The sequence below is a fragment of the Schistocerca serialis genome, chromosome 10, assembly GCF_023864345.2.
Source record: "Schistocerca serialis cubense isolate TAMUIC-IGC-003099 chromosome 10, iqSchSeri2.2, whole genome shotgun sequence".
Taxonomy (NCBI): domain Eukaryota; kingdom Metazoa; phylum Arthropoda; class Insecta; order Orthoptera; family Acrididae; genus Schistocerca; species Schistocerca serialis.
Window position 1 is genome coordinate 199,355,537 of NC_064647.1, and position 144,179 is coordinate 199,499,715.

The 144,179-nt window shown below is 42.4% G+C and overlaps 1 protein-coding gene across 1 annotated transcript; it reads right to left on the minus strand.

Moving 5' to 3' along the window:
• Positions 1–25,025: 25,025 nt before the first annotated feature.
• LOC126424684 (venom protease-like) lies at positions 25,026–82,445 on the minus strand. The gene is made up of 5 exons (XM_050087411.1): positions 82,279–82,445; positions 65,512–65,681; positions 54,048–54,146; positions 30,500–30,636; positions 25,026–25,196 (listed from the first exon to the last, which is right to left on the minus strand). The coding sequence occupies exons 1-5, from the start codon at positions 82,443–82,445 to the stop codon at positions 25,026–25,028; spliced, it is 744 nt and encodes a 247-aa protein (XP_049943368.1).
• Positions 82,446–144,179: the final 61,734 nt, after the last annotated feature.

Here is a 144,179-nt window from a genome sequence, read left to right on the forward strand (position 1 = left end):
CTATCGTCTCGGCAAATGAGGGCGTATTTTGCCAGTGAGCCATCGCTAGCAAAGTCGGCTGTACAACTGGGGCGAGTGCTAGGAAGTCTCTCTAGACCTGCCGTGTGGCGGCGCTCGGTCTGCAATCACTGATAGTGGCGACACGCGGGTCCGACGTGTACTAACGGACCGCGGCCGATTTAAAGGCTACCACCTAGCAAGTGTGGTGTCTGGCGGTGACACCACACAATCTATCTTTTGTTAAGAAATATTCTAGAGACTTCATTATTGTTTGTACTTTTGGTCCCAGACATGTTAAGACGTACTACATAGCGTTGCTACAAGTTGAATTCTTATTTTATGTCACATATATTTTAAACGAAGAACAGACAATTAGGTAACGAGGGTGTGGATACAATGTACTTACGCACACGCAAAGACATTTAATTTTAAGAAGGAGCGGACCGACAAAGCATTGATTATTGGACTGCGCCATGTACAAAAGAAATATCAGATGTAAGTGACGTATTTATTGTGTATTTGTCAATGTCTAGTGGTTTAAAGCCAGTTTGTTCAAAAATGTTAATATTTTACGAAGCAGTAATTTTCTTCTTATTCTTTTCTTTCACTAACCAAAAATTATGTTCAAATTTTATATGAGCTTTGTAACAGATTCACTCTTTATCGCAGTGTCTCGATTTCATTTCGGAGACCACTAATGTGTTCAACTTCCGATCTGTTAATCTTTGTCTTACGAAATTCCACTAATTTGCTTTCATTTCCATTTTTATATTCAAATAGGTCCCTTAGGTATTTTCATCGAAGATTCTGATTGCATGAAGACAATCCGGGTCAAAAGGTCAATTATTCGCGTAATCAATCCGGACGTCTCCTGAACACAATCGAGAACCGACGCATCGGTGATCAATTAATAATCTCCCTCTCTCTTTTTAAGTCGTACTAAACAACGGCCGTAAGTACGCAGTCTAGCGTTAGGTTGCATTTTGTCAGTAAATATTACCAACCAAGAGTTACAGCATCGCTATGAATATTTACTAATATTTTCTGCAAAATACTAACAAGAAATGGAAAAACTGGTAGAAGCCGACCTCGGGGAAGATCGGTTTGGATTCCGCAGAAATGTTGGAACGCGTGAGGCAGTACTGACCCTTCGACTTATCTTAGAAAATAGATTAAGGAAAGGCAAACCTACGTATCTAGCATTTGTAGACTTAGAGAATGCTTTAGACAGTTTGTACAGAAACCAGATGGCACTTACAAGAGTCTAGGGGCATGAAAGGGAAGCAGTGATTGGGAAGGGAGTGAGACAGGGTTGTAGCCTATCCCCGATGTTATTCAATCTGTATATTGAGCAAGCAGTAAAGGGAACAAAAGAAAAATTCGGAGTAGGAATTAAAATCCATGGAGAAGAAATAAAAACTTTGAGGTTCGCTGATCACATTGTAATTCTGTCAGAGACACCGAAGGACTTGGAAGAGCAGTTGAACGGAATGGACAGTGTCTTGAAAGGAGGATATAAGATGAACATCAGCAAAAGCAAAACGAGGATAATGGAATGCAGTCGAATTAAATCGGGTGATGCTGCGGGAATTAGATTAGGAAATGAGACGCTTAAAGTAGTAAATGAGTTTTGCTCTTTGGGGAGCAAAATAACTGATGTTCAAATGCTCAAATGTGTGTGAAATCTTATGGGACTTAACTGCTAAGGTCATCAATCCCTAAGCTTACACACTACTTAACCTAAATTATCCTAAGGACAAACACACACACACCCATGCCCGAGGGAGGACTCGAACCTCCGCCGGGACCAGCCGCACAGTCCACGACTGCAGCGCCCCAGACCGCTCGGCTAACCCCGCGCGGCGAAGGTCGAAGTAGAGAAGATATAAAACGTGGACGGTAAATAGTTCAGATAAGAAGAGAATAGAAGCTTTCGAAATGTGGTGCTACAGAAGAATGCTGAAGATTAGGTGGGTACATCACATAACTAGCGAAGAGGTATTGAATAGAATTGGGGAGAAGAGAAATTTGTGGAACAACTTGACTAGAAGAAGGGATCGGTTGGTAGGACATGTTCTGAGGCATCAAGGGATCACCAGTTTGGTATTGGAGGGCAGCGTGGAGGGTAAAAGTCGTAGAGGGAGAGTAAGAGATGAATACACTAAACAGATTCAGAAGGATGTAGGTTGCAGTAGGTACTAGGAGATGAAAAAAATGGTTCAAATGGCTCTGAGCACTATGGGACTTAACTACTGTGGTCATCAGTCCCCTACAACTTAGAACTACTTAAACCTAACTAATCTAAGGACATCACGCACATCTATGCCCGAGGCAGGATTCGAACCTGCGACCGTAGCTAGGAGATGAAGAAGCATGCACAGGATAGAGTAGCGTGGAGAGCTGCGTCAAACAAGTCTCTCGACTGAAGATCACAACAACAACAGGAACAATATTTCCTATACAGAAGAAACAAGTTCCTAACGCCAGAAGTGCCAGAGTTTGAAGTGCTCATGAAAAGCATTGAATCCCGCATAATATTAGCTATAGAAAGCTAGTAGATAACTGAAACTGGCAGAACTAAGATTTCTGGGGAAAATTTGAGTGTATATCGAAAGGAAAGGCAACCGGGAAATGGAAGTGCTGTGTTTGTCGCAGCAGACAAAAATTTTAAACCCACCGAGATGGAAATTGAAGCTGCATGTGAGATTGTATGGGCAAGACTCAGTATCAGAGGCAGGCATAAAATGATAACTGGATCCTTCTTTCGCCCACCAGACTCATCTCCTGATGTAACTGCAAACTGTAGAGGAAATATGAGTTCACTTGTAAGTTTCCCAATCATACTGTAGTCATTGGTGGCGATTTTAATCATCCAACAATTAATTGGGGAAATTCCTATTTTGTTAGTGTTGGGCGTGATAAGACATCATATGAAAATGCCTTCTCTGAAAACTACCTACAACAGATAGTTAGGAACCCCACTTACGATGGAAAAGATTGGATCTAATGGCAACAAACAGATCTGACCTCTTTGAGGATGCCCACATCGAAACTGGTATCAGTGACTATGACGCGGTTGTTGTAACAATGATTACCAAAGTACAATGGGCAGATAAAAGAAGCAGAAAAATAAACTAGATAAAACGTTAGCAGTGATATATCTCAATGAGGAACTTGAAACTTTCAGGACAGGGTTGGAGCATGTAATGGAACTATGGCTCAAGTTTAACACTCCAGTGGTCGCGTGTAATCTCTCAGATACAAAGGTACGTTTTCTCGTACTAGGCAGCCCGTGCGCGTACAGACCAAGTCCCCCCCCCCCCCCCCCCCTTTCTCCTCGTCAGGGACTTCAGCGTCTGTACCGTCAGTCGAATTACTGAGGCAGCATCTTTTATTTTAATTAAACCGCCTTTTTGGTATGTTCTACAATGCTCAGGAGCATCTGAACAACATGGATTGCGTTTCGCCTGATTCCTATGCAACCCACATGACGTAACCGTGTTGCTGGTCCTCTGCTTACCTTTTCAAAATGATCAAAAGTGTGTCAATTTCTAAGGGACCAAACTGCAGATGTAATCGTCCCTAGACTTACACATTAATTAAACTAACTTAAACTACTCTATGCTAAGAACAAAAAACACACCAGTGCCCAAGGGAGGACTCGAACCTCCGGCGGGAGGGGCCTCGCAACCCCTAACATGGCGTCTCATGCCGTACGGCCACTCCGTGCGGCTTTACTTTTCAGTACAGTCGTTTGACTAATCAAAATGACTACTGCAAGAGGCCTCAAGAGATAAGTGCTCCGGATGGCTACCAATCCAGATGCAAATTAATACCACGATAATGCAAATATCGAAAAACAGGTTATTAGAGACGACACGGCCATTACTCTCGTAAACTCATGATATTCCAAAAAGCAGCTTGAAATAATATGACAAAAATTTTTGGACTGGCCTTGGATCTGGGACTCTAATCCGGCAACTAACAAAGAAAGATCTTAAATATGGTTTCAGACCCAAGTAACAAAGTATGTGTGAGTTTAAACTTGAAATGATATGATAAAGTTCTGTGTTGGAAAGAGATTCGAACCCACCACCTTATCAGACTGTTAACTACGCAGAGTCAAATGTTAGAAATCGAAATTTTTCACCAGTAGCGAGACGACATAAACTGAAACGATGAGGCGAAAATGTTTTGCTTTACCGGTATTCGAACCCAGCGTCTATCGTCGTTGACCTGTAGTCACTAATAGACGTTAAAAATAGGTTCATGTTACCAGTAGCGAGCTGTGCACGTGTCCGCACTGGAAATAAATGACGGAAATTACCGTGCTGACTGGGAATCCAACTCTACACATAACATCGGCGTTGACTATACAAAGATACACTGAATATCAAATTCTTTTTCGTCAGTAGCTAGGAGTGGCGTGTGTGAACCTGAAGTGATACGACGAGAAGTTCTGTGTCTGAGTAGGAGTCGAAACAAGCACCAATCGATACTGTCGGAAACGCACGAGAGGCGTTAACAATCGTAATTATTTGTCACATGTAGTTTGGTATGCGCGTGCTACAACTTGAAATGACAGTATAGAAACTTTTGTGCTAGACCAGGATTCGAACCCAGACACGCGACTTTCGTGGAGAACACAGCGAAATGGATGATGGTAATTCGAGTCCTAGTCCAGTATCAATATTTTAAACATCTCTACTTCCTGTGGTTGTAGAAAAATATCCGCTACCAGTCACAATAAAAGGTTGTTTATTCGTCACACGACCGGTTTCGGGCTTGCGTCCATCTTCAGGTGTTTATACATTCATGTACATGTTTGTACTGTTGGAGATGACTGTATAAATACAAAAAATTATTTGCTGGTGACTACACAGATACAAGTGAGACAATTGTAAGTGGTAAGGCAGCATTTGACGAAATATCTGTACTTACAAAAAGATGAAGCACCATTATTAAGTTATGCTGTGGTGATAGTTTTGCCACTTAGTTACAGACACACTTACAGTCATTTTCACGTCATATATCAAGTATAGCTCCGTATTACACTATTATGATGTGCACTCGTGAAATACACTATGTTTACATACAATCATATGGACTGTGGTCAAAGAACTTATACGAGGCAGATGTAAAGATGTTGCTCACACAGAAACTTGTAGGTTCTGGTCAAAGAACTTAGCCACAGGAAGAGCAACACCTATATATGCAACACCTTTGCACTTCCTGTGGCTAACCAGGGTTCTATTCCCATTGCCGGCCCAGTGACCGAGCGGTTCTAGGCGCTTCAGTCTGGAACCGCGCTGCTGCTACGGTCGCAGGCTCGAATCCTGCCTTGGGCATGGATGTGTGCGATGTCCTTAGGTTAGTCAGGTTTAAGTAGTTCTAAGTGATGAGTGATGAGCTCAGGTGTTAAGTCCCGTAGTGCTTAGAGCCATTTGAACTATTTCTATTCCCAGTCAGCGCAGAAAAGTTCGTCACGTTATTTCCAGTTCAGACATGTGCACTTCTCGCCACTGGTAAGGCGTCTATTTGTGGCTAAATGTCAATGACGATAGGCGCTGGGTTCGAATCCCGGTAATGCAAAATATTTTCGTCTCGTCTCGTCTCGTCAGTTTGTCATCTCGCTACTGGCGAAAAATTACGATTTATAACATACGATGGTGTTTAGTTGACGATCCGACTAGGTTAGGTGCTGGATTTGAATTTTCGTCCAATACAAAACTTTATATCATTTCAAGTCAAAATGTGCGCACGCTTCGCTGCTTATGACTGAAACCATATTTAAAATCTTTCGTGGTTAGTTAACAGGAGCAATAGTTGCCGTATTAGAGTTCTGGATCCAAGTCCAGTCCAGAAATTTTCGACATATAATTTCAAGTTGGCACTTGCTTCTTGAAATGTCATTCACTGTAGTAAATTTGAGTTTTTCAGCTTAATTGTGTCGTCTCTAGGAACTTATTTTCTGAAATTTGCATTATCGTGGTACTACTTTGCATCTGGACTGATAGCCATACAGAGCATTCTCTCTTGTGGTCTCTTGCAGTAACCATTTCATGTAGTCAAACGACCGTACCGAAAAGAGAACAGAGGCGATACCCAATTCAGGTCGTTCGGACACTTTTGAGCGTACTAATACGTTAGCACCGGTGTGTTTCGTGTCGGTGCTATTCGTTTAACGGATTCTGAAGACAGGAGGAAACCGAAAGTATGTCACGGAGATGAAGAGCCCAATAACGACACACAAACGGAAAGCATTTATGAGATGTTTGGAGTGCTGTTTTCATCCCATTAACAGCAGTTTCTCACCGAGCGAGGTGGCGCGTGGTTAACACACTGGACTCGCATCCAAAAGGACGACGGTTCAAACCCGCTTCCGGCCACCCTGATTTAGGTTTTCTGTGACTTCCGTAAATCGTTGCACGCGAATGCAGGGATGGTTGTTTTGAAACCATGCCTCGGGCATGGATGTGTGTGACTTCTTTCCGCACCACTCCCTAATCCAAAGGGACCGATGACCTTGCTGTTTGGTCCCTTTCCCCAAAACCGACCAATCGGCAGTTTCTATGGGGTTGGCAGTGCTGCCAGTCAGTGTTTTCTAGCGATTTAACAGCGCAGATTGTTGACTCAACAATGACCAGCACAGACGGTGGCGCTTTGACACTCTATTGAAGGAAAGCCGGCTGCTACAGTACGTACGTACGTGGAAGCTCATAACTGCAAGGCGTCGCGCTTTACGGAGGCCCCTCTCGGGGCTGCTGTACTTGAATACTTCATGTAGCCTGCATTTGGCGGGTCTGTATTGGTCAGTATAGAAGGTGATTTCATGTACCCTAGCGTGGCTAAATAGCTGCTATTACGTACAGGGGTGTGATCCAAAAGTTTCAAGACTTAGAACTAGAAATTCATTGGACATTTAAGTACAGAGGACTAAAATTCTTCAAAATATGATCCTTCAGCATCAACACAGCGCTTCCAGCGCGTCTTCATAGCCCTTCTGGTTCGAATCCTGCCTCGGGCATGGATGTGTGTGATGTCCTTAGGTTAGTTAGGTTTAAGTAGTTCTAAGTTGTAGGGGACTGATGACCTCAGAAGTTAAGTCCCATAGTGCTCAGAGCCATTTGAACCATTTTTTTTTTTTTGGAGAATCCAGTCGCCCTTGATCGCCTGGCGGACGCGGCGCATTCGATCCCTCAAGCGGAGGAGCACTCCAGCGCCTTTAACCGCTCGGCCACTCCGGCCGGCACTCTCTCCACATTTTGATCCGTTCGGCTTGATGATGGCCTCCCAGAGCCTCTTTCAAACGTTTGTGCCACATGAAAACCATTGCAAGGGACATGGCTTCTTCCTTAAAGGCCTCTTGAATCATACCGAGAGTCTCTGTGGCAGTTTAGTTCAGTCGCACGCAAAACTCAATCGCATAACACTGCTACAAGTGCTCCATTTTCGCCTCTCACACTTTTCGACCGATGTCAATGACACGCACTCACGCTGCAAGCGATGTGCATTGCCCAGGGTTCCGGAGGCAACTGCTGCAGCGTCAGTTCGTTCCCTGAGAACCCCCACTACTTCCCCCACCAGGCGGAACCCACCCGCGCGCGCACCCCTACTCAGAAATTAATCAGTCTTGTATACACTCTGAATATACGCCAAGTCGTGCAATTTCTAGAGTATCTGAGTCGTGGCGCCGTTAAGTTAGTAGACTGTTCCGTCTGGCGCCACTAACTCAGGGGTTGTACCGACTATCCCTCTTGCGGCCCCATTGCTGTGGGTTGCGTCCTTAGAAGGTATTTACTGCCCGATGTACACTCCTGGAAATTGAAATAAGAACACCGTGAATTCATTGTCCCAGGAAGGGGAAGCTTTATTGACACATTCCTGGGGTCAGATACATCACACTGACAGTTGGACCAGCGTTCGTGCTGGCCGTGCAGACCGCGTGAGACGACGCTTCATCCAGTCCCAAACATGCTCAATGGGGGACAGATCCGGAGATCTTGCTGGCCAGGGTAGTTGACGTACACCTTCTAGAGCACGTTGGGTGGCACGGGATACATGCGGACGTGCATTGTCCTGTTGGAACAGCAAGTTCCCTTGCCGGTCTAGGAATGGTAGAACGATGGGTTCGATGACGGTTTGGATGTACCGTGCACTATTCAGTGTCCCCTCGACGATCACCAGTGGTGTACGGCCAGTGTAGATCGCTCCCAACACCATGATGCCGGGTGTTGGCCCTGTGTGCCTCGGTCGTATGCAGTCCTGATGGTGGCGCTCACCTGCACGGCGCCAAACACGCATACGACCATCATTGGCACCAAGGCAGAAGCGACTCTCATCGCTGAAGACGACACGTCTCCATTCGTCCCTCCATTCACGCCTGTCGCGACACCACTGGAGGCGGGCTGCACGATGTTGGGGCGTGAGGGGAAGACGGCCTAACGGTGTGCGGGACCGTAGCCAAGCTTCATGGAGACGGTTGCGAATGGTCCTCGCCGATACCCCAGGAACAACAGTGTCCCTAATTTGCTGGGAAGTGGCGGTGCGGTCCCCTACGGCACTGCGTAGGATCGTACGGTCTTGGCGTGCATCCGTGCGTCGCTGCGGTCCGGTCCCAGGTCGACGGGCACGTGCACCTTCCGCCGACCATTGGCGACAACATCGATGTACTGTGGAGACCTCACGCCCCACGTGTTGAGCAATTCGGCGGTACGTCCACCCGGCCTCCCGCATGCCCACTATACGCCCTCGCTCAAAGTCCGTCAACTGCACATACGCTTCACGTCCGCGCTGTCGCGGCATGCTACCAGTGTTAAAGACTGCGATGGAGCTCCGTATGCCACGGCAAACTGGCTGACACTGACGGCGGCGGTGCACAAATGCTGCGCAGCTAGCGCCATTCGACGGCCAACACCGCGGTTCCTGGTGTGTCCGCTGTGCCGTGCGTGTGATCATTGCTTGTACAGCCCTCTCGCAGTGTCCGGAGCAAGTATGGTGGGTCTGACACACCGGTGTCAATGTGTTCTTTTTTTCCATTTCCAGGAGTGTATATACGGGTTCGCTGGCCCCAGAGGAAGAGGGACCAAGTTCGGGGATTGGTGGTAGCGTCGCGACAAGAGACAATCACGCGGTCCGAGCGACAGAAGCCACTAGCTACTCAAGGAGGGCCTGTGCAGAGCGGAGATACCGAGGTACTTAACTGGGGTCAGCGTCGGCAGCAAGCAGCAGGCCGACATCCCGTCGGTTGGTTGGCAACATTCGTGTCGGACGACCGCTCGTGGCCTGGCTGCCCTCTTCTACCCGGCTGTCATCGGCACCAGTGAGTAACCGCCGCGACCCACCGTGGATCCCTGGAACTGCTCGCTGATAAAGGGGAGTAACATTCTGTAATCCTCGTGGTGATTTGTGTCGTTGTCTACCTGACCTCCTAATTATTTTCTGGTTTGTACCTGACCCTCAGAGTTTTACTCGGTCGGGTCTCTGGTCGTAAATATAGGCCGCAGTATTGGAAAATATGTTCATTTCCCCTCCTACTCCCCGTCCATCTCTTGTGCCTTCTTTCAGTGTCTCTGCGCTCCCTCCTGCCCTGTCTTCCCTTTCCTCTCCCACCCCATGTGTCTCCTGCCTCTTCGTGAACCCACGGTTGCCCCTCCTCTTCATCCCGCCGCTTCCCCAGCTGCCCCATGCTCTCCCCTCCTTTTCCATCCTCTCTGCCCTTTCCCTCGGCAGGTCCCGCCTGGTAGTTTTACTCTTCGTCGTGTGTGCTCCAAGTGGGTTTTAAGTGTGTTGTTTTCGGAGTGTTTTTAATACTGTGGCCAACTTTTAAACTGTGCATGCGCATCCAGTGTCTTCTCTGTGTTTTAAGAATCGCCAACTGTGTTTTTTAACTTTCTGGTGACTTTTTTAACTGTCCCCAATGAACTTCTACATGTCAGTGTATTTTTACCTCCATTTTCTCCCCTTACTCTGTTTTATGTTCCCCTTTCTTTACCTCCTTGTGTATGTATTATTTTATTCTTGTTTTAGTTGTCATGTCACTCGGCTGAAGAGCGGCGGATTGTGCTGCTGACAGCCCTCCCCTGCCCATATGGGGCAGGGGCATGAAATCACAATAAAGAAAAAAAAAATATGTTCCAGCAGTGTATTGCCTTTCCTTTCTGGTTTATACTCGATCATTAATGTTCTAATGAATCAGCCTCTGGTCGTAAATACAGCCGGAACAATTGTACTGAGGAACAGGTTGCCGTTAGACAAACAGGGGTCTTGTGGTTAGGTTTAGATGTTAACCAGTTCAATTCTTGGATTGTAATTGCATTAGTTATAATCTGAACAATCTGTTGCACTAAGCTGTGCGATGCTGTCTGTGAAAGACCGGGTCATTATTGGTGTATTTTTAACTGTATCTTGTGGTTCCGTCGAGTGAGTTCTCTTGTAATAAGCGTTCGTAAGTAATGTTTAAAAACGTTGATTCAGAGCGGTCTTCATAACTGACAATCAGTTTAAATTTTAAAATATTAACTGCCAAATGTCACTAAGGCTTTAGTCGGAATAAGATTGTCAAAAGGGACGGGTTGGGATCCAGGCGGCCCTTGGTTGCCGATTGAAATTAAGAGGTTGCTTGCTCTGAAGTAAGCCTTATAATTGTCATAATTGTTTCCTAATCTGTTTAACCTTCAAGCACAGGTTCGCATCTTGACCCCGTACCTTTCAAGTTAAAGCTTTCAATTTAAATTTACGTCATCTGTTCGAGGAATTGAAACACTCTTGTCATCAGTGGTGCTTACATACACTACTGGCAATTAAAATTGCTACACGAAAAAGAAATGCAGATGATAAACGGGTATTCATTGGACAAATATATTATACTAGAACTGACATGTGATTACATTTCACGCAATTTGGGTACATAGATCCTGACAAATCAGTACCCAGAACAACCACCTCTGGCCGTAATAACGACCTTGATACGCCTTGCCATTGAGTCAAAAAGAGCTTGGATGGCGTGTACAGGTACAGCTGCCCATGCAGCTTCAACACGATACCACAGTTCATCAAGAGTAATAACTAGCGTATTGTGACGAGCCAGTTGCTCGGACACCATAGAGCAGACGTTTTCAATTGGTGAGACATCTGAACAATGTGCTGGCCAGGGCAGCAGTCGAACATTTTCTGTATCGAGAAAGGCCCGTACAGGACCTGCAACATGCGGTCTTGCATTATCCTGCTGAAATGTAGGGTTTCGTAGGGATCGAATGAAGGGTAGAGCCACGGGTCGTAACACATCTGAAATGTAACGTCCACTGTTCAAAGTGCCGTCAATGGGAACAAGAGGTGACCGAGACGTGTAACCAATGGTACCCCATACCATCACGTCCGGTGATACGCCAGTAAGGCGATGACGAATACACGCTTCCAATCTCCGTTCACCGCGATGTCGCCAAACACGGATGCGACCATCATGATGCTGTAAACAGAACCTGGATTCATCCGAAAAAATGATGGTTTGCCACTCGTGCACCCAGGTTCGTCGTTGAGTACACCATCGCAGGGCTCCTGTCTGTGATGCAGCGTCAAGCGTAACCGCAGCCACGGTCTCCCAGCTGATAGTCCATGCTGCTGCAAACGTCGTGCAGATTGTTGTTGTATTGCAAACGTCCCCATCTGTTGACTCAGGGATCGAGACTTGGCTGCACGATCCATTACAGCCATTCGGATAAGATGCCTGTCATCTCGACTGCTAGTGATACGAGGCCGTTGGGATCCAGCTCGGCGTTCCGTATTACCCTCCTGAACCCCCCGATTCCATATTCTGCTAACAGTCATTGTATATCGGTCAACGCGAGCAGCAATGTCGCGATACGATAAACCGTAATCGCGATTGCCCACAATCCGACCTTTATCAAAGTCGGAAACGTGATGGTACGCATTTCTCCTCCTTACACGAGGCATCACAACAACGTTTCACCAGGCAACGCCGGTCAACTTCTGTTTGTTTGTGAGAAATCGGTTGGAAACTTTCCTGATGTCAGCACGTTGTAGGTGTCGCCACCGGCGCCAACGTTGTGTGAATGCTGTGAAAACCTAATCATTTGCATATCACAGCATCTTCTTCCTGTCGGTAAAATTTCGCGTCTTTAGCACGTCATCTTCGTGGTGTAGCAATTTTAATGGCCAGTAGTGTAGTTTTCACGTGTTGCAGAATGGCATTTAGTAAGAGAAACTGTGTCCAGCGCGGTAGTAACATCGCTGTTTCACCCGAGAACGGGCGGGCAGGAGGTCCCGTCGTGTTGTAATTATTGTCATGTTCTTTGTTGTTTTGATTTCTCTTGCAAAAGCTTATTCATTTCACATATTTGTTCACAGTGTAAAACAACATAAAACTTATTATTATACTGAGCCGAGTTGCAGCTCGCGTTGGTGCCGTTGCTAGGTTGACATCGTTTAGTTGGCACAGTTACGGTTGTCTTATTTTTGTGTTCGTCGGCGCCAATCCGTTTGCAAGCGTTGTCTGTCCGCTAGTGGCAGCAGCGGCGGTTATCGATATTAGTAACGTTGGTACTATCTTTGGGGCGACGTTGTGGTGTTTCCGTGTCGTGTGAGTCGGCAGTCCGGTTGGGGACGGAGGAGCATTTACGCTCGCGCAGAGTGCCAACACGCTGGGACCACTGGCGACACGCATGGACTGCCGGATCGAAGGGCTGTGGTCACGAGGGTGCACGACCTCGTCGAAATCGAATCCTGCATGTTTAAGTTGAGTGCATTGCAATTCACTTAGAGAAACCTCCACCATTGTGGCATCTCGCGGTTCTCCAGTGACTTTGGTTCGTGTTGCTGCTTGTAGTGTCGCCGAGGCGAAGAGCAGCGGGTGGAGAGCTTGGGGAAGGCGGATCTGATTAGCTGTCCTCAGCTTCTAATTACTATTTACTATTTTTGGCTTCTTACATTGTTAAGTTCAACCAGCGGTATTTTTTCTGCTTGGTGGCCCCACTTACCTGCCCTGGGGGTTGGTGTATGTAACTGCAGCGTACGTTTCCTCGCCTTGCCGCCGCTGTTTGCTCAGGCGTGTAAGTTTGAGAGCTTCTCTATTGTAGGTTGGGTGGCCTCCTTCTACTTTAGTGGGAGTCATTCCTTCTCGTTACGGGCGCTCTAAGCAAAGTATTCTGCGGGCGGAGCCCAGACCGCCGGTTCTGGCTTTGACGTAATTTCACATCTTGCATTTGTTTTGTTGGATGTCGGGTAGCCTCACCAAGATTATCATTAGTCTCTCGTTAGACTGCCACAACTCCGAGTTACCATCTTGTGATCTGAATGCAACTCTTGGCTGACTTTCTCTTTGCTGGCGAAAAGGTTTTTGGTGTGACCTACTCAGAGGTCGATTCCTGGAACACCGTCTGTCACTAGCCCTTGTGTTTCATTTTATTATTGAATCATTAAGGGGGGGGGGGGGGGGGGTAGGACGTCAAACGGGCCGACTTGGAGCAGGAGAGGCATCACAGGACATTTTAATTCCAGTGTCTATATTTTTAGAAATAAATTCATAACACTTTGTCAGCATCACCAGGAAGGATTCAGGATTCATACTCATAGCAGTGGAAGTTCGAAAACATACCAAAATAATTTCTTTTTACGTGTGAAATTTCATCATTTTTTTCACGTACTAATGGCTGCTTTTGTTGCTATAGGTACAATTTTCTTCATAAGTTAGAGAGATTCTTCGATGAATTTTGCCCAGCATACATACCATACTTACAGCTGTATGAAACTCTAGAATTTATTTAATTTATGAAAAAACGAATGATCTGTTGTATTTTAAACTTCATGTTTAGAAAAATACACAAATTTTGTAGTTAATAACCTTAATTTTTACCAAAGTTTTTAATAGGTTTGGAAAATTCTAGAGTTTCATACACCTTTAAGTATTGTTTGTATGCTGTGCAAAATTCATAGAACCATCTCTCTACTTATGAAGAAAAGTGTACCTATAGCAACAAATGCTGCCATTAGTAAGTGAAAAAAAATGATGAAATTTCACATGTAAAAAAATTACTTCTTTATGTTTTCAAACTTCCACTGTTATGAGTATGAATTCTGAATCCTTCCTGGTCATGCAGACAAAGTTTTTTGAATTTTTTTGTAAAAGTATAGACAGTGGAAATTAAAATGTCCTGTGGTGCCTCTCCTGCTCCAAGTCGGGCCGTTTGACGTTTTCGTGGTCGTCCCCTCCACTTGGGAAGAACCGCATGCCCCTGTTGTACCGATATTCCGCTCTTGGACGATATACACTATGAAGTTAAAGTTTAGCCCGTGGGCGTCACTGAGCGGAACTCCGGATTACCAGCATCAGCTGAGTCTTCTAAAGGGGAATCGCGGCGTTGTTTCAGGTGTGGTCAAACTCAGCATTTAATTCGTACCTGCGTTCAGCTGCAGGCACCCAGAGTTAATAAATCGTGCCCAGCTGGGCAGCGACCCCAGGATCAAGCCTTTAAACCCTGGTGTGCCCGTGTCGCTGCTCCATCATCACCCCCACTACCTTATATTTGTCCTCGAGTAGGTGGTGAACCTATTTGTGCCCATTTGGATTCTGGTAGCTCATTGTTGAGCTTGGAATGGTTTCTTGAATTTGGTCATCTTGCGAGACTTGGGCTGGTCCCTTCCTCAGTGCAGAGATGTCAGGTTGCCAAAGCAATGGGCTGGTGTTGCCTCTGCATGGTTGGGGCCTAGGGAGTATCTCGGTTGGTGATTTCTCGTGACCCTTGTCTTTGGCCTTGGTTAAGGAGCTGCAGGTCAATTTGATTTTGGGATGTGATTTTATCAGTAAAACTGATCTTGTCTTGGATTATTCAGGGTACATATTTTTCTTCGCTTCTCGTCAGAAATTTGGGTTCTGTGGGTGTATGAAACGCAAGGTGCATCGAGATGAGGGAATGCTGGCTGTTGATGCTAAGGCTAGTGAGTTTGATCTCACCCATCTTTCATCCCAGCAGGCCGCTGAACTAAGGGGTTTGTTGGAGAGGTTCCCAGAGTATTTTCTGTGATCTGTCAAAAGCCTTTGACTGTGTGACCCACAGCATTCTCTTAAGTAAATTGGAATATTATGGTCTTACCAGGAATGCTGTGAAATGTTTTCAGTCTTATCTAACCAACCGGAAACAAAAGGGTGTCATTACAAAATACCTGTGCAGTAAGCAGTCAGTCTTCATCTGATTGGGTGTTAATTACATGTGGTGCTCCTCAAGGTTCCACCTTGTGTTCATTAATGACCTCTCATCTGTTACATTGCCAGATGCTAAGTTTGTTTTGTCTGCATATGATACAAACATTGCAATAAGTAGCAAATCAAGTATAGATTTAGAAATAACTGCTAATCAAATTTTCACTGACATTAATAAATGGTTTGAAGCTAATTCACTGTCACCAGACTTTGAAAAGATCCATTATATGCAGTTCAGAACCTGTAACAGATTTCCTTCAGCTTTTGTATAACATATGGAGACATGTAGATCGAATAGGTCAACAGTGTTAAATTTCTGGTATTGCAACTCGACAATAAATTCTGCAGGGAACGGCATACCACAGAATTACAGAACCACTAAGCAAGTCTGTAGTTGGCAGAATGAGATTTTCACTCTGCAGCGGAGTGTGCGCTGATATGAAACTTCCTGGCAGATTAAAACTGTGTGCCGGACCGAGACTCGAACTCGGGATCTTTGCCTGTGCTCTACCAAATGAGCTATTCAAGCACGACTCACGCCCCGTTCTCGCAGCTTTATTTCTGCCAGTACCTCGTCTCCTACTTTCCAAACTTAACAGAAGCTCTCCTGCGAACCAGGAGTTTTAATCTGCCAGGAAGTTTAAAGTCTGTAGTTGCAGAAAGAGAATGATGTCAGATGTAGGAGATTTAAATATAAAAAAACTTGCATACTTAGTTTACTTTAATTTTGGGGTAACTCATCAAAACGAGTAAAGTTTTTAACGTGTAACAGCGTGTGATAAGAATCATTTGTGGTGTAAATTCGAGAACATTATGCAGAAACCTGTTCAAGGAACTTTGTATTCTAGCCACTGCTTCTCAGTGTATTATTCCTAAATAAAATTTGTTGCAAGTAATATATGTTTACTTCCAACCAATAGCTCAATACATAGTATCAATATTAGGAATAAGAACAATGTGTAAAGACCTGAAATCACTTACCTTGGTCCAAATAGGAACACACATTTTCAATAAATTGCCACCAACTACTTAAAACTTGGTTTCAGGTAAAGCACAGCTTAAACAGAGTTTGAAAGACTTTTTGATAGGCAACTCCTTCAACCTTATAGACGAATATCTCAACAGGGAATATTAGACCAGCTTAAGTAAAAATGTCTGTTAGATTTTAATTTTGACGACATTTGATCACAACAGTAACATTAGGTATTTTGTGTATGAAAAATTTATTAAAAGTGCATAACAACACTTATTCTGACAGTGTATTAATTCTGTAGGTATTAGCTGTCCCCGTTTTCTGTAATGTATTAACCTGTTTTGACACTCTCCTGAGAAATGATCAGGGTAGTTCAATTGTTTTATATTTTTTATGTTATAATTTCTGACATGTTCCACACCCACGAGAATAATCTCATTTTAGGATCTGTGGAACGAAAACTGAATCTAATGTATGTAATCTTTGCGAGCTATAGTTTCAGAAATACAATTGCACAGACTGAATACACACTTTATATATTGACATACTACTGCAACGTGAATATCGCGCTTTTTACGTTGCTGACTTATTTTAGAATACTGTACGCAATAATTTAGAAAACTTGCAGTATATAAGGCTCTTAGAGACTCTTATGATTGCAAATCTCAGTTATTATGCATAGCCTTCACTAGGCCTGTGTCATTTGTAATAATAATAGTACGTTTCAATGAGTTTGATCGATTATGTGTCATTTAGCGAATAACATGAGGAGTTATCCTGTACTTCCTAAAATTATGCTTCAGGACAATTTAAATGTGGAAATATTCAATTTGAGGGTGTGATGTGACTTACAACAGTAGTAGGTTTAATTAGTTACATTCAGTCAATCTATCCGCTTGCTTGCTGTTGTTGTTGTGGTCTTCAGTCGTGAGACTGGTTTGATGCAGCTCTCCATGCTACTCTATCCTGTCCAAGCTTCTTCATCTCCTAGTACGTACTGCAACCTACATCCTTCTGAATCTGCTTAGTGTATTCATCTCTTGCTATCCCTCTACGATTTTTACCCTCCACGCTGCCCTCCGATACTAAATTGGTGATCCCTTGATGCCTCAGAACAAGTCCTACCAACCGATCCCTTCTTCTAGTCAAGTTGTGCCACAAACTCCTCTTCTCCCCAATCCTATTCAGTACCTCCTCATTAGTTATGTGATCTACCCATCTAATCTTTATCACCCTTCTGTAGCACCACATTTCGAAAGCTTCTATTCTCTTCTTGTCCAAACTATTTATCGTCCATGTTTCACTTCCATACATGGCTACACTCCATACAAATACTTTCAGAAACGACTTCCTGACACTTAAATCTATACTGGGTGTTAACAAATTTCTCTTCTTCAGAAACGCTTTCCTTGCCATTGCCAGTCTACATTTTATAACCTCACTACTTCGACCATCATCAGTTATTTTGCTCCCCAAATAGCAAAACTCCTTTACTACTTTAAGTGTCTCATTTCCTAATCTAATTCCCTCAGCATCAGCAGACTTAATTCGACTACATTCCATTATCCTCGTTTTGCTTTTGTTGATGTTCATCTCATGTCCTTCTTTCAATACGCTATCCATTCCATTCAACTGCTCTTCCAAGTCCTTTGCTGTCTCTGGCAGAATTACAATGTCATCGGCGAACCTCAAAGTTTTTATTTCTTCTCCCTGCATTTTAATACCTGCTCCGAATTTTTCTTTTGTTTCCTTTACTGCTTGCTCAATATACAGATTGAACAACATCAGGGAGAGGCTACAACCCTGTCTCACTCCTTTCCGAACCACTGCTTCCCTTTCATGCCTCTCGACTCTTATAACTGCCATCTGGTTTCTGTACAAATTGTAAATAGCCTTTCGCTCCCTGTATTTTACCGCTGCCACCTTCAGAATTTGAAAGAGAGTATTCCAGTCAACATTTTCAAAAGCTTTCTCTAAGTCCACAAATTCTAGAAACGGAGATTTGCCTTTTCTTAATCTAGCTTCCAAAATAAGTCGTAGGGTCAGTATTGCCTCACGTGTTCCCATATTTCTACGGAACCCAAATTGATCTTCCCTGAGGTCGGCTTCTACCAGTTTTTCTATTCGTCTGTAAAGAATTCGCGTTAGTATTTTGCAGCCGTGACTTATTAAACTGATAGTTCGGTATTTTTCACATGTGTGAAAGCCTGTTTTCTTTGGGATTTGAATTATTATATTCTTCTTGAAGTCTGAGGGTATTTCGCCTGTCTCGTACATTTTTCTCACCAGATGGAAGAGTTTTATCAGGACTGGCTCTCCCAAGGCCATCATTAGTTCTAATGGAATGTTGTCTACTCCCGGGGCCTTGTTTCGTCTTAGGTCTTTCAATGCTCTATCAAACTCTTCACGCAGTATCGTATCTCCCATTTCATCTTCAACTACAGCCTCATCCATTTCTATACCATTGCCCTCAAGTACATCGCCCTTGTATCGACCCTCTATATACTCCTTCCACCTTTCTGCTTTCCCTTCTGTGCTTAGAACTGGGTTCCCATCTGAGCTCTTGATATTCATACAAGTGGTTCTCTTTTCTCCAAAGGTCTCTTTAATTTTCCTGTAGGCAGTATTTATCTTACCCCTAGTGATATAGGGCTCTACATCCTTACATTTGTCCTCTAGCCATGCCTGCTTAGCCATTTTGCACTTCCTGTCGATCTCATTTTTGAGACGTTTGTATTCCTTTTTGCCGGCTTCATTTACTGCATTCTTATATTTTATCCTTTCATCAATTAAATTCAATATTTCTTCTGTCACCCAAGGATTTCTACTAGCCCTCGTCTTTTTACCTACTTGATCCTCTGCTGCCTTCACTACTTCATGTCTCAAAGCCACCGATTCTTCTTCTACTGTATTTCTTTCCCCCATCCTTGTCAATTGTTCCCTCATGCTCTCCCTGAAACTCTGTACAACCTCTGGTTCTTTCAGTTTATCCAGGTCCCATCTCCTTAAATTCCCACCTTTTTGCAGTTTCTTCCGTTTTAATCTACAGTTCATAACCAATAGATTGTGGTCAGAGTCCACATTTGCCCGTGGAAATGTCTTACAATTTAAAACCTGGTTCCTAAATCCCTGTCTTACCATTATATAATCTATCTGAAACCTGTCTGTATCTCCAGGCTTCTTCCATGCATACAACCTTCTTTTATGATTCTTGAACCAGGTGTTAGCTATGATTAAGTTGTACTCTGTGCAAAATTCCACCAGGCGGCTTCCTCTTTCATTTCTTTCCCCCAATCCATATTCACCTACTACGTTTCCTTCACTTCCTTTTCGCACTATCAAATTCCAGTCACCCATGACTATTAAATTTTCGTCTCCCTTCACTATCTGAATAATTTCTTTTATCTTATCATACATTTCTTCAATTTCTTCGTCATCTGCAGAGCTAGTTGGCATATAGACTTGTACTACTGTCGTAGGCGTGGGCTTCGTGTCTATCTTGGCCACAACAATGCGTTCGCTGTGCTGTTTGTAGTAGCTTACCCGCATTCCTATTGTTTTATTCATTATTAAACCCACTCCTGCATTACCCCTATTCGATTTTGTATTTACAACCATGTATTCAACTGACCAAAAGTCTTGTTCCTCCTGCCACCGAACTTCAGTAATTCCCACTATATCCAACTTTAACTTATCCATTTCCCTTTTTAAATTTTCTAACATACCTGCCCGATTAAGAGATCTGACATTCCACGCTCCGATCCGTAGAACGCCAGTTTTCTTTCTCCTGATAACGATGTCCTCCTGAGTAGTCCCCGCCCGGAGATCCGAATGGGGGACTATTTTACCTCCGGAATATTTTACCCAAGAGGACGCCATCATCATTAACCATACAGTAAAGCTGCATGCCCTCGGGAAAAATTACGGCCGTAGTTTCCCCATGCTTTCAGCCGTTCGCAGTACCAGCACAGCAAGGCCGTTTTGGTTAGTGTTACAAGGCCAGATCAGTCAATCATCCAGATCGTTGCCCCTGTAACTACTGAAAAGGCTGCTGCCCCTCTTCAGGAACCATACGTTTGTCTGGCCTCTCAACAGATACTCCTCCGTTGTGGTTGCACCTACGTACGGCTATCTGTATCGCTGAGGCACGCAAGCCTCCCCACCAACGGCAAGGTCCATGGTTGGGGGGGGGGGGGGGGGGATCCGCTTGCTTAGCGTAGTATTTTAGGCAACACGTTTTTTCTGCAATTGCAAGCGTGGTTAGATTACTTTTATTACATGTATTTATTAAGTCTAACTTCTAAAATGTCATCTGTTATTAGACATGGAATTAAACAATGGGGTACACACTTTTGAATTTTTGCCACGAGTCAAGAGAATATGTGCATATGCGGAAATTATCTCACATTTTTGAATACATTGCAGACATGTTTTTGCAATATTTTGACGTCTCATTAATTGATTTGAGTCTTACAGTGTTTTTTGCGTATTAACGTCAACTAAGGCCTGCATACTCGGTGTGATCATCGCAGTTTTTGCTGTGACGACGTAGTTTGCTGACATTTTACAATATTACGTCGTCTTATCCGTGGAAAATGATTAATTTACCATTATTATGTTTTTGTAGTGTAGAGCCATCTACTGGTAAAAGGATAATTATTTACTTATGGTCCGACCAACGAACTAAGGGCGATGTAAACAGTGGATTCGTCTATTGATGCGGTACAGATATCGGAGTACACTCAATTTTTCAGTATAGCCATCTGCTGGTGACAGGAGGTACTGGGATGTGAAATAGAGCTTATGGGATAATATTTAATGTAAAAATCATTTTCAACCAATTCAAATTCTTATTTTATTATTCATATTTTATAAGTAAATGTCGGTTTTTAGCAATTAATAGAGAAATTTATCGTCTACTCTTTCCAATATCCACGGCAAATGATATGGAGTTTTAAATCAAAATTACCAATGTGATTGGTTAGCCAGTTTTAAACGACTTACTGGAAGTCAGTAATGCAAACAAATTTGACAAATTTTTAGCAGTTCAGACACTTTGCAGACAGAGAGGGGGCTCTCAGTATGGGGGTGCTTTATCAAAGCATGTAGGTGTGTAGGGGGGAGGGCCCTCCTCTCCCCTCCCATGCCGCCCTTGGCCTTGGCATGTGGCAGGATGCAATAATACCTGTAATTGCCTTGGAGGTAAGGAAGTGTTGACGCACATGTCAGCGAAATATAACACGTGCAATTGCGTCTGTCGTAATGACACTGAAAAAAATGGATGATGCTGTCAGGACTTTTCTGCCCAAAATTAACAATACCTTATTGCTATTATGTTTCATTTTTATCTGTTTTGAACTCATAGTACGAGTAGAAGGAAGCTCAGATTTCTGAAAGCCTCAAGTCCACTACTATGGGTTATGTATATGAAACAACCACACAGGTCGAGGATATAGAATCAGTGCGTAGTGGGGATGTCCGTGTTGCTGATAAGTCGCATATATGTACAGTACTTAATAATCACTTTCTGAATATAGCAGGTGAACTAAATAGAAACCTAGTCCCAACAGGGAATCATATAGCGCTCTTAGAAAAAAGTGTTCCGAGACTGTTACCTGAAATGCTCCTCCATGATACTGACAAGAGGGAGATTGAGTTAATAATTAAATCACTAAAGACCAAGAACTCTCATGGATATGACGGGGTATCTAGCAGAATACTGAAGTATTGTTCCACGTATATTAGCTCAGTACTTAGCCATATCTGTAACTTTTCCTTTAGCAGTGCTCGGTTTCCTGACCGATTAAAGTACTCGGTAGTGAAGCCACTTTATAAAAATGGAGACAGGGATAATGTTGACAATTATAGACCTGTTTCTATGCCATCGGTGTTTGCTAAAGTTATCGAGAGGCTTGTATATACAAGGTTACTGCAGCATTTAAATTCACATAATTTGCTGTCAAATGTACAGTTTGGTTTTAGAAATGGCTTAACAACTGAAAATGCTATATTCTCTTTTCTCTGTGAGGTTTTGGACGGATTAAATAAAAGGTTGAGAACGTTAGGTGTTTTCTTTGATTTAACGAAGGCTTTTGACTGTGTTGACCACAAAATATTACTGCAGAAGTTGGAACATTATGGAGTAAGGGGAGTAGCTTACAATTGGTTCGCCTCCTACTTTAAGAACAGAAAGCAGAAGGTAATCCTCCGCAATATTGAGAGTGGTAATGATGTTCAGTCCCAATGGGGCACTGTTAAATGGGGCGTTCCCCAAGGGTCGGTGCTGGGGCCACTGCTGTTCCTTATTTATGTAAATGATATGCCTTCTAGTATTACAGGTGATTCAAAAATATTTCTGTTTGCTGATGACACCACCTTGGTAGTGAAGGATCTTGTGTGTAATATTGAAACATTATCAAATAATGTAGTTCATGAAGTAAGTTCGTGGCTTGTGGAAAATAATTTGATGCTAAATCACAGTAAGACTCAGTTTTTACAGTTTCTAACCCACAATTCAACAAGAACTGACATTTTAATCAGACAGAATGGGCATGTTATAAGCGAGACGGAACAGTTCAAGTTCCTAGGCGTACGGATAGATAGTAAGCTGTTGTGGAAAGCCCATGTTCAGGATCTTGTTCAGAAACTAAATGCCGCTTTATTTACCATTAGAACAGTATCTGAAATAAGTGACATTTCAACACGAAAAGTAGTATACTTCGCATATTTTCATACGCTTATGTCATATGGTATTATTTTTTGGGGTAATTCTTCTGATTCAAAAAGGGTATTTTTGGCTCAAAAACGGGCTGTTCTAGCTATGTATGGTGTAAGTTCGAAAACCTCTTGTCGACCCCAATTCAATAGTCTGGGAATTTTGACATTGCCCTCACAGTATGTATTTTCTTTAATGTCGTTTGTTGTTAGCAATATTAGCTTATTCCCAAGAGTTAGCAGCTTTCACTCAGTTAATACTAGGCAGAAATCAAATCTGCATGTGGAATGCACTTCCTTGACTCTTGTGCAGAAAGGAGTGCAGTATTCTGCTGCATCCATTTTCAATAAGCTACCACAAGAACTCAAAAATCTTAGCAGTAGCCCAAACACTTTTAAGTCTAAACTGAAGAGTTTCCTCATGGCTCTCTCCTTCTATTCTGTCGAGGAGCTCCTGGAAGAGATAAAAAATTAAGCAAATTCCAGTGTTACATTCTTGATTTTCTTTATTTAAACTAACGACTTGTTTCATTTTATCTGTTTCTACAATCGTGTTATAATTTCATGTATTGACTCGTTCCATGACCATGGAGACTTCTCCTAAATGTGGTCCCACGGAACAATAAATAAATAAATAAAATAAAAGGAAATTTAAATTACAATGAGCTGTGGAACAACATCTTAATCCAAATTCTGTACCCATAGCCTGTATAACTTCCACAGTCCTGACCTTTCAATTTATTAATGAAATATTTATATTAGTGGTCACTGCATCGTTCTGGGACAAAATGAGACAAAAATATTAAATTTGAAAAAATCGGTGTGATTCACTAAGTATTAGGACGTGTTTGAAGTGAATACTATTCATGTTAGAAAGTAACTGATATATTTGCAATGTTCAGAAAAACTTATGTCAAACATCTGAAACTATGAAAAAATGTCACTTTAATGTAAAAGTACAGGTCGTTCCTGGATGTTGACCTAGTGCTAGATACAAAGGAATATAACTCTGTAATGTTGTCATCAAGTGAAGATCCACTTATTCGATAGAATAGGGTGTGTTAGCATACTATAACATATTCTAAACACATTTTACTGAAAATGAAGATAGTAACTGTTCTCGAAAGAACAGATACCATTGATGACCGTGCAGCTTCTCTAGAATAAATGATAATTATTTGAAACCCGCAGCTGCCGACAGGTGTTATTGATATACCTCGATGGGTATTATCATTTATTGTATAGAAGCTGCACGGTCATCAATGGTATCTCTTCTTTCGACAACAGTTACTATCTTCATATATATAGTTAAAGGCTACCCAGCCATTGACCTTCGTCTGAGCGAATGTGCACAGGTTACCCGAACTCTTACGGGAATCGCCAAAGCGTGCGCGATTAATGAGTGGATGGGCAAATATCTATTAGGTACAATACGTATGTAGATTGTGGACAGTTGGGAATGTGGAGATCACGGGAAACGTGCAAGGGATAAGTCCCTGCAGTCGCGCTATTTATCTGTGTCTTCAGAGGCTCAGATGGATAGAGCGTCTACCATGTAAACAGGAGATCCCGGGTTCGAGTCCCGGTCGGGGCACTCATTTTCAGCTGTCCCCATCGAGGTACATCAATATCACCTGTCGGCAGGTGAGGGTTTCAATTAATTAACAATTTACTGAAAAGTTGCTAAAAACAAACAGAAGAAATGCCTACAAAGAGCTAAGTGGCTTTCTTCAAGCAGATGCTGCCACCTTTTGGGAGCATGCGGAAACGAAAACAAATGGTGCACAGGAAGGACATGCGGTAATCGAGCACTGCGAGTTTAGTTTATTTCCTGAGCTAGAAAAACGTGAAAGATGGAAGTAACATATATGGTACATGAAGACTGAGGACAGAGGTTCGAGACCATATGGTTGCAAATCACTGAATCTTACGTCCTGATTTTTTAATATGAACCTTTATACAGTTTTAATATGAACCTTTATACAGTTAAATGCAGTACCTACACCACCAGATTTGCGATGAAACAGCAACAGAAGTACATTAGAAGCAAATGCTGTTGAATTTAGTTAAACACTGGGAGAAGGCGCCACAACGGATGTGCTCGTAGGCAACACCAGTTTGTGGCTAAACGCTAATGGCGTTGCTGGTGATCCAGTCGAGGACGGAGGTGATTCTGACGTAGGCAGCGGCTGCCCCGGCCACGTCACAGCCTTCCCCCTCCGGAAGGAAGCTGGACACCCCGATCTGCTTGTAGCCTCCGCCGGTCTTGACAACAAGCGGGCTGCCGAGGTCCCCCTGCAGTACAGACAGTTATTTCCTTACACTTCTGCTGCACGTATTAAGAATGCTTACGAACCATATTACATCGTAAGCTACACAAATGGCGCACCTGTCTGTTTGCACATGACGTAAGCATGATGATGCCAGACACTCCCATAGCAGAAACTGCCAGGGACGTAATGTAATATGCCTACACTTGGTCTACATCTGCATCTGCATCTACATCTACATACATATTCCGCAAGCCACCGTATGGTACGTGGAGGAGGGTAACCTGTACCACAACTACATCTTACTCCTGTCTGTCAAATTTCGCGTCTGTAGCACGTCGTGGTGTAGCAGTTTTAATGGCCAGTAGTGTATTTCATCCTCGTCTGCAGTCACTATTTCGTCTCTGAAAACTACCCAATCATCTTCTACTGTGTTCCTTTCCCCTGTTTCAGTCAGTAGTTTCCTAGTTCTTCCCGCTCATCCATATATTTTCTTCTTAATTTTCTGTCGTTTCGAAGATATCAGTTCAAACGTAACCACCCTAAGCATATCACACACATCCACGCCCGAGGCAGAATTCGAACCTGCGACTGTAGCAGTGCGCGGTTCCGGACTGAAGCGCCAAGAACCGCTCGGCCACAGCGGCCGGCCTTGGAGGACATGGATGGCGACTGTGGATATGTGGCGGTAGGTGGAAGTAGGAGTCCGCCTAGTGGCCTGCCGATATAGTCCCCGCAGTTGTGATAAACACTGTGCTTGTATGGTGCAGTGGTTAACGCAGCTGTATAGTAAGCAGGAGCTCCCGAGTTCGAATCCCGGTAAAGCATATTTCACTCGTCGCCGCTGACTGCGCTTGACGTCCCTATGCAGCTGATATCAATAGTTCCTTTACTTTACTTTACTTTCTCCCCATTTCAGTTTCAATTTAAATAATAGTTCATCTCCATGACAGACAGATTCGAAAACTGCGTCGTAACACAGTACAACAGTTGAAAACTATCCCTCCGTAATTTCAATTACATTGTTGTTGTTGTGGTCTTCAGTCCTGAGACTGGTTTGATGCAGCTCTCCATGCTACTCTATCCTGTGCAAGCTTTTTCATCTCCCAGTACCTACTGCAACTACATCCTTCTGAATCTGCTTAGTGTATTCATCTCTTGATCTCTCTTTACGATTTTGACCCTCCACGCTGCCCTCCAATACTAAATTGGTGATCCCTTGATGCCTCAGAACATGTCCTACCAACCGATCCCTTCTTCTGGTCAAGTTGTGCCACAAACTTCTCTTCTCCCCAATCCTATTCAATACCTCCGCATTAGTTATGTGATCTACCCATCTAATCTTCAGCATTCTTCTGTAGCACCACATTTCGAAAGCTTCTATTCTCTTCTTGTCCCAACTATTTATCGTCCATGTTTCACTTCCATAAATGGCTACACTAGATACGAATACTTTCAGAAATGACTTCCTGACACTTAAATCAATACTGGATGTTAACAAATTTTTCTTCTTCAGAAACGATTTCCTTGCCATTGCCAGTCTACATTTTATATCCTCTCTACTTCGACCATCATCAGTTATTTTGATCCCCAAATAGCAAAACTCCTTTACTACTTCAAGTGTCTCATTTCCTAATCTAATTCCCTCAGCATCACCCGATTTAATTCGACTACATTCCATTATCCTCGTTTTGCTTTTGTTGATGTTCATCTTATATCCTCCTTTCAAGACACTGTCCATTCCGTTCAACTGATCTTCCAAGTCCTTTGCTGTCTCTAACGGAATTACAATGTCATCGGCGAAACTAAACGTTTTTATTTCTTCTCCATTGACTATAATACCTACTCCGAATTTTTCTTTTGTTTCCTTTACTGCTTGTTCAATATACAAATTGAACAACATCGGGGAGAGGCTACAACCCTGTCTTACTCCATTCCAAACCACTGCTTCTCTTTCATGTCCCTCGACTCTTATAACTGCCATCTGGTTTCTGTACAAATTGTAAATAGCCTTTCGCTCTCTGTATTTTACCCCTGCCGCCTTCAGAATTTGAAAGAGAGTATTCCAGTCAATTACATTACCAAGCACTTATTGTCTGCTGACTGGACTTTTAAAGGAGACGACCAACAACAGATCATGTCCAAAGTAGAAAAAGCGATGTACCTAATTGTTCATGATTTGTCTGTAATTAACTGTCAACAAATGTATAACTGCACGTCATCAGGATCTCCTGAAAAAGAAAATATGACGTACATGAACGCGGTATACTGATTTCCACGAATTCTAGTTCCTTGTTTATGCATTCCTCACCCACATTTTCGCAGTTGACAGTGACAAGCTATCAGCCTGGAAAGGTCACTATCATATTAATATTAATTCTTTCTTCGATGACAGTTCCTACGTTTATTACAGGCGTAAATTCTAGCGAGTAGGACATATGTAATTATTAAAGAATAACGACTCAACTTCATAGTACAAACCTTCCATTGAACACCGGTTTTAACTTTTACAGCAACTGATCCCAATCTTTATGTCCTGACTAACACTTCCAACTCCCGGCACAGACCTGCTGGCATGTCTGCTTATTACGTACTGAAACAATGTCGCAGCGTCTGGGCAATGCCCCTGCTGCTCGAAAAAGTTACGTAGCATACCAAAGCTTCCAGAGTATCAGACTCGCGGCCTAGTACATAATAACCAAAGAATACGAGTATAGAAGGCACTGTTTCCTTTGTGCTGCTACACTCTCACAGTGGCAGTTAACCACCACTGCAGAAACCACTCATGAAGTGCACTACGGTTCTCCGATCCAAAATCTGTGAAGACTTACATCCAGGAATGTGGTACTGTGTAATAACTCATGAAGGGGGAATGTTAGTGGTTGTTGAGTCTACTGCCTCATAAAATATATTAACTGCGTGAAAATAAACTTTGTAAGTGTTCACTGCAATAAAGCTATACGTATTCGAATTGCATCTATTTTGTGTTGTTGTGGTCTTCAGTCCAAAGACTGGTTTGATGCAGGTCTCCATGCTACTCTCCATGGTACCCTTCATCTCCCAGTAACTACTGCAACCTAAATCTCTCTGAATCTGATTACTGTATTCAAATCTTTGTCTCCTTGTACGTTTTTAGTCCCCCCCACGCTTCCCTCCAGTACTAAATTGGTGATTCCTTGGTGCCTCAGAGCGTGTCCTACCAACGGATCCCTTCCTCTAGCCAAGTTGTGCCACAAAATCCTCTTCTCCCCAATTCTACCTAGTACCTCTTCACTAGTTACGTGAACTACCCATCTAGCCTTCAGCATTTTTCTGTAGCACCAGATTTCAAAAGCTTCTATGCTCTTCTCGTCTAAACTACTTATCGTCCATGTTTCACATCCATACATGGCTACACTCCAAACAAATACTTTCAGAAAGAACTTCCTGACACTTAAATGTACACTTGATGTTTACAAATTTTTCTTCAGAAACGCTTTTCTTGCGATTGCCAGTCCACATTTTATATCCTGCATACTTCTATCATTATCAGTCATTTTGCTGTCCAAACAGTAGAACTCTTCTACTACTTTATCTCATTTCCTAATCTAACTCCCTCAGCAACACCTGATTTAATTCGACTATATTCCATTATCCTCGTTTTGGTTTTTGTTGATGTTCACCTCACATCCTCCTTTCAAGTCACTGTCCATTCCGTTCAGCTGCTCTTCCAAGTCCTTTGCTGTCTCTGATAGAATTAAAATGTCATCGGCGAACCTCAAAGCTTTTATTTCTTCTCCTTGAATTTTAATTCCTACTCCAAATTTTTGTTTTGTTTCCTTTACTGCTTGCTCAATATACAGATTGAGTAACATCGGGGATAGGCTACAACCCTGTCTCACTCCCTTCTCAACCACTACTTCCCGCCGCGCGTGATTAGCCGAGCGGTCTAAGGCGCTCCAGTAATGGACTGTGCAGAGGTTCGAGTCCTCCTTCGGGCATAGGTGGGTGTGTTTAGGTTAATTAGTGTGTAAGTTTAGGGACTGATGACCTTAGCAGTTAAGTCCCGTAAGATTTCACACACATTTGAACATTTTTTTGAACACTACTTCCCTTTCGTGCCCCTCGACTCTTATAAATGTCATCTGGTTTCTGTACAAATTGTAAATAGCCTTTCGTTCCATGTATTTTACCCCTGCCTCCTTCAGAATTTGAAAGTGTATTCCAGTCAATATTGTCAAAAGCTTTCTCGAAGTCTACAAGTGGTAGAAACGAGGGTTTGCCTTTCCTTAATCTATCTTCTAACATAAGTCGTAGGGTCAGTATTGCCTGGCGCATTCCAATATTTCTACGGAATCTAAACTCATCTTGCCAGAAGTCGGCTTCTACTTGTTTCTCCATTCTTCTGTAAAGGATTCGTGTTAGTATTTTGCTTTCGTGACTTTTTAAACTGATAGTTAGGTAATTTTCACACCTGTGAACACCTGATTTCCTTGGAATTGGAATTATTATATTCTTCTTGAAGTCTGAGGGTATTTCGCCTGTCTCATACACCTTGCTCACCAGATGGAAGAGTTTTGTCGTGGCTGGCTCTCCCAAGGCTATCAGTAGTTATAATGGAGCGTTGTCTACTCCCGGGGTCTTGTTTCGACTTAAGTCTTTCAGTACTTTGTCAAATTCTTCGCAGTATCGTATCTCGCTTCTCATCTTCTACGTCCTCTTTCATTTGCATAATATTGTACTGAAGTACCTTGTATAGACCCTCTGTATACTCCTTCCACCTTTCTGCTTTCCCTTCTTTGCTTAAGACGGGTTTCCCATCTGACTTGATATTCGTACAGGTAATTCTCTTTTCTCTGAAGGTCTCTTTTTCCTGGAGGCAGTATCTATCTTTCCCTTAGTGATGTATGCTTCTACATCTTTAGATTTGTCCTCTAGCCATACCTCCTTAGCCATTTTATGGAAGTAAAATAGCTGTGTTACTGTCTGATTGCGTCTCACAGACTCGTTCTCTTAGTCCTTATTTATGTTCTAGATTGAAAATGCCATATTCAAGGCTAATTTTTATGTAATTAATAATATTTGATAGCTTCACAGCGTCTGACTATAAATAATTCCATCACCACCTACATTACTTGCTGGTGTGGTATCAACATATTCACCTCCCTCTAAGTTCAGGCACACCAAATTCTGCTAATTCGAATAAATAAATCGTTGCAACATTAATCAATTACAACTGTGTATTGCCTAAAGCATTTACACTTTCACAAGTACGCAGAGTTTAATACACCACAGAACAAGAAGTTTTTTAGAAGTTAGTGGTCAAGATGAACCACGCTTTCTACTCACCCAGCATGAGCCAGTGTACTCGTTTCCGGCACACAGTGTGCTTTCAATAACGGCGCCTGATTCGTAGAACTGCTCACATACTTTGTTGGGAACAACCGTCACATCGGTCCACTGAAGAGTCTCTGAAGCGTCTCCAGCTGTAATAAAAATAATTACATCATATCACGTTTGTGCCACTTTACCAGCATGCACGTTCAGCATGAACTTCAGTAGCAGTAAAAGAAAAATAAATAAGTAGAACCTTGAGTAATGAATTATTAAAATCACTGTAATAATTTTCACTACGATTAGTGAATGCTGTTGGATTAGTTACCGAACTCCATTTGCCCAAATTTTTCGTTATGGTACAGACTGATTCAGTTTCCATGTCGCGAATAAATTTTATGTTTGTGTGCATAGTTACATACTGACTATTGTCATGGTCATACATAAAGCACACCAGTGGCAAGACGCAATCAATACCTTCACTGCGCGATAACAACGGTGAAGTCACTGATGACAGTGCCACTAAAGCAGAGTTATTAAACACGGTTTTCTGAAACTCCTTCATCAAAGAAGACGAAGTCAATATTCCTGAATTCTAATCAAGAACAACTGCCAAGATGAGAGACGTAGAAGTAGATATCCTCGGAGTAACGAAGCAGCTTAAATCACGTAATAAAGGCAAGGCCTCCGGTCCAGACTGTATACCAGTCAGGTTCCTCTCAGAGTATGCTGATAAAATAGCTCCATATTTAGCAAGTACATACAACCACTCGCTCACAGGAAGATCCACACCTAAAGACTGGAAAATTGCTCAAGTCACCCCAATACCCAAAAAGGGAAGTAGGAGCAATCCGTTGACTTACAGGTCCATATCACTAACGTCGATTTGCAGTAGGGTTTTCAGACATATACTGTATTCGAGCATTATGCAGTATATCGAAGAAAACGATTTATTGACACGTAGTCAGCACGGATTTAAATAATATCGTTCTTGCGAAACACAACTAGCTCTTTATACTTATGAAGTAATAAGTGCTATCGACAGGGGATGTCAAATTGATTTCCAGAAAGCTTTCGACACCGTTCCTCACAAGCGTCTTCTAATCAAACTGCGTGCCTACCGAATATCACCTCAGTTGTGCGACTGGGTCCGTGATTCCCTGTCAGAAAGGTCACAGTTCGTAGTAATAGACGGAAACTCATCGAGTAAAACAGAAATAATATCCGGCGTTCCCCAAGGAAGTGTTATAGGCCCTCTATTGTTCCTCATCCATATTAACGACTTAGGAGACACTCTCAATACCCCTGTCAGATTGTTTGCAGATGATGCTGTCATTTACCGTCTTGTAAAGTCATCAGATAAGTAGAGTAAATCGTGTTTGCAAAATGATTTAGATAAGATATCTGTATGGTGCGAAAACTGGCAATTGACCCTGAATAAGGAAAAGTGTGATGGTGTTCACATGAGTACTAAAAGAAATCAGCTAAATGTCGATTGCGCGATAAGTCACACAAATCTGAAGGCTGTAAATTCAACTAAATACTTAGGGATTACAACTACAAATAACCTACATTGGAACGATCATACAGATAATATTCTGGGTAGACCAAACCAAAGACTGCGATTCATTGGCAGAAGGTGCAACAGGTCTACCAAAGAGACTGCTTACACCACGCTTGTCCACCCCATTCTGGAGTACTGCTGTGCGACGTGGGATCCGCATCAGGTGGGACTGACGGATGACATCGAAAAAGCACAAAGAAGGGCACCTCGTTTAGTATTATCACGAAATAGGGGAGATAGTGTCACAGACATGATACGTGAATTGGAGTGGCAATCATTAAAACAAAGGCGTTTTTCGTTGCGACGGGATCTTCTCATGAAATTTTAATCACGAGTTTTCTCCTCCGATTGCGAAAACATTGTTGGCACCCACCTACATATGGAGAAATTATCATTACGATAAAATAAGAGAAATCAAGGCTCGCACAGAAAAAAAGAAGAGTGGAACGGTAGAGAGACATCTTGAAGGTGGTTCATCGAACCCTCTTTATTGTGAATAGCAGAGTAATCACGTAGATGTAGATAGAAATGGAAGTGCCGTGTGGCTAGGGCCTCCCGGCGGGTAGACCGTTCGCCTGGTGCAGGTCTTCCGAGATGACGCCACTTCGGCGACTTGCGCGTCGATGGGGATGAAATGATGATGGTTAGGACAACACAACACCCAGTCCCTGATCGGAGAAAATCTCCGGCCCAGCCGGGAATCGAACCCGGTCCGTTAGGTATGATGTTCCGTCGCGCTGACCACTCTACAACCAGGGGCGGACTATTGTCAGATAAATGAAGACCATAGAGAAAGGTACTAAACATCAGTATCAACCGTATACGTAATAGTCCTCAGCAAATAACATGAGGCTGGTCAGATCTAAACTGAATAAGTACAGATGTTAATCCTGCCCATTGTCTACATAAATTGTTTTTATCGAAAATTCATCATTCATACAAGTAGTCCAAAACCAGGAGTTGCACACTAAATGAAGGGTTTATTACACAATCCTTGATTGTGACGACGCTTCATCCAGTCCCAAACATGCTCAATGGTGGACAGATCCGGAGATCTTGCTGGCCAGGGTAGTTGACTTACACCTTCTAGAGCACGTTGGGTGGCACGGGATACATGCGTACGTGCATTGTCCTGTTGGAACAGCAAGTTCCCTTGCCGGTCTAGGAATGGTAGAACGATGGGTTCGATGACGGTTTGGATGTACCGTGCACTATTCAGTGTCCCCTCGACGATCACCAGTGGTGTACGGCCAGTGTAGGAGATCGCTCCCCACACCATGATACCGGGTGTTGGCCCTGTGTGCCTCGGTCGTATGCAGTCCTGATTGTGGCGCTCACCTGCACGGCGCCAAACACGCATACGACCATCATAGGCCCCAAGACAGAAGCGACTCTCATCGCTGAAGACGACACGTCTCCTTTCGTCCCTCCATTCACGCCTGTCGCGACACCACTGGAGGCGGGCTGCACGATGTTGGGGCGTGAGCGGAAGACGGCCTAACGGTGTGCGGGACCGTAGCCCAGCTTCATGGAGACGGTTGCGAATGGTCCTCGCCGATACCCCAGGAGCAACAGTGTCCCTAATTTGCTGGGAAGTGGCGGTGCGGTCCCCTACGGCACTGCGTAGGATCCTATGGTCTTGGCGTGCATCCGTGCGTCGCTGCGGTCCGGTCCCAGGTCGACGGGCACGTGCACCTTCCGCCGACCACTGGCGACAACATCGATGTACTGTGGAGACCTCACGCCCCACGTGTTGAGCAATTCGGCGGTACGTCCACCCGGCCTCCCGCATGCCCACTATACGCCCTCGCTCAAAGTCCGTCAACTGCACATACGGTTCACGTCCACGCTGTCGCGGCATGCTACCAGTGTTAAAGACTGCGATGGAGCTCCGTATGCCACGGCAAACTGGCTGACACTGACGGCGGCGGTGCACAAATGCTGCGCAGCTAGCGCCATTCGACGGCCAACACCGCGGTTCCTGGTGTGTCCGCTGTGCCGTGCGTGTGATCATTGCTTGTACAGCCCTCTCGCAGTGTCCGGAGCAAGTATGGTGGGTCTGACACACCGGTGTCAATGTGTTCTTGTTTCCATTTTCAGGAGTGTAAATAGAGGTATAAAGTAAACAGTTTTTGTATGTTTGTGAATATTACAATTTTTCAAATGCACAATAAAACTATTAGCAACTTATTTTGACATTACAGAAAGCAAGATCGATATGTATTTTAAAAAAAGTCTTACACTGTCTTTTTCACAGACTACTGTTCATCTGCAATAGCAATATTTGAAATTATTACTATCTACATACAAACTGCAGAAGGGCAAAGCAGGAATGGTAGGAGGAGAGATACAAAAATTTGTAATCATGCATTCCTATGGGAAAAACACATTGAAGCGCCAAAGAAACTGGTGTAGGTATGCATAGTCATAAATGGTTCAAATGGCTCTGAGCACTATGGGACTTAACATCTATGGTCATCAGTCCCCTAGAACTTAGAACTACTTAAACCTAACTAACCTAAGGACATCACACAACACCCAGCCATCACGAGGCACAGAAAATCCCTGACCCCGCCGGGAATCGAACCCGGGAACCCGGGATGCATAGTCAAACACAGAGATACGTAAAGAGGCAGAATACGACGCTGCGGTTGGCAGCGCCTGTATAAGACAGCAAGGGTCTGGCGCAGTTGTTAGGTAGCTTACTGCTGTAATAATGGCGGGTTATCAAGATTGAAATGAGTTTGAAATTTGTGTTATAGTCGGCGCACGAGCGATCGAACACAGCATCTCCTAGGTAAGGGTGAAGTGTGGATTTTCCTGTGCAACTACACTCCTGGAAATGGAAAAAAGAACACATTGACACCGGTGTGTCAGACCCACCATACTTGCTCCGGACACTGCGAGAGGGCTGTACAAGCAATGATCACACGCACGGCACAGCGGACACACCAGGAACCGCGGTGTTGGCCGTCGAATGGCGCTAGCTGCGCAGCATTTGTGCACCGCCGCCGTCAGTGTCAGCCAGTTTGCCGTGGCATACGGAGCTCCATCGCAGTCTTTAACACTGGTAGCATGCCGAGACAGCGTGGACGTGAACCGTATGTGCAGTTGACGGACTTTGAGCGAGGGCGTATAGTGGGCATGCGGGAAGCCGGGTGGACGTACCGCCGAATTGCTCAACACGTGGGGCGTGAGGTCTCCACAGTACATCGATGTTGTCGCCAGTGGTCGGCGGAAGGTGCACGTGCCCGTCGACCTGGGACCGGACCGCAGCGACGCACGGATGCACGCCAAAACCGTAGGATCCTACGCAGTGCCGTAGGGGACCGCACCGCCACTTCCCAGCAAATTAGGGACACTGTTGCTCCTGGGGTATCGGCGAGGACCAATCGCAACCGTCTCCATGAAGCTGGGCTACGGTCCCGCACACCGTTAGGCCGTCTTCCGCTCACGCCCCAACATCGTGCAGCCCGCCTCCAGTGGTGTCGCGACAGGCGTGAATGGAGGGACGAATGGAGACGTGTCGTCTTCAGCGATGAGAGTCGCTTCTGCCTTGGTGCCAATGATGGTCGTATGCGTGTTTGGCGCCGTGCAGGTGAGCGCCACAATCAGGACTGCATACGACCGAGGCACACAGGGCCAACACCCGGCATCATGGTGTGGGGGGCGATCTCCTACACTGGCCGTACACCACTGGTGATCGTCGAGGGGACACTGAATAGTTGACGGTATATCCAAACCGTCATCGAACCCATCGTTCTACCATTCCTAGACCGGCAAGGGAACTTGCTGTTCCAACAGGACAATGCACGTCCGCATGTATCCCGTGCCACCCAACGTGCTCTAGAAGGTGTAAGTCAACTACCCTGGCCAGCAAGATCTCCGGATCTGTCCCCCATTGAGCATGTTTGGGACTGGATGAAGCGTCGTCTCACGCGGTCTGCACGTCCAGCACGAACGCTGGTCCAACTGAGGCGCCAGGTGGAAATGGCATGGCAAGCCGTTCCACAGGACTACATCCAGCATCTCTACGATCGTCCCCATGGGAGAATAGCAGCCTGCATTGCTGCGAAAGGTGGATATACACTGTACTAGTGCCGACATTGTGCATGCTCTGTTACCTGTGTCTATGTGCCTGTGGTTCTGTCAGTGCGATCATGTGATGTATCTGACCCCAGTAATGTGTCAATAAAGTTTCCCCTTCCTGGGACAATGAATTCACGGTGTTCTTATTTAAATTTCCAGGAGTGTATTTTCGCATTCGGATTGGTGATTGGAATTTCGTGAGAAGATTCCATCGCAACGAAAATCGCCTTTCTTTTAATGATGTCCAGCCCAAATCTTGTGTCCGCAGCTCCTGGTCGTGCGGTCTCGCTTCCCGCGACCGGGTCCCCGATTCCCGGCGGGGTCAGGGATTTTCTCTGCCTCGTGATGACTGGGTGTTGCATTAGTTAGGTTTAAGTAGTTCTAAGGTCTAGGGGACTGATGACCATAGATGTTAAGTCCCATAGTGCTCAGAGCCATTTTGAACCCAAATCCTGTATCATTTCTGTGACACACTGTCCCGTATTTCGTGATAATACAAAACGTGCCGCCTTTCTTTGAACTTTTTCGATGCACTCCGTCAGTCCTCTCTGGTAAGGATCCCAACTGATGTTTTGCAATATCAAGTTATTAAAATTTGGTAAAAATTTTTGCCTAATAATGGCGGAAACTTTACAAGGACTATCAGTGATTTATCAAACTCTTCTCGCTGTTTCTTTTTGTCAGAGGCATTAATTTTGGGAGGGGTGTGTCAACTGCTCACAGAACTGTATCGTTGATTGATAGATTCCTTATTATTCTTAACAGATATTCTTGGCTATTGTTGACTCTGCACGTCAAAATATACACTCCTGGAAATTGAAATAAGAACACCGTGAATTCTTTGTCCCAGGAAGGGGAAACTTTATTGACACATTCCTGGGGTCAGATACGTCACATGATCGCACTGACAGAACCACAGGCACATAGACACAGGCAACAGAGCATGCACAATGTCGGCACTAGTACAGTGTATATCCACCTTTCGCAGCAATGCAGGCTGCTATTCTCCCATGGAGACGATCGTAGAGATGCTGGATGTAGTCCTGTGGAACGGCTTGCATGCCATTTCCACCTGGCGCCTCAGTTGGACCAGCGTTCGTGCTGGACGTGCAGACCGCGTGAGACGACGCTTCATCCAGTCCCAAACATGCTCAATGGGGGACAGATCCGGAGATCTTGCTGGCCAGGGTAGTTGACTTACACCTTCTAGAGCACGTTGGGTGGCACGGGATACATGCGGACGTGCATAGTCCTGTTGGAACAGCAAGTTCTCTTGCCGGTCTAGGAATGGTAGAACGATGGGTTCGATGACGGTTTGGATGTACCGTGCACTATTCAGTGTCCCCTCGACGATCACCAGTGGTGTACGGCCAGTGTAGGAGGTCGCTCCCCACACCATGATGCCGGGTGTTGGCCCTGTGTGCCTCGGTCGTATGCAGTCCTGATTGTGGCGCTCACCTGCACGGCGCCCAACACGCATACGACCATCATTGGCACCAAGGCAGAAGCGACTCTCATCGCTGAAGACGACACGTCTCCATTCGTCCCTCCATTCACGCCTGTCGCGACACCACTGGAGGCGGGCTGCACGATGTTGGGGCGTGAGCGGAAGACGGCCTAACGGTGTGCGGGACCGTAGCCCAGCTTCATGGAGACGGTTGCGAATGGTCCTCGCCGATACCCCAGGAGCAACAGTGTCCCTAATTTGCTGGGAAGTGGCGGTGCGGTCCCCTACGGCACTGCGTAGGATCCTACGGTCTTGGCGTGCATCCGTGCGTCGCTGCGGTCCGGTCCCAGGTCGACGGGCACGTGCACCTTCCGCCGACCACTGGCGACAACATCGATGTACTGTGGAGACCTCACGCCCCACGTGTTGAGCAATTCGGCGGTACGTCCACCCGGCCTCCCGCATGCCCACTATACACCCTCGCTCAAAGTCCGTCAACTGCACATACGGTTCACGTCCACGCTGTCGCGGCATGCTACCAGTGTTAAAGACTGCGATGGAGCTCCGTATGCCACGGCAAACTGGCTGACACTGACGGCGGCGGTGCACAAATGCTGCGCAGCTAGCGCCATTCGACGGCCACACCGCGGTTCCTGGTGTTTCCGCTGTGCCGTGCGTGTGATCATTGTTTGTAAAGCCCTCTCGCAGTGTCCGGAGCAAGTATGGTGGGTCTGACACACCGGTGTCAATGTGTTCTTTTTCCCATTTCCAGGAGTGTAAATGGGACTACATTTCCCATTTTTATTGTAAACTCCCTTCTGAAAGAAAATATGTGATGACAATCAGTTTGCTGGTTCATAGTCATAACTACGAGAGTATTACTAAATTTGCAATCAAGAGTATAATGAGACTAAGTCCGACTATTCCAGTCTTTTCAAGATATCAGAGAAGAGATAGCTCTGTAACAGTTTAGCAACAGTTTCCGTGCAGCCCAGATGCTACGTTTGATGGGCACAAAGTACTGTGCCTTGTGTCTGAGGCCAATCAGCGACTGCACGAACTGCCAATTAAGGCAGTTGCAGCAGCAGCAGGAACACCACGCAATGCAGTGCTGTCTGCCGTGTGGCGGGCCTGGCTAGATCACCTGCTCGCAGGTGCAAATCCGGCGTGGTGCACAGGTTTTTCGTTACGACACCCGCTTAACACATCCGATGCTGCCTTGTGGTTAGCCACGGACGAATGTTAACGCGAGTTGTGATTGCACCTACGCTCCAGCCTGTCATACTGGAACTCCTCTACAATGCACATTGACGGATGTGCAGAAAAAAGACAATAGCGTGGAATCATGTTTACTGGCCTGACGTTGACACCACAGAACATATGGCCCACAACTGCCAGGCCTATGACCACAATCATGCAGTCTGCTGCAACGTTTTAGCTCTTGGCTGTGCTCTGGCCACGTCTGGAAAAGAGTGCGTATTGATTTAGCCTGACCATTCAGAGGAGCAAGATGGTTGCTAGATGCTGGTGCCCCTTCTAAATTTCCACATGTGGCACAGGTGGCTACCCCCATTACAGCAGCTACCACCATTGCATCGTCGCCCTCTCCATCACGTTTGAAATAGAGGGAGGAACTTCCGCCCGGTTTTCGACAACATTTCTCAATCCACAGCATCTGTGATTCAGTGATTTTGTAAACACGACGGTACTGACCACTCGATCACCATTCCTTTCCATACAGTACGGAAGCCGAGTTGGTAGTCTGGACCTTCAAAACGCAGATGCGCAAGATAACGATGACACCGGACTCTATGGAAGCACTCGCACGCTTCCTTGCAGCCTGCCGAAAGTTTACACGAGTTTACACCCTGTGAGCGAACGAGCATTTCGCTCTCATTTCAGTATATGACCGAAATAGTCAGCCTTCACGAATTGTGAAACGAACCCTGTCGTCCAGGATCGGATGCCACAAAGGGCGCAGATTCGCCACGAAATTGGGAAACTCAAGGCGTCTATAGTCTATTGAGGCTTAAGCGCTGTAATGTGCGAGTGAGAGTACATCTACATCTACATTTATACTCCGCAAGCCACCTGACGGTGTGTGGCGGTGGGCACTTTACGTGCCACTGTCATTACCTCTCTTTCATGTTCCAGTCGCGTATGTTTCACGGGAAGAACGACTGCCGGAAAGCCTCCGTGCGCGCTCGAATCTCTCTAATTTTACATTCGTGATCTCCTCGGGAGGTATAAGTAGGGGGAAGTAATATATTCGACACCTCATACAGAAACGCACCCTCTCGCAACCTGGACAGCAAGCTACACCGCGATGCAGAGCGCCTCTCTTGCAGAGTCTGCCACTTGAGTTTGCTAAACATCTCCGTAACGCTATCACGCTTACCAAATAACCCTGTGACGAAACGCACCGCTCTTCTTTGGATATTCTCTATCTCCTCTGTCAACCCGACCTGGTACGGATCCCACACTGATGAGCAATACTCAAGTATAGGTCGAACGAGTGCTTTGTAAGCCACCTCCTTTGTTGATGGACTACATTTTCTAAGGACTCTGCCAATGAATGTCAACCTGGTACCCGCCTTACCAACAATTAATGTTATATGATCATTCCACTTCAAATCGTTCCGCACGCATACTTGCAGATATTTTACAAAACTAACTGCTACCAGTGTTTGTTCCGCTATCATATAATCATACAATAAAGGATCCTTCTTTCTATGTATTCGCAATACATTACATTTGTCTATGTTGAAGGTCAGTTGCCACTCCCTGCACCAAGTGCCTATCCGCTGCAGATCTTCCTGCATTTCGCTTCAAATTTCTAATGCTGTAACTTCTCTGTATACTACAGTATCATCTTCGAAAAGCCGCATGGAACTCCCGACACTATTTTCCAGCCGGCCGAAAGTTTACACGAGTTTACCCCACGCAATCTTTTCGACATGCTGCACCTGACTCAGCAAGTCCTCTTTCCACACACACGTACCCTTATCACACCGCGGTTCCCCACGTATGGGCTTGACGTTTGGACAGTACCCTGTGAGTTAACGAGCATTTTGCTCTCATTTAAGTATGTGGCCGAAACCCTGTCATCTAGGACGGGATGCCACAAAGGGCGTAGATTCACCACGAGATGGGGAAATTCACAGACGTCTATTGTCTTTTTGGGCCTAAGCGCTGTAACGTGCGATTGAGAGAGACGAGAATCTACGTCATAGGGAAACCCAGTGGAAGGCTTTTGTGGCCAAGGAGACGTAGCAGTGTTAAGATTAGCCATAATTCTGTAGTAATGTAGGGAGTCAAGCCACAGTAATTTTAATCTGCCGTACTCGATAAATTTTCATGGTGATCCCAATAAAACTTGAATATTGATTATGTCTATAATAGGTTAGGATTTACTGTTAAAGTGATATTAACAAGTTTTGTAACAAAGACCTGAATGCTAAAATCTGAACGCTTTGGTCGACATTAACGATCGACACTTCTTATAGAAGCGCATATTTGTAATGACAGAAGTTGTAAATATCAAATCTGTAACTTTATTTGCTTAAAAGATATAGTAAGTTTAAATTATCAGTATTTTCAGTTAAGTATCAGATCATCATTTCCTCCACACAAAACACACTGAACGATGACAGCATGGCATCTTATTGAATCATTAGGCAATAGAATATTTGTTGTAAAGTTTAGTGCATAATAGTTACTTTTATTCTTTATTTATTTATCAGAAAGCACATTGGTGCAAGGCTACTGGACGTGAAATTCAAAGTTAAGAAGGAAATTGTATTGGTTTTGTGTAAAAGAATTTAAAGTTTGTTGTGTGATGGATATTATTGTTACTTTATTTAGAACGTGAAAGTGGTCCAGCTTTGGTTATTTAAATATGTTAAAATGTAAAATAATGTAGAACAAGCTGTAGCCAATCAGATGGACAGCTGCGGGAAAGGGAACTGCGCTAGTCAGTTGAGCGAGGATGTTCGGCGCGCGGGAAACGTGGCCGGGGACGTGCAGAGGGGGAGAGTGCTGGTGCGGAAGCGAAAGCGGACAGTTCGGAGGAAGACACCAAAGGGTACAGTTGGGATTGAGCTACGAAAGCAGACAGTCGGTCTTTAGGTGGTTAGGAAGTGAAACGACTTAGAAAATTTCGCGTTGTGAGGTATCGCGAGACTTAGTCTCTGAGCGGGGAGCAGCCGCGCGCCTGGTGAGAACTCTTAACTTTTCGCGTAGAAAACTTGTATTTCGCGATGAGATTGTGAATGATCGAACTGTGTTAAATGAATATGTGCTCGAGTGTAACAGTAACTCTAAATACGACCACTTTCGCTATTATTTTCCTCTCTGAATAAACATTATTCTAACCAAATCGCAACTGAGTGGCCTACATCATGTAAGGGTCGTTAATTTAGTTCCCGATATTATTATTACAGTTATTGTATTTTATATTAACTGGGTGTTTCGCAAACTTGCCATCAGCCAGACAATTCAACCAAAGGGCCACAAGTGTCTAATTTAGGGCGTGTAATGCGACTCGTGCGCTTCAGCTCCTAGACGAGTTTCAGCCAAGACATTTCGATGAAGAGGAACCGCCTGTGAGCCTGAACATCTTTAGGATGTTGGCTCGCAACCCCAATTGAACACAAGGCATCGTCGTCGGCAGCAGGTGGTGGAAAATGTTTAAGGTTGCGTGCACCCAGGAGTTTACATTAGGCATCAAAATCAGCTTTGGCCTCAACGAGACGTTCCCTCTCCCCTACAGCAGACGATTTGGCATTGCCCATGCCAAACCTGCCCACCAGCCTGCTTCACATCGCTACAACTTCTGCCACCATTGCAGGTTGTATCGTGGGATCAAAATCGGCAATCAGTGCAAACCAACAGACGTGGAACCACTTCCAACCTCTGCCACTTCCAGCTCTCACCAGCGCCCCCTCATCAAATAATCTGCTGAGGCGCCAAAGGAGCGTGAATCATTGTCCACATCCGTGCTACAGCCAGAATGCAGTGCCCTGCAGGCAGGACCGAATAGCAATCTAGAAACCATCGATCGACCACCAATTCTTTAAGCCCCTATTACACGATGCGACTAAACCGTACACCTGTGCACTAGCGCCACAAGCGTGCATATCTGTAACTACAGACTGGTTCACGTGGATCTATTACACCATCAACGCGTGATATACCTGGCGCAAACGCGCGAAACGCACATAGAACTGTCTCTTCTGAAGTCTACCGCGCAAAACGCAAGGGGGACTGGGTGACATATTGGAACGTCATTCGTCCAAATTATTTGTGTGAGCTCGGAGTTCCTATTTAATAAGAATTTGTTTTATCATTACTTATTAATTGTTATTCTCTTATCTAGGTTACCACTCTTCTGAATTACAGACTCAACAGTTAGTTTTAAGGTAAATGTATTTGTACAGCATTTTGCACATGGAAGACCCACTTGTTTTTTTTGAGCTATTGCCCTGGCAGTGACAGTAAATCTTCAGTTTAGGGGAGACGGACGACGAAAACGAAAAGCCTGAGTTCGTTGAATTCGACCCTGGCTGAAAAGGAGGGACGAAGGGAAGGGCTTATATTGGTTGCTTATGAAAGAACTGAGGCTCGAAGATCCGCAAGAATTTCGAAACTTCGTGAGGATGGACATGGCCTGTTTCGAGAATCTGCAGTCTATGATAGAAGATGGAAGTAACACGTGTGACGCAGTTATGAGGGAGGCTGTCTCACATTCTCGAAAGGAAGAATTAAATCATATGTTTATACGTTTTGTGCTCATACCAGCCCAGGTCACTAATAAAGTACCGGTAAAAGCCCTGTTATGTTGCAGACTGGTTCTGACATTACGTTTCCTGGCGACTTTCTACGCTATCACTGCCAGTTTCTCTTTTCTGGTATGCTGAAATAACGCAAGAGATGCAATCAAATAAAACATGAATTTTCATGAGTAAGGCATTACGATACAAATCGAAAATCACCGTGCAGCGTTATATGCATATTACTCAGAAAGAAACGATTGCCGACATACCTTATAATACAATGGGTCATATATACACCTTTCCTCGCTATATGCCTGAATTAAGAAGCTTGATGCCTCTTTGCACCATTTCATTTCTAGAATGCGAAGCAATCAATAGAAAATATACTTTCACGAACAGCTTGCGTAAAAGAGTCTACCAGCAAAATTTTTTTTTCTGCATTTATGAAACCTACTTACCGAAAAAAAATGCGGAAAAATCCCCCATACGAAAATCCCAAATGAGCCGCCAGACACCACACTTGCTAGGTGGTAGCCTTTAAATCGGCCGCGGTCCGTCAGTATGCGTTGGACCCGCATGTCGCCACTGTCAGTGATTGCAGACCGAGCGCAGCCACACGGCAGGTCTAGAGAGACTTCCTAGCACTCGCCCCAGTTGTACAACCGACTTTGCTAGCGATGGTTCACTGACAAAATACGCCCTCATTTGACGAGACGATAGTTAGCATAGCCTTCAGCTACGTCATTTGCTACGACCTAGCTAGGCGCCATTACCAGTTACTATTGATACTGAGTCATGTACAGTCAAGAGCGACGCTCATCATTAATGGATTAAAGTTAAGTATTCCACCAGCTACGCCCGTTTTATTCCTTGTCTTGTTCCAGACCTCACGCCAGCCTGCGTGAACTAAAACGCGTGCCTTTTCGGCTTCCTCTAGCGCCCGGTGTTGGCTCTCCTGCCAACCCACAACACACCTAACAATAACCAAGTAATAAGCAAAAAGCACTGCGGTACCCCCTCCTGCACATGCGCGAGTTATCGCTGCTAGTGCGCATGCGCAGATTGACAGCTGTTTAGAAGTGCTCTCTATTCCGGCGCGCGGATAACGCGTCTCCTAATTTTCGTAGGTTCAACCTTTCTACCGCTAGATCGCTGTCGCGCTAGACCAGTGCCTTTCGCGGCTGATCGTCGTGTAATACGCACTTTAGACAGTGCCGCACCCGACCTGGAAGATCGTGACAAGGAAATACTATGGGAGCCTTTGTCACGGATTCCAGCACCTCTCTCCATTTCCTCTGTCAGTCGGCACAGGCCGGGGCATTTTCGACCCTACATGCTGATTAAAGGGGGTTTCCAATCATTCAGGTTCCCAACCCAGCCTCAGTATCAATATAGAGGGAGGGTCAGATATACTCGGGATTCATACCACGGACTCAGCTCGCTCCCAGGGATGGCACTGTCGCACCACTGACATGTAAGATGGTTCCGTGCACTCGTGCGAGAGTGCATGTAAATACCACAGCAGCTCTAGCTATTCTTTGAAGCCTTCGGAGTACACCAATGGTTGCACAGTGATCGACCTTGTACATGTTCACGGTCTTCGATCGGATCACTCCCTCAACTATTCCCACACGCTTGCGATAACTTGCACTACTGAAGTATCCAAATTTTGAACACTTCTACAATAAACACACGAGCATGTAGTTCATCCTCTATATTTAAGAACACAATGAATTCAATATGAATGGCCTTCGTTTATCGTCAAAAGAAACAAGAAAGCAACTTTGTAACTCTTTCTTAACAGGGAAAGAAATTCACAATTACACGAAAGTATTTGGAACAAGAAAAGGAAGGCTTTCACAGACAGAATTCGTTCTTTACTAGTAGTCTATCAAATGTTTAATTCTACTCTCTCCTTGAGCGGAACACACTGGAACAGACTAACAAGTAAGTTATGGTCTGTACGAGTTCAGTTTCTACAGTCTCGCCAGGTGAGTCTGACAGAATACCAATAGGCCCTTGAGCAGGTTCCGGGGTCACTTAGAGGCGACGGCGGCGTCGGTAGGTGGTGCTGGATCTAGAGTAGACTTCCTCTCTAGGCTGCCTGCGTCGTAACTACCGTGATCGTTTTTTTTTCCGTTATTGTGTTTTGGTCCCCCAACTGGGGCGGGCTGGCAGCAGCATATGTGCCGCTCTTCAGCCGAAAGACAGTAATTATACACTCCTGGAAATTGAAATAAGAACACCGTGAATTCATTGTCCCAGGAAGGGGAAACTTTATTGACACATTCCTGGGGTCAGATACATCACATGATCACACTGACAGAACCACAGGCACATAGACACAGGCAACAGAGCATGCACAATGTCGGCACTAGTACAGTGTATATCCACCTTTCGCAGCAATGCAGGCTGCTATTCTCCCATGGAGACGATCGTAGAGATGCTGGATGTAGTCCTGTGGAACGGCTTGCCATGCCATTTCCACCTGGCGCCACAGTTGGACCAGCGTTCGTGCTGGACGTGCAGACCGCATGAGACGACGCTTCATACAGTCCCAAACATGCTCAATGGGGGACAGATCCGGAGATCTTGCTGGCCAGGGTAGTTGACGTACACCTTCTAGAGCACGTTGGGTGGCACGGGATACATGCGGACGTGCATTGTCCTGTTGGAACAGCAAGTTCCCTTGCCGGTCTAGGAATGGTAGAACGATGGGTTCGATGACGGTTTGGATGTACCGTGCACTATTCAGTGTCCCCTCGACGATCACCAGTGGTGTACGGCCAGTGTAGGAGATCGCTCCCCACACCATGATGCCGGGTGTTGGCCCTGTGTGCCTTGGTCGTATGCAGTCCTGATTGTGGCGCTCACCTGCACGGTGCCAAACACGCATACGACCATCATTGGCACCAAGGCAGAAGCGACTCTCATCGCTGAAGACGACACGTCTCCATTCGTCCCTCCATTCACGCCTGTCGCGACACCACTGGAGGCGGGCTGCACGATGTTGGGGCGTGAGCGGAAGACGGCCTAACGGTGTGCGGGACCGTAGCCCAGCTTCATGGAGACGGTTGCGAATGGTCCTCGCCGATACCCCAGGAGCAACAGTGTCCCTAATTTGCTGGGAAGTGGCGGTGCAGTCCCCTACGGCACTGCGTAGGATCCTACGGTCTTGGCGTGCATCCGTGCGTCGCTGCGGTCCGGTCCCAGGTCGACGGGCACGTGCACCTTCCGCCGACCACTGGCGACAACATCGATGTACTGTGGAGACCTCACGCCCCACGTGTTGAGCAATTCGGCGGTACGTCCACCCGGCCTCCCGCATGCCCACTATACGCCCTCGCTCAAAGTCCGTCAGCTGCACATACGGTTCACGTCCACGCTGTCGCGGCATGCTACCAGTGTTAAAGACTGCGATGGAGCTCCGTATGCCACGGCAAACTGGCTGACACTGACGGCGGCGGTGCACAAATGCTGCGCAGCTAGCGCCATTCGACGGCCAACACCGCGGTTCCTGGTGTGTCCGCTGTGCCGTGCGTGTGATCATTGCTTGTACAGCCCTCTCGCAGTGTCCGGAGCAAGTATGGTGGGTCTGACACACCGGTGTCAATGTGTTCTTTTTTCCATTTCCAGGAGTGTATAAAGAAGACATTTAAAATAACGGAATGGAGAAAATATGGCGTACATAGATATAAAAAAGAATGGGGAACAGTACGGAAGAGAACAGACAAAGAAGGAGGGATTGTGAATTGGAGATAAAAACCGTAAAAAATTAGCGCACACAAAGCAGAACCACACACTGGATTATAAAAGCATCGATGGACGGTGTAGCACATAACAATCACTGACAAAACACTATGTACAAGTCCAGCACACAATTAACATCACAGCACTTGAGGCACAGGAGAACAGCACCAAAACACAACGCTGACATAGTACACTGAGGACGATGAGGATGTGCGTGGGGCATACATACGAGGGAGGAGGGAAATCGTGAGGGAAGGGAGGAGAGGAGGGAAGAAGGGAGGGAGGATTGGAGAGGGGGAGATGGGTGGGGGCACGTCGAAGAGGGCTGGGGAGGGAAGGGCATGGGAGGGACACAGTTGAGGAAGGGGTACAGGGACTCATGGGGGGAAAGGAGGAAAATATGCTCTGGGAGAAGTAGGAGAGAGGAAAAGGAGGGCCCTGGGGAGGTGAGGGAACAAGGCCAGGCTACAGATGGAAGGAAAGGTTGACGTCACGGTGAAGTTCAACATCCGGGAGGGGAAATTTCCCTGATGAAGGTGATGGAGGGTGTGAAGGTGGAGAGAGGCAGGGATACAGAGATAGAAACACGGGGAAGGGTGGGGGTGGAGAGGATGGAGGAAATCAGGGAGTTGGGGGGGGGGATCAAGCCTGCAGATAATGTAAAGGATACAGAAATGTTGGAGGAAAAGGAGGAGGTGGGGGGAGGGGATGAGGTCATACAGGTGTGGGGGAAGGAAGGCGGATACGGAAGCCAAGGCGGAGCACATGGCATTCGAGGATTTGGAGGGCCTTGTAAAAGTGTGCGTGTGGGGGGGAGGGGTGGGCGGGTGGACGGAGATCCAGTTAACGCTGGCACAACAGAGGATAGGACAGATGGGGGAGATGTGGAGGATGGTAGAAGGGTGCAATCCCCATGTCCGGCCAGATAGAAGTTTCAGGAGGCGGGAATGGACTTTCTGCTGGGAAAGGGGGGGGGGGGGGGGTTCAGGAGGTGAGGGGTACGTGATCGTCACGGACGCGGTCCTAAATACCCGCAAGATGGAGGTACCCTTCCTCCTGATTGGTTGCCCGTGACACTGGCGGATGCAGCAAAAGTTTCGTGGTATGAGGGACCTCTCTTGCTGATTTGCGCGCCCTCCGGTGTACGCGCCGCACGTCGCGCTGCAAGTGACGCAGTCGGCACATCGAGTAGTCGCCGCAGGGGCTGTGCCGGCAACCAGCCCGACAGCGGTGTGTTGCAGTGTGGCATCGCTGCTTACGGCTTTTGCGACACGCCAACTATGCTGTGGAGTTTGCTTCCGGCTTCACTCCTTCCCTCTGTAACCTCCAAAAGTCTCTGTATCGTAGCCAGCGCAAAAGATCAGGAACTGTGTTCTCTCTACTCTAAGCAGGGTGGAAAACAACTCATTTCGATGGACAATAAACAGTAATCTTTTTTCCTTCGCTTTTGCGCATCGGGAATGGCTCTTTTGTTACATTTGAGGACGATGATTAGTTACAATAATCAGTATTGGTGAAGGAAACAATTTTGTCTTGGAATGGAGACGGGAGATAATACTTTTTTAGATATTGTGGCATAAGGAGGAAGAAACTACGTCAGTATGTTACACGTTAGTGAATAACAAAATCCAACGTCAGTACATTACCGATGAGTGATGAAAAAATTCTTGGAATGGCTCTACCTGGCAAAGTTTTCGTAACCACTGCGGTTCCTATTTTTGTATCTGTAGACGTCAGTAAAAGTTGGAAGACACTAGGCGTCAGTATTTTGTGACATCTTACAATTCTGACAACAACAATGGTTCAAATGGCTCTAGGCACCATGGGACTTGTGAGGTCACCAGTCCCCTAGACTTAGAACTACTTAAACCTAACCAACCTAAGGACACCACACACATCCATGCCCGAGGCAGGATTCGAACCTGCGACCGTAGCAGCAGCGCAGTTCCGGACTGAAGCGCCTAGATCCGCTCGGCCACAGCGGCTGGCAACAACAATGCTAAGCGCAGCAATGTGATAGCTATTGTATAGTAAAAATAGTGTCATGATGTCTGTTAGAATATGGGTGAAAAGCAATTCCAGGTCCATTTCGGAACTTATGCTTTATTCTTCTTGTTACTGGAATATTTCAGGGGTCTTTAATTCCATATCTGTTACATGTTTCTAGATGCTCAATTCGAGGCGCAAACGATATGTGCTGTACCGGTACCGCACGAGGAAACCGTAGCTTTTGTTAGCCAGCAAGAAAACTCCAACAAATAGTACCGCAGTATTGCTGCTATCAGCTTCTGACTTGAGTGTATAGCTTTACAAAATAAGATGGTTTCGAAGTATAAATCGTTACAGTCATCCATGGACAATTTTTTGTTATTTATTTATTTTTTATAGAAGAGCAAGGCGGTATAGTGTCGATGGGTGTCTAAAATAACTTGTGATGTGATATAATTCCAGTTATCTGCTGTCTGCCATATTAAGTAGATCAGTTCAATGTGCAAAGGTGACAACCGGTTGCCTCTTCCATACCGGAATATCTTTGGGGCATTAAGTAAATTCACCTCACATGTCAATTATGTTTCATTTCACACATTATACTTTCAATAAAATCTTCCTTTTGCCCATAATTTTTTGATTTATTTTGTACGAAACATATTAAACGCATTTATTTGGATGGATATCGGTTAATGAATCCTGTTTACACATCCAGTTCTCACTTTTGCGGATGCACCACATCACTCTATCGGTAACTGCAAGTCTGCAAGACACGCAGTTCGTAGTGGCATAATATATTTTAGTTTCACAAATCCCTCGCACCTGATATGTGATGATGTGCGTAATTTTTATTACAGCCCATACCGTAGTTATTGTTAGAGTGTAAACATCACAGATTGTCTGACCACCCGCGCACAGGCGATAGAAAGCATGTAAAAAGCTATATTGTAATTAATATTAAATTATCAATACAGTAACATTAAATCATCAAGTATCTCAAAGAGACAGCGCAATGAAGGTTTTACAGAAAGAAAATAATCAATATGCTGAAAATTAATGTGAACGTAACAGAAAATGATTTTCAGAGTTCTATGTTCTATGGAAAAGGCAGTTATTGTTATATTTAAATAACATCCACATCGTATCCTTATTTTAATTCTGTGAGGGACGACAAAGGACTCGGAACATGAAATGGTCGGATCGCATAATGCCTTGAACAAAGGTAACAGAATGTGGTAGAATGAAATCAGCCTATGCTAAAGTTTACTTGCAGCTATTAGCACGGAATGTAAATTTAAGCATTAGGAGGTCTTTTTTTAAGACATTAGTCTGGAGTGTTGCCCAATACGGAACTGAAATGTGCACGAAAAACATTTCCGACAAGAAGAGAGTATAAACTTTTGAAATGTAGTGCTACAGAAGAATGCTGAAGATTAGCTGAGTGGATCTGCTAACTGATGAAGACGTACTAAATCGATTTGGGCAGACAAGAAATTTATGGCGCAACTCTACTAAACGTAGAGATCAGTTGATAGCAAACGTCCTGAGGCACAAAGGAATAATGAATATGGTAATGGCAGGAAGTGTGGGGTGAGAATTGGAGAGAGACACCATAGCTTGACTACTGTAGTCAGATTGAAATGGATGTGGGCTCCTGGAGTTACACTGAGGTGGACAGACTTGCAGAGGGCACGCAGGTTTGCAGAGCTGTAGCAGACCAGTCCGCGGCTGGAGACAATAACAGCTGGGGGACTGATGACCTTAGCTGTTTAGTCCCCCTTAAACATCCCAACAACCACCACCACCACAATAACAGCGCCACAGATTTCAATTTGCCAAGCTGGCTCGATCACATTTCCGCAAATAGTGATTAGGTCTGTTGATAATGCTAAAAAAATTGGGAATCCGATATATCGACATTTGAAAATTATTATGGCCCCAAATATATCTAAAAAAAGGATCGATATGTCCACATTTCGACAGATAAAATATCGACGTACCTACATATTGCCTGCACATTGTAAATACGAGTTCACTATCAGTTTTAGAGCTGTATACTTAAGTATTAATTTATTATTAGATGGTCTGTACATCAACAAGCTAGCAGTCTGCCTATCCCCATTAGAGCAAGAACTGGAAGCAAAATAATGCACGATCACACTTGACGATAGCCACTTTGCTAACAATGGTAACTGTATGTAAGTGGCACATAAAAAATGTGTCCGTTGTTCTGTTTCGTCATGTATCGGATTTGTCCAGATTCAAATGGTTCAAATGGCTCGAAGTACTATGGGACTTAACATCTGAGGCCATCAGTCCCCTAGACTTCGAACTACTTAAACCTAACTAACCTAAGGACATCACACACATCCATGTCCGAGGCAGGATTTTAACCTGTGACCGTAGTAGCAGCGCGTTTCCGGACTGAAGCGCCTAGAACCGCTCGGCCACAAAGGACTGCGGATTCGTCCGGAACACTTCATGCCGACTTCCTTCTTTTTCATTTCTGCTAACGCCAGTGACCTCGCAGCTGTAATGTCAAGAGTGCGTGGTGAGCCTAACATTGCACTTTCTGTACGTCAGCATTTCCTCTCACACGTGTCCGCCCACCGCAAAGAACTATTTTGCCATTTAGAGTTTTGTTCATTATTTTAAGCAACTGTTTTTGAAAAATACCGATTTGAAGAAATAGCACATTAGTTGTGTTAAAAAAAATTTCAACGCCACTTGTGTACAATTTGTTCACATCGGAAATCTTGCTATTCTATTCACCTTCCCCCCGCCCCCCTCACCGATGCAGTCGGACTACTTCTTTAGTGCCACACATACTTGACTGACACAGTCAAAAGTGAAAGACTGGACGTGATGAAAGCTCAAAAAGCAGTAAAACTCTTTTACACAGTAAAAGTAAAGTTATGATCTACTACAATTTCAAAAGAACGACTTCAAATATTTACCGAAAATTTGTGAAAAAATATAATATAAAAAAAATTTCGGCTCTCTAAATTGCCATTTGTCTATCGATATACAGCGTAAGAAGTATTGACGATGCATACCGATAGTTTTTGGATAAAATATCGATATAGCTATATTTTATCAACAGTCCATTAGTGATAATAAAGTAATAAAACTAATATTGTTCAAATAAATTTATGTTTGAGTCTGATTTTCAGTCAAAAATAACGAATACGTAATGACTTTTGACTCCTAACTGATTTCTGTAGACGCCGTTAACTTGAAATAGAAACGTTTTGGACGGTAGCGGAAGTTAACGTTAAGCTCTCGAAAGAACCAGACGAGCGCCAGCAGATGTTTTTTTTCTATATTTTCAGCTCGATAGTATGCCGGAATTTTAGGTTGTGGTTCAAGGGTACTTTTGTTTAAGAAATGTTATGTGCTTATAAAACCGATAGTGTTTCTTTACTCTAATTACATAACATCCAAAAACAAAGCAGTTCGACAAAAAGTGAACTCGAGAGCGATCAACGCTGGATAAAGCTACAGATCGAAATGGAAAAATTTGTATTAATGTGTTGATGGTCGTTACTGAAAATGGTTCAAATGACTCTAAGCACTATGGGACTTAACATCTGAGGTCATCAGTCCCCTAGAACTTAGAACTACTTAAATCTAACTAACCTAAGGACATCACACACATCCATGCCCGTGGCAGGATTCAAACCTGCGACCGTAGCGGTCGCGCGGTTCCGGACTCAAGCGCCTAGAACCGTCGTTACTGAACTTGTGGAGTTTTCCAGCTACATTTTGCCATGAAAGCCAGTCAGAAATGATTAACAGTGCCATACTTCCAGCATGTGATGATACCCAATGAAAACTTCCACACTGGCAAGGAACACAAATGATTGTAAAGAGTGGAAAACAGAACGAATCATGCAGGGCAGAGTTACTGCAACGTGCTACATTTTTCACACTAAGTAGTCCTAATATAGAAGTTGAATACAATTTTTTTAACCGTTGCTAAGTGTTGGCATTCAGTTAGTTTGTGCTGCAGCCTTTTCGTGAAATTAAAAAAAAGAATACTACTGAAAATTGGGTTTCCTTACAGGTGTGAATCATGTTCCCAGATACAACGTGGTCATGCGCCTAGAAAAAAAAATCGATTGAATTTTAAACACTGTGAAATAGAGAAAATATTGTCAATTTTATTCAAATAGTTCAAATTGCTCTGAGCACTATGGGACTTAACTTCTGAGGTCATCAGTCCCCTATAACTTAGAACTACTTAAACCTAACTAACCTAAGGACTTCACACACATCCAAGCCCGAGGAGGGATTCGAACCTGCGACCGTAGCGGTCGCGCGATTCCAGACTGTGGCGCCTAGAACCGCTCGGCCACCCCGGCCGGCGGCAATTTGTTTACTCTTCTACATATCAATAATGATTGATTATGTATTCTCAGAAACCATTTACAAATTAAATACGTTTTAAACTGAAGCTATTTTGAAAGTATTGCAAATTTCCATTTTCAACACAGGTAGAAGAGTAAGAACATTAACGAAAGTGCGTTAACTTGCAAATATTACGTATTTCCAGGTAAAAGACCTTCTTTTGTTGCAAGAAGCAAGCCAGTGCACGAACGACAAAGTTAGCTCAAGCGTCCACACGTGACATAAGTAGTTTATGAAATATGTATAATTTTACTTGCCACAAAATTCTGTAACTGGAGAATTAACAATATTTTCCAAATAGCTTTAGTGAATACATCAGCACTTACATATTTTGAGCTAGAAATGTTTGCAAATGCTGCAGAAAACGCAACCTCATGTTTTGCAAAAACAACAAACACAGCAAAAGGCGGGAACTGCACATGGCGATCTATGATTCTGAAGTCTGTCACTAGTCTGAGAAAAAAAATCTGAAGTTTCTAGGTAGACTATTGCTCTACGTAAGACATTGTGCCTCAGTGTGAATCAGGTCTGCTCACTTACTTTGAGAAGGCCATCCCCAGCCGGCGATGATCGCGTTTTCTCCCACGAAGGTGTCGTTGACCTCGAGAGGCGAACGTAGCGCCACGAGGCCGATGAAACCTTGAGGACAAAATGCCACAAACCATCAAGTCACATTGAAGGTACGTCATATTTGGAGTCTCTTAATGTAGAATGCACTATCAAACTAAGGACATTAAATGAAATACTATAGCTTCCAAATCAGCATGTTAGCTTAATATCTACATGGCTACTCTGCAAATCACATTTAAGTGCCTGGCAGAGGGTTCATCAAACCACCTTCACAATTCTCTATTATTCCAATCTCGTATAGCGCGCGGGAAGAATGAACGCCTATATCTTTCCGTACGAGCTCTGACTTCCCTTATTTTATCTTTATCATCGTTCCTCCCTATGTAAGTCGGTGTCAACAAAATATTTTCGTATTCAGAGGAGAAAGTTGGTGATTGGAATTTCGTGAGAAGATTCCGTCGCAACGAAAAACGCGTTTGTTTTAGTAATGTCCATCCCAAATCCTGTGTCATTTCTGTGACACTCTCTCGCATATTCCGCGATAATACAAAACGTGCTGCCTTTCTTTGAAGTTTTTCGGTGTACTCCGTCAGTCCTATCTGGTAAGGATCCCACACCGTGCAGCAGTATTCTAAAAGAGGACGGACAAGCGTAGTGTAGGCAGTCTCCTTAGTAGGTCTGTTACATTTTCTAAGTGTCCTGCCAATAAAACATAGTCTTTGGTTAGCCTTCCCCACAAAATTTTCCATGAGTTCCTTCCAATTTAAGTTGTTCGTAATTGTAATACCTAGGTATTTAGTTGAATTTACAGCTTTTAGATTAGACTGATTTATCGTGTAACCGAAGTTTAACGAGTTCCTTTTAGCACTCATGTGGATGACGTCACACTTTTCGTTATTTAGAGTCAACTGCCACTTTTCGCACCATTCAGATGTCTTTCCTAAATCGTTTTGCAGTTTGTTTTGGTCTTCTGATGACTTTATTAGTCGATAAACGGACAGCGTCATCTGCAAACAACCGAAGACGGCTGCTCAGATTGTCTCCCGAATCGTTTATACAGATAAGGAACAGCAAAGGGCCTATAACACTACCTTGGGGAACGACTGAAATCCCTTCTGTTTTACTCGACATTTCCTAATATGTATTGCTGTGAGATGGTATAAGACAGGCGGCTGCAGAATAATAGCGGCAGACGCTTCAAGGCAGATGCCAACTGTTCCGCGAAATCCTACTAAAAATAGCTCATTTTTATTGAATGATAAATTCTGAAATCTCTGGAATGCACTGCGCCCCTAAATACCACACTCACTGTCAGGCCATACTTTGATCTGACAACTGCAGTGGTTACGTATTTCTTTTTCTTCCCTTTTCATCTTACTCTTTACCGTGTTAGTAGTAAAGGAAGAGAGTTGAGTACGAATAAACATTAGCATACGAAATAAGAGTCTGTAGTCTTTTTTTTATAATATGAATGAGATGAGGTGTGGTGATTTACGTTAATTCTGTGAAGAAAAAAGTCTGCAAAACGATTACAATATTGGCCAATAGAGCGCAGCTCCCGAACCAGGAACGATACATACCACTGACAAACTCTCAGATAGAATCACACCAAATAATGAAAAATTCTAATATGAATACGTATAAGAGACGTCGTGTCTTTTAGGTCGGAAGACAATGAATCTTGGTAGGTCTTTTGTAAATATGATTGTCTGAAAGGAAAGACATTCTGAAAGTAATTTGAGAATATGTCTGTCTTAAAAGCAACGAAGTTTCGAAACGGGTCTGGAAAACAAATTCAAGAACAGAATTGGCAGAAAGAAAAGGAACACTGGACATTGTAACTTAAGCTAATGTGTTATTTGAAATGAAACTAGAGAATCATTCATATCAATTACTAAAAAAAAGTAGTTTTAGTTATTTAATTACTGGAGTTATTCCAGCTCAGTAATTCAGTGATGTATAATAAATGTTTAATTCCATCTGAATCTTGTTTAAATCAAAAGCTATGTCATAATCATAGTGCTAAGTGAACTGAAACTTCCCTTTCCATTTCCATTCACAAATTTAGTGCTCAGTGCACGAGTGTGATGAATAAATGTTTGGTTCAGCAGCCACAGATGACAAATACACATGAGCTGCTACCAAACGTATGAAGCAAGTGCTAGTGTCAGCATAATTCCATTCACAGGCAATACAATAAGGGATGGTGTTGACTGAGCATGATGTTTGATTATGGGACGCCAGCGACTGCAGACCGTCGCCAGGTGACCTGGACATGCCAACTAGGGACTGAAGAGAAAAATTCAATGAACGATCACAAATTGTGATAAAGTGGCAGTCGTTAAGACCACAACGTTTGTGGGATTTCATCATAAAACTGTCCGGAGAGCCGGTACTTTTAGATCTGATGATTGAGAAGAATACGATACAAGCTAATTTCAGTTTTATTGTTATAAAAATAGAAAGACATTTATATTTTATTTATACATAAGTATTCAGACAACTTGAATACTGCCCAGTGTGTTCCATTTTCAGATGAAATGAGCAGTTGTTTAAAGCTGAACCGATGGAGGTTGTAACACTTTCATGCCATTGTGCTCTTTGACCATTTATTATTTATACTTGCTTTTATCTTTATGTAAATTTATATGTACACGATGTATGAATTAATTTGTTTATTTTGCTGTATAATCAGTTATGTATATTATGTAAATATGGCTGAGTAATCGCTGAGCGAATGTTAGTAGCGAATGGAGTAGCGGCGTCTATGGACGCTGGAGGATGTTACGTCAGAGCGCGCTTCACAGAGAGAGAACTCTGGTGTGAGACTTGGTGAAGTGCGGACGCATGGATGGCGTGCACTGTACTGGAGGAGTGACTGTTTAGCGGCACGTGGCAAGTGATGAGCGTGGGCGGTGGAAATATTGGCTGCAGCAACATCAAGAACCCGCCACGCCTATATCATTGTCAACAACTCCCGTGCTCGCTGATTATCATGGAAAGGAGCCAGCAGCAGTAGCGTCGTCAGCAACTTCGTCACGGCGAGAATGGACCGGAGTAAGGTTGCTGCACCACAGCTTACGAGGTGTGGCTAGAAAAAAACCGGACTAGTACTGGTGAAACAATAAAACGAATGCAATAAGGCTGAAAGTCGCGTGGCCTGTCACGTGACTCTCGCTCCGCCTACTGCTCGAGTTTCATCTGCCTCCTGCACTCAGTCTGCCCGTGGCGTCTGTTTTAAGTAGTTGACTTTTTGTCTGTGCGTCGGAAAATGTTGAGTGTACAGAAAGATCAGCGCGTTAACATCAAATTTTGTTTCAAACTAGGAAAATCTGCAAGTGAAACGTTTGTAATGTTACAACAAGTGTACGGCGATGATTGTTTATCGCGAACACAAGTGTTTGATTGGTTTAAACGATTTAAAGATGGCCGCGAAGGCACCAGTGATGACACTCGCACTGGCAGACCATTGTCAGCAAAAACTGATGCAAACATTGAAAAAATCGGTAAACTTGTTCGACAAGATCGCCGTTTAACAATCAGAGCAGTGTCTGGGTTAACAGGAGTTGACAAGGAAAGTGTTAGACAGATTCTTCATGAAAGTTTCAACATGAACAAAGTGTGTTCAAAAATGGTTCCAAAGTGTCTCACAATTGAACAGAAGGAACGCCGAAGAATGATTTGTTCTGACATCCTGGAAAACATTGAAAGTGATCCCACCTTCTTACAAAATGTTATTACTTGCGATGAATCGTGGTTTTTTACTTACGATCCCGAAACTAAACGCCAATCGATGCATTGGAAAACTCCTGGTTCTCCACGACAAAAAAAGCACGAATATCAAAATCGAAATTCAAGGCAATGATGATTGTTTTTTTTTTTTTGACATCAAAGGGATTGTGCACATTGATTGGGTACCAGAGGGACAAACAGTGAATCAGCATTACTACATTAGCGTCCTGGCTACCCTACGTGAGCGAGTACGGAGAAAACGGAACGATTTGTGGAGAAAAAAGTCATGGATCCCTCACCAAGACAATGCCCCAGCTCACAGTGCGTTGTCAGTGAAGACGTTTTTGGCAAAACACAACATTCCCATCTTAGATCATCCACCCTACTCACCTGATTTGGCCCCCTGTGACTTTTTTCTTTTCCCTAAAGTCAAGACAGCTTTGAAAGGAACTAGATTTGAGACTGTTGAAGCAGTAAAAGAGAAAGCGACGGAAGTAATGTATGGACTTACCGAAAATGATCTGCAGCATTGCTATGAACAGTGGAAAATTCGTATGGAGCGGTGTAGAGACCGAGGAGGAGAGTACATTGAAGGAGATAACATGAAATTGTAAATAATTGTAAATAAATGTTTTTTCCAGCATCAGTCCGGTTTTTTTCTAGCCGCACCTCGTATTGTCAACTAGTTTTGTAACGGCGTTACTCAGCTTTGTGGTGTTCTGCGAGTCAATAATTACCACAGTTTAATCAAAACTGTTTACCCGTGATTCTCCTAAAATCATTCACCAAGTAGGTTCCTGTCGTGTCCTATTGTTACAATAATCTGAGTACCGTTTATGAAAAATGAAAATTGCAGTACCAGTTAATTTTGCTTACGAGCTAAATGATTCAGTTAGATTAAATATTTGAACTTAAAGCATTCAGTAATTTCAGTCTCACTAACTTTAAATTTGAACTTTAATCTGAGGCGATCTAATTGTTGCAAATAGTAAATCAACTAATCAAATTAAAATGATTCCTTGCACTATGAACAAAAGCACTAACTAGAATTAATGAGTAAGTGCAAATATCAGTGATTATTGAAATTTGTTGTTAGTAAAGACTGGTTCACATTTTGACTTGCAGTCGTGCTAAAGTATACTAATTACCTTTTCATACAGTAATAATCTATTTCTACTTCCCTGTTCAGAAGTCAATAGAGTTTCTTGTAATTATTTTTTGCCACTTTCCAAAATTCATATGAAAATAGTAGACGTTATTGTGAGGTAGCGCCATTGTCACTTACAACAGTAAGTAACCATCAATCTAAGTGTTATCTTGTATGTTTTCAAAATTTCAGCTGTTAGTTAATGATATTTCGAGTGCAAACTATTTCCTTTCTCGCTTTATTACGTAAATGTTTCAATTGCTTTTGCTAACGTGCGTGCAGCCCTCTGTTGCCACGCGTGTCCGAGTAATTCTTGACATTGACTGTTCGGCTCATTAATTCACCTAACGAACAGGAATTTTGCCCAATTGTGATGGCGACCGTACTTCTTTTAGCTATAATTATTTCAGTAACTCTTATTATTCTGTTCCGATCCACGTGGTACCCCTTCTCGTTGGCACAATACGTGAATGATAGCACAAACCTTTCGAACAACCGTACTAAATTTTACAGTAATTAAGTAGGCGGAATAAGTTGTCCTAGAAGGCATCTTGTTGTTAACCTCCACCTCATTTATCGACTTTATATTGAATCTTCGGAACGATAGCCTTTCCAAAATTTTTTTCCAATTGTTTAGGCACATGCTTACAGAATACTACCAGAAGTTTTGCATCAACTAGTGTACCAAAGTGTCCAAAGTGTACCATTTATAACAGCGTTATTAAACGAATGTCTTTTGCAGGATCGGGTGCCCATAATCTGGAAAATCTCGAATATCATTGTACTAAAAAGGGACAACAAAAATCCAAGAGACCCGAAATCTTACAGACCGGTTTGTTTGGTAAATGCTCCAGCCGAAGTTCAGAAGAGCTTCTGTGCCGCCCACAGAAGAACCCCACACAGGTTTTAGACAGGAGCCCGCTGCAGTACGGTTTCAGAAAAGGGAAATCCACCGAGGATGCGACAAATCGCGCGATGAATATTGTGGACACCTCAGACGACAAGTATGTTATAGCCATACTGACTAACATAGCTGGAGGGTTTGATAATTGTGGTGGTTCGAAATACTGTAACTGATGGAATGTCTTAGTGGCCTCTATAACAGTCTACGAGATTACTGTACAGCGCAGTTAGAATGTCCTGCGAAGAAAATTGTGAAAGCCATCACCTAGGTCTGCACACAGGCTCTGTTTGTGGTCCAGAGTTCTGGGATATTGGATTAGAGTCATTGCTGAACCAGCTTCAGAGTATAACCAGCACTAATAGCTACATCACCAACGCAGGTGATCTCCTAATTATAATGTCGGCTGACACAAGGGCTAAATTACGGGTAAATAAGAGGGTAGTTCCTGAGAGACTAATTAGTGCATAGAAACAATAGCAGAACACAAAAGTTTGTCTTGGCAGGGTCATCTTATAATTTTGGCAACTGTCGGGTGTTAAGCACATCTACTTTTCTGTCTCTTTATGAATGCATTTCTTACTTTAATTTCATTAATCTTCTTTAATTTGTTAATTGATTTACTGGGCCGCATATGATATAAATCTGATAAAGCTTCTATAAAATGGAACAGATAACTTTTCCGAACGCCACACAAAATTCAATTCTTAAGTAATTTTATATCATTACTTCACATGTTGATTAAGGGTAGGATATATAAGCCTAGACCCTGATCAGAGAGTTTATTGATCAGGCATGCTAAATGCGGATCAAATGTGCACAATATAAATGAACTCATCAACATACTATATAGGCATATTCCCTACTGCATAAAAAAAGTTAAATTTATTATCACGTCAACACTGCAAGTGATAAGGGAGAGCTTGGATATGTTCACAAAAGGACAAGTAATTTAGGATAAACGCAATCACATTCATGTTCATGTATGAAGAAATACGTGTGAAAGTAGATTTTCACTGCTGAGGGCTACTATGAACTCTATTAAATAATCAGCAGAGAAGTCCCACCTCAACCACGAGCTACTGGCAAGACAAGAAACAATAAAGAAAAATAATCGCCACATGCTGGTAATTGTTCTATTCAGCAATATATATCTAATCAATGATTACGAAAGAAGTGAATTTAGGTGCACTCTGAGTAACATGTGGTTGAACATCTTGCTACACATACAAAGGAAACCCTGTCTCTTCCTCAAGGAAATTCAATTTAAAATTGGAATACTTCACATACATTATGTGAGTACTGAAGTGCAGCTACTTAACGAGTAATTAGTCAAAGAATGTATGTAATCTGAACAAGTCCTCAAACCTCGAGGAATCCAATAAATTACACAACTTCACGACGACAAAATATAATACACCTGTACAGGTATTCACTTTACTCTGCAGATTTACATGTACAAAATGATAAAGAGATATACTTTGAGCGACATGAGGTTAAGTACATAAGTACATCCTGGTTGATACGAAGAAAGTTCATCTGCTTGAAGAGAAAAATCAGCTTCAATTTGATAATCTCGACAAAAATCACTGAAGCACTGAATGTGCAAGTGTCTACTGAAAACTAAATAAGAAATAGACTCAGATACCATCACTACCCGTGTGTCACAGTAGCTGAACAACGCCATCTACTTCCAAGTCCAAAAACTTATGAAAAACATAAAATTCAGTCGTGCACTTGTTGCAGATTACATTTATTTTAGATATTGAGAACAGTTATTTCACTTAGCTAAGTATATGGGAGTATGATGTTCCTTTGTGCTGCACAGTACATGGTTACCAACAATTCCCTTCCAAAAGCCCAAAAACAATGATAAATGCAACTCCAAAATTTCTCCTACCACAACTAACATGATTTCCTCCTAAACCTCAAAGGCTGAAATAAAGACGGTAGAATATTACTGACTAGCACAGTCCAATACCTCCATCTACAGACTGTCAGATGGACAATTGTTCTTACCAACACACAGCAGCAGAATGCTGTAGGAGACGAAACAGTAACATTTATGTCAAGTATCTTTTATAAAAGACGTTTCATAAAATATAAAAGTACTACGGTATTTGATACAGATGAAGCGGAGGAAGTTCGTCGAGAGTCTTGCCGTGTGTTGACTAGACGTGCACCAATGAAGAGTAACATCTCGCCCATGGAGAGGATAGCCCTCCGTAACTTACGAGCAGATGTGGATACAGTAGTCTTAAAATGTGACAAAGGAAACGCTACTGTCCTCATACCAAGGGATGACTATATTAATAAGATCAATGTTTTATTATGTGACTCAACGTATCTCAAAATGGATAAGGATCCCACGAGCCGAGTGGTGCGAAAAACAGGAGAACTTTTATCAAATAGTTCTTACCGAAGGAGGTCATCAAGAGACTGAAACCAAACAGTTCAGTTCCCCCTAGGCTATATGGACTGCCTAAGATCCACAAGGAAAATGTGCCGTTACGTCCAGTTGTGAGTAACATTGGAGCAGCCACCTACGACCTAGCATCTTTGCTCAAACCAGGCAAGTGTGCACATCACATAAAGAACTCTAATGATTTTATCAGCCGACTTCAGTCACTACAGCTGCAAAGTAACGACTTATTGGTCAGTCTTGATGTGGTTTCTCTTTTCACAAAGGTGCCTCTTGTGGACTCACTGCACGTCATTGGCAATATGTTTGGTGAAGACATTACAGCGTTGTTTGAGCACACTCTCTCCCCTATATATTTCATATTTAACAATGAAGTTTACGAACCATCTGACGGTGTCGCCATGGGCAGTCCTTTGTCTCCCCTGGTGGCCAATCTTTTTAAGGAAGATTCTGAGGAGAGGGCACTCGACTCTGCCACTGTTAAACCGACAGTATTTTGGCGGTACGTTGACCACACTTTTATAGTGTGGCCTCATGGTCTGGACCGTCTCCAAGAATTTTTACGTCACATGAACTCCTTACAGGAAAACATAAAGTTTACCATGGAGATAGAGAAAGATGGTTGTTTGCCATTTTTAGACGTCTTGAAGCGACATAAGAGTGATGGCACACTTGGTCAATCGGTGTATACAAAGCCCACTCATACAGACCTGTATCTACAAGCTACTAGTTGCCACCATCCAGTACAAACAATGGGCGTTTTCAAAACCTTGATCCATCGTGCCCATACCATCTCTGACGCCGACAGTCTTCAAGCGGAACTGGAACACCTGCAAAAAGTATTTCTGAAGAATGGCTTTTCACCTAGGCAAGTGAACAGAGGGATGCAGACCTACAACCGACGGAACAAGGAAGAGGAAGAGGCCTTCTGGTCGACTGCTTATCTACCATTTATTGGAAATATTTCTTCACAGATAGGCAGAATATTGAGAAAGTATCAAGTGAGAGTCATCTTTCACCCTCCTTCCAAAATTTCATCACTGGTAGGATCCGTTAAAGACGACCTGGGCCTGCGTAAATCAGGTGTTTACAAAATTCCGTGTGAATGCGGCAAATCATATATAGGGTAAACAACACGAACTGTGCAGGAACGCTTAGTGGAACACCAACGGCATACTCGCCTTCTCCAACCCACCAAGTCCGCAATCGCCGAACATTGTATTTCCACAGACCATTCTATGAATTACAACGACACAAAAATTTTGGCCCATACATCAAAATTTGGAGCTAGATTATCAATGAATCTGTGGAAATAAGATTGTCTGACAACGAGACTCTCATCAATCAAGATAGCGGTTATCAGCTAAACTCTGCTTGGAATCCTGTTGTAGAGAAACTTCGTAGTAGACGTAGTTATCTGAACAAAAGATGAAAATCGACCTGATATCGATACGCCAAACTTTCACCGTGGAGGGCGTGAGGCGCAGCGCACGGAGTTGTTATGAATGCGCACGCTGAGCAGCGCATGCGCAATATCACCTCGGTATGGCTTTAAATAGCAGAGCTCAGTGGTACTCACCTGAAGATGACCAGAAGACTCTGCGCCGAAATATCGTGCCAGGACGTTACCGACATCCGGCAGTTCTCCCGTGTTTTTATGGAACATGGTCCTAGCTTTTAAAAAACATTTATCAGGGAAATTGAGCAGTGTAATATGGGTCTAAGAGTTTTCCGCTTTCCAGTGAAGAGCGATAGTCCCAGATTAGCACGGCCCCTCCTGTCAATGTACTGTGTACTGTGACATTACAGCCTTTATCACTGCGATTTTTAACATGTAAAAGTTTTTTTTCTGTATTCGCGTCAGTATGTGCGAACTTTTAACATATACCAATGAATGCTGTAACCAGATATCTTTGCCGCGCTCCTGAAAAGCGCAGAATATCACGATAGCTATAAACTGTTATACGCTGCTATCGATCAGTAAAAAAAAAAAAACGATGCACCTATGTTTCAAAATAACAATTGCCAATTTTTACTTCTGCAGGGAGCCGCGCCGCTGTCTAGCTGTTCTGTGAATGTGTTGCGAGTCGGACGCAAAAGTATTGTGCTCCATACTGATATAATCATTTTATTGTAAAGTTAAGAGTTTAAGTGATTAAAAATATATATAGCCACAAACAAGCGAGAATGTATATCGTGAAAAATTCGCTCCACCGCCACAATGGGTGGCCATGTTAATGTAAGTTTCCGTTTCATAATATAATACTTGAAGCCTTGAAGTTTATTTAATTTCAAAGAAAATCTCTCAACCTTATTTTCATTAATTATGCTTGTGATAATCTTTCCTGTTTAAAAGATTTATGCAGCTTATGATCCAGCGTGTGTTCTGTCGGAACAGGAGGCTGTCGTGACGACATCGTTATAGTATTTATTCCAAGTTCTTTCAGTTCCGTTTATATGTTCGTACAAATCCAATTAGTTGGTCCCTTAGGTTTCTTTCATGTAAGTTCCGTCTGTTTTCTCCGCGCGATCTTCCTCCGAAAAAAATTTCTGTTCATTTTTCAGTAATTTTCGATATCGCGAATGAGAAAGGACAGCCGCCTCCTGCTCCGAACGGAACACCACGACTTTTCTAACGTCGGAGAGTACCGCACGAATTTTTCCGCTAAAAGGTAATAGAATTTCTTAAAGCTGGATCAATTACACATGTTGCTGCTGTTCTCCGACAAATCTGGTGTGATTAATAGTAATTTATTCTGTCACGACAGAAAGAACAATTTTATTTTTACCAAATCAACAAAGCTTTCAATTAAATTACTAAAAATCATACCAGAGTACCTGCTCAGATATCTGACTTACAGTGACGCTAAACCTCTTTGTCTTTCCGCGGTAGCTACAATTACTGCCACAACTGTCGAAGTAGGTACCGACTACTCTTAAAAAAACTCACATTCGCCCGTTGCAGTCACACGCAGCGGATCAAATAAGATGAAAAGGGTATACGAAGGACACAGGTACACAAATATCAGCGTAAACATTGAGAATAAGAACGACTCACTTCCATGTGAGAGACATACTATCTTCACGAACTGCTGCTTCCCAGACAGCCATCACGTGACTTCTACTCTGTCACTGCACTTCCTTTCTCTCCCCCCCTCCCTCCCCCCCCCCCCTCTCTCTCTCTCGCTTTCTCTGCAAGGCAAGAGCGGTACGTGATTTTTGCGCCACTCACTGTTCAGAGGAGCTTCCTCGGGCAGATACACGACAGCCACGCTGTGGCTGTAGTAGGCGAACATGCTGAAGTCCGGGTGCGTCAGGGCCCAGCTGGACTCCACGATCCAGGCGGTGCTCTCCGTCTCAGTCCTATGGATGCCTCCCAGGCGGACGACGAATTTCTGGCGCCTGTGACAGAAAGTTTCCAAATTTCAGCTGCGTAGCAGGCTGTCGACAGTACTAATTTCTAGGAATGGCTGATGGTGGTGGTGGTGGTGGTGGTGGTGGTGGTTAGTGTTTAACGTCCCGTCGACAACGAGGTCACTAGAGACGGAGCGCCAGCTCGGGTGAGGGAAGGATTGGGAAGGAAATCGGCCGTGCCCTTTCAAAGGAACCATCCCGGCATTTGCCTGAAACGATTTAGGGAAATCACGGAAAACCTAAATCAGGATGGCCGGAGACGGGATTGAACCGCCGTCCTCCCGAATGCGAGTCCAGTGTGCTAACCACTGCACCACTTCGCTCGGTAATGGCTGATGGAAATGAGTACCAGGAACATTCAAAAGCAGCTGAAAATTCAACTGCTCCTTGTCAAGCAGTTGTTGTTGTAGTCTTCAGTCCAGAGATTGGTTTGATGCAGCTCTCCATGCTACCCTATCCTGTGAAAGCTGCTTCAACAACTCCAAGGACCTACTGCAAACTACATCCTTCCGAATCTGCTTAGTGTATTCGTCTCTTAGTCTTCCTCTACGATTGTTACCCTCCCCCCTCTTCCTTCCAGTACTAAATTGGTGTCCATTGATGCCTCAGAAGGTGTCCTACGAACCGATCCCTTATTTTAGTGAGGTTGTACCGTTGTACCACAAATTTTTCGTCTCCCCATTTCTATTCAGTACCTCTTCACTAGTTACATGATCTACTCGCATAATCTTCAGTATTCTTCTGAAGCACCACACAACAAAAGCTTCTATTCTCTTCTTCTCTAAACTGTTAATCGTCCATGCTTCACTTCCGTACAAGGCTACACCGCATACAAAAACATCCAGAAAAGGCTTCCTCACATGAAATCTATACTTGAAGTTAACAAATTTCTCTGCTTCAGGAGCGCCTTTTGTTGCCATTGCCAGTCTACATTTTATATCCTCTCTACTTCGACCATCATCAGTTATTTGGCTCCCCCAAATAGCAAACCTCATCTACTACTTTAAGTGGCTCATCTCGTAATCTAAATCCCTCAGCATCACCTAATTTAATTCGACTACATTCCATTGTAGTGGTTTTGCTTTTGATGACGTTCATCTTATATCCTCCTTTGAAGATACTGTCCATTCCGTTCAACTGCTTTTCCAAGTTCTTTGCTGTCTCTGACAAAATTACAAGGTCATCCGCAAACGTCAAAGTTTTAATTTCTTTTCGATGCATTTTAATTCCTACCCCTAATTTCTCTTTTGTTTCCTTTACTGCTTGCTCAATGTACAGATTGAATAACGTCGGGGATAGGCTACAATCCTGCCTCACTCCCTTCCCAACCACTGCTTCCCATTCATGCCCTCGACTCTTATAACTGCCATATGGTTTCTGTACAAACTGTAAATAGCCTTTCGTTCCCTGTATTTGATCTCTACCACCTTCAGAATTTGAAAGAGAGTACTCCAGTCAACATTGCCAAAGCTTTCTCTAAGTCTACAGATGCTAGAAACGTAGTTTTGCCTTTCCTTAACCTATCTTCTTAGGTACATCGTAGGGTCAATATTGCCTCACATGTTCCAACATTTTTACGGAATCCAAACTCGTCTTCCTCGAGGTCGGCTTCTACCAGTTTTTCCATTGGTCTGTAAAGAATTCGTGTTGGTATTTTTTAGCCGTGAATTATTAAACTGATAGTTCGGTAATTTTCACACCTGTCAATAGCTGCTTTCTTTGGGATTGGAATTATTATACAAGTTGTATTAGGAATTTTTTCTTTTGTATATCGATAGATGCTCTCAAAAGCAACGAATTATCAGCAAAATTAATTACATGGTGTTCTGAAATCCGTAACATATCACGTTGTTTTTGTAATCACTCATTTGTCAGTATAATATTTCCTGAATGGTTTTAATACGTTGAAGTTACAGTAAAGAAATGCTGTCAAATTTCCGTTTAGTTTCACTTTTGCCAGCATTCGCGAAAGTATTATAAAAGGTAATACACAACCAGTTTCTTAGCTACCTGACTACTACAGTAACAATAATAATGTCGTGTGACTAGGGCCTCCCATAGGGTAGACGCTTCGCCGGGTGCAAGTCTTTCGATTTGACGCCACTTCGGCGCCTTGCGCGTCGATGGGGATGAAATGATGATGATTAGGACAACAACACCCAGTCCCAGAGCGGAGAAAATCTCCGACCCAGGCGGGAATCGGACCCGGGCCCTTAGGACTGACATTCTGTCGTGCTGACCACTCAGCTGCCGGGGGCGGACACTACTACAGTAATAATACACTGTCAATGTCGCAGTTCGGATTTCTAAGAATTAGGAAACTAAGAAGGCTATTTACCCATATAAAAATAATGAACTTTATCCACTAATCAATAAGCTATACGTCTGCTGGTATACATTCTGACCTGTCAAAGGCATTTGATGAAGCAAATCACAATATCCTTTTCATTAAATTAGAAAATTGTAACAAGAACGCTTACAAAATGCTTCAAACCGTATCTCTGTGATAGTAAAGAAAAGGCGTCAGTAGAAAATGGTTTGGTATTACACCGTCAAGCATCATACAGATCAGAACTGATTGCGGTAGCTGTCCCAAAAGGTTCTTTCTTACAGCCCATATTTTTTTATGTATGTCGACGACCTCTTATCAATAATGTTACCTTATACCAAGTTTGTTTGGTTTTCAGAGATAAAGACATTTCAATAAATAGCAAATGAGGAAGGGTTTGGAAATATGTGTTAATGAAATTTTCATGTTCATTAGTAAATGGTTTGTAGCGAATGCTTTCTCAGTAAACTTTGATAAAACACACTATATGCTGCTCATAATTTGGAAGAAGTCCCCCCCCCCCCCTGTACGTTCCTAAAACATGACGAAAAACAACATACTAAAAGTAGTAAATTCTTGGTATAATGGCTTTATAATAAATTCAACTAGGAGGAACATAACATAGAACTGCTGAAGTACCTTAACAAAAAAACTTTTCACTGTAGACATTGTTAGATATAGTTGATAAAAAAATGAAAACCTTGGCTCAGCGTCATTCCATTGACCATGTGGGATCATTTTACTGACGTTTTCCTAGTTTAAAACCAGTTGAAACTACCCTCTGATTTAGTAACATCCCATATGAGATACTACAACATTAACCGCTTCACATAGAAACTTTTAAGATCTTTAAAATCGGATGTGAATAGTCACAGTCGCTATATTGCATCTGAACACACATTCTCCACACCAGCAAATAGACAACGGCCGATTGATACCAACCCCTGACACTAACTACCACTGATGTACCACATAAAGCGCACAAATGAGACGATGACAGCAGTATTAGTCCAAAACGAGTTGTGAGTGGGTGAAGATTAATTTTACTCATTAGAGGCTAGTTCATAGGATGCATTAATTTAAGACTAAATATGTGATAACACTGACAAATATTCTAACAACAAATGTCAAAAATAGCAAATACTCTGATGTGTGATGATACAGGATACTTCCAAGTTTATGTTAAGACTTTCGCTGCATTGGGATTTGATAATGATTAATATAAGTGATTTACTTAATGTCAACATTTCTGTCTATTTGAGGATTATTTAATGTAGTGTCAATATTTTATGCTGAAGTTCAGTATGTCTAACTAAAAATTTTCTAATGTCTATACATAAATTATTGAATTGTTTTGATCAATTGTTCAATAACATCTGTGTCATGCTAAGAATATTTGGTGACTTTTTAATGTTACGAAAAATGTAGAAAAGGGGCAGAAATTAAAATTTTCCTTAATTTCGCGCTAGCACAGCCACAAGGAACCTCAGGTAGTGGTGATGACCTAACTATGCAGCAGAAAGAAGGAATCAAATCAACACTGAAAGGCAATGGTGGACATGAGCGCGCGCTGGTATCTCGGCACCAATCACCAGGCCAGGCACAAGCTCATTCAGTAGAACATCGATTGATAATAGATATATTGAGAGATAGAGAGTGAGACGCAGAGAGGGAGAGAGAGAGGGAGAAATGGGGGAGACAGAGAGAGAGAGAGAGAGACAGAGAGAGAGAGAGAGGCAGAGAGAGACACATTGAGGGATAGAGAGAGAGAGAGAGACAGAAAGAGACACATTGAGGGAGAGAGAGAGACATTGAGAGAGAGAGAGAGAGCGACAGCGGGGAGAGAGAGTAGGGAGAGAGGTAGAGACAGAGAGATAGGCTAAGAGAAACCGACAGTGAGAGAGAGAGAGGCAAAAAGAGGGAGAGAAAGAGGGAGAGAAAGAGAGAGAGAAAGTGAAAGAGAGAGAGAGTGTGTGTGAGAGAGAGAGACATAGAGGAAGACATATTCCTTTGCTCTTGTTACGTGAAGCAACAAGTGTCACCTCAAATACAATAACATCAGGGACTCGACAGTGCAATTAATAGCCTGTAACAAATTGTTAAGCAAGCACAGAGGAATGACGACCGCTGACCAACAGCAAAGAAGCAGGCCATACTTACTCATAATGAACAGTGCCTCGCGCCATTGCCTCCTGCCCATCTCCATTGCTCCTGAGTTCAGTTGGACAATAGGATCGACGGCAGTCATACCGATGCACATAATCCAGTGATTATTACGGTGTAATGACATCTGTGTAGCCGGCCGCGGTGGTCTAGCGGATCTAGGCGCTCAGTCCGGAACCGCGCAACTGCTACGGTCGCAGGTTCAAATCCTGCCTCGGGCATGGATGTGTGTGATGTCTTTAGGTTAGTTAGGTTTAAGTAGTTCTAAGTTCTAGGGGACTCATGACCACAGATGTTAAGTCCCATAGTGCTCAGAGCCATTTTTTTTTTTTTTTGACATCTGTGTATTAGATCCTGCAGCATCTCTTGTGAATATGCTGCTTGCCATTCCAGAGATGACAACATCCAAGTAACCACAATTTGTCACTCGTGGGACATCCCACTGGGTACCTACTACAGTGGTGATGGTAGATTGAGCATCTTGCAACACCAGCATATCTCATACTGCTTGTTGCCTTATCGTCCTCACTATTGGGTGATTGGGCCGTCGAGTGCCTCTGCTCCCGCTCATGGCTGCAGGCACTCCTAGGTACCAAGGCCTACATGTCCCGTAAGGCCAGGATCAGCCGACTGCCTGAGTCCCGACAGCATCGTACATCCCAATGGGTAACCGCAGCTCACGGCCATCTTGGGGAGTGGGTGCACAATGTTACACTATGGCTTCACCTGCCACACAACAGCCAGCAACACTTGGGCCAAACAGCAGTTGTAGCAACCTTGGCTACGAGTAAAGGTGAACCAACGACACGAATCAGTGGAATTTCTGCGTGTAACGAACACGCGGCGTCAGCCGAGTCTGCCGAGAAGACACAGAACTGTAAATCTGAATGAATAAGTACTCACTTGCTAATCTTCCTTTATTAGCGCCAAAAGTCACGCTACAGGTTTCACAACACTATCCTGACAACGTAAAGGTGTCCCCTCCTGGCATAATTACAGCTTGGGCCAGAAGTTGATCCTTGTCGATATTAATATGGCATTAATTTTCTATAGTGATCAACGTACCAACAATAGCCTTCTGATGCCTCGAATGGAGTCCACATGGCTGAGCCATGACCACAACGTGGTTAGTCCCACGATCATTTCCTACTGGCCTTTCAATTTTTCCTGTTTTGTTATGGCCAGGACTGGATGTAGAAATCGGCATACAAGACGGAAATCTGTTTTGTCAAACCCGAATCACCTGTAGGTTGTCACAATTTAGAGGGGACTGTAAGGAAACTTATTTGTTACCTGTGAGGTGTAAGAACTGTAATTTAACTGGACGTAGAATGGCACCAGTAACTTTTACCACTTGTAGGCTTCTTGGTTAAAAAAAAATGGTTCAAATGGCTCTGAGCGCTATGGGACTTAACATCTGAAGTCATCAGTCACTTAGAATTACTTAAACCTGACTAACCTAAAGACATCACACACATCCATGCCCGAGGCAGGATTCGAACCTGCGACAGTAGTAGCAGCGCGGTTCCGGACAGAAGCGCCTAGAACAATGATTACACATAAAGATTAGTTAAGATTACTTGTCTAAGTTTTGCGTACGATTGTCTCTCTTGAGTTTTTCTATTACTTTTGAAAGAGGTAGTGTTTCGTTTCTTTTAGTCTTGTAAATATAAAAGTGGTAATAAATAGCACAAAGATGCCATAAACACGACGACCAGTGATGCAGTAACCAACCTGATGGAGCAGGCATCGAAACTGTCATTGTATAACAATGAGTTAAGTGAACAACTCGAAACTTTGCGATCTGTGAAACAGTCACAGTCGGATTCAGAAGAGCTTGAGGCAGTAGTGAGTGTACCCTCCTGCCCCGAATATCACCGAGCGAGGTGGCGTAGTCGTTAGCACAGTGAATTCGCATGTGGGAGGACGACGGTTTAAATCACACGATCCGAGCTTGTGCGGTGTCTCTAATGACCTCGATGTCGACGGGATGCTAAACGCAATCTTCCTTCCTTCCTTCTCCTATAGATCCTTCAGCAGCTAACCTAATAACACCCTTATGTACAACACATGACGTGACAGTATTCATAAATAGCCACAGACGATCTAAGCAACTGGTCACATGAAACGAGTCTGTGGACGGCCACTCAACGAGTAACGAGTGAAGCAGAGGGTTTACAATACAGACGCCGTGAACCGGATAGCGCTTGATTTTTTTTTTGGAGAGATGTTCAGTGGATTGGTGCAGAAATCTAACGAAACTGTTGAACCCTCTTCTAATTCGAAAACTGAACGTGCAGGCATATGAGTTGGCACAAAATCCAGAAGTTGGTCGACTCACGTCCAAAGAAGCGGAAAATAAAGCTCTAGACATCTTTCTACGGGGAACTCCCGGGGAATTTTTGTACAGAATCCTTATGGAAAGTTAAATGAGTTAGCTGCAGCGCTTCACATCGCCATGAACCCTGCAGGAAATCGACATTGCCACCAAAATATGCAGTGATCGACGAATCTTTGCTTCCGAAAAAGAATTTTATCAGTGTGGGAAGAACGATCATTTGAAAACGCAATAACGACAGCCATAGTGTTATAGTTGTGAACGCTTTGGCAACAAGCCAAAAGAATGCAGAAATAAGTAGGTTAAATGAAACAAACAGAAGAAGGTGTTAAAAGCAACTTGGAATTTTTTCATCTGTAGGGAAACGTTCCCGATAACCCACGATACTGCAAACATGTGTGCAGAGATGGGCTGCTGCTTCATAGGCTTAGTACAGAGAAGAGAACGTACATCTCTGGTAGACGCTGGTACACAAGTGTCGGCCGTTAGTCTGAACCTCTTGGGCAGGGGGAGTGTAAACGCTCCAAAGTACAGATCAAATGGGGTAGGAAACAAAGACGTGGAGCCGTTGGGGGCAACACAGCTCAGCTTCAAGGTAGCAGCTAAAGGGTTTTATGAGCACATGGAAGGGTTGCCAACTGTGGGTCGGGGATATTCCACTGTTCTCAGACTTGACTTCCAGGAAAGGGAACATGCTACTGTACAGTTGACTTAGCGGGAATACGCTTCCAATGGGTGCAAAAAGTGCAAATATTTCTATGTCGCAAGGTACACTGTTTGCTAAAGTGTCACCAGCTGAACTGCGGACACTTGCATTAAAGATGGTTTCGCACAACAAAGTACCAGTTGGTGCAGAGAAGCTGATCTGGATGACGGAGGATACTCACGTACCACAACAAGTATTATGTGTGTGGTGGAACCACCGCAGAACAGTTAAGCATTAGATGGAAGGCACTTTTGGGATGGACAATGTGAGTCACCCTAAGGGATTAATATTACCAGATTTAGAGATACTTGATTAGGATAATATCAATAGATCAGCAACGTCAAGGAAACTGTCAGTGTATCTGCAGTAAGTGCCTAGGTTTGTCGTCACTTGAAAGACTGTGAACTGCAAGGCATGGAAAAGTTGTTATTAAAACGCTCAGTCTTGTTTATATCAGATGGTAGTTTGCCAACAACACCTGTAACACAACTTTGCATTCCAACAGATGATAATACACCAACCTACAAGAAACGATATGGGATAGCAATGTACCTACAACTGTTGGCAGATGAATTTATAGATCAACAAGTAACTGTTGGCATTATGGAACATAGTGCTAGTCCCTGGTCAGCCAATATTGCCACTAAGTCAAAAACGTAATCTGATGCAACCGAGAAGTACAGATTCAGCTGTGACTACAGTTTCCCAAATGCATGCACTATAACAGTTGTGTATCCAGTCCTGAGCATCACTGAAACATTAGATAACTTGGGGCAATGCAAACATTTTCAACAACGGATCTAAAACAACATTCACTTCACCCTAGTTATCAATACAGCAGGACTTCATTTGGATTAAAAAGTGCTCCTGCTACATTCCAGCGCTTGTTACATGGAGTGCTTCATGGCTTAAAACCAAAGATATATATTGTGTATCTTGATGATATAATACTTTATTAAAAATGTAGAAGAGGATGTTAATGGTTGGATGACTCAGACTGAAGACTGAAGACTGCTTGTTTTATACTTGTTAAGGGAATGTCACTTTCCTCAAACTAAAGTTAAATACCTTGGACATATTTTCAGTCAAGATGGAGTAAGGACAGGTATTCATCACGCATCAACTGTGCATGATTTTGCAGCACACCAGACAACAAAACAATTGCAATCATTTGTTAGCTTCCACTGTAATTTTGTAAATGGATTTGCTGAAACTTCACAACTATTAACTCCGTTACTTCACTGTGCAGTTAAGTTTCTATGGATAGCAGACTGGCAGGAAACTTTTCAGAAATCGAAGGATAATCTTATATCAGATCCTGCATTAGTATTGCCTGATTTCGAGAAGGAATTCATACTTTCCTGTAATGCTAGTAACAGTGTGTGAGGGCTGTATTCTGAATCAGAATTGCACTGGAAAGGAACACACAGTGGCACATAAATTTAGGCAGGTGAACAAGACTGAACACAATGGCTCAACTATCAAAGAAGAGTGTTGGCAGTAATATAAGGGATTTCTTATTTCTGTTGACATCTGCATGGTCACAAATTTGCAGTGATAACAGATCGATCATACATCAGTGAAGTGGTTGTTAGGCCTAAGATAAGAGACCCTTCAGGTCAGTTCGAATAAGATGGGTACTCCCGCTGAATGAGACTGATTGTGATGTGGTTCACAGGCTCGGAGCAAAGCATACAAATGTAGACACACTAAGTAGAAAAGTACTGGATTACAGGCATTAGATAAGAGTCAAACAGGATGTAAAAAGTCATAGGCCGCTGGCAGTAAACGTCAAATGTTAAAATGCAGCCGCAGTTTGTAATGCCTGAGGGTGTCCTCTGCTGGTCCACAAAGTGCACTCCACACATCTTGATTCCTGCAGCTCTCAGAACTGAAGTATTCTGATGTAAGCGGTTTCCTGCTCTGACTGGATACCAGTGAGCACACGGCTACACCGCACACATTTTTATTGAGTAATGTGTCATGTATGCGTAAAGGCAATGGGGTCATTTATCGTACTTAAAAGCAATACCAGTATGCTAATAAAGAATGACGCTTGCTTACATATATCTCCCGACTCTTAACATTTCACAAATAGTTAATGGTAAACACTAGCTACCTTTATCACTGTATCGAAACGCGGAAGTCACAATATCACTTCATTTTACACATAGTGAGTTCGGACACTTTCAGCATGACCGGCTCCTTCGAAAGTTAGTCCACCACTTTCTTCTTCTTCTTCTTCCTCCTCTCTCTCTCTCTCTCTCTCTCTCTCTCCCTCTACAAGCACCTTTATCCCATGCGTTAGGTGGCAAACCGTCTCACTTCTTATTGGCTGTACAGAATTACGCCCAATCAGAGCTGTCTTTCAGGGCGCGGCTCGTGCCAAAATCTAGCAAGAACCAACCACTGCTCTCAGCTCATTGACGTCATTAAAATAAGCAACTCAAAACTCTCTTGTTAAAGAAATAAAATGAAATAAACTTTAAGCTGTACTTTACGTCTGGAATTTGACTATATAGTCGCGAACGTTCTGGCTGTCTCTTACATATTCAAACAGGCTTGGACATCCGTCATCCACTAGTAGGGGAACCACTGGTGGATTCGTTCCCATGATACAAAGCTGGAACACTTGCAAGTTCCTATTGGCGAATGTCCCACATACACTCACACAACTACTCTCTTTCACACTCACCTTAACACAAAATATAAATATCCACTTGACATTCTTAAAGTTATTACTACAGCAAAATTACGAAAGGTTTTCTAACATGAGAACTTTCCAAATTTGAACCTAAACACTGAAGATGTTATCATATCTTTTCGAATAGTCAAAGTTGGTGAACTATTAACATACACTCCTGGAAATGGAAGAAAGAACACATTGACACCGGTGTGTCAGACCCACCATACTTGCTCCGGATACTGTGAGAGGGCTGTACAAGCAATGATCACACGCACGGCACAGCGGACACACCAGGAACCGCGGTGTTGGCCGTCGAATGGCGCTAGCTGCGCAGCATTTGTGCACCGCCGCCGTCAGTGTCAGCCAGTTTGCCGTGGCATACGGAGCTCCATCGCAGTCTTTAACACTGGTACCATGCCGCGACAGCGTGGACGTGAACCGTATGTGCAGTTGACGGACTTTGAGCGAGGGCGTATAGTGGGCATGCGGGAGGCCGGGTGGACATACCGCCGGATTGCTCAACACGTGGGGCGTGAGGTCTCCACAGTACATCGATGTTGTCGCCAGTGGTCGGCGGAAGGTGCACGTGCCCGTCGACCTGGGACCGGACCGCAGCGATGCACGGATGCACGCCAAGACCGTAGGATCCTACGCAGTGCCGTAGGGGACCGCACCGCCACTTCCCAGCAAATTAGGGACACTGTTGCTCCTGGGGTATCGGCGAGGACCATTCGCAACCGTCTCCATGAAGCTGGGCTACGGTCCCGCACACCGTTAGGCCGTCTTCCGCTCACGCCCCAACATCGTGCAGCCCGCCTCCAGTGGTGTCGCGACAGGCGACAGGCGTGAATGGAGGGACGAATGGAGACGTGTCGTCTTCTGCGATGAGAGTCGCTTCTGCCTTGGTGCCAATGCTGGTCGTATGCGTGTTTGGCGCCGTGCAGGTGAGCGCCACAATCAGGACTGCATACGACCGAGGCATCATGGTGTGGGGAGCGATCTCCTACACTGGCCGTACACCACTGGTGATCGTCGAGGGGACACTGAATAGTGCACGGTACATCCAAACCGTCATCGAACCCATCGTTCTACCATTCCTAGACCGGCAAGGGAACTTGCTGTTCCAACAGGACAATGCACGTCCGCATGTATCCCGTGCCACCCAACGTGCTCTAGAAGGTGTAAGTCAACTACCCTGGCCAGCAAGATCTCCGGATCTGTCCCCCATTGAGCATGTTTGGGACTGGATGAAGCGTCGTCTCACGCGGTCTGCACGTCCAGCACGAACGTTGGTCCAACTGAGGCGCCAGGTGGAAATGGCATGGCAAGCCGTTCCACAGGACTACATCCAGCATCTCTACGATCGTCTCCATGGGAGAATAGCAGCCTGCATTGCTGCGAAAGGTGGATATACACTGTACTAGTGCCGACATTGTGGATGCTCTGTTGCCTGTGTCTATGTGCCTGTGGTTCTGTCACTGTGATCATGTGATGTATCTGACCCCAGGAATGTGTCAATAAAGTTTCCCCTTCCTGGGACAATGAATTCACGGTGTTCTTATTTCAATTTCCAGGAGTGTATATATATATATATATATATATATATATATATATATATATATATATATATATATATTGATTTAGTTTTTAAAGTGTTGGATAATCACGTTTTTTACTGACTTTTTTTTGTAACCCAAATTATAACAGTTATTGACTTCAGATTTTGACAGATTGTTCCTTTACACAATAAAAGGTTATGTACCTAATATGAAGTTCCTCAGGCTATTTCTAGATCAGTTATTAATTTTTATAATTCCAGAGAATGTAACTACTCTGTAAGCGTCTCTCCGCTACTTTTACACGCTGCAGTTACGCCATACGTTCATGACGCACGTCTGCAGGACACAGTTCGCCCATTGCAGATCGTATAAGATTCTCACATACTTATAGTGGAGCCCTAATACATTCATACAAGAAAGCTTTAATAGACAAATTGGCGATCGCGCCCTAGCTGCGACACCTCAGGTCCCAGGATAGCAAACACTCAGCTAATTTCGTGTTGATTGCAGATGAGCACTCTGATTTGATTTTATTTTTTTAAATTAATGATGTGGTGATAGATGCTTGTGATATGTTCATACAGACGATTCAATGTTAAAGTTAATATTAGAAATCCTGAAAGAAATAGGAATAGACTCTGAGATTATTATGTAGACACTAGGATTACTGTTAATTAATTAACATTTCGCATCTATATCTTAGCGATGTGAAGTACGATAACTAATTCTTAGTGTATTAATAGGCACAACCATCAGCGGCACAGACAGCTCTATGTGTCTCTCCGCTATGCAGTTGTGTTTCAACTAAACACGCACGGAATGATAACAGGAGTGGACAGACCTTAACTGTGGATCAAATGCGAGTCCGGTGTCGATCAATAACGAAGCATAATCATGCATCACGTATTCTTCTTACAGTGATGCACAAAAGATCGAGAACAAGTGAAAAAAAATCAGAACTTGAGTGAATCTTCTTACGCTCATACTACTAGTTAATGAGACCCATTGAGGAGACTGATATCGTAATTGCGTTTGCAACTTACATACAAAGAATACCAGTTTTTAACTAAAATTTGGCGAGTAGGTTTCTGGCAAGAACTGCGACAACAATATGTTGGGTAAACATCAACTAAAGGAACCAGCTCGTAAATTATGTGGTGCCAAAATGTTAATTACTGAAATCGAATGTGATATAAGGGCATTAATTATTTGTTCCGTAGCAAATGGTGCAATAGACACGTGATAGTTGAATTCATGTCAGTTTGAGAGCATGACCACTTACGACTCACGAGTGTTTTCAGTGTATCTGTGGTGCAATATACCAACGTCAGCCGGCCGGGATGGCCGAGCGGTTCTAGGCGCTACAGTCTGGAACCGCGCAACCGCTATGGTCGCAGGTTCGAATCCTGCGTCGGGCATGGATATGTGTGATGTCCTTAGGTTAGTTAGGTTTACGTAGTTCTAAGTTCTAGGGGACGGATGACCTCAGAAGTTAAGTCCCATAGTGCTCAGAGCCATTTGAACCATATCAACGTCAAAGAATCTTAGAACATATTTTGAGCTCAAACATAATGAGGTATCTTTAACAGAATGTTCTCCTCAATGCCGGCCAGCATGGATTTCGAAAACGTCGATCATGTGAAAGCCAACTCGCACTTTTCTCACATGACATACTGAAAACTTTGGATCAAGGCAGCCACGTAGATGCAGTGTTTCTTGATTTTCGAAAAGCATTTGATTCAGCACGGCACCTACGCTTATTGCCGAAAGTAGGATCATATGGGGTATCAAGTGAAATTTGTCACTGGATTGAGGACCTTTTGGTAGGGAGGACGCAGTACGTTATCTTGGGTGGAGAGTCAGCGTCATATGTAGAAGTAACTTCGGGCGTGCTCCAGGCAAGTGTGTTGAGACCCTTGCTGTTCATGTTGTACATTAATGACCTTGCAGACAATATTAAAAGTAAAATCAGGGTTTTTGCAGATGATGCAGTTATCTGTAACCAAGTACTTTCTGACAGAAGCTGCACATTCAGTATATTGATAAGATTTCAAAGTGGTGCAAAGATTGGTAATTTGCTTTAAATGTTCATAAATGTAAAATTGCACACTTCACAAAACGAAAAAACGTAGTATCCTATGACTATAATATCAATGGGTCACTGTTGGAATCGACCAACTCATCCAAATACCTGGTGTAACACTTTATAGGGATATGAAATTGAATTCGTAGATGAAGCAGGTGGTAGACTTCGGTTTATTGGCAGAATACTGGAAAAATACTATCAGTATACAAAAGAGATTGCTTACAAATCACTCATTAGAGATATCCTAGGGTATTGCTGAAGTGTGTGGGACCCGTACGAGATAGGTCAAACAGGGGATATTGAGCGTATACAGTAAAGGACAACACGAATGGTCACAGGTTTGTTTACTCCGTGGGAGAGTGTCAGAGAGCTACTGAAGGAACTGAACTGACAGACCCTTGAAGATATACGTAAACTATCCCAAGAACCGCTGCTTCCCGAGCGGGAGGGCGTGCCGGTCCCTGGTACGAATCCGGCCGGCGGATTAGTGTCGAGGTCCGGTGTGCCGGCCAGTCTGTGGATGGTTTTTAGGCAGTTTTCCATCTACCTCGGCGAATGTGGGCTGGTTCCCCTTATTCCACCTCAGTTACATTGTGTTGGCGAATGCTGCGCAAACACCATTTCCACGTACGCGTACACCATCATTACTCCACCACGCAAACATCTGGGGTTACACTCGTCTGGTATGAGACGATCTCGGGGGTCCACTGGGGGCTGAACCGCAGATTAACCCTGGGTTCGGTGTGGGGCGGCAATAGGGTGGGTGGACTGCTGTGGCCTATTGTGTGGTTGTGAGCCACTGAGGGCTACGGGAGACGAAGCCTCTCCGTCATTTCTCGGTGTCCGGTCCAGTACATACGTACATACATCTCGAAAAAGTCTACTGGCAAAGTTTCAAGAACCAGCTTTAAACGATGACTCTAGGAATGTACTACAACTCCCTATGTATCACTCAAATAGGGATCGTGAGGATAGGATTAGAATAATTACTGCACACCACAGAGGCATTCAAACAATCATTCTTCCCGCGTTCCATACGTGAATGGAAGAAACCCTAATAACTGTTACAATGGGACTTGCCCTCTGCCATGCATCTCCCGGTTGTTTGAAGAGTATAGACGTAGATGTGGATTACTTTTACTTTTTCGTGTCCGGAAACTACAATTTGTTTGCCCAGTATTGGGCAATATCCAATGCTTCTTCTTTAGCCAGCCATAGATCGTCGAGGGTGCATCTGTGGGGGCAGGCAGGGCATTGTAGGAGATGTTCCATGTCCTGTGGCGTGCCGCAGTCGCCTTTGTCGTCATTTTCGTCCAACAAACCCCATTTGATCAGATTAGGTTTCACAGGAGCCACCCCAGTTCTGATGCGGTTAAGCATTCTCCAGGTTTTCCAATCACCAGAAACGCCGCTTGGTGGGTCCGTAGATGTAGATGAATTGTTGGGCGTCTCGTTGTTGTACGTACGTGTAGCTTCGTGAACGGCAGATGGTTTTTATGTGTCTGTAAATGGTTTCATTATTTAATTATTAATTTTAAGCCTCCACAGTTACAATGTCGGGCCGTCCTTTGCGCCCAAAGGTAAATTTCGCACCATAAACTGTTCAGTCAGCGTTCTCACCCTGTCCCCGACGAACAGTCTTACAGTTTACTCTGCACTTCCGTTTCTCACGACGAATATAGGGAATACTGAAAGACCAAATTTATTGAAATCACAGCTGCAGATATTGGATACAATTTGTTAAAGTGTAACATGCGACATAATACAAAAAATACGAGACCTGTTCAGAAAGTAAGCTCCGATTGATTGCCAAATTGAAACCACAGTGAACATCAGAAATGTTTTACTTCTAACAATTAGCTACACCTTTCAGCTACTTCTCTACGTAGTCGCCGTTCTGACTTAGACTTTTGTCATAGCGTTGTACCAACTTTTCAATAGCCTCATCATAGAAGGCAGCCACCAGTGCTTTCCGTCAATTCTCCACGCTGGCCTACACCTCGTTGTCTGTGTCAAAATGTTGTCTTCAAAGACAGCGGTTCATGTGACCAGAGATGAAACTCAGGGGGAGACAATTGCGGACTGTATTGTGGGTAATCTAACATTTCCATTTGAAAACGATGCAGGAGCATCTTCATTGCCCCTGCAGAATGCGGCTGAGAATTGTCGTGAAGACGAAACAGCACGACAGTTATGTAATGTTAGCTGCATAGCTTCAGGCGAAATTTCTCACCAGGCCCTCGTACTTGGCGTCAGACACTATTTTCTAGACATCTTTACGCACTCACTGCGAGCTCAGAAATGAGAAGAGCGACATGATGCTAACTGGGGTTATACTAGAGACACTACCCAACACATCTGTGCAAAGCTTTATCGGATTTTCATAGTCGTTTCCATTTCGCGACCGATCGGAGCTTACTTTCTGAACGCCCCTCGTAGTTCAAATGGCTCTGAGCACTATGCGACTTAACTTCTGAGGTCATCAGTCGCCTAGAACTTAGAACTACTTAAATCTAACTAACCTAAGGACATCACACACATCCATCCCCGAGGCAGGATTCGAACGTGCGACCGTAGCGGTCGCTCGGCTCCAGACTGTAGCGCCTAGAACCGCGCGGCCATTCCGGCCGGCGACATAATGCAGCATCAGAAGTTAGTCGTTCCCCCACAAGGCTGTATCACTTTGTGGACACCTCGCCGGCTGCCGCTCCAACTCACCCGATGGTGCACCCCGAGGAGGTGAGAACCGCCTTCCTGGTGATGAGCGAGCCGCCCCACATCTCGACATCGTCGGAGACGATGAGGGCCTGGTACGGGAACTGGCCCACCCCAGCCGGCTGTCCGCCCGTGATTCGAACACTCCCCTCTCTGGGTGGGCTCCACATGTCTGCAACAAGGCGCAGCTCTGCTGAATTCTCCGATGTTTCGATCAGTCTGAGAACTGTCAGTTTATAGCTGATCTATTCCTTCAGACAGAAGTCGCTACGTCCACCATCGCCAACATTCATACACTCCTGGAAATGGAAAAAAGAACACATGGACACCGGTGTGTCAGACCCACCATACTTGCTCCGGATACTGCGAGAGGGCTGTACAAGCAATGATCACACGCACGGCACAGCAGACACACCAGGAACCACGGTGTTGGCCGTCGAATGGCGCTAGCTGCGCAGCATTTGTGCACCGCCGCCGTCAGTGTCAGCCAGTTTGCCGTGGCATACGGAGCTCCATCGCAGTCTTTAACACTGGTAGCATGCCACGACAGCGTGGACGTGAACCGTATGTGCAGTTGACGGACTTTGAGCGAGGGCTTATAGTGGGCATGCGGGAGGCCGGGTGGACGTACCGCCGAATTGCTCAACACGTGGGGCATGAGGTCTCCACAGTACATCGATGTTGTCGCCAGTGGTCGGCGGAAGGTGCACGTGCCCCTCGACCTGGGACCGGACCGCAGCGACGCACGGATGCACGCCAAGACCGTAGGATCCTACGCAGTGCCGTAGGGGACCGCACCGCCACTTCCCAGCAAATTAGGGACACTGTTGCTCCTGGGGTATCGGCGAGGACCATTCGCAACCGTCTCCATGAAGCTGGGCTACGGTCCCGCACACCGTTAGGCCGTCTTCCGCTCACGCCCCAACATCGTGCAACCCGCCTCCAGTGGTGTCGCGAGAGGCGTGAATGGAGGGACGAATGGAGATGTGTCATCTTCAGCGATGAGAGTCGCTTCTGCCTTGGTGCCAATGATGGTCGTATGCGTGTTTGTCGCCGTGCAGGTGAGCGCCACAATCAGGACTGCATACGACCGAGGCACACAGGGCCAACACCCGGCATCATGGTGTGGGGAGCGATCTCCTACACTGGCCGTACACCACTGGTGATCGTCGAGGGGACACTGAATAGTGCACGGTACATTCAAACCGTCACGAACCCATCGTTCTACCATTCCTAGACCGGCAAGGGAACTTTCTGTTCCAACAGGACAATGCACGTCCGCATGTATCTCGTGCCACCCAACGTGCTCTAGAAGGTGTAAGTCAACTACCCTGGCCAGCAAGATCTCCGGATCTGTCCCCCATTGAGCATGTTTGGGACTGGATGAAGCGTCGTCTCACGCGGTCTGCACGTCCAGCACGAACGCTGGTCCAACTGAGGCGCCAGGTGGAAATGGCATGGCAAGCCGTTCCACAGGACTACATCCAGCATCTCTACGATCGTCTCCATGGGAGAATAGCAGCCTGCATTGCTGCGAAAGGTGGATATACACTGTACTAGTGCCGGCATTGTGGATGCTCTGTTGCCTGTGTCTATGTGCCTGTGGTTCTGTCAGTGTGATCATGTGATGTATCTGACCCCAGGAATGTGTCAATAAAGTTTCCCCTTCCTGGGACAATGAATTCACGGTGTTCTTATTTCAATTTCCAGGAGTGTATGTACACTACTGGCCATTAAAATTCGTACACCACGAATATGTCGTGCAACAGACGCGAAATTTAACCGACGGGAAGACGATGCTGTGATATGCAAATGATTAGCTTTTCAGGGCATTCTCACAAGGTTGGCGCCCGTGGCGACACCTGCAACGTGCTGACATGAAAAAAGTTTCCAACCGATTTCTCATATACAGGCCGGCCGGAGTGGCCGAGCGGTTCTAGGCGCTACAGTCTGGAGCCGCACGAATACTTGTCAACAAATAATGGTGATGCAGCGGGATGGCTGAGGATGCATTTCGAAACTCATGGAGACTATTGCCTGTGATGCAGCTGTTCCTATTTTTTGAAATGGCTGGTGAATCTACAGTGCAGGAGACGATTTAGTCTTATTTCATGATCCCAGACTAAACGAACCAGAGATGCTCGCCTTGGTGTATGGAGCTCGACTGAGCCAGTTCCCAGAGAATGCTTGAAATGGGTTTTGTTCCACTGGGAACCAATAGGAGCGCAGCATTCACGCCTCCCCCATCTGAAAATTAGGGGAAACCATCAGATAAACAATAATGTTACATCTGGTCACATGATTGTGACGTTGGGGAAATATAAGATGAATGCAGTCGCAGAACAGCAATTGAGATTGTCATCCACCTTCACCTAGCAAAAGAACTGCAGTGGTTTAATTCCGTGTCTTTGATCAACTCCATGTCTTTGTCTGTATATGCTTATTGTTTGTTCTTCTTTGTTCAGCGACCTCTGGCATGTCCAGACTGGCAGCAACCTGGCACTGGTCAGGACCTACAGTGACCACGAACATATCCTGGACAGCAGCAGCCACTACTGGCTAGTCAGGACTCCAGTGATCTCTGGCCCGTCGGGTCCAGCAGTGGCAACACCGTGGGATTCTGCAGTACACCTGCATGCTAAAGCAGGACAGTTGGCTGCTATTATCAATCCCAGTTGTGAATTTGCATAATGAAGACACCTAGTCAGTCCCTGACTCTCAGACGAATTCTGCTGGGAGACCTATACCAAAGGGTAAAGGTCAGTACTGGTCTCCAACATACACACCATCCCAGAATATTCAGGTGTTATTGTAAGGACAGAGTGCTGATGTGGTGGATGATAAGATGCCAGTACCTCCCAGCACTCTACTGCTTTCCACTTCGACTTATAATTTAACAGCCAGTTGTTCAAAGTCCTTAAATATTGGTATAAAATCATCAGTGGGCAGTGAGTGGTGTGTTGTGTTTGAGACTGAAAATGCATCAAAAGGTGTTAAAGTGTATTTTATGAAGTTGGAATGGGATGAACTATGTTGTGCGGAACACTACATCAATCAACAGATGACCTCTGAGTATTGCCCATCTCGCACACCCCTAGAAATTTACTGTGCTAGCCTGACACTATCTACAACATCATTGTATAAGGGTGCAGCACTCATGGTGAGGTCTGCAGATTGATCCATTTATCTGCAACACTCCTCCATTACAAAATTCTTCAGCCTTTGGATGGTGCTATCCCTTGTGTTGAAAATATTGAACAGATGACTGCCTTTTGTACAAACTCTGTCTAAAAACATTGTGAACTATCTTTGTATGTGAAGTGTGCATGCAGACTATCTATAGCACTGCATCAATACGATGACAAAAGAAGAAGCTAATGGAATAGCCATCAGTTTAATTTGCTAAATTCTGTGCAGCTGTGAAGATAAAGGAAGAGCCAACTGATTTTTTTTTTTATGTAGTACACCCAGTGTATGATTGTTGAATAGAAATATGTACATTACTGCAAACCGTGTCTTATTTTGTTCATAACTCTCATAATAATGTTGCTGTTAACAGTATTTTCACAGCCAAGCTGGGTAGCCATGCTGTCTAGGGCGCCTTGCCACAGTCCCTTGGGAAGGGGTATGTGTGTTGTCCTTTAGTTAGTTTCAGTTTCAGTTAGATTAAGTAGAATGTAAGCCTAGGGACCGATGACCTCGGCAGTTTGGTCCCATAGAACTTACCACACATTTCCATTTACAGTATTTTCACAGCAATGTCTAGAACACCACAGCAGCACCAATCTGTCTGAATCACCTCATCACCGCAGTCAGCGTCTTCAGTCATTGTTAAATTAAATAACACATCCAATTTCATGTATATATACCCTCTGAGCACTGCAACTCAGCTGGTAGCATATATTTTCTGTAAAAGCTCACTGAATGCCAAAACCTTACGTAACTGATATCACAGCTGGGTCGTGAAGCACCCTCGACGCAAAGACTTTGTAAGATACTGGTCCTGTGACAGTGTGGAAGAAGACCAGGTGAAGAAGAAGAAGAATGGGATACTCCTACTCAACAATATACAGGTGATGATAGCAGGTTCCTCCAGCTATGGCAAGACAAATGTTCTCATGCCACTGCTAACAACCCAGATAGAGTACATTTTGAGCATGCATGTGTATTTTCAAAAACTCTGTTTCAGCCCAAGTACCAGCTGCAAAAAGATACTGCAAGGTGTCAGTGGTGTATCATACATGAAAGTCAAAGCAGTGAAATCCCTCAGCCAGAAATAGTAAAACCAAACACTACATCCATACTTGATGATGTCACTGTAGAAAACCAGGATCAAATTCTACGATATTCATCATATAGGTGGTGATGTATTTTATTTGAGTCAAACGTACTCCAGAATCCAAAAATAGTTGGTAAGGGATACTGCAAAGCTTACTATAGCCTTCAAACAATTTGAATACAAAGTATATTTACCATGCTTAAGTAGGAACTGACATGTCTTTCGATTAATTTGTAAAGGTAAGTGCAAATTGCTGGAATCACACACAGTATGGGTTTGTTGTTATTGATAAAACAAGAAAACTGAATGATGATAGGTATAGATGCCACTACCAGTTTTTTCATATATATAGTTATGAAACAGGTGGGTATGTTAGTTTATAGGATCGCAGTTATCCTGGACATTCCACCAGAGAGGATGGGTATACATAGGTGAAGAATTCGTTTATACACAGATGGAAAATTTCAGTCTCACGCACATAAAGGTAAGGCTCTAGAGATGTATTTCTAGAACTTTCTGAGGCTGGTCAACGAATTAGGTGCTAGGGTTACTCCACTTGAAAAGACGCAAATGATTTAACTTAAAAGGTTGATAGAACTGGACAGGATGTATATAAGGTGCACCCTGTGAAGGAGTCTGCTTAGTATATAACAAGATGTCAATTAAGCATAAGATCATCGTGTCAGGAAGGCTGATCGAGAGAAGTTACAACTGATAAGGTTAGGACATTTGGATCAAGAGCAGACACTCTGAGAAACCTTTAACCACTTACTGAATCTCTCAATGAACTTTCAGCGATATTACACAATGAAAATAGCATTGCTAATTTCATTAACCATCACAGCGATGCTAGGAGAGACAGAACATTTCGTGTTAGTGGTGAAAAACCATAAGTGTTGAGCAAGCAGCCTATAAGTTTAAAAGTATAAACAATATTGGTAGGTTAAGTAATTTCAAAGAACAATTGGTTTAATGAACCTCTTTTTCCTAAATGATACAAAAACTGTAAATTAGTCACCCAAAAACGGTGAAATACTGCAGTTGACTGGTGTACATAGGAAAGCAGTGTGAAATACAGAACTATTATAAAACCTGTATCAGATGCTTTATACAGCATTGATGATTGTATTGACATCCAGCATAAAAAAGTCAGCAATCGACCCCCTAAATATATGGCCAGTAGTCATATTATTATTGTTATTTTAATAGCAGTAGTACTAGTGGTAGTGGCTGCTATCATACATAACCATTGGCAGCCTGAAGTATTGCAGTTGCTGCCAGCTCACAAGTAAGAAGTCCCACAATAAAATGATTTGTAAATAGTAAGTATAGTTCACACATTTTGATGTCGTGCATTTTAAACGGAAGTGCAGCGTCTGCGTGAAACAAATGTTGCTTGGGAGAGGAATGATGTGCAGGAAAGACGTTTTGTAACAAGTGTCTATCCTCATTCCTGTGGAGAGTTCTTAGTTGTGATGCATTGAGAATTACATAATCAATCTATAAAAAGGAAGGTAGTTAGAAATAAGCAGTGCCAATTGTCTCGTTAAAGAATTAGTTTGTGGTTTAATAAAACATTTAGAAAAACTAAATACCATTTATCTTCCGTCATTTTAAAACCAAAAATGTAAAAAAAAATTCTTTTCATTGTAAAGTTTAGTAGGGTACTAATGTTCATGATGGTGGAGAGGAGGTAACGGGTAAGGGGGAGATACAAGCTAAAATCTTATTTCACTCGAGGGATAACGTTCTCAGAAAGGTGAGGAACTACTGTTACAGCAGGTGGTGGTATTCTCAACAACCACTGTTACAGCAGGTGGTGGTATTCTCAACAACCACTGTTACAGCAGGTGGTGGTATTCTCAACAACCACTGATACAGCAGGTGGTGGTATTCTCAACAACCACTGATACAGCAGGTGGTGGTATTCTCAACAACCACTGTTACAGCAGGTGGTGGTATTCTCAACAACCACTGATACAGCAGGTGGTGGTATTCTCAACAACCACTGTTACAGCAGGTGGTGGTATTCTCAACAACCACTGATACAGCAGGTGGTGGTATTCTCAACAACCACTGTTACAGCAGGTGGTGGTATTCTCAACAACCACTGTTACAGCAGGTGGTGGTATTCTCAACAACCACTGATACAGCAGGTGGTGGTATTCTCAACAAACTGCCAATTCAATTGCACATTCTGAGGTGCAGACCTAGTGCAGAGTTTCAAATACTTGTGGCTTGTGTTGAGAAGACGATTAGCCTACTCGATGAGGCATGTTTGGTACACGACATTGCGTATGCAGATATGAAGGTCTCTCAGGAAGTCACTCTGCAGATTGAACTGCAACTGGTAAGGCCAAGGTAATATGCGCGAGAAAGGGTACTGATATAGTGCAGCGCATTGTAGCATTTGTAGTTGATAAAACCGTGGATGTTATAATTATGTCGGGCTTGGGTGTGAATTTCAAACATGTTATGAGCGCCACACTTATTGCGCTGAAGAAGAAGAAGAACAAGAAGACAACGATAAGAAGAAGAAGACAGGGCAGGTTTGTTTCAAAATTGTATCCTGACAGCGATGTATTAAGCTAAAATCGCCATGAAGGTAGAGGACCTGTTAAAGCACCCAGGGTTCTACTGACACCCAAGATATCATGCGGAATTATCCCCTTTCTCGTTACTGCCCTTGCAGGTCTCTTGGCGATGAGTTCACTGGCTGGTGGTGCTACAGCTACTGAGTGAACACTCAAGAACACACAAAACTCCCAGAAGCAGCTAGAGGATGCAAGGTAACGTAACTGCATGATGGAAGCAGCTGCCATCGGAAAAGGACTATAACTGAAACCATACAAGAAAGGAGTAGCTCTCTGCATAAATAAAAAAAAGGGGATTTAGCTATCGAACTGGATACAGATCTGCTCAAGTTTGTTATGAAAAAATTCAGCATTCCAAATTTCCGTGGTGTCTTTATGTGGGACACATTACTATGTGGAAATCCAGAGAAAGTGGAATTTTGAATTTAGATGTCGCTGTAGGACCAGGAACCCGCTGGGCGGCGTATGGTAAGCAAATTAGAAATGAAATCTACTATTTCATCTCATTTCGAGACCTGCAGCCACAAGACAGAAGACGTGTGTTTCACAATTTTCATCGCTACCAAGACTTTCATACTCACTTGTGTGGGCATCTGTGCATCATGTTCTCCTTAAGCATATTGGAAATGCATTATGCATCAAATTGTCAGTCGAGATTGACATGCAGTGTTGTATACTCTGACTTTAAAAGAACAATCGTTAGTATTACACGTGAATTACTTCCCACCAATTGATTTCAGCAGTGGAGAGTAAGAGTATTGCGCTGATAGGGCTGGAGCCCTAAAACAGCATTCCGAATATCACAGAGGCTAACAATAAACTTCATCTGGAAAATAATGGTGGAAAAGAAATTGTGGAAACAGAACCTGGTGCATACAATACTGACGATTTAAACAATGTTTTAAGACATTCTAGAAAAGGGGTTGTGCTACACATAAATATCAATACATTTAAATCTGAAATAAAGGCAACGAATGCAACAACTGATTTTAACCAGAAGGGTTCAATAGGACGACTACTGGGTTTCACAAAAAGACAGGTTTTGAAGAAGGACCCTACTAAATTTTACAGATCTGACCAGTCAATGGATATATTTCCTGTCAGTACAAACCATGTCGAGTGCAACATTGCAAAAATGTGGCTTTTGAATATTTAGTATTGTCTATCACGGTAAGTATGATTTTCTCTGAATACAGTCGGAAGGAAAGGTCAAGTATTGTGATATTTTCTTTCGGTTTTAACAGTATGTAGCACATGAGGACATGGGCGAGAATTTCGAGATAAGTATGATTTTTCTATACACGTGACAGAGGAAGAGGGCAATTTTTGTAATGTTTAATTTCGTTTTTAATGCTTCCTGTTGCATTAGAGCATGGCAAGAGTTTTAAGAGATTTTTCTACACGTGTTTTTATACCTGTGGAGACGAAGTTCCTATATCTGTAGCACGCAATGTGCTATTAGAACAGGTGTTTTACTCATCGAAGTTTGTGTAGCTCGAAGTTTTCCATTACAAGCAGTGAGTTACAGAGCATTAATCGATGTGTAGCCAAAATTATGGTTTTTCTTCAGTTACCGATATTTGAATATTTTTCTATGTGTGAATGATGACAATTATTTCATGAGAGCATTTTTATATCATCCTGCCAATTTTAAGTATCTTTGTTTATTTGAATTTTAAGTAGTAAAGCTGTAAGGTAACTGTCAGTTTGGTTTCTCCTCTAAAATGTAGGAAATTTTTCCAGCAAGATAATACACATATTAATAAATGAATACAATTCCAAAGAAAGTGCCTTACATACTCCCCCAGCAGCTGAGCAGAAACTGAATCATTGTCCAACCAGTTTTCAAGTGGAGGAAGGGAGGGGAATTTTAAGTTCAGTACTTCTGTGATTGGAACTGAAGTCCTCTTAAAATTCTGCGATTCCCAGTACAGACTCAGACCACTGTTTCTGCGACCTATATTTCATTCAGTCTACAGCCTGCTTCCATACTGTACTGCAGTCAATCTGTGTTTCTTGAAACTGTGAAATGCCATGATTGCTACAAACAACAAGTGTCTTTGAATTAATGAAAAATGAAGGTGTGGAAAGTGAAATTTAGAAAAATGGTGTTGCAGGTCTGTTCGCTAATTTACCATCTGCATTACTGATGATTTTAAAAACTAAAGATCATTTCAACGGAACTGTTTCAGCCATATGAAGAAAATGAGATGAATTACCCCACTTGAGGAGTGCTTGTCCAAGTGAACAAAGTACTGTAGAAAACGAAATGTTCCTGTGGCTAGTTTCATGTTCAAGGAAAAAGCAAAGTGTTTTACTCAGTGTCTCAGGATTGAAGGATTTTCAGCAAGTGAGGAATGTTTATTAATCTTTAAAAAACGTCCCACAATCACGTGGTGACGTGGACAGTTCATCCTGTGAAAGTATTGAGTGGACTGGTGAAGTAAACCAACTTTTAAATGACTACGAGCCACACAACACATTAAACGCGGACGAAACTGGGATTTTTTAAATAAATGTCTTCCTGTTTGAACCCTAGGGTTCAAAGACGAAAAGCATCATGGTGGAAAACTGAACAAGAACAGAATAACTGTCCTAACCTGTTACATGGACAGATCTTACAAGCTGGAACCAGTTATGGTTGGGATAATTTTAAAAATGTGCCTCTAGAGGGAAAAATCTTCGAAGAAGTGCTCGGCACCCAGCAGGAAGGTAACTGGCAATAGAGGTGTATCAGGTGGTTGCCTACCCCACAGGCACCTAGCGCTACTTTGAAGGTTTTCTCTACGAAGGTATTTTTTTTTTTTTTAATTCTCAGTAAATGCTGAGGCGCGTATCATCGAGGTTATTTCCGAACTGGAGAGCTTTGGAGAGATCCTTTGCCGTTTTATTCATTTGCCAATGTCACGCCCTGTACCGCCCCAAAACATTTTAATATTAGATTATAAGTGAATGCTAACCGCTCAGGCGAGATACAATTTTCTCTCATGCGTGTTATTATTATTATTATATAAAATTCTGTAAATCATTTTCGAGTGCAGAGAATAAAAAGATGCACTCGAAACAAGAACGTTTTCACAGCCGCCAGACGTTGCAGCGGAGCACGTAGTTTTAAGATTTCTATTTTCAGTTCAATAGCCGAGATCCAGATCCCCGACCCAGACTACAATGCAAACTCTAAAAGTGGTAAGAAATAATTCTCTCGCGTGTGCCTCGGCTAATTAGGATTTTAATCAAGCCTGAGATCTTTAATTATTTAATAATTATTAAAGATCTCATGCTTGATTAAAAATCCTAATTAGCCGAGGCAATAATCTGAAAAAGTTTAGCCGGCCGCGGTGGTCTCGCGGTTCTAGGCGCGCAGTCCGGAACCGTGCGAATGCTACGGTCGCAGGTTCGAATCCTGCCTCGGGCATGGATGTGTGTGATGTCCTTAGGTTAGTTAGGTTTAAGTAGTTCTAAGTTCTAGGGGACTGATGACCACAGCAGTTGAGTCCCATAGTGCTCAGAGCCATTTGAACCAATTTGAAAAAGTTTATTTCATTTTTCAACGAATACGTCCATGTTCTAAGATCAGTGTCAGTAACGTGACAAACAATTTTGCTAAAGATTAACTTTGACTAAACGGACAATTTCCACAAAAGCAATATAATGTAACTCAGAATCGAAACCAAATTATCAATTATTTTGAGCAAAGCCCACCACGTTACGACAACAATACTCCATCATTATCAATCCATAATTTGTGTAAAAAAATAATAAATCACGTTGTCACGCGAGAACCCCTACGTGATCAGGCCACAGGATGGAGTGAACCTGGAGCACTGAAAAAGCATAAGAACCTTTTGCAGCTTCAGATCACATTCAAATTTCGTCTAATGGTTTTGGACGGTCCCAAGCGGTTCCACCCTTTCGACCAGAGCAAAAATTACGGCCATATTGCACTCCAAAGGGGTGATATGACGTTCAATGGCGTTTGCAGACCACGATGTCCTTAGAGAAGAATTGAAGCGCCAGGGAGATGACAGCAGTATAAAAGAGTATCAAGAACGTCTTCCTGCTGCTGTCTTTTTTCGACGGCCAACCGCTGAGGTCTTTTCGTGTCGATTCTGACCGACGATGTGTCTGAAATGTCGTCCTCGGCCGCTCGTAACAAATCTGAGTGATTTCAGACCTGGGTGTTGCAGTTCTGACCTCCATCGCAGAGGTGTCAAAATATGGCGGTGAAGTGTGTGTAAGACGGAGTGCTACGACTTTCCCATCGTGTGACGGGTGCACAGCGATGTTGGACAGAATTGTGGTGAAAATTCTTGCCCATCATTAACCCACTTTACACATGACACTAACTTCCGAGCTGTGGCATTTTTTCTGACACGTGTCGACACCTTCTTGTTGAAGTGTCATCGATCCTGAGGTTGACATCGTAGGGCGCCACGCTATTGCACCCTTACAAGTAAAGTTATAGAAACCCTTGGGCTAAATTTCAAACTCTTGTGTCACAGTGGGTGTCAATTAAGGGGTTCGAAAAAAAGTGATCCTTTACTTTTGTTGCGCAGTGTACTTTTAAACTCTCGTTTGTTTGAGCTTTTTCCTCCGTTCTTCTCCATTACTTGAACTCGTATTACGTTGAACTCCCGGAAATTCGAACTTTCTCCCTGGTTCCCTCAAATTCAAATTATCGAAAGTCGACTGTATATCATTGAGCCGTGTATCGACTCGTGCTACACCTTGTGTTTAGATTGCACTGGTTTTCCTTTTCTTCCCCTGACATGTTTGTTTGATATGTTGTCTGTCATTAAGTGGCTGCTTGGTTGTCTTTTCCCTCTGCTATCGATATCTGAGTTTTTTGCTTCCGGGAAACTGCTATAGAGGAAGTGAGATCTTTGACTGGTGGTAACATCGTGTGGTGGGGCGGAAGTAGGGGCGTTGCGCGCAGAGTGAGTGTGGTGGACACGGGAGGGCAGTGTGGCTCTCCAGCGAGAAGCAGGCGTGGTCGGCTGTACCGAGTCGCCACGTGATGTATGTCGGTTGTGTGTAACGAGCGGGTCGAGTTGACAGAAGAGCTCACCGCGTGTTGGTTGTATACAGAATCGCCCCACGAGTAGTTGATGTTCATTTCACCCTGGGTGGGACGTTAACAAGCTTCTTTAAGTCCTCCGTTTCAACACTGGAGTTTAAAAAGGAGACACCTAACGTGATGGAGCGGTCACTACCCGTCAACGGACATGAACTCCGGTGACAGAGCGTGTTGTCGCGTGACCGTGGCGTGTCGGGTACGCTGGCGACGCGTGCGCGGTCGGATGTGTGGATCCTTGCCATCGGAGGTCGTGTACTGCCTGTTCGAGCATAATTGCAAGTTAAGTTAGTGGAAGGTTTAATCATTAAGTAATAATTTTGTGTAACCAGCGTCTCTTCTGCCTTGTGGCCTCCGGCAATCGGGTTTCCTGTCCCCGGCACCGGTGTAATTGAAGACAGTGATCTTTCCTCCTCCTCTCGTTACTGTCCGATGGGAGGTGCAGTTTTGGCAGTTTAATTGTTTCGCTATTCTGTCGTGGGTTATGAGTAAATTCACGCTTCTTGTTGGTTCATCATGAGGTCGTTCATTCAGGACTGTGTGGTGTAATGTTTCCTTGCACGAGGTTAGCTCTAATTCTGTCAGCAAGTTAAGCTATCTTATAACAAGTTTTCACTGGCTAAAAGTCAGTGCAGTGACCAGCCTAAGAGTGGCAGTTGTGTTTACGGGCGTATTTAAATTGGTCAGTATTCTGTCTAGCCTGAGCGTCCCTGAGTGGGTGATTTGTGGCCGCCTTACACGGGTCCGTCATATCTGTTACGTTCTAATGATATTCCAGGATATTTTTGTTTAAAATTTTTTTAAATTCCTTCAAGTTTGTAAATTCCTTTTATTGCCATTAATCGGGTGTTTGCTGAGACCTGTTTAATTTTTTATAATGGCGGTGTTGGTAGCTTCACTACCTCACCGTACTTTATCAAGAAAGTTCTGTATTTACTTTAGTAGCCTGTTTACTAATATTTTTTAAATGTTTTAAATTGTTGTGTTGCTATACATTACTTTGATTGGCGTTAGCGGCGTGCTTTAAAAGGTAGTTTATTGCCGTACTGCTAGTTTCTGTGTTTTTTTTTTAAATTTTTAAACTGTTGTATTGCTATAAATTACTTGATTGCCGTTAGCGGCGTGTTTTAAAAGGTTGTTTATTGCCGTACTGCTAGCTTCTGTGTTTGTTAAAAAAATTTTTTAATTGTTGTATTACTATAAATTACTTGATTGCCGTTAGCGGCGTGTTTAAAAGGCTGTTTATTGCCGTACTCACAGTTTTTGTAAGATACGTATAAAACATTTGTGAAAATCTCAACTCGACAGTAAACTACTAGAAATTTGGCCTCGTTTCCCAACTTGTGGTGTGGCTTGTAGTAACCGTGACCACTGTGTGTGTCAATCATCACTTCGGAAGTAAAATTTTGTCACAGCGACACTGCCCAACATTCTAATTAAGTGGCTTTTTTAACAAGTCTGCTTGATTTTTATCTGTCGAAACGTACTGGAGGTCAGTCGTTCCGTTCATTACTTTCTCCCTGATGAGATTGTGTTTTATGCCGGTGTGCTTCGTTCTAGACCTACCTGTATGACTCTTGGAGAGTATAATTGGCGCCTGGTTGTCACAGTACGCAGGCGTCCCCTCTCCAGTGGATTCCTTCAGGTCGCGGCTCTCGAGTAGCTCTCTCTCCCCCTTGCGCAGTCTGGCACTGACTAGTATTCTGCTTCCATCGCACTCAGTGCAACTGCAGTTTGTTTGGTAGTCTTCCAGTACACCGCAGATCTTTCCAGTATTATCACAGATGCGATAATGCGTTTGCTATCACTTACACGGGCTGTTCAAAAAATCTCTCCGCAGTGCCGTATGATTGTTAGCCGCGCGTGCCGTGTGATTGTTCGCCTGCCTGGGTTACTTCCCTTCAGGTGGACTCTCCCAACAGTCCACTGTTTCATTTATCTCAGCCAGCGTCGGTAGTATCGTTGGTGTGTGTCGTTACGTGTTGACATGAGTGTTTAAGTTGAGTTTCTTTGTTCGTTTGTTTTGTTTTTGTTACTGTTAAAATGCTAACCATTGAAATACGTGTGTTTTTAGTCGAACAAGTGTTCAAAGCTGGTGGTAAATACACAGTTTCAGTTTGTCAAACATTTAATTCAGTTTTCCCGAGGACAACACTCCCACATCGCGATACTGTGCGAGATTTGATTAACAGATTTCGAAGTACGGGTTCAGTGACAGATGCACCGAGAAGTTGTCGTCCTAGCGTTTTGTCTGAGGATAAACTGCTCGATGTTTCCGATAAAATGTCCGTGATTCCGAACAAGTCAGTAAGAAAACTCGCCCAGGAAATCGATGTTAGTGTCGGACGGCCCACACAGCTGTAAGGAAAAAATTAGAACTTTTCCGATACAAAGCGACAGTCGTGCAAGAACTGAAAAAAAGTGATCATGGCAAGAGACTGCATTATCTTCAATAGTTCAAAACTTTCGTTCAACAAAATGGAAGGGATATTCTTAGTGAAACGTTTTTCACCGAAGAGGCGTGGTTTCATTTATCCGGGTACACGAACTCGCAAAATTCTCGTATTAGGAGTACCGCAATTCCAGTATGTATTCATGAGGAACCACTTCATTCTGTGAAAATAGGAGTTTCGATTGAAATTTATAGACGTCTGTGGGTCCCATATTTTTCAACGAAACAAACGCATAACGATACTGCAGTGATATTCTGTACCCATTCATAGGAGAACTTGTGAAATACTGAACGGTTATCTTCAACAAGATGGTGCAACCGCGCATACAGCTAGCGTTTCAATGTCAATGCTTGTTGATGTTTTTGGTGATCGCATAATTTCACAGGGACTTTGGCCTCCACGATCGCCTGCCCTAACACCACCTGACTTTTTCTCCTGGGGTGCAGTGAAAGCAACTGTCTATAACAATCGTCCAAAATCCATCGATGTATTGAAAACTGCAGTATCCACTTTCACTGCTTCTGTTACAGAAGAAATGTTACAGCTTGTGTTTAGAAACATGATTAGACGAATTGAATTGTGTGTTCAATAACAGCGGGGACACTTTCAACATTTAATGTGAAAATTTGTAAGTAAAAAGGAATATTCAATAAATTAATAACTTGTATTGCGCTGAGTCTTATTTCGGTAAATTCACTGCGTCATACGGCACGCGTGGCTAACAATTCTACGGCACTGCGGAGAGACTTTTTGAACACCCCGCGTCAACAAGCGTCAGCGAATTCTTCATGTTTTTCGCCAGAGGGGTAATATCTGAATTTGTGATGTGCTATTTGCTTCATGTATCCGTTTTACTGCGTTCCAGTGGTTCATGTTCAGTTTTGAACCACACCGTGACGACATTGCCATCGGAAAAGCTGTGTCTCGTCCTCTGTGAAAGGTGAAGGAGTCCACCAATAAGCTCACGATATCAAAAAATTTTGACTTCATTGTACTTCTCATCAAGGAAGAATCAGTCAAGAAGTTCCCTCTGTGAAAGACTAATTTTTCCATCTGTTCTGTTTTCAAAATTCAGTACTAACATGTGCGACACAATGCACATGCACTTCATTTGAAAGAAATCTTCTTGGAGAACCTTCAACTTTTACCTCACCACTGCATTCTGTCCGAATGTAATCATGACATCCATAAACAGTGACAGTATAACTTTCCCTTCCTTTACTCTTAATATGTGTACACGTTTTTGTGAACCCTCGTTGCCAGTTTTGTAAAGGCCTCGTCGCTGCTGCTGTAATGGTAGGCTGAATGCCTCTGTTGTTACGGTAGGCTCAGCTGGTGAGTTCGTCAAACGGGTTCTGGCGCAGTACGCAGCTATACCTCAGGGTCAGGTAACAGAATAAATGGAGGCTCTACAACACCCCAACAAAGTAGTAACAAAGTCACACAAATGAGTTAAAAAGGTTTAATTATCATTGTGACTTCTCGAATAACCGAGTCTACAACACTGCATGTAATGTAACACAAAAAAGGCCCTCATGGCTAAGCGCAAATAATCGCAGGTAAGCTTCACAGTACATAGAAATTGGAATTTACAACAACTTTGTTGAAACTTCCTGGCAGATTAAAACTGTGTGCCCAACTGAGACTCGAACTCAAGACCTTTGCCTTTCGCGGGCAAGTGCTCTACCATCTGAGCTGCCCAAGCACGACTCACGCCCCGTCCTAACAGCTTTACTTCTGCCAGTACCTCGTCTCCTACCTTCCAAACTTTACAGAAGCTCTCCTGCGAAACTTTCAGGACTAGCACTCCTGAAAGAAAGGATATTGCGGAGACATGGCTTAGCCACAGCCGATTTATCCGCCAAACAGGCACTACACGAGTTTATTTCACCATTTTCACTGTCTAACGCGAGGACTGTTTCCTTTTTTATCATATTATTCATTGCACTCTTTCTCATATACGTCATTCAGCGATGGTATAAGTCTAGCAATTTTATGTTAAATTGATTATTTCTCAGTACTCTTGCTTATCTGTCACCACTATATGGCCTCATATTATGTAATATATAAAATACCTTTCTGCTGAGTTTTAATGAAGTCTCTCAGATCCAACGTTCTTCATCGAAAATAATCTTTATATCGTTTTGCGGTGAGCTGCCTCACAGATAAGATTGCCTCACAGATAAGATTGCCTCACAGATAAGATTGCCTCACAGATAAGATTGCCTCACAGATAAGATTGCCTCACAGATAAGATTGCCTCACAGATAAGATTGCCTCACAGATAAGATTGCCTCACAGATAAGATTGCCTCACAGATAAGATTGCCTCACAGATAAGATTGTTATCTTAGGCACAAGCAGTGTTCTCTTAGCTAAAAATTCTTCATCCAAATCTTCGCTGTTAATTATCTCCGCCCTTACTGTACTTTCGCCACGATTTCTGTTTTTCTCCCACCAGCTAAGCTGTGATTTCAATTGAAATACTTTTATCAACAGCTGAAAACGCAGTTTTGATTTGGTACTATGTGACGAGTTGCGCTGAAGTCCATTATCGAGTTGCCACTAATCAGTGTAATTGTGCCAAAGGAAGCACTCATACTAATAGAACCTCGTTTCTTCTGATCTTTTCTTTTTTATCTTTTTCAGACGAATTTCTTGATATGTGACCGACTTTGTGACACTTGTAACAAAGAAAGGCAACTTTTCGTGTCGCTTATTTCCTTCTTTGGTCCTGTCTCTGTCACATTGTTCCTTAAATGCCTTCGATTATCGATATTAGCTTCCAGGGACGTCGCAGAATGCTTATCTTCATTATATTCATGACGTACAGCATCTTCAGCAAGCAGACACCTTTTTATTGAAGCATAGTTAAAGTTACTATCTGCCACATTGCACAAAGCTGTAACTAGTGCATCCCATTCGCTTTAAAATTCACACAGTATTATTATTGCTGGATCTCCATCTTTGATTTAATCACCAATGTTCGTTAATGTGCTACATTTTGTTTATTAGCTCTAAATAATATTCGAAACCTTCATAACTCTTGATCTTTAGCTGCTATAAATTCCGTCTCAGGTGCGCAGTGCGAAAGTTTGTACTCCTTGGGGCGCATAATTTTTTAAGTTCTTCTCGTATTGCTTTTGGATACGTCATATTTCGTACGTGCATTTTCTGCTCGTCGTATATGGAAAGTACAATTTTTAGTAGCGTCCACCGTGGTACGACAGCCATGCCTTTTTATCAGCAAGTTAAGCTTCTTCCTCAGGTCCCGTCTCACCAGACGCAGTTAGTCCGAAAATCAGAATCTGTTACAATCATTTTCATTTGCTACGACCAGGAAGCGTAATTCACTCCATTCGCTTTCGCAACACTGTTTCTATTCTCCGTCCTCTCTGTATATTTTGCTACTCGTCTTACCGTTGTTAAATGGGCACGTTTTGTTTCCCGCGAGATTCACGAACACAGCTCTGCGCCAGTCAACGTTTTCCAGAGGCATCGCACAAAAAATAATCGGCATCGACAAATATTTCGTCTTTGTCACACGTACGAGTTTTACATCGGTAATGGTGTCGTCCATTTGATAATGGGGAGAAATGCGCGCGGTAGAAATGCGGGGGGAGGCAACGCTAAAGTGGGGATATTGAAATGGACGTAGGTTGCGGTGGTTGTTCGCAGATGTGTGTGTGTGAATTCCTAAGAGACCAAACTGCTGAGGTCATCGGTCCCTAGACTTCCACGCTAGTTAAACTAACTTAATGCTAAGAACAGAACACACACCCATGCACGAGGGGCCGCGCAATCCGTGACACAGCGCCCTAAACCACGCGGCCACTCCGCGCGACATTCGGAGATGAAGAAGCCTGTTCAGGGTAGAGAAGGTTGGAGAATTGCATCTTAGCTGACTGAAGACCACTACAGTAAGAGCAAGCTACGGGTCCTGTCCGTCTCCCTTAGTGTTTGGCCTGTATACTGAAGAAGCAAAAAATGAAATAGACGAAAGGCTCATAAGATGGACTAAAATTTGAGTTTAAACACAGATCCATGAAAGCAAGCAGCCAACCGGCCTGGCATTGATTGACAGTTGTTGGATGCACTCCTGAAGCATAGTTGTGCCAGGCGCCATCCGCCTGTAGCATAGTCGTGTCAAACTCCGTGGCGTCTTGGATCCTCAAAAGCTCAAGCAGGTTCGAGGGCCCTGCCCGGTACTCTCATGAGTTTGCTATTAATGGTATCTGGCGAAGTGAGGAAAAACTAAAGTCTTATAAACACAGAATATGGACTGAGGCTAAACGAAATATTTGAGGCACAGCAGAAATAAGACTGGCGACAAAGCTAATGTTAGTTTCTTTGATTTTGGTGCAACTTTATTCATTTCACTCTTTCTTCTACCTTTTGGAAGTAGAAATAATTTTTTTAATAGAATTGTTATCTTCTGCACGCTAAATTTACGAACAAAATGGTTCAAATTACTCTGAGCACTATCGAACTGAACATCTGAGGTCATTAGTCCCCTAGAACTTAGAACTACTTAAACCTAACTAACCTAAGGAGATCACACACACCCATGCCCGAGGCAGGATTCGAACCCGCAACCGTAGAGGTCGCGGGGCTCCAGACTGAAGCGCCTAGAGCCGTTCGACCACAGCGGCCGGACATTTACTAACAATATCACTCTGCCACATAAATGATTTACAGATAATTTTATATTTAACCTATAACCCTAAAATTATTGCATTTATCACAGGTGTTCTATCCGAGATTGTCATTCTGCTTTAATGTAAAATTACGTTACTTCACACCGGGAAGACGCAGTGCTTAAGCGCAAGTACGTAGCGCCCACTGTATTGCAATTTTTTTTTATCAATTGCCGGCCGGTGTGGCCGTGCGGTTCTAGGCGCTTCAGTCTGGAACCGCGTGACCGCTACGGTCGCAGGTTCGAATCCTGCTTCGGGCATGGATGTGTGTGATGTCCTTAGGTTAGTTAGGTTTAAGTAGTTCTAAATTCTAGGGGACTGATGACCTCAGATGTTAAGTCCCATAGTGCTCAGAGCCATTTGAACCATTTGAACCTTATCAATTAAGCTTCCGTAGTATTAAGCCGAAGTTTCTTTTTACAGCGGCGTTATTTTAGCTCATATTTGCTTTTCTTTCCCCATGTGTTTATAACTGTGCTCCTTTGTAAATAGAACTCTAGCTTCTGCACTCTGAATTATACGTACAGTATTACTCTGTCAGCAAATGTATTAGAAATTTTATACGTAATGTATACCGGTAAATTTATTGCATTATTAGTAGCCTTGTAGAAGAAATATTCATTCTTACTTTTATGAGAAATGCTATTAATTAACACAAGCAAAGCGTAGTTCTTACACGGATGTGTTGAGCGCTCTCTAAATCCCGATTTTTGCTTATCGCTTGAGCTTGTACCTTTGAACAATTGTCTTTTGTCTCTGGAATGGTGAATACATAAGTAATGTAAATGTGGTGTCACCGCCAGACACCACACTTGCTAGGTGGTAGCTTTAAATCGGCCGCGGTCCATTAGTACATGTCGGACCCGCGTGTCGCCACTGTCAGGGATCGCAGACCGAGCGCCACCACAAGGCAGGTCTCGAGATACGGACTAGCACTCGCCCCAGTTGTACGGACGACGTAGCTAGCGACTACACTGACGAAGCCTCGCTCCTTTGCCGAGCAGATAGTTAGAATAGCCTTCAGCTAAGTCAATGGCTACGACCTAGCAAGGCGCCATTAGTAACATTGCATGTATCTAAAGAGTCTCACTTGTATCGCCACAATCTCCAGATGTACCAAAAGGATGGATTAAAGTTAAGTATTCCAGAAGCTACGTACTTTTCTTTGTAGCATTCATTACGTATCCTGTTTCAGACCTCACGCCATCCAGCTTTAGCTTAGCGCGTGCCTTTCGGCTTCCTCTCATTGTGTCTAGGCTGTCTTGTCTAGACACAACAGTAAATATTTTATTCTTTGGACTAATTTTATGATTTTATACAGACAAGAACGTACACTATAAGATCAAAAGTATCCGGACACCCCCAAAACATACGTTTTTCATATTAGGTGCATTGTGCTACCACCTACTGCCAGGTACTCCATATCAGCGACCTCAGTAGTCATTAGACGTCGTGAGAGAGCAGAATGGGGCGCTCCGCGGGACTCACGGACTTCGAACGTGGTCAGGAGATTGGGTGTCACTTGCGTCATACGTCTGTACAGGAGATTTCCACACTCATAAACGTCACTAGGTCCACTGTCTCCGATGTGATAGTGAAGTGGAAACGTGAAGGGACGCGTACAGCACAAAAGCGTACAGGCCGACCTCGTCTGTTGACTGACAGAGACCGCCGACAATTGAAGAGGGTCGTAATGTGTAATAGGCAGACATCTGTTCAGACTAACACACAGAAACATCAGGCTGCGTCAGGATCCACTGCAAGTACTGTGACAGTTAGGCGGGAGGTGAGGAAACGTTGATTTCATGGTCGAGCGGCTGCTCGTGAGCCCCGGTAAGTGCCAAACGACGCCTCAGTTGGTGTAAGGAGCGTAAACATTGGACGATTGAACAGTGGAAAAACGTTGCCTGGAGTGAAGAATCACGGTACACAATGTGGCGATCCGATGGTAGAGTGTGGGTATGGCGATTGCCCGGTGATGGTCATCTACCAGCGCGTGTAGTACCAGCAGTAAAATTCGGAGGCGGTTGTGTTACGGTGTGATCGTCCTTTTCATGAAGGGGGCTTGCACCCCTCGTTGTTTTGCATTACACTATCACAGCACAGGCCTATGCTGATGGTTTACGCACCTTCTTGCATCCCGCTGTTGAAGAGCAACTCGGGGATGGCGCTTGCATCTTTGAACACGATCGAGCATCTGTTGATAATGCACCGCCTGTGGCGGAGTGGTTGAACGACAATAACATACCCGTAATGGACTGGCCTGCACAGAGTACTGACGTGAATCCTGTAGAACATCTTTGGGATGCTTTGGAATGCCGACTTCGTGCCAGGCCTCACCGACCGACATCGGTACCTCTCCTCAGTGCAGCACTCCGTGAAGATTGGGCTGCCATTCCCCAAGAAACCTTCCAGCACTTGATCGAACGTATGCCTGCGATAGTGGAAGCTGTCATCAACGCTAAGGGTGGGCCAACACCGTATTTAATTCCTGCGTTACCGATGGAGGGGGCCACAATGTTCTAAGTCATTTTGAGCCAGGCGTCCGGATGCTATAGAGTATGTCAGTGGGCGAATACATTTGTGCAGTTATTGTGAGGTACGCTGAGTGTAATATGGCTGCTGTCTTATGCCATGGTATGTGAAGTTTCTGGTTTTTACATCAATTTCATATATGACAAGAGCCGCTTAGGCTCAGCTAATGTAATTTACCACCAAGTGATGTAACAAGTGAGTACGCTTACCCTACAAATATTTTTCTATTATTAATATTTTGTTATATATGAGAAAGTTTGTTACCGTTTTATACATTTTAGGGCCCACACCTTCTGAGGAAGATATTTTTATAAATGTTGAAAGCTAGGGCAAATAAACCTTTGGTTTGCAAATGGTTGGCTGATTTTTCTACCTTTTCAACAATGGAGACCACGCACTTCATGAAGGTTTGCGCCACTTTGGTAGCTTAAGTAAGAAGATCGTAAAAACCCATCTAACACAGCAAAGAGAACATCCCTCGACAAAAGAAGGCTACTAGTATTAGAAACAGACAATAACTTGAAATTTCTGAGCATATACTCTTGAAGCACCGGACTTTTCTTTTTTTCTTTTTCTTTTTTTTTTGTGGTTTTAGGGCGCACAACTACAGTGGTCATTAGCGCCCGGACTAAATTACGAATGCACTGCGAGGCACAAGGTTAAAACAGGCACTAAAAGGGACAACACTATAAAAGACACATTAACAGGCAAGGGATTAAAAGAAAACAGCATAATCAAATGTCCTTAGACAGGTTTGTCAAGTGGATAAAACGAAGAACGCGAGCAGCTGCTCCTAGGTCATCCGCTAAAATGGCATCCAGAGTACATGGCATTCCAAGATCAACTCGCAGTGTATTAAAATTCGGACAGGACGTTAAAATGTGGCGTACCGTCAGCAATTACCAACATGGGCACAACGGCGCCGGCGCAGCCGTCAGCAGATGGCGATGGCTGAACCGGCAGTGTCCAATCCGTAACCGGGCCAAAACGACCTCCTCCAGCCGAGAAGAGCGTGAAGAGGTCGTCCAAGCCGTGGGAGAGGTTTCGAGGCCCGAAGCTTCTTTTCAGTAAATGTAGACCAATCGGCATTCCACAGCGATAAAATGCGCTGACAAATGACCCTGCTAAAATCAGATGAAGGGACACAACAAGAAGCGGTCCGAGGCTGGAGGACCGCAGCCCTGGCCGCGGCATCTGCAGTTTCGTTCCCAGGGATACCGACATGGCCAGGAACCCACATAAAGCTAACCAGAGAACCGTCGTCCGCCAGCTGCTGAAGAGAGCGTTGGATCCGGTGCACGAAAGGGTGAACCGGATACGGATCACTGAGGCTCTGGATGGCGCTCAGGGAATCAGAGCAGATGACATAAGCAGAATGTCGGTGGCGGCGGATGTAAAAAACAGCCTGGTAGAGGGCAAATAGCTCAGCTGTGAAGGCCGAACATTGGCCATGAAGCCAGTGTTTGAAACTGTGTGCCCCGACAATAAAAGAACACCCGACACTGCCATTGGTCTTAGAGCCATCTGTATAAATGAAGAGCGTATTAATGAACTTCGAACGAAGTTCGACAAACCGGGAGCGGCATACCAAAGCTGGGGTAACCTCCTTTGGGAGCGAGCTGAGGTCAAGGTGAACGCGAACCTGAACCTGGAGCCAAGGTGGCGTGTGGCTCTCGCCCAATCGAGAAAGGTTGCAGGGAGTGAAAAATCAAGGTGCTGAAGGAGGAGACGACGAAAGTGAACTCCAGGGGGTAGCAGGGCAGATACATACAACCCGTGTTGACGGTCGAGACAGTCGTCAAAAAAGGAACGATAAGACGGGTGGTCGGGCATTGACAGTAGCCGACAGGCATACCGACAGAGCAGTATATCGCGCCGTTAGGTTAGTGGCGATTCACCGGCTTCAGCATGAAGACTCTCGACGGGACTAGTATAGAACGCTCCGATCGCAAGACGTAACCCCCGATGTTGTTTAGAGTTGAGACGGCGTAAGATGGACGGCCGTGCAGAGGAGTATACGAAGCTCGCATAATCCAGCTTTGAGCGGACTATCGACCGATATAGGCGAAGTAGGACGGTTTGATCCGCTGCCCACGACGTACCACTGAGAACACGGAGGACTGTGAGAGAACTGGTACAACGGGCAGCCAAATATGACACATGTGGAGACAAGCTAAGTTTCCTGTCAAATGTAAGACCTAAAAATTTAGTTGTCTTCACGAATGGGAGAGCAACGGGACCGAGATGTAAGGACGGTGGGAGACACTCTTTGTAGCGCCAGAAGTTAATACAGACCGTCTTCTCGGAATGTACATCAGTCACAGACTGTGGGAATACCGGTAAATCAGAGAACTGAAAAGTTTGAGATGTGTTAAAGACAAGGTAGTCCCATATTCAGGGGATGGACACAAGAAAGCAAGAGCAGGAATCCTGCATCGCCGTTCTAAGCGAGCTATAACTAAAGGTGGTTTGCCATTACCTTCCTTCGTCCTTGTTGTGATCTGTCACGTGTTCATCTGTGTCGTGTGTATGGCTGTGGCGACTGCTTGTACAGGGCAGAGTCGGGTCTGTGTTGACAAGGATGAAGGGAAGGGAGGAGGGAAAGCCGGTGTCGGTGAGAAGTCCACTCCTCCCGAACAGCACTGAGTGGACCGCCGAGATTAATGTCCAAACATCAACAGTGTGACGTGCGCTAACTTCACGAGACACTACTGACAGGTTCTGACACGTCCAGCGCATTCGCACAATGTCTGGTGATCACGACCTTCACGCCACCTCCTGTCCTCCATCCCCTGGCCAATTACTGGCAGCAAAAAATTTTTCATCACCAATATTCGAACCAGCTTACCTAGTCGAGAAACACAGCACAAGCGTGCATTAGTGACCTCAGCCATAGACGTGCGTTGCTAGAGAAGTATGCAAGAAGTTAAAAGCGTTGATTATATAGGAAATGTGGAAATTCTGCACAGAATCGTCACAGAAAAGAGATAAAAAACACTGATTAAAGTGGGGACAGGAATGTGGGTCACATGTTAATGTATTAGGAAATAAGTTTACTAGAGGGAACTAGTCAGTGCAAAATGGACAGAGAAAACACAGGTTGGAATACACGTATTATTTTTATAGAAACGTATCATATACATTACCTTCTTCTTCTTTAGTTTGTGCATGTATCCCGCAGTGTTCGCTGGGTCAGCGTTGTTACTATCGGATTTGGCGTGGTTAATTTAAAGGGGTGGCTGGATCCCCGTTCTGTCACAACCCCATACCTCCTCGGGGCGGAATCAGTGTACCCCAGATGTCTGCATCTAGTGTGAACCATGGAATAGTGCGAACGTGTTTGAGATGTCTGCGAGTCGTGTAACTGAGGCAGGATGCGGGACGAGCCCAGTATTCACATAGTCAGATGTGGAAAACCGCCTAAAAACCACATCCAGGCTGGCCGGTACACCGGCCCACCTCGTTAAGCCGGCGGGCGGATTCGATACGGGGCCGGCGCGCCTACCCAAGTCCACGAAGCAGCGCATTAGCACTCTTGGCTAACCTGGCGAGTCATATCATATATATTACCTGTGAACTACAAATCAGTCTTCATACAATGGAGTTGTTTCTGAACAATTTCACTGCAAATAACTATTGGAAACAACAACATTGTTTATGACTCATTAAAATAATCATGTGATCAGCACTAACTACATGCAGGATGTTGTGGGTAACTGTTGCTCTGACATGCAGAGATTGGTAGAGGAGAGAAACGTAGCACGGCGTCACAAACTATTTGGAAAAAAATAAGAGAAACCAAATGATGCTTACAGTGACAGCGAAGACGACAACAGAAGGTATAAAACATCTAGTAAACTAACAGGCCGTTTTGCACGTTTCACAGTGAAATATATAGTCTTTGCTAGGGGTACACTCACCCCGTCTGATAATACTCGTCTTCGCCGCAACAACCAACATCGCAGATACCAGCAAGTAGAGGGCGCGCACTGCCATCGTTCCTGCTGCAAGTGCCGCCGCTGCTGCTGCCACTGTGTTGGCCAGCGATCGTGTCGCCTTTTATACCGCCACTGCCTCCTGCGTGGTGAACGACAGTTAGCAACTCTCTGACTGCCTGTCGTAGATTTGATAAGAGCTCTGTGTCGCTAACTGACGCTATCTGCCGCTGTCTATCACTAATACTATCTGACGACATGTCGTTCACTACCAGTAACGTTAATCGTCCGTTAAGTCCCACTACATTTCAAAACTTCACAACTTGGAAACTGAGAGACAAAGAAAATTGCTGTATTAATTCTGCATACAAAAGGTTTCCTCTACGCTGATAGGGTGACCCCCTACCAGCTATCTGTATGCGCTGTAACTGTTCGTTTGAACACTTTTGACATGGTTTTTGCATTTTCGGAAATACCATTTTTGACTATGTTACATAAGTGTTGACACGACATACTCTGCATTCTTCACACGTGCTTAAAAATGTTGGTAATACCTGTATTGTACATGAGAGTAAATTTGGTTTTCTGTCTTTTAAGATGATCTGAAAATGGATCCCGGCCAGAAAATACGTAGGTAGGAAATTAAATCTCTACCATCTGGTGAGCAAGATGTATGAAACAGGTGAAATACCCTCAGACTTCAAGAAGAATATAATAATTCCAATCCCAAAGAAAGCAGGTGTTGACAGATGTGAAAATTACCGAACAATCAGTTTAATAAGCCACACCTGCAAAATACTAACACGAATTCTTTAGACGAATGGAAAAACTAGTAGAAGCCGACCTCGGGGAAGATCAGTTTGGATTCCGTAGAAATACTGGAACGCGTGAGGCAATACTGACCTTACGACTTATCTTAGAAGAAAGATTATGGAAAGGCAAACCTACGTTTCTAGCATTTGTAGACTTAGAGAAAGCTTTTGACAATGTTGACTGGAATACTCTCTTTCAAATTCTAAAGGTGGCAGGGGTAAAATACAGGGAGCGAAAGGCTATTTACAATTTGTACAGAAACCAGATGGCAGTTATAATAAAATCCATGGAGAAGAAATAAAAACTTTGAGGTTCGCCGATGACATTGTAATTCTGTCAGAGACAGCAAAGGACTTGGAAGAGCAGTTGAATGGAATGGATAGCGTCTTGAAAGGAGGATATAAGATGAACATCAACAAAAGCAAAACAAGGATAATGGAATGTAGTCGGTTTAAGTCGGGTGATGCTGAGGGAATTAGATTAGGAAATGAGACACTTAAAGTAGTAACGGAGTTTTGCTATTTGGGGAGCAAAATAACTGATGATGGTCGAAGTAGAGAGGATATAAAATGTAGACTGGCAATGGCAAGGAAAGCGTTTCTGAAGAAGAGAAATTAGTTAACATCGAGTATAGATTTAAGTGTCAGGAAGTCATTTCTGAAAGTATCTGTATGGAGTGTAGCCATGTATGGAAGTGAAACATGGACGATAAATAGTTTGCACAAGAAGAGAATAGAAGCTTTAGAAATGTGGTGCTACAGAAGAATGCTGAAGATTAGATGGGTAGATCAGATAACTAATGAGGAAGTATTGAATAGGATTGGGGAGAAGAGAAGTTTGTGGCACAACTTGACTAGAAGAAGGGATCGGTTGGTTGGACATGTTCTGAGGCATCAAGGGATCATCAATTTAGTAATGGAGGGCAGCGTGGAGGCTAAAAATCGTACAGGGATACCAAGAGATGAATACACTAAACAGATACAGAAGGATGTAGGTTGCAGGAGGTACTGGCAGATAAAGAAGCTTGCGCAGGATAGAGTCGCATGGAGAGCTGCATCAAACCAGTCTCAGACTGAAGACCACAACAACAACAACGGAACTTAAATAGTGGCAACACTGCTGTGGAGACACTATGCTATCGAATCTACTATTGTCGCTGCTACCACACGTTGTTGACATACGTACCTTACCTCCGAGCAAATGGACTCGCCCGTCCCACGTCACCAGCGCGCGCACAATCGAGGGAAACACAGTCACTTATGAGCGAGCGTTGTAACGTAACGCTGTCACTATGTTTTCTAAACAGGAACAGCGGAGTTGGATCAAGATTGAATGTGCCAGGGGTCGTACAGTACGACAGTGTCATCGAGATCTTCGAGAGCCGGGCGGGGAATCGGCATTGCCGTACAGAACAGTGGCGCGTTGGGTAAAAGTCTTCAACGAAGGTCGGCAAACTGTGGCAGACGTGCATCGGGCAGGTCGTCCTAGCGGCTCTGAAGAAGAAGTGCATGCTGTGGCCGCGTTAGTGGACAGTGATCGACGCCAAACGATTCGTGAGCTCTTCCACAAAACCGGGTTAGCGCATACGACTATGCTTCGTATCCTGAAGAAACGCCTAGGAATGCGTCTGACGATGCACAGCTAACTGCGGAATCGATCCGAACATTTCTAGATGAGATAAAAAAACTTATCCAGTCGTCCAGTAAGGAATTCAGCTCCGACCAATCGGGATTTGAAGAGGAAAACCATATGGAAGGAATCCTGGAAATGAGACACTGAGAGAGTTGTATCAAGATCAACTAACACCAATGCCTTAACGCATTATGCGGACTGTTAATCTGAATAGCAAATTGGCTGGGAAGTTATTTATTGCTCTGCAAAAAGTTGGAGGTGCTCTGGCCCCCTACGATTTTTTCTTGTCTGCTTGAGCTTGCAAGGGCAGTAGCGGATATTTAAGTCACGGCAAGCAAGAGTGGGGAAATGGGGGTAAGAGAACTACAACTGTGGTATGTGAGCGGTGGCGCCGGCCGCGGTGGTCTCGCGGTTCTAGGCGCGCAGTCCGGAACCGTGGGACTGCTACGGTCGCAGGTTCGAATCCTGCCTCGGGCATGGATGTGTGTGATGTCCTTAGGTTAGTTAGGTTTAAGTAGTTCTAAGTTCTAGGGGACTGATGACCGCAGCTGTTAAGTCCCATAGTGCTCAGAGCCATTTCGCCCTCCGTTTCTGGCGGTGGCGCCTCTGTAGCAATCGCAGCTTTGGTGTCTGCCTCTGGTGAGAAAGGAGAAAGGTAGGCTCTTCACGTGCATTTAAGGGGCGCTAAGAGCTCGGCAGTTGGTCAGTCTGTCAGTCTCGGCGAGTGTGGTCAGTTGGTCAGCCAGGTGAGTGTGGGACAGTAAGTGTCTGTCCATCGTCCGGAGAGCTAGTATGTGTTAGGCCGCCAGTCTGCTCGAGTTTGTTCAGGCATTGGGCATTGGCGGTCGGATCGATCGGTTGGTCGGTCGCGCACTGAGACACGAGATGACTTGTCCGTCTTGAGCGTCGGCACATGTGAGGTCGCCACGTGAGTCCAGTGGGCCGCGGCGTATAGCAAGAGGTAGTGGCTTCGCGGCCGACACGAGAGCAACAGGAGTCAACCCACGACATCGGGCTGGCCGGCGCGAGCTGCGACGCCGTGAGACGGGAGATCGGCGCGCCTTCCTGCGTCCGTTGAAGCGGCTGGCAGCGGACGGTTCGGGAAAGCGTTTTGAGGGTGCTTCGCCAGGTCTTCGCCAGACATCGCAGTTTCTTGGAAGTTAAGTGATTCGTGATATGTTGTTTCATTTACTTGTTAAATTCTACTTGTCTTCTTGGTCAGTCTCTCGTCCCCAGCTTGCTCGTCTGTCTCTCGTCCGTATTTGTTAGGCAGTTAGTGTCTGTCTGTCGGTCTGTCGTACGTTAATAGCTGCCTCTGTCATGTTTGTCGGATTCGGAGTTAGCGAATTTTTTGCTTGAGGTGTAAAGGCCGAATCCCTGAAATATGTTTTTATCTTGCCTATCATCTTGAGAGGCGATATATGTGTAATGTAGAGCATATTTGTACATTTTATGTAAAACTGCATTTCACGGGTTTTTATTTGAATGGTCATTTTAGTATATAAAGTTGCCACCCTTCCACCGTAAGAGTTCTTTTAAAAACAAGTTGCACTTTCGGTGGCAAATAATTTTTAATGTGACTGTTTTGTACCATTTCCATCCCTCTTATGGGGTGCATAGTTTATGTGCTTGTGTGAGTTGTTAAAATTTTTAATTTAATCTGGTGTGTTGCAGATTTGCACCAGTGTTGTCTTTCAGAGGTTGTTGGAATAAATTGTAACTTGATATTAGAGGGTGCTATCTGATTATAATTTTTAAATCTTTTTTTTTTTTTAAAGAAAGGGTATTTAGGAATAAATTTTCCATTTGTTGAAAAAAAATGTTTTCCAGCGGTTACCCACTGGCAACTACTTCCACGCTCACATGGTGTTATTAAATGTGTTAATGTTCTTGATGAATCGCTAATAAATAAAGTAAATCCTCTAAGAAAAGGTTTTGAAAGTAAATTCACGGTCCAGTATGAGTACTGCTTTTGGCGAATATCTGGTCAAAATAACTTGCTTTCGTTTTATTCCTGGTCTGTGTATAAAAACCATACTCTCTTCGAGCAAACTAACGACCAGAAAAGTGTGTGAATAGTAATTCATACCTCCTGCAAAAACTGGACATATTCCATTCGTTTACGTGGTCATCTTCCGTAGCAGCTGTTAAAACTCTTACTATAGGTTATCTGTCTTTAGCTGGCTGCCGTTTAATTAAAGAGAATTACACCACACAATTGATTCAGTACATGAAAGACATGCAAGTTCCAGATAAAGCCACTCTCCAGTGATTCTATATAGAGAATATGTATTCCAGTATACCAATAACTGAAACAATAAAAATCTTAAACCAAACAGTACACTTCCACATGAATACATCAAAGAAACAGTGAGGCTTCTAGAGCTAATAACAGAACAGATTTTCTGTTCAATAATGAATTCTGTTTACAAAGTGAAGGATTTCCAATGGGATTCCCAAAGTCCAGAACCATAGCAAACCATATAGAACGGATTATATTTAATAAATATCCTATTCTGGATTAAATATGTGGATGACATGTTGTGAATCAAACAATAAATTTGACCAGTTAGACAAAGACAAAAATTCCGTTCATGATAAGATACATTTTACAGTAGAGAAAGAGCAAAACAGACAGTTAAATTTCTTGGGCATCACTATAAAGCTCTGACACAACCGGCGCATATGTAGCACCTACCGAAAACAGGCAACAACAGACACAATTATACATGAGACATCACAACATCCAGTTCTCAATAGAAGGCAGCACTTAGATACATGCTTGACAGTACCATTAGATACAGACAATTACAAAAAAGAAATGATTATGTGGAACAATTTATACTGCTGCAGTCACTTTTTACTAATATTTTACTAGCATAATGCATTTTGGTAGCATGCTGTCATCATCAGGTGCATTGTACAGTTACTTATACATCAGCTGATGGGTTATGTACATCAGCCGTTTGTGCCAGTGGGGTTAAGAATCGAAAAATAAAATTCTGTGGAAGGATAAATCTGTTACAGTGTGTACATTATGTGAATAGCATGATTAGGTAATATATTAATACGTTTACTTACATTTATGTTGGCGATTTCATTTTCTGGCACATAGAGCACAGTAACAGATAAATCACAATTTAGCATCTGCTTACATCTTTCCAAAGAGGTTTAAAATCTAAGATAAACTACTTACAAGTTCAACGACTGTTAAAATCTTTCCAGAGGGTTGTAAAATCTAAATTAAACTACTTACAGTTTCAAACACAGTAATAGATACCTGTAGTGAAGATGAGGACTTTTATCTAGATTTAATGGTAATATGGAAAATGTTACATGGATACCTAATGAAAACTATTCTGTCAATGAAATAAACATTTAATGTTGGAGAAATTTTGGAAGAAGTTAACATTATTACTTTCAAGCTTATCATTTAATAATACATCTCCATGTGCTGTGCCATGAATGAAGATTTCCAGTTGTTCATAGAAGTCCATTTGGTGTTCCTTATTCTGTTTATGTAGTATGTGGAGATGATTCGCAATATCATGGAATGGGTGGCCTGCGTCTTTTATGTGGGTGGCCGTTGCTGATCTATTGTAATTGTTAGTGTAGTAAGCATTTATATGTTCATTATATCTTGTTGGAAGTCTCTTCCAGTTTGGCGTATACACTCTCTGCCCTGCCTGCCTATTCATAATGAATCCAATTCTCGATAACTTGCCTATTCATAATGAATTCTATTCCCATAATACCATTTTTTTCTGCTGTTGATACTAACCTACTCATCTACTCTACTAACCTACTCTTTCCATTTCACTTCAGTGACTCCCACCTATCTATACTCAGCATTTCCATTTCCCTTTTCTTTTAGCTACATGACTACAATTCACCAATATGTCCACCAATTAGTCACTGCCGCCCCACACTAGAGTACTTCATTTATTCTACAGTTACTATGGGTCCAAAGATAAATGATTGATTATTTTTTCGGTCGGCCCTCAAGCCTAGTGAACATACTCATATGCACACTAGTGGCACTGAAATAATAAAGTCAGCTGACTGAGCATTCGTAGAAGCAAAGCCCCTAATCAAAGTTTAAGTCATTATATTTGAAACTGTTGATGATAAAATGTGATGATGATTCTGGAGACATTTCCAGGGGCAGATGTGGACTCTGACCACAATCTATTGGTTATGACCTGTAGATTAAAGCTGAAGAAACTGCAAAAAGGTGGGAATTTAAGGAGATGGGACCTGGATAAACTGAAAGAACCAGAGGTTGTACAGAGTTTCAGGGAGAGCATAAGAGAACAATTGAAAGGAATGGGGAAATAAATATAGTAGAAGAAGAATGGGTAGCTCTGAGGGATGAAGTAGTGAAGGCAGCAGACGATCAAGTAGGTAAAAAGAAGAGGGTTAGTAGAAATCCTTGGGTAACAGAAGAAATATTGAATTTAATTGATGAAAGGAGAAAATATAAAAATGCAGTAAATGAAGCAGGCAAAAAGGAATACAAACGTCTCAAAAATGAGATCGACAGGAAGTGCAAAATGGCTAAGCAGGGATGGCTAGAGGACAAATGTAAGGATGTAGAGGCTTATCTCACTAGGAGTAAGATAGATACTGCCTACAGGAAAATTAAAGAGACCTCTGGAGATAAGAGAACCACATGTATGAACATCAAGAGCTCAGATGGAAACCCAGTTCTAAGCAAAGAAGGGAAAGCAGAAAGGTGGAAGGAGTATATAGAGGGTCTATATAAGGGCGATGCACTTGAGGATAATATTATGGAAATGGAAGAGGATGTAGATGAAGATGAAATGGGAGATACGATACTGCGTGAAGAGTTTGACAGAGCACTGAAGGATCTGATCGAAACAAGGCCCCCGGAGTAGACAACATTCCATTAGAACTACTGACGGCCTTGGGAGAGCCAGTCCTGACAAAACTCTACCATCTGGTGAGCAAGATGTATGAAACAGGCGAAATACCCTCAGACTTAAAGAAGAATATAATAATTCCAATCCCAAAGAAAGCAGGTGTTGACAGATGTGAAAATTACCGAACTATCAGTTTAATAAGTCACAGCTGCAAAATACTAACACGAATTCTTTACAGATGAATGGAAAAACTAGTAGAAGCCAACCTCGGGGAAGATCAGTTTGGATTCAGTAGAAATACTGGAACACGTGAGGCAATACTGACCTTACGACTTATCTTAGAAGAAAGATTAAGGAAAGGCAAACCTACGTTTCTAGCATTTGTAGACTTAGAGAAAGCTTTTGACAATGTTGACTGGAATACTCTCTTTCAAATTCTAAAGGTGGCAGGGGTAAAATACAGGGAGCGAAAGGCTATTTACAACTTGTACAGAAATCAGATGGCAGTTATAAGAGTTGAGGGACATGAAAGGGAAGCAGCCGTTGGGAAGGGAGTAAGACAGGGTTGTAGCCTCTCCCCGATGTTATTCAATCTCTATATTGAGCAAGCAGTAAAGGAAATAAAAGAAAAATTTGGAGTAGGTATTAAAGTCCATGGAGAAGAAATAAAAACTTTGAGGTTCGCCGATGACATTGTAATTCTGTCAGAGACAGCAAAGGACTTGGAAGATCAGTTGAACGGAATGGATGGTGTCTTGAAGGGAGGATATAAGATGAACATCAACAAAAGCAAAACGAGGATAATGGAATGTAGTCGAGTTAAGTCGGGTGATGCTGAGGGTATTAGATTAGGAAATGAGACACTTAAAGTAGTAAAGGAGTTTTGCTATTTGGGGAGCAAAATAACTGATGATGGACGAAGTAGAGAGGATATAAAATGTAGACTGACAATGGCAAGGAAAGCGTTTCTGAAGAAGAAAAATTTGTTAACATCGAGTATAGATTTAAGTATCAGGAAGTTATTTTTGAAAGTATTTGTATGGAGTGTAGCCATGTATGGAAGTGAAACATGGACGGTAAATAGTTTGGACAAGAAGAGAATAGAAGCTTTTGAAATGTGGTGCTACAGAAGAATGCTGAAGATTAGATGGGTAGATCAAATAACTAATGAGGAAGTATTGAATAGGATTGGGGAGAAGAGAAGTTTGTGGCACAACTTGAGTAGAGGAAGGGATCGGTTGGTAGGACATATTCTGAGGCATCAAGGGATCACCAATTTAGTATTGGAGGGCAGCGTGGAGGTTAAAAATTGTATAGGGAGACCAAGATATGAATACACTAAATAGATTCAGAAGGATGTAGGTTGCAGTAGGTACTGGGAGATGAAGAAGCTTGCACAGGATAGAATAGCATGGAGAGCTGCATCAAACCAGTCTCAGGACTGAAGACCACAACAACAACAACAACATGATTCTGGAATGAGAATTTAGTTAAGTATAACATTAATGTGACAACTTTTATGGTGCCTGTAATGGACAGTGAAAGAGTGATCCTCTCGCTACAAACAACATACACTATGTGATCAAAAGTATCCGGACACCCTAAAAACATACCTTTTTCACACTAGGTGCATTGTGCTACTGCCAGGTACTCCGTATCAGCGACCTCAGTAGTCATTAGACATCGTGAGAGAGCAGAATGGGTCGCTCCGCGGAACTCACGAACATCTAACGTGGTTAAGTGATTGGGTGTCACTTGTGTCATACGTCTGTACGCGAGATTTCCACACTCCTAAACATCCTTAGGTCCACTGTTTCCTGTGCAATAGTGAAGTGGAAACGTGAAGGGACACGTACAGTACAGAAGCGTACAGGCCGACCTCGTCTGTTGACTGACAGAGACCACTGACAGTTGAAGAAGGTCGTAATGTGCAATAGGCAGACATCTATTCAGGCCGTCACACAGGACTTCCAAACTGCCTCAGGATCCACTGCAAGTAGGTAGGAAGTGAGAAAACTTGGATTTGTCTAGCGGCTGCTAATACGCCACACATCACGCCGGTAAATGCCAAACGACGCCTCGCTTGGTGTAAGCAGCGTAAAAATTGGACGATTGAACAGTGGAAAAACGTTGTGTGGAGTGCCGAATAACGGTACACAGTGTGGCGACCCGATGGCAGGGTGTGGGTGTGGCGAATGCCCGGTGAACGTCATCTGCTAGCGTGTGTAGTGCCAACAGTAAAATTCGGAGGCGTTGGTGTCATGGCGACTGCATCTTTCAACATGATCGAGCACCTGTTCATGATGCCCGGCCTGTGGCGAAGTGGTTAGATGACAATAACATCCCTGTTATGGACTGTCCTGCACAGAGACTTCACCTGAATCCTATAGAACACCTTTGGCATGTTTTAGAACGCCGACTTCGTGCCTCACTGACCGACATAGATTCCTCAGCGCAGCACTCAACGTAGAATGGGCTGCCGTTCCCCGAGAAACCTTCCAGCACCTGACTGAACGTATGCCTGCGAGAGTAAAAGGTGTCATCAAGGCTAAAGGTGGGCCAAAATCATATTAAATTCTAGCATTACCGATGGAGGGCGCCACGATCTTGTAAGTCATTTTCAGCCAGGTGTCCGGATACTTCTGATCACGTGGTGTATCAGAACACATTTAACAAACTGATCTTATCCAAGGTTGGCTTCTATCACCGCCTCCATTCTTCTCTAAAATAATTCCTGTCTGTGTTTCGCAACCGTGACTTATTAAACTGCTAGTCCATAATTTTCACAACTGCTTTATTTGCAGTTGGAATTATTACTCTCGTTTTAAAAATGTGATGTTATTACCCCTGTCTCATAATATGGGGCGTTCACAACACAACGAAATCGAATCAGTTTTTATGGTAATATTGTACCTACTACACGTTTAAGTACTATTTACGAAGCTGTTTTCACAGCATCAAGTATTCTTGTCCAGAGATACAGTAAATAACTGTTCTAGGTCTAGTAACTCAGTTGAGTGTAAACTGTCAGAGTTTGCATGGCTTTTTTTTGTTTTTGTATGAACTCTGATTAAAGTGGGCTGATGATTAACAGTGATTCTTCTCAAGATATCGAAGATAACGCATCGGAATATCAGCATTGTAGCTAAAGTAAACTAGTGATTACTTTGTATATTTGATGAGTGAGAATTAATTAAAAGTTACTTACCAGACTGGTCTGCTGAGCTTAAATGTGTGATAATAACAATATTTTATGGTGTTTCCACAGTCATTGTACGTTAGCATTGTTGTTGTTGTGGTCTTCAGTCCAGAGACTGGTTTGCTGCAGCTCTCCATGCTACTCTATCCTGTGCAAGCTTCATCTCCCAGTACCTACTGCAACCTACATCCTTCTGAATCTGTTTAGTGTATTCATATCTTGGTCTCCCTATACAATTTTTAACCTCAACGCTGCCCTCCAATACTAAATTGGTGATCCCTTGATGCCTCAGAATATGTCCTACCAACCGATCCCTTCCTCTGCTCATGTTGTGCCACAAACTTCTCTTCTCCCCAATCCTATTCAATACTTCCTCATTAGTTATCTGATCTACCCATCTAATCTTCAGCATTCTTCTGTAGCACCACATTTCGAAAGCTTCTATTCTCTTCTTGTCTAAAGTATTTTTCGTTCGCGTACCACTTCCATTCATGGTTACACTCCATACAAATGCTTTCAGAAACGACTTTCTGACACTTAAATCTATACTCGATGTTAACAAATTTCTCTTCTTCAGAAACGCTTTCCTTGTCATTGCCAGTCTACATTTTATATCCTCTCTACTTCGACCATCATCAGTTATTTTGCTCCCCAAATAGCAAAACTCCTACACTATCTTGTGTCTCATTTCCTAATCTAATTCCTTCAGCATCACCTAATGTAATTAGACTACATTCCATTATCCTTGTTTTGCTTTTGTTGATGTTCATCTTATATCCTCCTTTCAAGACACTGTCCATTACGTTCGACTGCTCTTCCAGTCTTTTGCTGTCTCTGACAGAATCACAATGTCATTGGCGAACCTCAAAGTTTTTATTTCTTCTCCATGGATTTTAATCCCTACTCCGAATTTTTCTTTCGTTTCCTTTACTGCTTGCTCAATATACAGATTGAATAACATCGGGGATAGGCTACAACCCTGTCTTACTCCCTTCCCAACCACTGCTTCCCTTTCATGCCCCTCGACTCTGCCATCTGGTTTCTGTACAAATTGTAAATAACCTTTCGCTCCCTGTATTTTACCCCTGCCGCCTTCAGAATTTGAAAGAGGCTATTCCAGTCAACATTGTCAAAAGCTTTCTTTAAGTCTACAAATGCTAGAATCGTAGGTTTGCCTTTCATTAGTCTATTTTCTAAGATAAGTCGTAGGGTCAGTATTGCCTCACGTGTTCCAACGTTTCTACGGAATCCAAACTGATCTTTCCCGAAGTCGGCTTCTAGCAGTTTTTCCATTCGTCTCTAAAGAATTCTTGTTAGTATTTTGCTGCCGTGGCTTATTAAACTGATAGCATATTTTTTACTTAAAGCTGGAGAGGCCACCGCTGCTGAGGAATGTGGTGTTTCTGCAGAAGTTACAATAACGTCTACAGTCAAGATGGAGCAGGGAGCGGAGGAACGAGACGTCCTCGACATCCTGACAAGTGGAAGAGGAGTCGAGAGGCAACGGAAACAGATCTGAGGGCAGTAGTGTACTGCAAGGAAGGGCATAAGGGTTCCTGCTGACTTGTTCAATCAGGTTCGATTATGAGGTCTTGTAAAAGTCCTGAAGGTGTTAGCTTCAAATATTTCTTAACTACTGGAGTAGGAACTGTAAGAGTGTGTGGCCTCTACATACAATAAAATTATCTTATATTCAGACTCTTGTACCGTCCAAAACACGAACATTAAAATGTTTTCGTTCTCCACGAAGTTGTCTTAAGATGTGCACGTGAAGCCTCAAATCTTGATCACAAATTCTTGCTACCAAGACACACTTGTTTACTTGATGATAGTGGCATTAGCAAAGAGAAGAAAGCCATTAGGAAACTTTCGCATATTTGCAGACCAAATTAATGAATGGATTTCGTTGTCGAGCCGTCCGAGACGCTGCAATCATGGACTGTGCAGCTGATCCCGGAGGAGATTCAAGCCCTCCCTCGGGCATGGGTGTGTGTGTTAGTCCTTACGATAATTTAGTTTAAGTTGTGTGTAAGCTTAGGGACTGATGACCTTAGCAGTTAATTCCCATAATATTTTTTAAAAAGATGGGCTTCGTTAGACGAGCAAATACACAAATCACAAAACGTTTTGCATACCTTTGACTGTTCAGAGATATCACTAAACCCACCCAAAGATGTAAACAACCATGCGTGAGCAGCGCCTATTAGACGGAGGGGTACGACAGCCGATCAGTTCCAGTCATTCCACCAGGAAGGAGGTACATGACTCGTGTTGTCTGTCGTTCAACCATGCCTAGAAGATCAATACCGCGGTTCGGTCGCGTCCGACTTGTTACTTTGCGCCAGGAAGGGCTCTCAACAAGGGAAGTGTCCATGTGTCTCGGAGTGAACCAAAGCGATGTTGTTCGGACATGGAGGAGATACAGAGAGACAGGAACTGTCGACGGCATGCCTCGCTCAGGCCGCCCAAAGGCTACTACTGCAGCGGATGACCGCTACCGACGGCTTATGGCTCGGAGGAACCCTGACAGCAACGCCACCATGTTGAATAATGCATTTCGTGCAGCGACAGGACGTCGTGTTAAGACTCAAACTGTGCGCAATAGGCTGCACGATGTGCAAGTTCACTCCCGACGTCCATGGCGAGGTCCATCTTTGCAACCACGACACCATTCAGCGCGGTACAGATGGGCCCTAAAACATACCGAATGGACCCCTCAGGATTGGCATCACGTTCTCTTCACCGATGAGTGTCGCATATGCCTTCAACCAGACACTCGTCGGAGAAGTGTTTGGAGGCTGAACGCCCTAGACACACTGTCGAGCGAGTGCAGCAAGGTGGAGGTTCCCTGCTATTTTGGGGTGGCAATATGTGGGGTTCACGTACGCCGCTAGTGGTCATGGAAGGTGCTGTAACGGCTGTACGATACGTGAATAGTGCAACCATACCGGCAGCATATTGACAAGGCATTCGTCTACGTGGATGACAATTCGCGATTCCCCATCATGCACATCTTGTGAATGACTTCCTTCAGGATAATGACATCGCTCGACTAGTGGCCAGCATGTTCTCCAGACATGAGCCCTGTCGAACATGTCTCAGATAGATTGAGAAGGGCTGTTTGTGGACGATGTGACCCACCAACCACTCTGAGAGATCTACGCCGAATCGCCGGAGTGGGACAATCTGGACCAACAGTTCCTTGAAGAAATTGTGGATAGTATGCCACGACGAATCCAGGCATGCATCAATACAAGAGGACGTGCTACTGGGTATTAGAGGTACCCGTGTGTACAGCAGTCTGGACCACCACCTCTGAAGGTCTCACTGTATGGTGGTACAACACGTAATGTGTGGTTTTCATGAGCAATAAAAAGGGCAGAAATGATGTTTCTGTTGATCTCTATTCCTATTTTCTTTACATGTTCGGAAACTCTCTGTACCGAGGCGATGCAAAACTTCTTTTGATGTGGGCAAAATGGTCCCTATATTTGAGGTCACTGAAACGAAATTTTAAAACTTCTTATCGTCCAGAAACTTGGATAATCCAGTAACGGACATAAAATATGTGGTAGCTGGTCATGGCATCAATTGTCTTACTATGAGATGGTTTACATTATGAAATACAATCTCCTGTTACCCTTATACTGTATCCAAAAAGACTCTGAAGCCTGGTGCGCAATATGACGAACTTGGCTTAAGTGAGAAGCTCTGCATTCCATGACATACTTTTCTAACCTCCTGGAGGGCCCTCTTTATGCTAAACGTCAGCCAGTAACAAAAGCTAAGAAAAAGCACATTTAAGATTTACATTCCACCTGTGCGTGTCACCATTTTTTCAAGGGCCTACCGTCTGACATTGGTACAAGAACTTTCTCACTTTGCAGGAGCAAGCACACGATAGTGACTAAACGTTTCTTTTTTAAATCTGAATTGCATAACTTCCTGTTTGGAATTATCTGTTATAAGCAGACAAAGGGAATAAAATTATATATTTCAGAAATGTATTTTATTTATTGTTTCCTTAATAAAATCTGAAGACCACGATAAACTGAAAGATACAAGCACAATGCATTCAGAGCACAAAAGAAAAAACTTTCAAATTTTACTTTGCTATTTAAGTTACCATGTAAGACAACTTAAATTTGGTCCTTTTCAGTAGAAGAATAAGCTACATGAAAGATTGTTACGCTACTGAAGAGTAAGAGGTAGAAAATTAGAAACTTTTATGAAAATTCATTGACACTGCCACAGGCAAAATCAAGTAATTCCACGGACAGAGGCGTAAGCAGGAATCAAGCCAGTACGCAACGAGCAGGTCCGGTCCTCGTCACATTACGACACCATCTGCCAAATAAAAACATGCATTCTGTAGAAATAAGTGGCAGAAAACCAATGGAAGCGAGATTACGAGGGTCATTCAAAAATTAAAGAGACAAATTGGTCTGGAGAAAAAATGCGTCTATTTTTACAAAACAATACTTTTTCTATTTTTCAACTAATTCCCTTGAACATTTATGCACCTGTTCCAACGGGCTACAAGCTTTTTTATTCAGGCTGCTAAGAACTCTTTATCTTGATGTTTGATCCAATTTTCCACAAACTTTTCCACGTCCTCGTTGTCCTGGAATCTCTTCCCATGCAATGCCTCCTTCAGTGCACCAAAGAAATGGAAATCACTAAGTGCTAAACCAGAACTCTAAAGGGGATGTGGCAGTACTTTTCAGCCCTTTTTGTCGAAGGTTTCATGTAACTAAGATGTTATTTTATTTTATTTTATATTGACGACAACCAGTTTCGGCATTCCACTATCCCATCTTCAGGCCCCGCTTGTATCTCTAAAACGATAATGCCATAAAGCGCCATATATCCCTGGGTTTCGTTAATTCAAATCGTTTCATAAGTCCTTCACTCGAAGACTTGATAGCAAGCTTGCTATCCACTTCAACAATGTACAAAAGTATTTCAACTGTGCAAAACTCACATCCGCCTCAGAGGCACTTAATCGTGAGGCAGAAATTCTAATTCAGTGGAACACCAGTTTCAGTAAACTGACGAAGCGAAGACTGTTTACCACTGCTCCTTCTCGTTGGAAAATACGTAGTTAACTTATTGGGCTCCGTAATTATACCGCTACAGTAATTTCGTGAGCAAGCAATGCATACGAATTGCAGAATTTAACAGTGTCAGGTCTCTCAGTTCTATATGTTCCTGACGTAAACTGGCTCGGCTTCAGTTCAGACCGCAGGAACTGCAACGTCATACTGACACCAATAGTGTGCTCGTACTGCCAACTTCATTGCTCATTTTACTTGATTTTACAATCACTGACATAAAAGTCACGTGAGTCCCTACATGAGAGATTTCTTTTCGCTCCTCCTGTTCTTCTGGGAGATTAGTTTTCTGGTCAGTAAGCATTTTCTCTTCTAACCAGCGAAATGCTGTCAGTAATCGCTTTACAAACCGCTATTTAATTCCTTTTGATGCTGTCGTAGGCGAAGGAATTTAGTTTAATCTTAAAACGTCTTAAGCAGCAACGTTCACCGATTAACCCAATAAGACGGGGTTATTGTCTAGGTAGGAAAAGCTTTAAAAACAATTTATGCACACTCTGAGCCCACTCGATCTCGTTTGATAGCATTGCACTATAGTTTGCCTAAGAAGTATCACGTGTTGTGTTCCTGTAGCTGCGTAAATCATTAGTTGAAACGGAGTATACATCTAAAGATATGGTACAGCTAAAAATACAAAACGATTAACAACCGAAGGCTGAGATAATTTTCAGCCTGATTTGTATTTATAGTAAGGAAACCAGGGGAGACTGTTTGTCGTTTACTTCCTCCAACGACCATTGGAAAGCATATACACTAATAAATATTATAATGGGAGTGCTGTGAAACTTACAATTGACCATGTTCCTCCTAAACTTACAATTCTTTGTTTACAACGAATCACAATTTTTTAGAAGCTGCAGGATTCGAATCCCATAATAGAGTACAAATTCACCGCCTTAATTACTGCACTATCCCACCACTTGCATAGAGCGCTGTTAGAGACTTTTGGGGTAACAGAGGTGACTAAAATACGATAGCCGAAGCAACAAGACCATCTGAAAGTGGATCTAACTACTAGGTATGATGTTTAGAGAGAAAATACATTTACACGATACTCTAAACGATACTCACAAAGAGCTAATTTGTTAAATATTTTTTCAAAGCATGTAATCAGGAATGAATTAGAGTTATGAGGCGAAGGAACTGCTCTCCACTTTGTATTGCACTTCGTTTTCTCGTGTCTTGACAACACGTTCTTGCTTGAGTAATGGCACAGCTCAAGGAATTCGATACAAAGATTGTATTCTTGCGATTTATGGAGATGGATGCTGTATCAGTGCCATTTCCCATACCGTAGGATACAGAAAATCTGCGATACATCTCTGGGTGAAGAGGATAGCGGAGAAACGCCAAGTTGCCCGTCATCGACGTACACGGAGTACCATGGAGGATCAAGACAATGGTATACAGCACTACAGCGGTGAAAACCCTTTCAGGACTAGCACAAAAATTAAGAGCATTCTCCAGATAAATGTGAGAAGGTCGACCGCTCGACATCGTCTCAACGAGAAAGGAAGGTATTGATGAAAATCGGCTTGACGAAAATCGGCGCTTAAGGAAATGTTGAAAGAACAACATAAGGCTGCCAGGTTAAACTTCGCACTGGCGTACAGAAGGAAACCGCATTCATACAGCGAGCAAACTAGATTTATTGGCGAGAAGGTGTTCCCTACTGCGTCAAATACTTCACTATATCCGTATCAATCAAGTGGAGCGAGATATGACAGCAAATATGTCCATCAGAAGCAAAGATGTGGCTACTACTTCCAGTATTTCTACTTGAAACAGGTGTCGCCGACCAAGTCATCTGGAGAGAAAGATCGTGATATTTAACAGAAGGCATTAACATCCTCTGGATTTAAAAGTGGCCTTTACCGCCAACTTTAGCATTTTTCAAGCGTTGTTGCTAAACGCGGGTAAATGAAGTAATGCAATGCAGTTTCTGTTATGAAGTAATGTCTCCATCAGTTAATTTAGTGCAATCTACAAATAACTGTAGATATTAAACATTAATTTGAAAAGTATTCCCTACAAATACAAAGAACTAAATAACCACTTGTTTCGACCCAGTTGCCACAGTACTAAATACACACATCAAAAAAACTTTTACAGCACCTCTGTTACGAAAGTTCCGGAACCTGTAGAGAAAATTGGGATAGAGATGAACATAAACATCATTTCTGCCTTTTTTATTGCTCATGAAAACCACACATTGCATGTTATACCACCATACAGCCAGACCTTCAGAGATGGTGGTCCAGATTGCTGTACCCATCGGTATCTCTAACACCCAGTAGCACGTCCTCTTGCATCGATGCATACCTGTATTCGTCGTGGCATACTACCCACAAGTTCATCAAGGCACTGTTGGTCCAGATTGTCCCACTCCTCAGTGGCGATTTGGTGTAGATCCCTCACAGCAGTTGTTGGATACGTCGTCCATCAACAGCCCTTTTCAGTCTATCCCAGGCATGTTCGATAGGGTTCATGTCTGGAGAACATACTGCCCACTCTAGTCGAACGATGTCGTTATCCTGAAGGAAGTCATTAACAAGATGTGCTCGATGGGGGTGCGAATTGTCGTCCATGAAGACGAATGCCTCGCCACTATGCTGCCAATATGGTTGCACTATCGGTCAGAGGATGGTATTCATGTATTGTACAGACGTTACAGCGCATTCCATGACCACAAGCGGCATACGTCGGCCCCACATAATGCCACCGCAAAACAGCAGGGAACCTCCATCTTGCGGCACTCGCTGAACTATGTCTAAGGCGTTCGGCCTGACCGGGATGCCTCCAAACACGCCTTCGACGATTGTCTGGTTGAAGGCATATCCGAAATTCATTGGTGAAGAGAAAAAAGTAATTGGATAGGTTGAGCGCACTAGAAGATAATTTACTGAGCAAACCCAACCCACCCACAATAATAAGGTGTAAAAAATTAAATCAATAAAAATTTATTCAAAGAATGAACTCTAGATTGTGAAACCATCATCATTATTTTTAGTTCTCTTCATTCCTTTATACATTACTTTAATGTTACCATGTTCCAAAAATTGAAAGTCCCAGTTAGTTATTATTTTATTAAACCTGTATGGCAAAATAATTTTAAATTTATTATCAAAATCCATACAAATTTTTCCCCCATATCTAGTTTTTAAATGTTCACAGACTATAATTTAATACAATTCATTTACTTCTAGCTCAATAATCTTTTTAAACAAATTAGAATTGCTTGCATTATTTAGCTTCTTCAGTAGAGTATCCATTTATAGATAATAAAAAATAATAATATTAAAAATTTTATCTCAAAATTTTATGCTGAGTATCGTATGTTAAATTTATCTTACCATACATGACTATGTAGGCAACTGTATTTTTCGGAATTTAAACATTAAAAGTAGGAACTAATTTCATTGTAGTTTTCTATGTGGCTAACACGTTCATTCTCATAGACATATTTATAACAAAAACAGTATAATTTTCAATAAAACCGAAGGGATTTGCATTGACATAGTCATTTAACTGAGTGACTGTTAAAATCGAGAAAAGCATCATATGCTCTCTGATAGTTATTTTGTGGATAAATATTCCAAAATTCTGGATGAAAAACTTCATTTCTTTCATTTTGCACATAGATATTTTGTAATTTAACATGATCGAATAAAGAAGAATGTATTGGTTGATTATATTTTCGATTAGTTTGGAAAACAACTAAAGTAAGGCATATCAGATTCTGAAGAACTATAATAATTAGTAATATCTAACTCAAAATTTCTTTTTCTTTCTAATCGGGTTATTTCAACTGTATGTGATTCAAAGAAAGAAATTGGAATTTTTGGATTTTTTAAACTTTCCCCTTCTAGCCCTAGTGAATATTCCGGTTCACACTTTACCACAGGAACCCGAATTTCCATAGACATAGGTTCTACCTCAATTTTACCTTCTTTTGGAGGTGAATATGTTATTTCAACCTCCTTCCCACATCACTTTTTTCTAATCTTAAAAAATCCACCAAACAAATATAGTAGAGAAAGTAATTCATTTTTATTTTTTATCTTACAATTATTAAGGACGTGACTGTCTGTAGTTAACTCATGGGCTTTGGTCGAAGTTAATCTCGTAAGGACAGATGAAAAAATGAAGGGATGTTCCATTCTAGACAAAGTATTGTTTCCTTTCTTTATAGTGATGACCTCAAACAAGTTTGCCACATAGTTACCAACTAATTTTTATTGGAATTTCCATTGTATGATAGATAATCTCTACCATCAGCTCCAATAATACTAAAACTCATATATATTTGTGTGTGATTTGAATGAACCCCAATATTTATATTAATCTCTGTGTTGTTATTGGGGACATTTAGATTATTTTTGTCTTCTCATTCACAGGGAATGAGTAGAACTGATAAATAGATTTTATTAATGATTTATTAAGAAAAAATTAAGTAAGATATATCTAATATTACTGTTATATAAGCACCATTAATGTCAATCAAATTGTAATTTTCGTCAGTTGTGGTAATTTTTAAATCTTGAATAGTTTCCAAAAATTGGAATATATACAGTATAATGGGGTTCATAAATTATTGGCACACTAAATTGTGCATTAGGCTTGAATGAACAATAATATTAGTTTCTCTATCAAAATGATCAGTATGTTTAACAAACATTCCATCAACCAAATTAATATTGATATCAATTAATTCGAATGGAATGATTTTAGGAACATCATTAGGAACAGTTTTTATTTGTTTTAATAATTTGATTATTAAATCATACCACACTTGCAATATTATCTTCTTTTACATCCCTATACAATTTTACGTTGCTTTCGATTACAGCTCTATTTAAAACTTCATCTGCTATAATACGAATATTTGGATTTTTTGAATGAATAAATTTGTCTAAGTTTTTTTAAACTATATTGACCAATAGGAATATCTATCGTTTCACCATCACAATATAATTTATTATTTTTCAGTGTAATATTTGGATTTAGAAATGTTGAATGAAAACCAACCAGTGCAATATTGCTAAAGTTATTTGGTATAGGTATAGTTAATTTATTTTTGACAAGAGATGGCTTGTCACTCAGTTGAAATAATCTGCTTATTTACTATTAAAAATTTATTTAATTAAATGAAAACTGATTGGGAACCAAAAATAGCATTCCAGGAAAAAAATCAGAAAATAAACACAGTACACTTCTACTAAATTCTATTCTATTTACAATTATAGGACCAAGAAGGTTGGTTGAACTGGAGTAAAATTAATTATTTGTACATTTATTCTAAAAGTTTAAATCAGCCGAAATATCAAGAATTTATAAAAACTTGTGAAAAACTGAAGATAAGCATAGGAAAAAATTACTACTTTTATTGAAAATAATGAAGAAATTATTCCATTAGATAAATATCTAGATAATTCAGTAGTAGTATTTAATGACTTCATTCATGAAAATCAAGACATAGAGAACATTTTACTAGAGGAAGACATAAAGGAATAGATTGTTTTTATTTAAGTCAAACATATTCAAAAATTTGTAAGCAATTAGTCAGAGATAATTTGAAATCTTTAAATATTTTTAGGCAAGATGATACAAATTTAAATCATATTTATCATGATTGGTGGTGATTTAAAGTTTGATGATTTTAAAGAAATGTGTACTAAATGTTGGTATGATCAGTTTGGATTTTTTGCAATAGACATGACAAGAATACTGAATGAAGGTCAATTCAGAAATAAAATACAGAATTTCATAACAGAAAAGTTGACTATAAACATAAATGTTAGACATTAAAAATGTTTAATTGGTGTTTTTCCACCTCTAATAAATATTTGGAAAACGTAATCCAAAAGCTGTTAAAACAACTAGGCGAAATGGAAAGGTAAAAGAACAATTGAAAGATGAATTTAAAAATGGAAGAAATAACCACAAACAGAATATGAAAAATATAAAAAAGATCAACCACATTAACTAAAATAGATATACCTGAAACAAAACGTAACTCATTGAATTCGTGATGTGAGAATGTTCTAGAAGCGCAACAAAATTAAAAGTTTAATGTATTTTATTCTGTATGAATGGATATTCACAATCACATCTGCAGTTTGAAGTGTAAAAAGTTTATTGAAACATATAATCCTCACAAATTAACAACTTCAAATGGAAGACAAAGAAGTGAAGTTCTTTTTACAGTGTCTAAAAGAAAAAAGAGTAAATTCGTTAAAAAAGGTTTTGTAGGTGAAGGAGGGCTACCAGACTCCTTTAATATTCATGAACAAAATATTAATGAATTACATAAATCAATGAGAAGGATTTTAAAATAATAAATGTTTCACTTGCTACAGATGATTTATGACAAGCTGATTTAGTTGAAATGAACCCTTGGAGTTTAAAAGAAATTAAAAAATAAATAAAGGCTATAAATAAGCATTAACTGTTATAGATGTTTTTTCTAAAATTGCTTGGGCAGTTCTAGTTAAAGATATAGTTGATGCCTTTGAAAAAAATATATAGAGAAGACAACAATTCAGAAAATTTACAAACAAATATTAGCCAAGAATTTTAAAACAATGATATTCAGGAATTAATGAAAAATGTAACGTTAATTATTATTCAACTTTTAGTAAATTAAAAGCATCTGTTGTTGAAAGATTAAATAGAACATTTTCTCTTCAATTAAGCTATAAAAGGTTGGAACTAGATTCAAAACTGGTTGAGAAATACAATAACACTATAAAAATGAAACCAATGGAAGTTAATGAAAAGAATTATTAACCCACTACATTTGTGTCTAATGTTAAAGCGAAATTTAAAAAAGGAGATGAAGCTAGAATTAGAAAACTTGAAGGATTGAAGAAAGTTGTACAGCAAATTGTTCAACAGAAATTTTTGAAATTGAAGATGTTATTGATTTTCATTCAGTCATATACAATTTGAAAGATATCAACATATATTATTACGAACAAGAATTACAGAAAACAAAATATCCAGATGTATACCTTGTTGAAAAAGTTTTGAGAAGGAAAGTAGATAAATCTTACGATAATTCGTAGGGTTTTTCGGTAATTCACACAGTAATTGGGTGAATAATGCTCAGTTTTCAAATTCATTATTTCTCTTATAAGAGTATCTTGATTTAAAGTTGTATCAAATTGATTTCCTTGAGAAATGATTGGTAATCTTTCTTTCATTAAATTATACAGATTTACTGAGTTTCTATTCCTGATTCGCAAAGTTATTTCCATTTCTGGATAATTTGATTGTAATTACTTCAATCTAAAATTTATAGAAAAATTTGAGTTCTTATAACATATTATGGACATTCCCACATATGATTTTTCTTGATTAAAGTAAATTCACTATGTTTATCTCAATTAAAGGTAAGAGGAGTGGCATGATTATCAATAATTTCATTTTTCATTTGAATTATATCTCTGGCAACTTTTAACATATTTTTATTACTATTTTTCATATGTTCAACCTTATTTCTTGAATTTATTTTATTATTTTCTATATAATTAATTGTGTTTTGTAATTTATGTTCACTTGTTTTTCGTATTGTTGGCAAAACATCATGAGTAACCCATTTTTTTAACATTTTTGCTTCGTCTTTCTTGGAAGATAAAATTAATGAACGAAGCCCTGCTTTATTAATAAAGATTGTTCTTTTTGTTGTAAGTTAGGCCTCTGATAGGTGAGGGTCTCGAAACATCTGCACAGTTTGCTTTATCATCTGCTTCTTAATTTACTCTGATGGTTTGATCAGTATTTTCATAATCAAGAATTTCAGAAATGGCTTTTGCTTTAAACCATAGATTATTTTTTCATAAATAATCATAAGAACTTGCCTATGACTTTACATAAGGTTGTTGTTGATGAGTTCTAAAATCGGCTCCATTTATACAGAATAAATCTGTATTAGGTAAATTAAAATTCTGTAGTGGGCACATTCATAATTTGGTTGTAAATATTTTTTCTGTTATTATTTATTTCATCAACAATATCGTTGGATTGGTCACATAATTTCTCAACACAGTAAGATACTAGGTTGAAGTGCATATTGTATATTTCTTTTATTTTGTCTACTCTGTGTACACCAAAATAAGTGTTAAGCATATTCTCCACTAATTTGTAATCTGTACATTTTTATTTTCTGACGTAAAACATTTAATAGTCTTTAGGCCTTCGACTATTATAACTGGACAATCTTTTTGAAAGATGATTTTCAGATAATAGTTTTTCTTGGAATATTGATTAAATGTGCCAATGTAAATAATTTGCTCTTTCTTCATCTCTACTACATCACATACCATATCTTTAAAATATAGACATTCTTTTCCCTTTTCTTTTAATTCTTGATCTTTTGTTTGTGTTTCTATGGATAGCTGCTCTATTATTTTTTGATTGATTGTTGCTATATTCTTTTGTATATTTCAAATAATGTACAAGTAATTTTTCTATGTTTAAATAATATTTTCGTACTTATTTATATTGTTTTGTTTTAAATGTCATCATTAACTGTTTAAAATCGTGACTTGTTAAAAAATCCATTTCCTTTGAACAAGATTATTAGGTCTTAAAATTTTCATTTAATCTTGAATATATTCGTGTTCTAAGGCTAATTTATTATTGTTTTTTATTTCTTCATTTGCTATTTCATTTTCTTCAAGAAATTTAACATAATTTTTTTTATATTGTGTTAATGTTTCAAGCAATAAATCTTTACCACCTGAAATTCTGTATAAGAAGTACAGAATCTCATTAGGAATCAACACTCTCTTTTCTCCAAATAATGGAAACTATATATGTCTAAATCAAGAACCAAAATCTATATGATATTTCTTATTCTGAATAATTTAAAAAACATTTAACATTGGGTTTTCAAAAGCCACAGCCGTTGTTAATGGAATTGACTCCATTTATATAGAATAAAATATATATTAGCTTGATTAAAATTCTATAGAGGGACAGCATCTAAAAATTTAGGCTCAGGAATTCAGGGAACCTGAAATTCTTTACTTAATAAAAACTCCCTTTATTTTTTTAATGTTTTCTGGGTTGATCCTCGTCGTTCCTGTAATTCCATACTCAATAAAAAACAAAATTTCGTTTTTGATCAATACATTTTTCTCTTAAACTAATGGAACCCAAATAGCTTTGAACCAATTACCTAGATTTAAGTGATAATTTTGATGGTTAATAAATTCAAATATATTCATGATAGATGATTCAATAACAATTGTGTATGTATTTTATGTTGATGGAATTAACTTCATTTAATACAGAATACAAATATGTTAAAATTCTAAAGAACTCTGTTAATTTTTCAGGTGTCAGATTCTTGGCACCTTGAATTACATCTAAAATTTAGTTCTGTAATTTCCTTAATAGTGTGTCATTATAGAGCACAAATTCTTTTTCATGAAATCTGTACTGTACTGTACTGCAAACTCATAAATGGAATAAAAAATACACAGTAAAAATACTACTGATAGATAGAAAATTAAGAGTGTAAATATTTTATCTAGACAAAAATCTACAGCAAAGCAACAGGATAACGGTTTCATTTACTAAGGAATAATTTTAATTAATCTAATAGAAAATTGTCTTAATAAAAAGAGGGCAAAAAGAAATAAGAATGTGAAGTAGAGAAACTACTTGATAAGTTATATTCACACATGTATACAAACGATAAACAGCATTTGCATATTTGTAAAGAATGTGAAAAAATTTATAAAAGAAATTTATGGAAAAATAAGAAAGTTCTTTTTGAAAATTGTATACCAGATTATAAGAATTTCTTAAAACGTATTTCAAGTTATGCGAATACTAAAATATTGGTAAAAAGAAACTAATGTAGCATCCGCTGAACTAGCCAGCCCTAATTCTAAAAACTGTATAGGCTGTCAAGATATTTAAGATTTATGTTTTTATATTAACCATTCAGCTAGGAACAAACTCTCAAAAAAATGTAAGGTTTGCCAACTAGAAGACAAGCTAAAAGAAAAATGGTGTGTAAATTTGGGAAATAAATAAATACAACTGACTGGAAAAGACATTCACAGTCACTCAAATGCATAAAATTAACTGAAGGTAAAATTTAATTAATTACCACTATGATAAGACTTCTCATTCTAACAAACATAATGTTTTTGTCCTTAATGAATGACTGAGGCTTTTAGAGATGTTACAGTCGTTCACCTCCATGATTACTGCAGAAGGAATAATTCACGAATTTATAGCAGATTTAAAAAAGATGATTTGATTTTTTTATCGCTTCAAATAATTTACCCCCTCCTACAAGAACTGTTGATAATTTGAAAGTAAGTGAACTCAAAGCTAGAAGTGAAATGAAGGAAAAGATACAGCTAGAATACAGCAAGATCACTAGAGATGTTGATACTAAAAATCTAGTCAACAAACAGGATAAGTGAGAATTCTCATTTAAGTATGATAAAAGAGTATTTCTAGAAAATTGTTATACAGTGCCTTATGGATATTAATTATTTATTATTTAATAAATTTTAATAGGATTAGATTTCTTCTATACCTTCCAATGTAAAAATAAAATTCATACCACATTTCTTATACCAATAATATAAATTTATTAGTTGATTTTTATTGTATTCTCTATCTTCTAAACCTCTAATTATTGAGTGAGAAACTATTAAAAATAATGATTTTAATATATTTTGTATTATTGTTTACATTACTTATTTTAAATTATAATTCGCTACTTTTTTAGGGTCATAAAAAGAGAGAATCTGAGTTTTCTATTTCCTCCCATATTTCCTTATCAGTTTTACCATAACTATTAAATCTCATTCTGTATTCTTCTTTGTAAATTTGCTTTAATATATTAATACTTTCAGTATGGACCTCACTTCTCAAATGTTCTATAATTAAAGATGGTTTAAGATATTCTTTGCAAATATTACATTGAACTTGCTTCTCTCTTGGTTTGTTATTTCTATCAGCAAAAATATCAAATTTAAATTCATCCACACATTAGTCATATTTATATAGATTAAAAATATTAATATTATTTTTTTATTCTATATAAATGGATACTCTACTGAAGAAGATAAGGAATGAAGAAATTCTAATTTGTTTATAAAGATTAGTGAGCTAGAAGTAAATAAATTGTATTACATTACAAGCTGTGAACATTTAAAAACTAGATATGGAGAGAAAATTTGTATGGAGCTTGATAATAAATTTAAAATTATTTTTCCAGACAGGATTGAAAAAATAATAACTAACTGGGACTTTCAGTTTTTTGAAGATAGTAATATATAACTAAAGTATAAAGGAATGAAGAGAACTAAAAGTAATGATAACGAATTTCACGATCTAGACCTCATTGTTTGAATTTATTTTTTAATCCCTTGGTGATCTCAGGTTTAAGTTTTCAAATATAATTTTTGAATATCTTTTTGATTGAAGGTTGGGTTTGATCGTTAAATAATCTCCTAGTGCACTCAATGTTCCCACTTACTACTAGAGAACGTGATGCCAATTCTGAGTGCTCCATTTGGCATGTTGTAGGGCCCATCTCCACCGAGCTGCATGGTGTCGTGTTTGCAAAGATGGACCTCACCATGGACATTGGGAGTGAAGTTGTGCATCATGCAGCCTACTGTGCACAGTTTGTGGCATAACACGACATCCTGTTGGTCCACGAAGAGCGGTATTCCACATGTTGGCGTTGCTGTCAGGGTTCCTCCGAGCCACAATCCTTAGGTAGCGGTCATCCACTGCAGTAGTAGCCCTGTCATTGACAGTTCCTACCTCTGTGTATCTCCTCCACGTCCGAACAACATTGCTTTGGTTGACTCTGAGATGCCTGGACACTTCCCTTGTTGAGAGCCCTTAATGGCACAAAGTAACAATTCAGATGCTTTTGAACTAGTATTAGCTGTCTACTTTTGAGTATGATAGCATATTAAAGACAATTATGCATGACAAAGTATGTACTGGTACATGGATGTTGTTTTGCTGTCTGCAGATTTCGATGTGCCACAGCAGAGATTATCTGTGGTTGAGCCACTGCATAACAAGGAAACCTTAGGTGAAACGCTCCATTTTATACAAGAAGCATTGTGAGTGTAACTATCATTAATGAGATGATTTTGACAAACTTTGATAATGTTTGGAAGTGAATCTCCCGAAAGAAATAATTGTAGCTAGGTTAGATATACTAGAAAATGAGGATATCAATAGACAACAAGGTGATTGAGGCATCAAACCATCAATGTGTCTGTATTGCATGCCAAGGTTTGTCACCTGAAAGACGGTGATCGTGAAGCAATCGAAACTTTGCTGTTGGGATATTTTGTTTCATTCAGTTCAGTTGGTCCACTACCAGCAACGCTTATCACACATCACAGCATACCAACAGGCGATAATCCACCAGTCTATAGAAAACGATACAGAATAGTGGAACACCTACAGCTACTAGTAGACGAATTTATACATCAACAATTACGTAAAGGTATTATCGAGCTTAGCGATAGCATATGGTCAACAAATATTGTTATTGTACCCAAAAATTCAGTCGACAATTTTCGAAAATATCGATTTTGTAGGGATTACGATTACTTGTATGCAGGAGCCACAACAGAGGTGTATGTGACCCCAAACATCATGGCTATGTTACACAACCTATGAAGACATAAATATTTTTCTATAATTGATCTGAGAAGTAGTTTTCAAAAGCTTGAAATGTTTCCATAAGACACACCCAAAACAAATTTCACAAAATGTTCAGAGCATAACCCATATCAAAGAATGCTCCTCATATTAAAAATGCTCCAACTACATTTCAAAGCCTGTTTGATGGGATATCTGTGAATTAAAACCAAGAGTGTGTATTGTATGTGTTTATATAATTTTGTATTCGAGAACTATAGAAGATCATGTTAAATGTCTGGATGAAGAATTTTGTAGATCGGGGACAGGACACATTAATGTTAGTGTGGAGAAATGCCATTTTTCTCAGAAATGAGTTAGTTACCTTGGTCGTATTGTCAGTTAAGACAGAGTGGCGAGGTATGCTCGGCTTACTTCCATCATAAGTGATTTTCTGACGCCAAAAACTAGTAAACAGTTAGTGTCGTTTATTGGATTGAACAATTATTATCACTAGTTCGTGAAAGGATTCGCCAAAATTGCACAGCCAGTAACTAACTGGTTATGAAAAAGTGTTAGCTTTCGGCTGACCTCACAGTGACAAGAAGTATGTGATAAACTCAAGGGTATATTGATGTCAGATCCTGTTTTAATGTTCCCTCACTCTGAGCAGTTCATACATTTGTGTGATGCCTCCAACAATGTTTTGGGTTGTATTTTAAGTCAGAATGTTGATAGGAAGGAACATTCAGTTGCATATGCATCTAGACAATGGAATAGGCTTGTTACTAATTATTCGACAACTGAAAAACAAATGTTAGCTCTTACTTACAGAATACCTTGTTTTCGTTGCTATTTGTACAGTCAATAATTAAAGGTGATTACAGTCCACACATCTTTAAAATGATTAGTTAAGTTGAAAGATCAATCAAGTCAATTAACGAGATTGGTCTTAAAGTTCGACTATGAAGTAATTCATAAACCAGGAGTCATACACGAAAATGCTGAAACCCTAAGCAGGACGACTGCAGTGTTACAAATAGGTAGACTGGTTAAGGGTACAATTAGCAAACAGTAAGTGTCAATTGTTTCGAAAGCAACCTCAGTTTGAAATGCAAGAAGGCTTGCTATTCAGATCTACATAGTGCAGACCTCACATTGTAGTTTCTGTAGCACTGATAATGGAAGTATTATGTCAAGTGCACAACCAGTTCTTATCAGCTCATGAAGGGAAAAAGGCAACTGACAGACGTATAGCTGAAAGATTTTGGTGGAAAACGCATTGTAGTGATGTAGAACAATATGAAGGGAACTGTATACCACATGCACCAAGAGCAGATTTGAGTCATCAGAAATTTCAGTTACAGAGACTACCTGAAACTGATAAACCATTTTCTATGTTAGTCTTGGATATCTTTTGACCTTTCAATGCTACAAACTACCCCAAATGGCAATAAAACTCAATTCCCAGTAGTAGACATCAACATGCAATACCAGTACTACACGATAGATCCATATCTGATTAAATAGAATACAATTAGGAAACAGGTAAAAATACAAACTCATGAAGTATTATTAATTTCTAGACAGAGAGATGATCATATCATTATGACTGTAGCAGATTTAAGAGACTGTATTAGAGAACATGTTATTATTTGGGCAACAATTGTATACAAATGAACAACCAAGAATGTGAAACACAGTTTTTGTTAAGGAAAGCAGTAGACTGCGATAAAAATATCTTCCAGAAAATTTGAGATCACCGGATTTACTCCATTTTTAAACCTGAATCAGTAATTATCACTTGCTATAGAAACGGTAAGCCAGCTGAGATAATGGTACTAGAATTACAGGGCAATGGATTGTTAATTAATGGCAGTAGATGGGAAATATCAGGAAGGCAATATTACCTTCCAGCTAACATCATAGGTACAACAGTGACTAACATCTCCCAATCAACGTGTATTGGCCAGAGGAACCAGCACACATATTACCTAGTCAAAACCTAACTTTTCTTAACAATACCTTAGATTTCACTTTCTCACAACCCCAAGACGAATTAATAACTTGAGACAAAGGACAAAGTTCAGTCAATCCAATATTGCAACAAGTGAAACAAATCACAAGAAACATAGACAAAATACATTTATTTTCACTGAATCAACAACAAGCAAAATCTTGGTTCTAGTGTTGAACTGTGCAGCTTATTCTGTATATAATGTAAGATACCTCCTTCAAGTGAGGCATCTGTCCATTAGATAACTGTGGAATGGACACAAACTAGTAACAAGTAATGTAAGTGTAAAGTGTAAACAGTGTATGCAACTGGGATAGAATGACAAAGTAGACTAGGTGAGCTGACTAAAACTCAACACTTAGGTTGAGAACAGATATAGAGTAACTTCTTTAATTACAATACAGGTATAGGCTATTTAGTAATAAATAACAGGAAGGGAAAATTCGAGACGAATTTTTTTAAAGAGAAGAGACGTCTTATGGCACTGAATAGTAAAGAGTAGCAAATTAGAAGTTTGTATTAAAACTCATTAACATTGCCACAGACAAAATCAATTGTATCAGAGAGACAGGATGAAGTTGGAAGTGACACAGTAGGGCATGAGTGGATCAGGCCCTCAACACATTACAACAGGATCTACTGAGACAGAGCATGCATTCAGCAGAAAGAAGACTGTGAGAGAAAACCAAAGGAAGCGAGAGAAGGTTATTTGTTAGCTCGTAAGATATGGTGCGAGCATGTAGTGAGGAACTGACTGATAAGTTAATAGCCTGTTAAGTGAATACAGCAGAATAAGGAGAACACTTGCAATCATTATTAACCAAGCCTTGTATATTAGCCCCATATTAGCTCTCTTTCAATACTCCAGCTTTACAGCTCTCATCGTTAGTTGGTTATTGGGATCGATGTCATTCACAGTAGCAGCACTCGACTCCATGATTACGATGCTGTAGTGAATCTATGTCCTAGATACTCCAGCACAGTCTTTGAACTAGCTGACAATATACTCAACATGATGAACTTCACACTGCTCACCACCTACCATGTACTGGTGGAGAAACTGACTGTCTTACAACGACACCACATTGCAGAATGGTGCTAGTATGGAACTTCAAACCAGAAGCCAGAAAGATGGCCTCTTGGGGTACATGTCCCCACTCAACACTCAGGGGGCTAAGGCTGCTTCAACATACCAGATGGTAGGGAGAAGATCAACTGACCACATGACTGTCAAGAAAGGCACAACGCGAATGGTTCATCAAGGGTCATCACAGAATTTGGAGTGGGACTGAGGACACTACAACAGCCAGTGCGAGATCACTTCATGCTAGGCAACTAATGCCCCTGCTCGCCAGCAAGTACCATGGCGCCAGAGTCGCTAACAGCTTCTCCTGGGTGTGCAACTGCAGAGCCGACAGAGCAAATGTCAGATAGGTTTGTTTATAAATAAATAAATCTTCTGCTACCAGTCACGATTTTCTTTATTTTACTATTTGCACGACGCGTTTTGAGAAATAATTCCCATTTTCAAGTGCGTTTTTTTATGATGTGTGTTAAGCCATTTCTTTTGATGTTGTCAGTGTGTGTGAGTCTGCTTCATTTTGTTGACTTTTACTGTAATACATAAGAAACGCGATTTTTTAGTTGGGTATCAATATTTTCTGTGAGGTTAGTGGCTAAGGTTTGAGAACAATTTGTACTTACAATTTTCTAATGGTCCATTTGTGTAGAGAGTCACACACACTTAACATCACACACAACTTGTACATTTTACACATCGAAAATATCTTATATAAACAAAACAGTTACAAAGATCTTCTTATAGGTAGTTCACAGAGGTAACATTATAGGTCTTCCACAGATTATGATATGCTTTTGTACAGAGGTTAATTTATCTTTACAATTTGGCTCATGAATTACTTATACTGATTTTACAATTGTGCTTATTTCTATGTTTTACTATTTTTATTTAAGTTTTAAATAGGTGCAGCTGAGAGCAAGTGTCGATTGAGATCTGTACGCCCTGACAATGCCAGAACGGCAGTACGTTACCCTGTTTGCTTCATGCAATGCTTTAACTTGCAGCTGGCGAAATGGGAATGGCAGAGGTGACACGTGAGGTGGCACCTGTGTGTGAATCGATCATGGCCACAAAAGAAATGCAGAAACCTCATGGTCTAGCGATCAGGCAGACGGATCACAATTTACTCTCTACCAGAGCCCTAAAATCTTGGTAGATTTCAGTGTGTGCTGGTCGTACCAAGGACCAATTTTACCCACTTATACGACAGAGTGCACAAGCATACCAGTTTTCCCACAAAGTGCACAAACGACACCACCTTCACGCCGTCTTGGACCAATCACAGGCCTATATAGACGCTAAATCTCCTGTCCCACACGACAGCACAAACTCATGTCGAACCAGGGCAAGAGTTAAGAAATCTGTGTCTCTGGTTGAAAAAGAAACCGCCAATTACTGGATTTTTCAAAGTTTTTGCAGAGGTGGAAGATGATTTTCTCCAAAGTCATGTCACTTCCCACACCAATAAGCGAAGATACATAAACTTAAAGATGTTTATCTAAATCACATGTGCCTTGGAGCTTGTTATCCTAGCTATGAAGTGTAATAAAGATACTATCTCCAAACACTTCTCAGGCGCCGGAGTTTCTTATACAACTGAAGCGGCCAATGGAAGTGGTTCACAGACCTATTTACAGTACTGACAAACACAAAAACTTGTGAATTTTTATTACGTGTAGTTCTGAACACAATGCCTGGTTTACGATTCCACCGTCTGTCTCCCCCAGCCCAGCCTTCCCCTAGCGCCACTGCAGGTAGCTCGGCATTGTTCTGCTGGAGACCTGTCTCGAGGAGGGGCTCTACTGTCTGCCTTGTATGGCTGTAGACCTGTTGAGCAAGATTTGCTGAGAGATGGGCTCGCTGCTAATTGCTTTTAACTCCAGACATGCCGTTTCTATGAGCTAAGAACCATAAAAATACCTCATGCTTTTAGTGCCCTACCAGGCTACGTCAATGTCTCCTCAGGCTGTTAACTTTCTAGAATCTCGCTCAAGGTGTGTCAGGTTGTAACAAAATCTTCAATACTCTTCTGCATTCGGAAAATACGTGATAGAATAACTTGTACTCTCTCAACCTCAGTAGTCATTAGCCATCGCCGGCCGGGGTGGCCGAGCGGTTCTAGGCGCTACAGTCTGGAATCGCGCGACCGCTACGGTCGCAGGTTCGAATCCTGCCTCGGGCATGGATGTGTGTGATGTCCTTAGGTTAGTTAGGTTTAAGTAGTTCTAAGTTCTAGGGGACTGATGACCTCAGAAGTTAAGTCCCATAGTGCTCAGAGCCATTTTCATTAGCCATCGTGAGAGAGCAGAATGGGGCACTCTGCGGAACTCATGTACTTCGAATGTGGTCAGGTGACTGGGTGTCACTTGTGTGACACACCTGTACACGAGATTTCAACTCTCCTAAACATCCCTTTGTCCACTGTTTCCGATGTGGTAGTCAAGTGGAAACGTCAAGGGACACATATGGCTCAAAAGTGTACAGCCCAACCTCGTCTGTTGACTGACAGAGACTGCTGACAGTTGAAGAGGGTCGTAATGCGTAGTAGGCAGACATCTATCCAGACCATCACACAGGAATTCCAGACTGCATCAGGATCCACTGCAAGTACTATGACAGTTAGGCAGGAGGTGACAAAATTTGGATTTCGTGATCGAGTGGCTGCTCGTATGTCACACATCACGCCCGTAAATGCCAAACGACGCCTCGTTTGGTGTAAGGAGCCTAACTATTGGACGATTCAACAGTGGAAAAACGGTGTGTGGAGTGACTAATTACGGTACACAATGTGGCGATCCGATGGCAGGATGTGGATATAGTGAATGCTCAGTGATCGTCATCTCCCAGCTTGTGTAGTGCTAACAGTAAAATTCGGAGGCGGTGGTATTTCGGTGCAGTCGTGTTTTTTGTGCAGGGGGCCAGCACCCCTTGTTGTTTTGCGTGGCACTATCACAGAACAGGCCTACACTGATGTTTTAAACATGTTCTCGCTTCCCACTGTTGAAGAGCGACTCGGGGATGGCCATTGCACCTTTGAACATGATCGAGCACCTATTCATAATGCACGGCCTGTGGCGGAGTGGTTACATGGCAATAACATGCCTGTAATGGACTTGCCTCCACAGAGTCCCGACCGAACACCTCTGGGCTGTTTTGGAACGCCGACTTCGTGCCAGGCCTCACCAACCGACATCGATACCTCTCCTCAGTGCAGCACTCCGTGAAGAATGCGCTACCATTCCCCAAAAAACCTTCCAGCATCTGATTGGACGTATGCCTGCCAGAGTGGAAGCTGTCATCAAGGCTAAGGGTGGGCCAACAACATATTGAATTCCAGCATTACCGATGGAGGGCACCACGAAGTTGTAAATCATTTTGAGCCAGGTGTCCGGATGCTTTGATCACTTAGTGTAGTTAATACATAGGATAAGTAATAAATAGTATAAGCAACATTATTTCTACTAATAACCATTTGTGTGTGTGTGTGTGTGTGTGTGTGTGTGTGTGTGCGTGTGTGTGTGTGTGTATGACTGGCGGTCAACGGCTCGAAGAAACCATTCCGAGGTATTCACGGTCAGTCACATTCAGTGATGGTACTAACAAATCTCTCCTCTATCCTATCTTCTTTTTATATTCTTCTTAAAAAGCAACAAAATTTTATTTATATTTCAACCTTAAATTATTATTATTTTGAAAAGTATCATTCTTTGTAAATGTTGTAGATAAAGCAAAAGAAAAGAAAACTGTAAAAAGATGAAACACAAAAATTTTAAGATGTACGACCTGTTTTAAACATCAGTTACAGCTCTATAATTTGGTAATAAATAAATAAATAAGTCACACAGTATAGTAACTGTGGGGTCTTCAGCTGTGGCCCATTCCGGAACTGTTGCATGAGGTATTCGGAAGAAAGAAGTAGTGTCCGGAGTGGCGTAGTGCGTGTCGAGAGAAAATTTTACAGTGGTTCCCAAGGAGGGAATGACGTCTAAGACTAAAGCATTTATGAAACTCAAGTTTGATTGGATTCCCGTGGCACGCTTTCGTTACTATAGTTCAATGACACTTTTCAACAAATGAAAAAAATATAATAAAGTAACACTTCCATCCGAATCTAATGCAGTTCATGAACGGCAGCTAACCACTCATAAGTTAATGCTAACGATGAAACAGTCCGTCACGGACAAGGAAAGGATTAGTTATTAGCGGCGTGAGCAACGAGAAGCGACTTGACGGTTCACACGCAATCTTAAATGGGAATGTCGGATAAGCACCTCACATACACAGCAGATAGGATTTCCCCAAGTTTTCCCCCTGATACTCGAGACTGATTATTGAGCTGTAATGCGGGTGACAGGCCCTCCAGATACGGTCGGAGAAAATTCACGAGCTGATAACAGCGACATCGAGATTCCAGCCCAGCCTTAGACGTTTTGCAATTGGCCCGCTGTCAAGGTTACGGAGGAGGAAAGAAGACATCGCACCGAAGCGTAGCCACACGCTGGTCATCTCTAGCGGACAGCCGCGCGGGATTAGCCGAGCGGTCTTAGGCGCTGCAGTCATGGACTGTGCGGCTGGTCCCGGCGGAGGTTCGAGTCCTCCCTCGGGCATGTGTGTGTGTGTGTTTGTCCTTAGGATAATTTAGGTTAAGTACTGAGTAAGCTTAGGGACTGATGACCTTAGCAGTGAAGTTACATAAGATTTCAAACACATTTTTTCTAGCGGACAGCCGAAGTAGGAGCCCGCTGTTTACATCTACATCTACATCTACATCTACATGATTACTCTGCAATTCACATTTAAGTGCTTGGCAGAGGGTTCATCAAACCACAATCATTCTATCTCCCTACCATTCCACTCCCGAACAGCGCGCGGGAAAAACGAACACCTAAACCTTTCTGTTCGAGCTCTGATTTCTCTTATTTTATTTTGATGATCATTCCTACCTATGTAGTTT

Bases quoted from the DNA above. Each gene is read 5' to 3' on its own strand.
- LOC126424684 (XM_050087411.1), bottom strand. From the start codon at position 82,445: ATGTGGAGCCCACCCAGAGAGGGGAGTGTTCGAATCACGGGCGGACAG. The intron at 54,147-65,511 runs GTGAGTGGCGCA...TTTGTCCTCAAG, and splicing joins CGAGGAAGCTCCTCTGAACA to GTTTCATCGGCCTCGTGGCG. The intron at 30,637-54,047 runs GTAAGTGAGCAG...TTTTTATTACAG, and splicing joins CTGGGGATGGCCTTCTCAAA to CTGGAGACGCTTCAGAGACT.